Source organism: Nicotiana attenuata, unplaced genomic scaffold, assembly GCF_001879085.1.
Source record: "Nicotiana attenuata strain UT unplaced genomic scaffold, NIATTr2, whole genome shotgun sequence".
Lineage (NCBI taxonomy): Eukaryota > Viridiplantae > Streptophyta > Magnoliopsida > Solanales > Solanaceae > Nicotiana > Nicotiana attenuata.
In genome coordinates this window covers 141,715-243,899 of record NW_017671304.1, presented here as the reverse complement: position 1 = coordinate 243,899, position 102,185 = coordinate 141,715, and the positions used below count along the sequence as shown (strand labels likewise).

The following is a 102,185-nucleotide window of genomic DNA, read 5'->3' as shown; positions in this document are numbered from 1 at the left end:
GTATTATGGGCTTATCGTACAACGACAAAAACAAGCACGGGAGAAACCCCATTTTCAATGGTTTATGGTGCGGAGGCTTTGATTCCAGTAGAAATAGGAGAACCAAGCACACGGTACGTTCAAGCAACGGAGGAATCAAATGATGAAGAGATGCGGGTGAATCTTGATTTGTTAGAGGGAAGAAGAGAAGCTGCACTAATAAGAATGGCGGCACAAAAGCAAGTAATTGAACGATATTATAACAGGAAAGCACGCCTCAGATTCTTTAAAATTGGGGACTTCGTGCTTAAAAAGGTGTTCCAATCTACAAAGGCTGCTAATTCAGGAAAGCTGAGTCTAACATGGGAAGGACCCTGCAGAGTTCGAGATATTGCAGGAAAAGGAGCATACGAGTTGGAGACAATGGATGGCAAGTTGTTGCCCTCACATTGGAATGCTGTCCATCTAAAAAGATACTACTTTTGAAAAAAGTATCCACGGTCAGGTATCTCTATGTTAAAATTCATTTTTTAATCATTAACAATTTTACTAACGATTTTAGATGCTAGGCAAAAACCCTAACTCGTGCCAAATGATGAGTCACGACCTGTACGGCAAAATGGAATATGCTTAAATTCCCAGCCCAGGGTTACAATTAATCTGATGGAAATACACACGGGTTAGGCAGTCTTCATCTCTAATCGCACCTCCGAGTCTCGCAAATTTTTCTGTTTCAGGAAAAGGACCAAGTTAAGAGGAAAAACAAGTGTTCGGGGCTTCATACTTCACCGCTCAAACACTTGGGGGACTGTATAATGAACACAGAACAGATACGTGCGGAAAATAGATGCGTAAATCAAGAGACAAGTGTGGAGCAGAGGTTATGGAATCCCAGCATAAGCATACATCATAGTATTCTTTCCCATGAGAACAACAGAGTCACCTCTCAAACTCATGAGAACAATAGAGTCACCTCTCAAACCCTTCCTACTACATGAAGATGGGGTCATGACTATATACTGAAACGGGTTATAAGGGAAAACCTTGTCTAAATTATATTTACTTTGTAAAAATCTGTTACAAAAAAAACAGTTACGAGAAAGTTATAGATGTACTTTAATACATGTAATACTCAAAAGCTTGTTCAAGTTCATGAATAAAAACTTGTCAAAGTTGTGGCATACAAAACATGTGTATTCCTATTTCTTTCATCGTATTATAACACCATTATGAAGTTGAGACGTCTTCTTCATCAAGTGTCGATATATGAAAAGGGCCCTCTTTTATAAACCTTATGTTAATAACTCATGAGAAGAATCATAAAGCAATTTCAAAGGATAAAAATGCTAAACTATTCTATAAGTCCTAAATAGATAAGAAAAAGGCAAGAATAGAACATATTGAAGTACCAAGAAAACTTCTTAAAAAAGACTAAGTAAAACTTAGTCAAGCAAAATGTTTTTACAAGTGCCCCATTATGATAACTGGGGACTTAACCAAAAAATCCCTTAAAAAGGTCAAGGGATAAAACCACCAATTAGTAAAAAAACAACAACAAAGGAGTAAAATATTCAACTTGTCACTAAAGGGGTTGGAACTTCTGAAGTTGCAATGTCAACTTCACTTTCAGAAGCAGCTGTAGGCACGGTAGAAATTTCTGAGGAAGTAGCGGCAGTTGGGCTTGAAGTGTTAAAGTCACCGAGGGAAGCAAGAGTCACGGGAGCTTCAGCTTCCATGGACTGTATCAGTGAAGTTTCACCCTCAGGAGCTGGAATTGTAACATTTTCAACTTCAACAGAAGCAGCTCCTTCATTTAAAGGTTCCTCAGCCACGGGAGTTTCATCTGCCGGAGAAGGAAAGTCAAGTGGTTGTTGAGTCATTTCAATGGTTCTCAAAACCTTGGCCAATTCCGATTCTAAATCAAAGTTTTCTTGATTGGCCTCAGTTAAGGCATCACGGCGGGAGTTTAGAAAGGCCCAAAGTTCTCCTCAAGAAGCTCATAATCCTTTTCCCACGAGGCAAGATCATTTTTTAACATTTGATTTTCAGCCAAAGTGGAATCAAGGGTAGCTTCAAGGGAGGCACGAGAATTCTCTAAGGCACGAACCTTATCAGAGGAAATTTGCAAGTCAGCCTGAGCCTGAGACAAGTTTTGAACTAGCTCTCCCGCGTACTCTTCTTTCTTGCTCAACAATACCTTAAGTTCTCTAATCTCTTCGCTTGACTTTGATAATTGTTCTGAAAAATAACATTCAAGGCGCTCTTTATCCTTCTCAGCTTTACTAGAAGAAGCCTTGGCCCCCGCTAATTCAGAAGTCAGAATTTGCTTTTGCTGTTCCAAGTCACGTTTATTCTCTTGCAAATCTTTTATCTTTTTCTGAGCATTTTTAAACTGCTCTTTCCAATTGGTTGCCTCAAGCTGGGCTTCTCTAGCTATCCTCTCAGCCTCAAGAAAAGTCTGATCAGACTCGCGAGCCTTCTTTTCTAAGAGGGAAATTCTTCCCATCAATTCCGTACCAATGAGGTTAGCCTACAAAAATAACTCATGAAAGTTAGAATTAAAAAGAAAGAATTTATTAAAGAGTAAAGGGAGAGTACCTTCAATGTACAGTGAACTATATCATTCATCAAAGTTAGACAACTGTGACTGTCCATCTTCTTTTTCTCAATATCCCCAATTAAGGGTTCAAGCCAAACATCTGCTCTGCCAGACTTCCTTAAAAGACTGCTATTAGCAGGAACCTCAAGTGTTACACTCCTCATAGCCATGCTTCTGCTACTAGAACCCTCTTCTGCATAATGAGCAGAGAAAGGGGGAACTATAGAAGGAGGAACGGTAGAAGAGGTGAAAATAGTAGTAGTCGAAGGAGTCGAGGCAGGTAAGGGAGCAGAAATTGACAAAGAGGCAGGAACAGACAAAGTGGGTAAGGAAACACTTGAAATTAGAGGAGGAGGAACAGAAAGAACAGGAACGGAAGATGAAAGAGGAATTTCATCTAAAACCGGACCTAATTCACCACTTTCGAAGCCCTCAATAAAGAGGCGATGAGTGGATTCAGGGGAGTCCCTTGGAATGGTTTCTTCATCGAAGGTAATAGTAACGGGTTCGGAGATACGAGCGGGAGAGATTTCAGTTTCATCCTCAGAAACAATGCGCCTCCTGGTTCTAGGACGAGCTGTCAAAGAGGTATCTTCATCTTCATCAACGTCAGAATCCTCTTCAACCACTTTCTCTTTGACAGTGTGGCTTGTGTTCTTTCCAAAGCAAGAGGAGTACTGGAAGAAGCTCGAAGGGTGATAGCTACTTCAGCCGACATCCCTCGAATAGCAAATCCTGACAATAAGAAGGATAAAAAGTTAAAAGAGGGGAAAAGAATTTAACACACGAGAAGCAAAAGGGGATGTATACCGTGAGTTTTCACTTTCCAACCGTGTTTGTTGGAAATAGATCTCCAAGTTCGTGCCTCCATAGGCACGACTTTCAAGACAGCATCTACCCAACCACGGAAATTAGGAACGGGTTCCACATCTCCCATGGTTGCTACAAAAAAGCAAAGGAATAATAATAAAATTAGAAGAGAAGTTGAAATAACGAAAGCAGATACGGCAAGGAAGAAAATACTTACGTGCAAAGTTCCATTTCTCAGGAAAAGGAATGTTTGATTCACCCACCAAATCAATTGTGGGAACAGCAACAAACCGGGTGTACCAGCCACGGTCGTTATTATCTTCAGGGTTAACCAAAACCCTTTTACTTCTTGCAGTTAAGGTAAAAACACCATTGCGGAATAGCTTGGGGTGATAAAGATGAATTAGATGAGGAAAACTAAAGTCAACATCAGCTTTGGTTGACATATACCTCAAACAAGCTACTGCTCTCCATACGAGGGGACCAACTTGAGCCAGACAAATTTTGAAAAAACGACAGAAATCAAGAATGACAGGGTCAATAGCAGGAATAAATCCCAAAGTAAAGGGATAAGTGTAAACGAAAGAAAAGCCAACCCTATAAGAAGATATTCTTTGATGTGGAGTAGGAATAACTATTTGGGTGTCACCTCTCCAACGACAATCTCTTCGAATAATTTGAATCAAAGGTTCAGTAATTAAAGAGGGATATTTATCAGCTCTCTCTAATTTAATCACTTGGTCACGAAGGGATTCTTTGTCATGTTCGAAAGATAAATCCGTTGGCACAATTTCTTCAACCAGAGGCTCTTGGTTAGACTCAGAAGGTTCTTTGCCCTTAGAAGAAGATTTGTTAGAAAGAGAGCCTCTAGAGATGTTGCCAGAACTAGAAGAAGGAATGATGGAACCAGAGGTACCACCACGAACCGACCCTGTACCACGAAGCACACCTCCTCTACCTCTTCTATATCTAGCAGGAGCATTGGGGAAACTATCAAGAATTGGGACTCTTTTAGCGTTAGGATCCGAAGAAGACATAGTGAGAAGATATAAACAGAAGGTATGAACTGAAGAAGAAGTGAACAAGAGTAAATAGCAAGAAATTTGGTAAAGTAAATAGCAAGAAATTTGGTAAAAAGCTTGTGAAGAAGAAGACAAAGGAAAGAGGGGGCAAGTTTATATATAAACTCAACCGTCGATAATTAAGAAGTGTAATGATGGAAAGCCTATAATAAAGGCAACTATCACTTCGTGAATAGTGGAGTTAAAAAAGCCTTAGAAAAAGGCTGCAAAATCGCAGAACTAATGAGAAGGTGACACGTATATGGTGCATTAAATAGAAGAGACAATTGAAGCGTCGACACTGTCATAGCATTGATTATGGAAAAAATTCCCTTTTTAATGAATATCCACTTCCCAAATATTTAATTGATAAATAAATAAAAAGTGGGGGGACTATCTGTATTGGGAAAAAACTGAATTTATATTGAAGGTGACGTGGCATGACACGTGGACTGGTCAAATGATCAATTGAGGGGCACGGGCGATATCAGATACGAAAAGAAGAGAGTTAAATAGGCACGAGATGTTATTCAAATGATACGAGTCTCGTATCTATTTAACTTAATTAAAGCCAGGAGGTCAGAAGGAATTGAAGATATGAATCTGATAGCATAAAGGAGTCTAAATTCAGTATTAAATGTCAAATACGTTAGCGAATCAGCATTGAATAGGAATGATTGTGTAATGTTTCATTTAATGTCATTTAATGCTCATAATTGCCTCTTTAAGACTGAGACATTATACCTTTTCCTAGAAAAATCAACTATAAAAGGAGGAGATCTCAGCATTTGTAAGGACACGAAATATTATTGAGATTACATTGAAATACAAACTTATTTACTGCTTTATTATTCTCAAAAATTCCTTATTCTTTTCGTCTCCTGATTATCAGTAACCCGATTTTTTCTCTTAATTTTTAGTTTTAACGGAAATTCTATTTTTTGGTTAAACATTATATACATCTAAAATGTAATATTTTACCTTTATACACAGTGTAATTTCTCGACAAAGGATTGTTAGTTGACCACCTACTGGAGTTGGATGTTGAATCTTAGCCTATTATTTTTGGGCTAGTTGGTTGTAAATTAAAATATGGGTTATAAAATTGAAAAGCAGGGAGCTCAGTTGTTCTTATGAGAAATTTTCCCCAAGTAGTGCAAATATTTTTATAACTTTGAAATGACGTAAGTGTTGAGTATCGTTTTAATATTAAGATGTCGTACTCTCAATACACCTCTACTTATTAAGATGTTGTCTGTATAAATACTAAATAATTAAGATTATTTCTGGTTCTGAAGGTCAGAATGCATGCAAGTTATTCATATGTAAAGCGTATAAATATGAAACAAAAAACTAAACTTTATATCAACAAACTTTTATAAAAAATATTAATTATATGATATTTTAAAAAATTATTTGCTTGATGAAGCACCATCTAAAATTAGCAGCGGTGGCAGTTTGACAGTAGTGGTAATTGACGATTTTGGTCGTATAGTGAGAACTTTTATTATCGTGGTGACAGGCAACAAAAGTGGAGTACTATACTATTACTATATGATCTTTTGATATTCCTGTCATTTCATTTAAACTCGTCTTAATCAAATATTTAAAAATTTATTTTTTTTGTTACTAAAAGTTCTCTAAATTTTCTATTATCATATAGATCAGATTTATTTTTCTTCTTACTGAATATTGAACTTAAAGTAAAAACGTCAACATTACTAACGATTTGTGTGGGTTTACCTGTCGTTTCATAATGTATCATATTGTATTGTATTGCTTGATGAATACAATGTTTCGATAGATTGTACCGTTTGCTGTCATTTACGATATCATGCACCAACAATATGAAGAATAAACTTATAACATTACTAAGCAAAATAGGATACGGAGTAGAATTATTATATACAAAAGAAGGGTAAAAGATAAAATATGATTATTAATAAGGAAGGGCAAAATGAGAGAAAAAAGTAAGGTAAAGATGCCACCACGCCAAATCCGTCGTTCCATAAAGTGACACTTTTCGTTGTTACGTAATGATAGATGTAATGATACGATCCAGTAAAATATAAGTGTAAGGCCCCGTGGAGATTTTTGCTCAAAAACCCGAACCCTCGTAGTGCCAAGTTAGGAATATGTGTTAGAAATCTATAAAATTCTTCGCGGCAAGCATTCGAGTCGCAGTTCGGACCTTTTCGATGATCTGTGCATTAAAAGTTAAGGAATAATATTTTTTCAGAAAAGCGCGTTTCTGCGGTCCATTATGCGGTCGCATAATAGCTATGCGAACCGCATAGTCGCCGCATAGTGAATCAGTATGCTGGTTAGTTTTGAAGTCAATTATGCGATCGCATAATCATTATGTGGGCCGCATAGTCATCGCATAATCTCCTTGGAATTTTGCGAGGGGCAGTTCCGCGGTGCATTATGCGACCGTCGAACTGGTATGCAGACCGCATTCTTGTCGCATACCCAGACAGTATGCTCCAGTTTTGGGGGCCATTCTGCGTCCTTTTTTGCGGGCCGCATGTCAACTATGCGATCGCAGATTGTGTCGGGGCTCCTATTTTCTAACTTTTGAAACCTGAACCCATCCCATTAAAAACACCTCATTAGACCCTTTTATGCTATCTCTACTGCATTTAGAGTGAGAGCAAGAGTTCTAGAGAGAGAAAGTGATCCCCACCAAGCTTCTACTCAATTCTTGCCCCAAATCCTTGAAGATTGTCAAGTGAAATTGCTAGGTCTGCAACCTAAGAGGTAAGAACTTGTGCCATAATCTATGATTCCAAAATTTCTATTAAATTAAGTGATTAACAAGTGGGTTTATGGGTATAAGGATTGATAATCTTGCATGCATGAGTGACAGTAGTGTGTGGGGAGGTTGTAAGTTAAAAAGATAGCAATTGGGGTGTAAGATAATAAAAATCTCTCACAAAAGGGTCCTAAAATCACAATGCACACTTAGTGCTTGATAATATACTCAAATGAGCTAGAATCTAAATCTTGTCTCTAATTTTTGATTCAACTTGTAATTCTCATAAATAGATCAAAGTTGCTAGGAGTTCCGGAAATATTGTAAGAATTTAAGAAAAAGCTCCATTGAGGTATGTATGGCTAAAATCCCCTCTTTTTAGAAATTAAGCTCCGTTGGTGTTTGTGTAAATGCTGTAAGACTAAAGTTGGATTGATGTATTGATTGTTATTTCATATGAATTGGTGTTGCAACTTTATATATACGTGAAAGGTGTGTCTCAATATGATCAATGTGCTATTCTTGATAATTTAAAGATGTGCGGAGAATATGAATCATGTGTTGAAATGCCTAGACCTCAAATCAAGATTGAAACTGAGATTGTTATGCCATCTATGTGAAATCTTATCTATGCTTACAACTTAAATTGCTCTTGTATGTACCTATCATCCTAAATTGCAAAGTTAACATTGAAATTGGAAATGATGTGAAATGTGACCTAGTGCCAAGCATGATGTGGTAATTGTGGCTCCAAGCGCCTTCGAATTGATATATTTGGACTAAAGATTGAGATGAGATGATTAATGAAAAAGGAACAACGTCTTGGTATGACGGCCTAGCCGGTCGGGCCGTGATCGGAAAGCCATGCTGCACACATGGTGGTATTGTGTTGAAATTGAATCTGGAAAGTGAGTATGAGATTGTGATAGGGGTATATATCTCAAATGAGGCAACCTAGCCGATCGGGTCGTGATCGGACTTTGCACAAGAAAGCGGTGGTATTATGAATGGTGATGAATAGTACTAAAAGCCCCAACCTAAAGCTGTGGAAACTATGTGACAGTTATTTGATTCTGTTATTTGATTTATACTTGTGATTCTCTTGTCCTTGTATGTCACGACCCAGATTTCCCATCTTCGGGAATCGTGATGGCGCCTACTCGTAGAAGCTAGGCAAGCCGCGAAATATAGAAATCACTAACTCTTTCATTTTAACCCCTTTTTAACAATCTGAATTAACAAGTAATGAACATTTAAATATTAACGATGAACAGAACAAGCGGAAGACTTAAATAGATAAATATAACCAAAGCCATTACTACAATGCCAATATACTCCCCTACCCGGAATCTGGTGTCACAATATCACGGACTGTCTATGAGTACTACATACAAGTGTCTGAAAAGGAAATACAGTCTGTCTCGGAAACAAGTGAAAACAAAACACATAATAAGATAGAAGAGAACGCCGGGCCTGCGGACGCCTGCAGGATTACCTCGGGATCTCTATCTGGACTGAAGGCAGTCTCCCCAAGTGCTACTGTCCAAAAGCTGCTCCGGGATCTGCACATAGTGCAGAGTGTAGCATCAGCACAACCGACCCCATGTGCTGGTAAGTGTCTGGCCTAACCCCGGCGAGGTAGTGACGAGGCTAGGATCAGACCCCAAATAAACCTATGCAGTTATATAATATATAGCGAAAAAATAAAACAGGAAATAAACAAATAAAGATGGGAGGGGATACATGCTGCGGAGGAAATATCAAGTCCAGCAGTAATTTAAGAGAAATATAAGAGAACAGTTTAAGATCTATATCGGTCAGTAATAACACTATTGTGGCGCGCAACCCGATCCCTATCATTTATCACTGTTGCGGCGTGCAACCCGATCCAACTGTATCATTGTTGCGTCGTTCAACCCGATCCATATATATCACTGTTGAGGCGTGCAACCCGATCCATTTATATCATTGTTGCGGCGTGCAACCCGATCCATTATATTATTGTTGCGGCGTGCAACCTGATCCATTTATATCATTGTTGCGGTGTGCAACCCGATCCATTATATTATTGTTGCGGCGTGCAACCCGATCCATTAATATGACTGTTGCGGCGTGAAACCCGATCCAAATATAACAATGTTACGGCGCGCAACCCGATCCAAATAAACAGTCGACAACAATCATAACAAGAGTCCCGGCAAGGGATCAATAAAGAACTATACTATCCCGGCAAGGGAAACAACAGTATAAGTAAATACGTCCCGGCAAAGGAGAAACAACTATAACCAATCTCATTCCAACATCTAAATACCTCAGCTAATACAAATTCTCAATCATAAGTAATTTCCACGAGAACAATCTAAATCCTTGCTCAATACCGAGAATCATCAATTTAAGCATCCGTAGTATTATTTAAGAACACAATAATTCACAATTTAGGACTCACATTCATGCTCGACACCAAAGTATAGATACTCGTCACCATGCCTATACGTCGTACTCAACAAGAAGCAAATAGCAAATAGGACACAACTCCTAATCCCTCAAGCTAAGGTTAGACCGAACACTTACCTCGAACTTCCACGGACAACTCAAGCCTCAAACACCGCTTTCCCTTTCGAATTTGGCTCCAAATCAATCATATCTAGACATAATCGACTTAATAACATCAATAAACGCCAAACAATCCAATTCCAATGCTTAATTATAACTTTCCAATCATTCTTTCCAAAAACCCAAAAATTGACCCCGCCCCGCTTGGTCAAAACACGAGGTTCGGACCAAAACCCGATCACCCATTCACCCACGAGCCCGAATATATAATTTATTTTGAAATCCGACCCCAAAACGAGGTCAAATTCCCAAATAATCAAAAAGCCCTAACTCCACGCAAATCCATAATTTTCTACCCTTAATCTCATATTTTAGGCCTAGAAATCTAGTGGGTGTTGATAAAAATGGAAGAAAACGAGCTTAGGATTACATACATATGAAGCTATGGTGAAGTTCCTCTTCAAAAATCGCCCAAGAGGTGTGGCGAAGATGAAGTTTATGAAAAATGGTGGAATTCCCGTAATGTATTCTGTTTTTGAACTTAAAAAATAACTGGGCAAATTTGGTCTACGCGTTCGCGATGAGTTAGGCCTGACAGACCTTCGCGTTCGCGATAAAGGGCTCGCGTTCGCATGCCAATGGCCGCGTTCGCGTAGTGTAAAAATGTGAACCCCTCCCCCAGGCCTTTACCTTACGCGTTCGCGAGTGCTTGGTCGCTTTTGCGAAGGGTATCCCCCCTTTAGCCTCGCGTTCGCGTCACTAGCTTCGCGTTGGCACCTGGGAGATTTTCCTTACGCGTTCGCGAGTGGGCCCACGCGAACGCGAAGAATAAAATCCCTGGGCACTGAACAACAAAAACCTGCAACTATTTATAAGTTCAAAACCTTCCGAAACACATCCAAAACTCACCCCGAGCCCTCGGGGCTCCAAACCAAACATACGTACTAACTCAAAAACATCATATGAACTTATCCGTGCAATCAAATCACCAAAATAACCTCTTAAATAACGAATTAAACCTCAAAATCAATAAAATTTCTCAAAACTTCTTTAAACATCAATTTTTGCATTTAAGGTCCGAATCACGTCAAATGGATCCCGTTTCTTACCAAACTTTACCAACAATACATATAAATCATATTGAACCTGTACCGGGCTTCGGAACCGTAATACGGGCCCGATACCACAGGTTTCACATAACACATCACTTTCAAAAACCTTTATACTTTTGAGAAAACAATTTCTTCTAAAAATTCATTTTTCGGACTTGGGACCTCGGAATTCGATTCCGGGCATACGCCCAAGTCCCATATTTTTCCACGGACCCTCTGGGACCGTCAAATCACGGGTCCGGGTCCGTTTACCCAAAATGTTGACCGAAGTCAACTTAAATGCATTTTAAGCCAAAATTTCAATATTTCCACAGATTTTTCACATAATAGCTTTTCGGCTACGCGTCCGGACTGCGCACGCAAATCGAGGTAAAGCTAAAAGACGTTTTTAAGGCCTCGAAACATAGAATTCATTTTAAAAACAAGTGATGGCCTTTTGGGTCATCACATCCTCCACCTCTAAAACAATCGTTCGTCCTCGAACAGACATAAGAAGGAAGTACCTGAGTCGGGGAAAAGATGGGGATAACTGCTCCGCATATCGGACTCGGACTCCCAGGTCGATGCCTCTGCAGGCTGACCTCTCCACTGAACACGAACAGAAGAAAAACTCTTCGACCTCAACTGACGAACCTGCCGGTCTAGAATAGCTACCGACTCCTCCTCGTAAGACAAGTCCTTGTCCAACTGGATAATGCTGAAATCTAACACGTGGGATGGATAGCCGTGATATTTCCGAAGCATGGACACATGAAACACTGGATGCACGACTGATAAGCTAGGCGGCAATGCAAGTCTATAAGCCACCTCTCCCACTCGATCAAGAATCTCAAACGGGCCAATGAACCTAGGGCTAAGCTTGCCCTTCTTCCCAAATCTCATCACGCCCTTCATAGGCGACACTCGAAGCAATACCCGCTCACCGACCATGAAAGCTAAATCTCGAACCTTGCGGTCGGCATAACTCTTTTGCCTGGACTGAGCTGTACGAAGCCTATCTTGAATGATCCTGACCTTGTCCAAGGCATCCTGAACCAGATCCGTACCCAACAACCGAGCCTCGCCCGGCTCAAACCACCCAATCGGAGACCGACACCGCCTACCATATAAAGCCTCATAAGGAACCATCTGAATACTCGACTGGTAGCTGTTATTATAGGTAAACTCTGCTAAAGGCAAAAACTGATCCCACGAGCCTCCAAAGTCAATGACACAAGCTCGGAGCATATCCTCTAAAATCTGAATAGTCTGCTCGGACTGCCCGTCCGTCTGAGGATGAAATGTTGTGCTCAACTCAACCCGTGTGCCCAGCTCTCGCTGAACTGCTCTCCAAAAATGTGAGGTAAACTGCGTACCTCGGTCGGAAATAATAGACACGGGCACACCATGAAGGCGAACAATCTCCCGGATATAGATCTCAGCTAACCTCTCAAAAGAATAGGAAACTGCCACAGGAATGAAATGCGCTAACTTGGTCAGCCTATCAACAATAACCGACACTGCATCGAACTTCCTCTGAGTCCGTGGGAGTCCAACAACGAAGTCCATAGTGATCCGCTCCCACTTCCACTCAAGAATCTCAATATTCTGGAACAAACCACCAGGCCTCTGATGCTCATACTTAACCTGCTGGTAATTCAAATACCGAGCCACATATGCAATGATATCCTTCTTCATTCTCCGCCACCAATAATGCTGCCGCAAATCCTGATACATCTCCGCGGCGCCCGGATGAATAGAGTACCTGGAGCTATGGGCCTTCTCTAAAATCAACTCTCAAAGTCCATCTACATTAGGCACACAAACTCGACCCTGCAATCTCAAAACTCCATCATCACCTAAGGTAACCTGCTTGGCACCTCCGTGTTGCACCGTGTCTCTAAGGACACACAAATAGGGATCATCATACTGCCGATCACAGATACGCTCCAATAAAGAAGAACGAGCGACCGTGCAAGCTAACGCACGACTGGGCTCAGAAACATCCAGCCTCACGAACTGATTGGCCAAGGCCTGAACATCCAAAGCAAGCGGTCTCTCACCGATCGGAATATAAGCAAGACTGCCCATACTGGCTGACTTCTTACTCAAGGCATCGGCCACTACATTGGCCTTTCCTGGATGATAAAAGATGGTGATATCATAGTCTTTCAACAACTCCAACCACCTTCTCTGCCTCAAATTCAACTCTTTCTGCTTGAACAAATACTGCAGACTCTTGTGATCCGTGAACACCTCACATGCCACGCCATACAGATAATGCCTCCCAATCTTCAACGCGTGAACAATGGCTGCTAACTTCAAATCATGAACCGGATAGTTCTTCTCATGAATCTTCAACTGCCGCGAAGCATAAGCAATGACCTTGCCATCCTGCATCAACACTGCACCAAGCCCAATACGAGATGCATCACAATAAACTGTATATGGCCCTGAACCTGTAGGCAAAACCAATACCAGTGCCGTAGTCAAAGCTGTCTTGAGCTTCTGAAAGCTCGCCCCACACTCGTCCGACAATCTGAATTGGGCACCCTTCTGGGTCAACCTGGTCATCGGGGCTACGATAGATGAAAACCCCTCCATAAACCGACGATAGTAGCCTACCAACCCCAAGAAACTCCGAATCTCTGTAGCTGATGCTGGTCTAGGCCAGTTCTTGACTGCCTCAATCTTCTTCGGATCAACCTGAATACCCTCTGCTGATACAACATGACCCAGGAATGCAACTGAACTCAACCAGAACTCACACTTTGAAAACTTAGCATACAACTGACTATCCCTCAGAGTCTGAAGAACCACTCAAAGGTGCTGCTCGTGCTCCTACCGGCTGCGGGAATATATCAAAATATCATCAATGAAGACTATCACGAACGAATCTAGATAAGGCCTGAACACTTGGTTCATCAAATCCATAAAAGCTGCTGGGGCATTTGTCAACCCGAATGACATCACCAAGAACTCATAATGCCCGTACCGAATGCGGAAAGCTGTCTTAGGGACATCAGATGCCCAAATCCTCAACTGGTGGTAGCCAGATCTCAAGTCAATCTTCGAAAATACATTGGCACCCTGAAGCTGATCAAACAAATCATCAATCCTCGGCAATGGATACTTATTCTTGATTGTAACCTTGTTCAACTGCCGGTAATCTATACACATTCTCATCGATCCGTCCTTCTTCTTTACGAATAACACCGGCACACCCTAAGGCAAAACACTCGGTCTAATGAAACCCTTCTCAAGAAAGTCTTGCAACTGCTCCTTCAACTCTTTCAACTCAGGCGGGGCCATACGGTACGGCGGGATAGAAATGGGCTGAGTGCCCGGAGCCAAATCAATGCAAAAGTCAATATCCCTGTCGGGTGGCATACCCGGCAGGTCTGAAGGAAATACCTCAAGAAACTCACGAACAACGGGCGCAGAATCAATAGAAGGAACCTCGGCACTAGAATTACAAATATATGCCAAATAGGACAAACACCCCTTTCTCGACCATACGCCGAGCCTTCACAAACGAGATAACACTGCGGGTAGAATGACCAGGAGTCCCTCTCCACTCTAAACGAGGTAAACCCGGCAAGGCTAAGGTCACAGTCTTGGCATGATAGTCTAAGATAGCGTGATAAGGTGATAACCAGTCCATCCCCAATATAACATCAAAATCAACCATGTCCAGAAGCAACAAATCTACACGAGTCTCAAGACCCCCAATCACCACAATACAAGAACGATGGACTCGGTCTACCACAATAGAATAACCCACCGGTGTAGACACATATACAGGGGCACTCAAGGAATCACTAGGCATGACCAGATACGGTGCAAAATAAGATGACACATAGGAGTAGGTAGACCCTGGATCAAATAAAACTGAAGCATCTCTGCCACAAACCAGAACAGTACCTGTGATAACTGCATCGGAAGCCTCAGCCTCAGGCCTGGCTGGAAGAGCATAACATCGGGGCTGGGCCCCACCACCCTGGACTACATCTCTGGGATGGCCTGCAGCTGGCTGGCCTCCACTTCTAGCGGTCTGAGCTCCACCTCTAACACCTCTACCTCCACCTCTAACACCTCTACCCCCAGTTCTAGCTGGCTGGGCGGGCTGTGGAACACCTGGTGCCTGAACCATAGCACAGGAACCCTGCTGCTGCGACTGAGTACCCCACCAATCTCGGACAAGCCCTCCGGATATGACCATACTCACCACACTCATAGCATCCACCGGAGTGCTGCAGCTGAGGAAACTGAGACTGACCCTGGCGACCTAAATGACCACCCCGAAAACTCTGGAGCGGCGGTGCACTGATAGGAGCTGGTGGTGCACTGTAGGGCTGCTGATCGGATACTGCATATGAGAACCACGACCACCTGAAGCGCCGTGAGAAACCTGAAGTGCTGACTGAAAGGGCCTAGGAGGATGGCCTCTACCATACGAATCCCTGCCTCCAGACGAGGTACCACTGAATCGCCTGAATGACGAGGCCTCTCGTCCGACCCATGACCACCTCCCTGACACAGAACCATCTCCACTCTCCTGGCCACATTGGCCGCCTCCTGGAAAGTAATCTCACTCCCAGTCTCCCTAGCCATCTAAAGTCGAATCGGCTGAATAAGCCCCTCAATGAACCTCGTCACCCTCTCTCTCTCGGTGGGAAGTATGACAAGAGCATGACGAGCCAAGTCGATAAATCTGGTGTCATACTGAGTAACAGTCATAGAACCCTGCTGGAGACGCTCAAACTGCCTCCGATAGTCCTCTCTCTGAGTGATAGGGAGAAACTTCTCCAGAAATAGCTAAGTAAACTGCTCCCAAGTCAAAGCTGGTGATCCGGGTGGTCTAGCTAAGCAATAATCTCTCCACCAAGTCTTGGCGGATCCAGACAAGCGAAAAGTAGCAAAATCAACCCCATTGGTCTTAACTATCCCCATGTTCCTGAGAACCTCATGACAGCTGTCTAGATAATCCTGGGGATCCTCAGAAGATGCACCGCTGAAAGTAGTAGTGAAGAGCTTGGTGAACCTGTCCAATCTCCACAAAGCATCGGAAGACATAGCTGCTCCATCACTGGTCTGAGCTACCACACCCGGCTGAACTACTCCAACTGGCTAAGCTGCTGGAGTCTGAAACTGGGGAGCCATCTGCTCCGGAGTGCGAGTAGCAGGAGTTTGGGCTCCTCCTCCAGCCTGAGAGACGGCCGGTGCTACATGAAGCAAACCTGCCCGGGTGACACTCTCCATAAGGCCCACTAGACGGACCAGAGCATCCTGGAGTACCGGGATAGCAATAAACCCCTCTGGGACCTGAGTTGGGCCCACCGGAACTGTCTGGGCCGGAACCTCATCATCAAAGTCAACCTGAGGCTCCGCCGCTGGTGCTACTGCTCTGGGCTGAGCTCTACCCCTGCCTCGGCCTCTAGCACGGCCTCGGCCTCGCCCTCTGCCCCTCGTGGGAGCTGCTGCTGGGGGCTCGGGCTGCTGATCGGTGGATGAGGAAGTGCGTGTTCTCGCCATCTGCGAAAGAACAGAGTAGAAATTCAATTAGCATTGAGAAACCCAACCGCACTACAAGAAAGAATAAATGTGAAGTTTTTCCTAACTCTGTAGCCTCTAGGGGATAAATACAGACGTCTCCGCACCGATCCCTCAGACTCTACTAAGCTTGTCCGTGAATTGTAAGACCTATGTAACCTAGAGCTCTGATACCAACTTGTCACGACCCGGATTTCCCATCCTCGGGAGTCATGATGGCGCCTACTCGTAGAAGCTAGGCAAGCCACAAAATATAGAAATCACTAACTCTTTTATTTTAACCCCTTTTTAACAATTTGAATTAACAAGTAATCAACATTTAAATATTAACGATGAACAGAACAAGCGGAAGACTTAAACAGATACAAATAACCAGAGCCAATACTACAATGCCAATATACTCCTCTACCCAGAAACTGGTGTCACAATATCACGGACTGTCTATGAGTACTACATACAAATGTCTCAAAAGGAAATACAGTCTGTCTCGGAAACAAGTGAAAACAGAACACATAATAAGATAGAAGAGAACGCCGGGCCTGCGGACGCCTGCAGGACTACCTCGGGATCTCTATCTGGACTGAAGGCAGTCTCCCCAAGTGCTACTGTCCAAAAGCTGCTCCGGGATCTGCACATAGTGCAGAGTGTAGCATCAGCACAACCGACCCCATGTGCTAGTAAGTGTCTGGCCTAACCCCGACGAGGTAGTGACGAGGCTAGGACCAGAACCCAGATAAACCTGTGCAGTTATATAATATACAGCAAAAAAATAAAACAGGAAATAAATAAATAAAGATGGGAGGGGATACATGCTGCGGAGGAAATATCAAGTCCAGCAGTAATTTAAGAGAAATATAAGAGAACAGTTTAAGATCTATATCAGTCAGTAACAACACTGTTGTGGCGCGCAACCTGATCCCTATCATTATCACTGTTGCGGCGTGCAACCCGATCCAACTGTATCATTGTTGCGGCGTACAACCCGATCCATATATATCACTGTTGAGGCGTGCAATCCGATCCATTTATATCATTGTTGCAGCGTGCAACCCGATCCATTATATTATTGTTGCGGCGTGCAACCCAATCCATTTATATCACTGTTGCGGCGTGCAACCCGATCCATTATATTATTGTTGCGGCGTGCAATCCGATCCATTTATATCACTGTTGCGGCGTGCAACCCGATCCAAATATAATAATATTGCGGCACGCAACCCTATCCAAATATACAGTCGACAACAATCATAACAAGAGTCCCAGCAAGGGATCAATGAAGAACTACACTATCCCAGCAAGGGAAACGACAGTATAAGTAAATACGTCCCGGCAAGGGAGAAACAGCTATAACCAATCTCATTCCAACATCTAAATACCTCAGCTAATACCAATTCTCAATCATAAGTAATTTCCACGTGAACAATCTAAATCCTTGCTCAATACCGAGAATCATCCATTTAAGCATCCGTAGTATTATTTAAGAACACAATAATTCACAATTTAAGACTCACGGTCATGCTCGACACCAACGTATAGATACTTGTCACCATGCCTATACGACGTACTCAACAAGAAGTAAATAGCAAATAGGACACAACTCCTAATCCCTCAAGCTAAGGTTAGACCGAACACTTACCTCGAACTTCCACGGCCAACTCAAGCCTCAAACACCGCTTTCCCTTTCGAATTTGGCTCCAAATCAATCGTATCTAGACATAATCGACTTAATAACATCAATAAACACCAAACAATCCAATTCCAATGCTTAATTATAACTTTCCAATCATTCTTTCCAAAAACCCAAAAATTGACCCCGGGCCCGCTTGGCCAAAATACGAGGTTCGGACCAAAACCCGATCACCCATTCACCCACGAGCCCGAATATATAAATTGTTTTGAAATCTGACCCCAAAACGAGGTCAAATCCCCAAATAATCAAAAAGCTCTAACTCTACCCAAATCCCTAATTTTCTACCCTTAATCTCATGTTTTAGGCCTAGAAATATAGTGGGTGTTGATAAAAATAGAAGAAAACGAGCTTAGGATTACATACCTATGAAGCTATAGTGAAGTTCCTCTTCAAAAATCGCCCAAGAGGTGTGGAGAATATGAAGTTTATGAAAAATGGTGAAATTCCCGTAATGTATTCTGTTTTTGAATTTAAAAAATAACTGGGCGAATTTGGTCTACGCGTTCGCTAGGAGTTAGGCCTGACAGACCTTCGCGTTCGCGATAAAGGGCTCGCGTTCGCGGGTCAGTGGCCGCGTTCGCGTAGTGTAAAAATGTGAACCCCTCCCCCAGGCCTTTACCTTACGCGTTCGCGAGTGCTTAGTCGCGTTCGCGAAGGGTATCCCCCCTTTAGCCTCGCGTTCGCGTCACCAGCTTCGCGTTCGCGAAGAAGAAAGTTGGCACCTGGGAGATTTGCCTTACGCGTTCGCGAGTGGGCCCACGCGAACGCGAAGAATAAAATCCCTGGGCACTGAACAACCAAAACCTGCAAGTTTTTATGAGTTCAAAACCTTCCGAAACACATCCGAAACTCACCCGAGCTCTCGGGGCTCCAAACCAAACATACGTACTAACTCAAAAACATCATATGAACTTATCCGTGCGATCAAATCGCCAAAATAACCTCTTAAATAACGAATTAAACCTCAAAATCAATAAAATTTCTCAAACCTGCTTTAAACATCAATTTTTGCATTTAAGGTCCGAATCACGTCAAATGGATCCCGTTTCTTACCAAACTTTACGACAACACATATAAATCATATTGAACCTGTACCGGGCTTCGAAACCATAATACGGGTCCGATACCACAGGTTTCACATAACATTTCACTTTAAAAAACCTTTATATTTTTCAGAAAATAATTTCTTCTAAAAATTCATTTCTCGGACTTGGGACCTCGGAATTCGATTCCGGGCATACGCCCGAGTTCCATATTTTTCCACGGACCCTCCGGGACCGGCAAATCACGGGTCCGGATCCGTTTACCCAAAATATTGACCAAAGTCAACTTAAATGCATTTTGCGCCAAAATTTTAATATTTTCACAGATTTTTCACACAATAGCTTTCCAGCTACGCGTCCGGACTGTGCACGCAAATCGAGGTGAAGCTAAAAGAGGTTTTTAAGGCCTCAAAAAGTAGAATTCATTTTAAAAATAAGTGATGACCTTTTGGGTCATCACATTGTATGATAGTTCTTTCTAATGAGATGGTGTTCAGTTATACATACTAGTACTATTCCATGGTACTAACGTCCCTTTTGCCGGGGGCGCTATATCTTTCAATGGATGTAGGTAGCTCCATAGCAGACAGTGTCGATTGTAGATAGCGGAGCATCCTCCACTCAGCAATCTTGGTGAGCCCCTTTTCTTTCAGGAGTGATGCAGTATGTATTTTGTTATAGATTTCCACTCTTGAGGTATAGTCGGGGCCTTGTTGCCGGCATTATCATATCTGTCTTTTGTATCTTTAGAGGCTCCGTAGACGTTTGTGTGGGTTATGTACGGGTGTTGGTCAGGTCAATGAACTGTGTTGTAATTCTAAACTCTAGTTCTTCTAAACTGTAACTGTATGAAATCTTGGAAACTTATCTATGGTTTAAGGTTTGTGATATAAAATGAACTAACAATGTTGAATGTACGATCATTCGTATTGTCTAAATAAACAAAAGCATGGTTCCCTTAATCCTATTGAGTTGGGTAGAAAGTGTTCAAAAGGCTTGCTCAGTTGGGTTCACTCGATTGAGCGCCGGTCGCGACTCCCGAGGTTAGGGCGTGACAATAAGTGCCAATCAAAACAAATATTGTATTTAAAGTAACAATACAATACAATATGTAACAACTAGGGGTGTTCATAAAGTCCGAAAAATTGAACCAAACCGACCAAAAAAACTGATACTTTTTAGGTTTGGGTTGGTTTTGGTTTTGAATTTTAAAAACTGACCAAATTTTATTTGGTTTTGGTTTTAATAAAAAGAATAACCGGAAAAAAACTAAACCAAACCAACTATATAAGTAGCTATTTATATTTATTATTACACCTATATATGTGTATATTTTTATATAAAGTTTCTATAATTTTATGGTACATATTAGTCGTTTGTATTTTTAGTCTAGTTGTTTGCTATTATAATAATATAAATCTTTTCTTTTATATTCTAGTTTGATTGGTTGTTTTGTTTTGCTACGTACATGAATTTATTTCATGTTAAAAATAATCAATTTTTAATTGAGTACTTAAATTAGTCATCACTATTTGATTCAATTATCATCAAAATATCATGGTAAATGATAGATTTCTCAAAGAGCAATTGGTTTGATGGTGTTACGTTGAAAATGTAATCGCCGGAATATGTGTTTGGTAGTGTATGTCTCATATTTAAGAAAAAAAAATCGTTAAATAACCAAAAAATCGACAAAAACCGAATCGATAAAAAATCGACTTAATTGATTTAGTTTAGTTATAATATTTAAAGAACCGACTTACTTGATTTGTTTTTTTTTTTTTTGGAGAAAAACTGATGTGAATCGAATCAACTATCCAAACAAGCTGTAAAAGTTAATTCCAAGAAACCAAACTATTTCCGCCAAGAGAAAGGAAAATATTTTGACAGCATCACTGTCTAGTAAACGTTACTAATAAGTCAATGTCTGAAACGGAGCAAAGTTTGTGACAAATAAACTGCCCGTGTCACCAAACATGAATACATTAATTACAATCTACTATCGCCTTCAATTTCTTCACCTATTTCCTGAGACTGAGACCCCATTTTCATCTCACCCAAAAATACCCACCTGTCCTCTTCTCTCTCTTTTTTTCTGTCTCTTCCTTTCTACAGTTTTCTCGTCCCTCTATCCTATAAAGACTGATATCAATGTAACATAACATGGTTACAGACCAAATTGCAAGAAAAAATACTATAGAAATAAGATAACTTGAATTGGATCCAATGCCTTTCAAATAAATGATTTTAGTTGTCCAATGTGTTTTTCTTTTTATAATTCAGTAAAGAAATGTATTTTATTACACTCCCAAATCATTGTTCCACTCAAATGAGAAGCATTTTTGGGTGTCTCTGCAAACTCTGAACTCTGTCACGTGAAGTTTAAGCCAAAAAAATTCAAGAAACCAAGTCCCCCAAATCTTGAAATTCTTTATACTATTACTCCCATTTCTCTTTGTTTATGGTACTGAGTTTTTTTTTAGGTTCCACTAAAAATGAAAGAACTAGCACAGTGAACAAAGTGTAAATATGTTGTGGATTTTGTTTTTTTTTGTTTTTTTGGTGTTGTCAAGTTTGATTTATAGGTTGTGAGTCAAAGCTATTGTCATTGATGATAATGACACTAATTGGCGCCTTCTGTTACATTTCCTCATTACATTCTTTTAAAGTGGTAGATCTGAAGATTGTGGTGCATTACATTCTTTTAAAGTGGTAGATCTGAAGATTGTGGTGTTGAAAGTGATCTTGTTAAAACTCTTTGTGCAGAAAGCTAATTGTCTTTTGGATCTTTCAGTTTTCAAGATTCTATCTGATCTTTTTGTCCTCCTCAATAGCAAATAAAAAGAAACTGCATTTTTATCCTCCTCTATATATCAAAACCCAAATCAAGAATCCATTTTTACTCTGCTGTTAAAGTTTTCAGTGCTCATTCATCAATGGAAAATCCAAACAAAGAATCCATTTTTGCTCAGCAGTAAATCCATTTAGTGTTATTTCATCAGTGCAACCAAATCAAGATTCAATTTTTACTCTGCAATTGAGCTTTTCTGTGTTCATTCAACACTGGAAATCCAAATCAAGACTCCATTTTTACTCTGTAGTTGAGCTTTTTAGTGCTCATTTCATGAAAATCCAAATCAAGAATCCATTTTAACTCTGCAGTTGAGCATTTTAGAGCTCATTCATCAATAAAAATGCCAACTTTAGTGAAAATCAAGAACCCCTTTTGGCTGTAGAGTTGAACAAGAACAATTCAGTGTTCATTGATTCAACAACAATGGAAATGTTGTCAATTTCAATGGAAATCAAGAACCCATTTTTGTACTTAAGGTACAATTCATGTCACAAAATGTTCTTCTTAATCTTCTCAATATTTTCCATATTTTTCCCACTTGTAAAATCAGGAGATGCTGAAGCTTTACTAGCATTGAAAGCCACAATAGACCCAAAAAACATTCTTGATTGGAAAAAAGGGACTGATTTATGTCAATGGCAAGGTGTAAAAGAATGCATGAATGGAAAAAGAGTTACAAAGCTTGTGGTTGAAAATCTAAATTTGAGTGGCACATTGGACGAAAATGCCCTCAATCAATTGGATCAATTACGAGTTTTATCCTTCAAGCAGAACTCCATTTCCGGCCAAATTCCTAACCTCGCCGGACTTTTCAACCTCAAATCCCTTTTCCTAAATAACAACAATTTCTCCGGTGAGTTTCCGGCGTCCATCACTGTCCTCCACCGCATTAAAGTTGTAGTCCTTGCCGGCAACAATCTCTCCGGCGAAATTCCGCCGTCGTTAACGAAATTATCCCGGCTTTACGTGCTGTATTTACAGGACAATCACTTCACCGGCGAAATCCCGCCGTTGAATCAACCAAGTTTGAGATTCTTCAATGTGTCGAACAATCGACTCTCCGGCCAAATCCCTAGTACTCCGGCGCTTTCTCGGTTCAATGAATCGTCTTTCGCCGGAAATGTCAACTTGTGCGGAGCTCAATTAAACCCTAACTGTATAATCTCCGGTCCTTCAATTAGCCCGTCGTATCCTATTATTCCGTCCAATGAATCTCACCATAAAAGAAACAAAAAGCTTGTTATAATCATCGTTTCGGTGCTTGCCGGAGTTTTGCTGCTCTGCATTTTGACGGCGGTTTTCATAGCATGTGTGAGAAAAAGAAGAAGAAAAAATAATGAAGGAAAAAGCAAAGGAACTGAAGCCGCTGCCGCCGGCAGGGAAGGAGAGGGGACAAGTGGCGGCGGTGGCAGTGGTGGTAATTTTGGAGGAAAAGAAGGTGCATTTTCATGGGATCAACAAGGAAGTGATGGACTAGGGGCATTGGTGTTCTGCGGACCAGGGGATCAACAAATGAATTACAGCCTAGAGGATTTGTTGAAGGCTTCAGCTGAGACATTAGGGAGGGGTATAATGGGAAGTACATATAAAGCAGTGATGGAATCCGGTTACATTGTGACGGTGAAGCGGCTGAGGGATTCAAGGTTTCCGAGGTTAGAGGAGTTCCGGCGACACGTGGAGATTATTGGTAGGCTAAGACATCCTAACTTGGTCCCACTCCGAGCATATTTTCAAGCTAAGGAAGAACGTTTGCTCGTTTATGATTATTTCCCTAATGGCAGCCTCTTCTCCCTCATTCATGGTACGTTTTCCCTTTGTCGTTTATTTGTAATACATTGTTATTTGTTTTGGGAGAGTGAGCTCTTGGATAGTGAAAGGAATTGAAAACGGGGATCGTTGAGCTCGTGAATAGTGAAAGGAAGCGAAAACAGGGATAGTTGAGCTCGTTAATAGTGAAAAAGTAAGAACGAGGATAATTGAGCTCGTGAATAGTGAAAGGAAGTAAAAACGGGGATAGTTGAGCTCGTTAATAGTGAAAGGAAGTGAAAACGGGGATAGTGAGCTCGTGAATAGTGAAAAAGTAAGAACGAGGATAATTGAGCTCATGAATAGTGAAAGGAAGTAAAAACGAGAGTAATTTAGCTCGTGAATAGTAGAAGGAAGTAAAAACAGGGATAGTTGAGCTTGTGAATAGTGAAAGGAAGAAAAATGGCGGGATAAACTTGAACTTAAGTGGTATAAGGTAGAATTAAAATAAGGGGAAATAACTTATTTACAGCATTGTATATGCATATCAATAGATGCATTATGTTTTTCACCAAATTAATTATTGCTTAAGCTTATGGCTTAAAGATAGTTAATCAATGCCTGGTGCTCCTCTTAAGGTTAAACTAGTATAATTTGGTGCAAATACTGCGCGGAGGCAAATTTTTTCCATGAGATCACTATATTATAGCTCAATCTCGAACAGTTGATTCCTTTTATGACATGACCTTTTCGTTTTAGAATTCGAATTATGACCTCTTTACCGCTTAGCTCTTTTGTGGAACATTAGAGGATTTTGGTGGCCTTTTTTTGTGTTTATCTTTCTGTACTTTTGCATTTTTCTTAAACAGTTTTGCTTTTTTTATACATTTCTTTGATCTTCTTCGATTTTCTGTCTCTTTTCTGTTTTGTTTTTTTGCTAATTTTGAATTTCCCCATATAATTTGGTTGGTAGTGCATCACTTTCTGGTTTTCTCCTGTGGAACTTGTTTGGTAATAGTGGGGAAGAGAGGGCCAACAAGGGAAGAGTGTAGGAGCCAACAAAGAAAATGAGACAAAAAAAGAGGCAAACAAAAGAGATTATTTTGTTATTTTGTTTAAATTATTTAGTAAATCAAAAATAGAAAAAAATCAAATAACTAACCTCTTCTAACCCTTGAGCTAGGAATGACATTTTATTTATAAAGAGAGGACAAAGAACAGAACTGGAGTATAGTGATCTGCCTTCTGAATCTTACATGAACAGAAAATATTTCATTTAAAGGGATAGTGAAGAGGAAGTTCAAATTAGGAAACAAAAGAATGATGTCACTAATTCACCAGCATTTTCGGCCTTTAGATCCTACATATGGAGATGACACATGCTACATTAAAACTAGAAAGACAAAATCATAGTTTTCAGCAATAACTTGACTATAAGGCGGATCAGCAGCTCTGCTTGGTTTTTTGAGTTCTGAATGATGCAACTACAATGACCCTGCATATTCCTCGAATTTGCTTATGTAAGAGTTTCTTTGCCTTCTCCTGATTTTGCAACTTGTGTGCTATGCTGCTAATCACTAAATTGACCATTGAACTTTCAAGGAAACCTGGAAAAGGAAAAAATTTCTCCAGATTCATACATTAATATGACACTGTTTTCTTTTTAGTCTGTTTTAAAGAATGACACATTTCTATATTTGAAAACCCTTTAACTTTAAACTCCATTTTGTCCTTAATGACATACTCTTATAGCCATACAAACAGTGGCGGATTTATATGGACACTTGTGGGTGCTTGAGCACCCATTATTTTTGACCAGATTTAGTAAATTTGTATAGGCAATTATAGAAATATTTAGATAAATATTAAGTGAGCACCCACAACTAAACTCCTTTTTCCTCATCATTTGAATTTTTGATTGGCGACCACCCATAACTTTAAAATCCTGGATCCGCCACTGCATACAAAAGTCATTGCTTGTTTAGTACTACAAGTTCCAAGGGTACTGTTGGTATGTGCCGAATTCTTTTTTTTCTTAAACTCCAACCCAATCAAACATTGCCATATAACATAAAACGGAGGGAGTATGTATTATGTCTCTGTGTGTGTGTGAGATTATAGTTTGAAATGTCCTATAAGTTTTTCTCCCAAAAAAAATTCCTAAAACTTGATATTTTCCAAATAACTAAAGTTGCAATTATGGAGGAGGCAATTGTATTTTGAAGAGAACATATCCAAAATTAGCCGAGGCTTTTTTATTCATTTTCTTGTATTTTTCGATAACCAATTTGTTTTGTTAATCAAATTATACTCCGGATGATAACTATATTATATTGTTACTATGTGATAACTTTTTCAGGATCAAGGGCTAATAGTGGTTCAAAGCCACTTCACTGGACCTCCTGTCTCAAAATTGCAGAGGATGTAGCTACTGGATTGCTTCATATCCATCAGAACCCTGGTCTGACTCATGGAAACTTGAAATCATCAAATGTACTATTGGGGGCCGACTTTGAATCGTGCCTCACCGATTATGGCCTCATGCCATTTAGGAATCCAGATTCTCCAGAGGAATCCGGTGCTTCTTCCCTCTTCTACAGAGCTCCTGAGTGTCGTGACATTCGAAGGCCAGTAACCCATCAGGCTGATGTCTATAGCTTTGGCGTCCTCCTGTTGGAGCTCCTCACCGGAAAGACCCCTTTCCAAGATCTTGTTCAAGAACATGGATCAGACATACCGAAATGGGTGAGATCTGTTCGAGAAGAAGAAACTGAATCGGGTGATGAACCTGCATCTAGTAATGAAGCCTCAGAAGAGAAACTAGGTGCACTCTTAAACATAGCCATGGCTTGTGTTTCACTTGTACCTGAGAATGGACCCACGATGAAAGATGTTTTAAGGATGATTCGAGATGCTAGAGCAGAAGCTCAAGGGTCTTCTAATAGCAGTGACCATTCACCGGGAAGATGGTCAGATACTGTCCAGAGCTTGCCGAGAGACGAACATTTGAGCATATGAGTTGTATACTTTTTGAAGGGTTTGAATAATGTGTCTTGATTCTTTTGAAAAGGCAGAAGTCTCTTTGAAGCATCAATGAATATGAGTTATAATGGATTTGTTGATTCAGTTCTTGTAAAGACTAAGGTCTTTTTACTTTTCTTGGTTTCTAGGTTTAGTTGTTTGTATCTAGGAGATTTGCTTTATACCACTTCATTGACATTCACTAGTTTAAGATCCATTCCTGAGTCAAAAGTTTGTTGCCAGCTTGTTTTATGAGGATGTAATTGTAATTGAGGTTCCAACTCTTTTTTAGGAAATTTCTTGTTTGTATCCAACTTCATGTTTTCATTCAATACTAGTATACATACCCGCGCAATGCTCGGATAATTGATAAATATAATCATGAATATACAAGTTTATTAGATAATTATATGATTTAGCATATTGTAAAATATATTGTAAAGCTTACATGAGAGAATGCTAACTTAGCATCTCAAATGGTTAAATTAGTTAATACTAATAAAAATATCAATATATAATCTTCGTTCATTGTCTAAATTTGTTAACCATAACTTTTAACATTATATAATTATTTACTTTATTTGTTTTACACATTATTCAAAATCATGAATTCCTCACATAATCCTCCCATCATCTTATATGCATTTTTTTTTTACTATAATACTTTCGTTAACTTTTTTATTTAGTATTTTACTTATAATAAATAATAATTTGGAATTACTTATATTTTGTTTCCAATATGGTATATTTAATTTTAGTTTTAGTTATTGATATTACGTACACATGAATTTAAATTATATTTGTTTTCATTTAACATTTATTAAGATTTCAGTTAGATAACCTTATCCGTAAAATATGTTTTGTTGAATCATAATTTAAAGACTTTCTCATAGCAAATTCAAATATGACACACACACACACACACACACATATATATATACACACACACACACACACACACAATAATTTTTTAGTCGTATACTTTTTTTCTTTTCTTGTTGCATATATTTTGTGTTTGCAGTTTTAAGAACCTTATCATACGATTATTTTTCAGTTTTTCAGTTTTTCAGTTATGTCCTTGCCCATCATCCCTCTGTTAATACATTATAAATTGATATTTTATATTGCTTAAACCTAAATTATTTTTATACTTTTATTTTATTACTCAAAATTGCTTCATTCTTTAAATTTATAAAATAAACCTTATATCAACCGATATAAATAATGTAAATCAATCCAAACTTGAGATAGACCTAAGAATATTGGTGGCATCTAAACATAATAATTTAACAATCTTTTAGCAGGATTTTACTTAATTGCTTGAACTTTTTATAACTTATAAACAAAGATTTGATTCACTATTATTTTATAAATTGTATCGATATTTTATAATATTATATTAAAATCATATGCAACATGAAAATGAACTTTATCATACGATTTATCTTGTTGCATATATTTTGTGTTTGCAGTTTTAAGTACCTTATCATACAATTATTTTTCAGTTTTTCACTTATGTCCTTGCCTATCATTCCTCTGTTAATACAATATAAATTGATATTTTATATTTCTTAAACCTAAATTATTTTTATACTTTTTGTGAGAATGCACGGGAGAAAAAATATTATTGATTAGTTGTTAACAATGATACAATGAGCCATATATAATACATGTCCTACTCCTATTACATATGGGATTAGGGTTATTTACTACTATTTAACTAACACTTTTATTTATTACTCAAAATTGCTTCATTCTTTAAATTTATAAAATAAATATTATATCAATCGATATAAATAATGTAAATCAATCCAAACTTGAGATAGAGCTAAGTATATTGGTGGCATCTAAACATAATAATTTAACAATCTTTTAGCAGGATTTTACTTAATTGCTTGAACTTTTTATAACTTATAAACAAAGATTTGATTCACTATTATTTTATAAATTGTACCGATATTTTATATTAAAATCATATGCAACATGAAAATGAACTTTTGCTTCTAACTTCCCAATAATAAACTTGAGATGGCTCATGATCTTACAAAGTTGTTGATATATTATTTCTCATTTTAGCCTCTAAACGCATTTATATGATCATACCCATCTTCTTTGAATGGCATGACTAAATTATCTTGAGATTTTTAAAATTAATAAATCAAATGGATTAATATAATATTAACACAGAAAAAAAAAATAGTACCCAGAATATTAAACAATTTAAGAACTTAAAGTTAACTAAAGCATACCTTAATTGTTGTGGCTTCATCATTTAGAGGAGAAGAGTCTTTGGAAAAAAGGGGGGAAAAAAAAGAAATCGGAGAAGTTCTTCATGATATTTTCTTAACAAAATAAATCTTTTTTTTTATTTGCAATGAAGTCACAAATTTTAAAAAATTAAAAACAACGAAATATCCCAATACGTACTTAAAAGTTGAAATAACTATTAAGGAGACAAAATGGTGTAAACATTTTGGAGCACTCACAACCAAGCAATTGATTTTGACTTTGAATTTAAAAGTAATTAAATAACTAATTATTTGAAAAATAATTAAATAAATTGAGTTGAACACTTTATCGTGTAATTCAAATTCATCTTCCATGTTTCAAGGAAAAATATTTATATATTCTACACCATTACTCAAAAACAGAAACTTAAAACAGATTTTTACTTTTTTGTAAATTTGGTGGAATACTTTATCGTACAATTCAGATGCATATCTTCCATGTTTTAAGGAAAATATTCATCTTTCTGGATCATTACTCAAAAACATATATTCAAAAGCCTTACAGGTAGTGACTATACCACTTACATATCGAACAGATCTTACTCTCAATGGAGTCATTTCGATATGACCTAGGAACTTACAGAATACCGAACTTGGATAATCGGTAGAAGAATGATTGGCTAGATCATTTGCTTCACTGCGGAAGAACCCTCATGTGCTTGCAGTTGGGTTACTACCATCCCCCTAACCATTAGTATCACACTCTGTGAAGTGTCTCTCTGGTATTGGGATAACTTCAAGCCCCTTAGCTCGCTTGTATCGGGGGGAGCTTACTTCACTTGTTTTCTTTAAGTCACTTGCCAGGAGGGAAAGCAGCAGATAAAGAGCACCATCACCTTACTTAACAAAGGGCTTATGCGAAAGAGAGCACCGCTTCCCCGAGAAGATAATCCGCTTTCCTAAAATCCCTACTTTATTGCTCTAGCTCTTGACTCATATGGCACTGAAATTGGATAGGTTCACGCTTAGGCCTGGTTATGGAAACTCTTACTCTAGAATCAGCTACTTTATCAGCTAGAATAAATGCCTTAGAATCGAATCTTCTTCCTTACCAGGGCTTACTACTGTCTTTGCTGTCTTTCGGAAGATTTATTTCACTGTCGAAATGACGATAGAATCCATTAGCAGCTAACAGATCAAATGGATCTCACCTAGGCTGCTTCTCATTTAACAAATTCTATTAATTATGAAGCAGTTATTTTTCAAATAACTTTTTAGCTCCTATTTTTTTTGGAGGCTTGTCCTAAACTACCATGTGGCATATTCTGCTGATGACATTTGGCTTAAGGAAAGGGCTTTTTCCTCTACTTTTAATAATATATAGATTGTCCTTCCTAATGATATGGCTGATAAAATAGTCTTCATGCTGCAGAAAGAAAGAGATAATGATAATCTGCCCCTATAGCTTTTGGTTTTGTGGCAAGAGCGTAGCACGTGATGTCTAGGTTAGGCACCAGCAAAGCCGGATTCATAATTTCAAGAGGATGGGTGCGCTATTGTAAAGAGATGGATTTAGAATTCACATTTGACGAGTTTAATTTTAGACTCTTATCGTGAGAACCCACTACACTTTTGAAACTATAGGTTCAAAATTACTTTTTGAAATTTTATATATATATCTATACTCCATGTGGAAAACAAAATTGCCCGGAGTGAATTTTGAACCGCTAATTTCACTTGTAGAGGTGCACCCAATAATTATTGCATTATAGGAGTCCTTGAACATGGGTGCACACACATATATTTAAGTAATTTTGAAGAAATATAACATTGTTATACATGGTTTAGGGAAAGAAGCATGGGTTCTATCATGGCCGGCTTTCCAGCCATGCCCCATGACCCCTTGGGCGCGCCCCGTGACGTCCTAGCAAGCCTCCCAATGCCTAGCGCCACGGACGGCCCCGTGGTCTTGGCCGCGCCAAGTGACAAGCGCGCAGGTGCCTCTGTCGCCCCACCGATATCCCTCGCCAGCGCCAAGCCGCAGGCAGAAGCCAACAGCGCCGTGCGCGCAGACAACGCCGCGCGCGCAGACCGTGATGGCAAAGACACTGCTGCTGACAACGGACCTGCTGCTGCCTTATAGAAAACTAAGTCATTTTCATTGTAAATATAGAGTAGTTTTATTTCATGTGCTTCCATTATGTTTCTCTAGCTTAGTCAAGTCTAGTCTTGTAGCTTTGGATTATTTTTTTAAAGTATTATTAGGGGGGATCAAGCAATCAAAACTTTCTAGCAAGCAAGTAATTCTCTGTACTGGTGTCTCTCCCCCTCGACACCGCGTTGCTTTTCTGTAATAGCTTTCATTAATGCAATCAAGCTTTCTTTCATTCTGAATTCTCATTTCTGTTCTCTCAATTGCTCTTGACATTGGTTTTCCCGTACGGCACTGACAATCTCGTCTAGCGTACGGAGGGGACCTCAGTTGGCGGACAGCAACTGCACTGACATCAGTTGCCTAGCCTTACGTCGCCCTTCCAAGGAATCTCAGGAAGGCGCCGCGTAACAGTAATTTTGTATTCATTTCTAACTTCCAAAATGAGTATTAGATGATTTATTTGGTAGAAGATTTAATATAGTTATAGTTCTATCCCATATTAATCCACGATCGGCAAGCAGGCATGTTGACTTGCAGCCTACTTATTCCCTCTTCTATACTATACTAGTTAGGATAGCCCGTGTTCAGCAAGGGCCAAATAACACTGTGCTTAATGTAGAAATTTTTTACAAAAAATTTGAGGTCACATAAATAGTCATCCATTCAATTGCTTAAACTAAAAATAGTCAGTGAATATATAATGTATGCATAATTTATGTATTACATATATATAATTATATATATTTAATGTATAATCTATGTATATGGCTAGAAATATATGGCAGGTTATTTGTGTAAAGATTCCTATATTATAGATTTGAGTTGTTGTTCCAAAATATTATAAATTTCGGGTCTACATTTGTCATTGCTATTATCATAAGTATGTGTTGTGATATACATCTTGCGGCGATACTATTATAAATTTTCTTTGGGAACTATAGACTGTGGTCTACATTTTTTAATGCTATCGTAAATTTTCTTTCGCAATTATTTACCGTGATTTACATTTTATGATACTGCTATAAAAAATTTTAGGAACCATTTTCGGGAGTATAATTAAATAATTTTGATATTGAAGTCTTGGTCTATTTAACTTAACTACCAAATAGAGAAATATTAATTTTGAACAAAAATAGTGATGTATGCACAAAAATGAAAGCGTGAGATTTGAAAATATAATTTGTTGTTGGAATGCATATATTTAGTTTGAGAAATTACATTAATCAAAAAAAAATTGGAAAAAATTTCGATTGTGCACATAATTGATGCTGATAGTATTCGACAAAATGACAAAGTTAATTGACTTTATTAATTTTAATTATCTTAAATTTGGAGAGGTCAATAAAATATTGGTCAAACTAAGGTACATAATTTTTGGTAGATAGCTTTAATATTTTCACTTTTTCTTTTATTATTCCTTAAATTTGCGCTAAAAAAGAAGAAGCTGAAACTTGCAAATTGTCACTATTTTAAATAGCTTTTGAGTATTTTTTTTTTTAATTCTTTCTTTCATTCATCAGGAACTAAAGGAAAATTAAACGAGAAAGTAACAGTTCTTATACATGCATTTTTGGCCAAGTAACACTTCTTATACAAGCATCTTTTTCCCCCAGGCGTTGCTCTTTTCTAGTTATATTGTGAATAAGTAATTTTGATATAAATTTATGGCAAGTTAAAACTATCTAATGTTAAGCTGCAAGATAGTGTTTATTTATTTAAAAAATCATGCAGGTATTACTTCTAACCCTATTGTTTATATAAATAATAATGTTATCACTTGCCTTTTAAGTTCATACAGTAATTTATGTAGTATATTAAAAATTTGGATTTAACTTGTTGATTTTCGTAACTTTTCATTGTTTTAACTTTTAAGTGCAGCGCCTTTAGACCATTGAGCCAAAAAAAATTAGTTCAGTTATAATTTTACTTTTCTTTTAAACTTGATTTTGTATCTTAAGTTTTTTAATTTAATTATCACTTACAAGGTACTGAAGCAACAGCAATATTCTTGAGCATTGTAGTAAACTACCATTTCGTAATGTAGTTGGCATATATAACAAGGTTATAATTTTATTTCATAAGTTGTGGATTACTCTCTATGCAATAATTTATATTTTATGTAATAATGATCATTTAAAAAGCTAATCACATAGAAATGTCCAGACCAAGAAAAGGTATTTAAAATTTTTATGTAAGATCTCAACATAAAATTTCAAGTTAAGTTACATATACTGAACTTAAACTAAATCAACCAGCCTCTCAAGTTAATAAAATTACACCCAATAGTTAGCTTTAGCCACGTGGATATCAATTAGACAATAAAGTACAAATTAATACTATATGTGATGAGAATCTTAATGGACCCCATGTTATTAAATGTTGTGCCTGACAAATTTCCAATATGAAATGACATATAGATATTTTCTAGAAAAAAAGAAAGAGCAAATGGTAGGTTTTTGTAAAAGAACTAATGCAAATACTCTCCTAAACGTTTTTGGCGAAAAATCATTCACACTTTTTTCCCGAACCCGTTTTCCAATTAAAGCCTTAGCTTTGGAGACTTTAGAAAAAAACCGTATAAAAAATGCTACCTTAAAATAAATCTTAATGAGTATGATAGTTGTTTGTTTTTTTTAAGTAAAAAAATACTCTTTCTGTCTTAATTTATGTATACTTTCCTCTTTAGTCTATCCCAAAAAAAATATCATCTTTCTATGTTTAAATATAAATTAACTTTATAATTTCTGTTTTATCTTTATTAAGATGATTTATAGTCATATCTATGACTTATTTTAGATCATACGTTTAAAAAAATTTCTTTTGTCACTGTGAAAGTAGGAGACAACGGAAGAAACGTTAACATCTAAGGTGCTGGGATTGGTTTAGGTGTTGGGGTTTGATAATAGGTGAATTTAACTATAATCACGCCTTAAATAATCACCTTCTTGTATAGTTTTGATGATAAAAGTGATAACAAAATGCTCTTATTAGTATTTTTCATGATTTGCAGGTGATATATGATCAGGGAAGGCTAGGGAGTATTTTTGGAGTCAAAAATGAAGAAAAAGAGGCCAACTGTGAAATTCCCCAAGTAAACCACGCAAAACAGGCCTGAAGATTCAGAGAACTGGTTTGACCGCGGTTCCACCGCGACCGCGGTGGAAGATAGCTGCGGATAAAATAAGATTCAGAGAAGGCATTTGGCCGCGGTTTGACCGCGAGCGCGGCAGAACCGCGGCGGAAGCAGGAAACTTCAGGGACTAAAGTGTAAAACACGGGATTTTTAGACCTAAACCCTATTTTAAATACAAGACTTCGCCCAAGAGAGGCATGTATTGAATTTTAGAGTATCTTGGCAAGGAAAACAATTGTGAGAGATCACCCAAAACATCTTTCTTCTTTTCTTTGATTTTTATTGCTAGTTATGATGAATTCTATCTTAGTTTGTTTTTCCATAGCCATGAGTAGCTAAATCCTTTGTCTAAGGCTTTGATGGAACCTATTGGGGGATGATCATCTTGTTTATGTGAATACAAATTGCTAGTTTCAATCTCTATTTGTTCAACTTTGTGCTTGTTGTAGCTAATTGACAGGATTCTCAATTAGTTGTGCCTATTTAGTGTGCATAACTTGGAAAAGAGTGCATATTTAGGTTATTGTTGAACAACACCACTCCCAAAGTATAAGAGGAATCTATAATTGCGGGTTTAAAGGCGGGATTAGGGATAACGAAGCATTGGGTGTAATCTAAAGTGAATTGTGCTAAATAAAGTAAGCTAGCGTATCTCGGGAGAGTGCAATTAGTATATTACTGTGATTACTCGGGAGAGATTTACGGTAAGATGAGCGCTCATGATTAATAGAGATGTGTTGGTAAATTTGTATGAGCATAAAACAGAAGGGATTCTTTCAATAGGGGAAATCATTGCCTTAGCTTCTTCTCATCATTGTTTACAACCTTAGCATTTTAATTTACAGCTGTTTAATTTACTTACAACGTAGTTAGTAAAGCGACCTTCAACCGTGATTCAAACATCTGGGAAACTGGTTTTGAAGAGTTTAGTGGGTCTAAAGATAGTGATTGATAGGTTAACTCTCTGTGGATTCGACCCTGGGCGTAATACTCGGGTTATATTTGCAACGTCGGCAGAGTCCTTTTTAGAGGGCATAGTTGGGCGTGATCAGGGTTTATAGCAGTACTAGTAAGCGATAGCCCATGCTATGCATGGGCCCAATAACACTATTACCTAAATATTGGAGTCATAAAGATGAGTACGCTAGAGTTAGACCGAGTTCATCTTCAACGGGTACTAAAGTTATTCTTAAGTCACTTAAAGTCATTAAAATCATAATTTTATTGGTGTCAGCTATTACTTGAAAATTAAAAAGGAGCTGGTTTTCATGATCATGTTGTGTGAATTAGTAGGAGTTATAAAATTTTTGTTTTACTTATAAGCATTGACAATCTACTTTTGTTGCAATGTCAAGTTATCTAACGTAACTATAATTAGATTCACATTTAATATTACTTCATGTCTACAATAAAATTATTTTAACTTTTTTGTATGTTTATTAATTCTCCTTCTTGCCCTTTTTGAGCCGAGGGTCTACTGGAAACAACCTCTCTACATGCATTAGGTAAGGGTAAGGTCTGCGTACAGACTACCATCCCCAAACCCCACTTGTTGGGATCAAACTGGGTTTGTTGTTGTTGTTGTATGTTTATTAAAAAAAAATCATATAAAACAACAATCATAAGATTTATTTAATTAAGTTATGTTTTATATTATAGTCAAATTAATCATTATACTCTATGGGCAATTTATTAGATCGAAAATAGATTTAAAAAACATAACTAACGTCGTTTTAATTTTCAAAGCAACATTTATTTTGGCCCCATATATTTAGCCAAATAAAATAAAATTTATTTTTTAGGGAAATGAATATAAGTTAATTTAAACTATTAACATGTGAAATAAATAGAAGAAGAGGACTCTTGTTTTTCGGTTTTTACGTCAAATTAGACTCTATGTTACTCCGGAAAATTGTTACTCAAATAAAGATTTTAATATTATCTTTATAAGATTATAGAGATGCATATAATAAAGTTAGATGATTTTAACTTCAATTGTTGATTATGAAAATTTATACTATTATTGCTTTATAGGAAACAAAAACTCTTAAAATTTGAATTATGTGAAGAAATTTACGTTAAAAAATGGACTTTTGAGAGAACATATGTCCGACTAATTATTTGCACAAATGTTAATTATATAATTTAAGTTAATAATGATCAAATTAAGAGAAGAAAACATAATTGTGCAAGATTTAAGACATGGTAGCAAATATTTTATATTTCATAATAGAATCCCAGTTGGCCCCAGCCACATTTCCAGATGTGTATATATTTATTTATGCATGTTATTGATAAAATATTCCTAGTATATTTACAAAATAGGTAAAACATACATAAGATATATATCAATATACATGAAAAATTTATGAAATAATTTTAGTACGTTTTGAATTTCATTAGAAAATTTTAATTATACAAAAATTATAATAATTGTATAATGCATATGCCTTATTCAAAGGCCACGCACAATAAGTTGCAAAACTTGACCCTTATTTAGAATTAGGATCGCTCATTTATTTACAAAACTAATTTTATGAAAGAGAAAGAAAATAAGAAGAGAAAAAAAAGGAACATTTTTCAATTTCTCTAAATGACATTGAAACAGTCGAAGAGGGCTACACTTGGTCAGTAAGTGGCAATTTTAAAGTGCTCGATGACACGTGGCATGAAAAGTTGAGGTGGATCCCATTATTCCAGAAAGCTTATCAATTTTGTACAAGCAGTAAAGCTAAGAAGTACAATATCTTAAAAGCATATAAACTATGAAATTCCGGAATTATGCCTATGCCAGGCAGGCATGTTGACCATGATCTGCCTGCTTATCCTCACTTATAATATAGGAATAGATAATAGATAAAAAAAATATAGTAGTAATGAAGGAAGTCACTGACCCTCCTCTATATTTGAGCCCTCCGTCAAAAAGAAAAAAAAAACCTTTAATTAATATTTTAAAGTAGATGAGCAAATATGATCTTCCGTTTAGTTATTATTTTCAAGGTAGCTCTCCTCGGAAACAGAACTAGCTCAAGCTTCAAGGGGTGTCAATTGACATACCTTCGTAGGACAATTATACTGTTTACATATAAAAAATTACTTATACATATATAATGTATTGAATCCCCTTCACTTATTCGTGTATTTATTTTTTTAAATTTTGTCATTCCTTAATAAGAATCATGGCTCCGCTACTGACCACAACTAAGCTTTTAATACAAAACTTGGATTTTCAAATGACATGTATGAAACATGGCGATGCATCCCCGAATTGGGATGAAGATATGCCTGACTTAGTCCAGTCCTATTAAAGATGGGGGAGAATCTGTGGGGTCCATCCCCATAATAAAAAAGAAAAGAAGGAAAATTTGCAAGATGTCAAATTGGATTTGGCAAATGGTGGGCTGTGAGATCATCGAAACAAGTTTTAACCAAACTTGATTTTGATATCAATTTGCAAGAATTAAATTGGCAAGTTGCAACGAGGCAGGCTTCTAATTGGTTGAAGTGAGGCCACTCTTCCTATAAATAAATGCACCGGCTTCATTCTTTAGAGTTTAGACACACAGAAGCAACAAAGCTTCAAATATTTCACACATAGAAAAATAGTCTGTGTAGAAAAATAGGGAGTGTGAGCGATATTGTAGTGAGGTGGGAATCTCAAAAGAAGGGTTATTTCTTTTGAGTGTATAGCAGTTACTGGAGTATTTACTCGGGACTATGGAGTATAAAATTCCTCATTATAGTGGATTACTTTGCTCCTATCGGGACCATGATGTTTCCCCTTATTCAGAAGGGTTTTTCACGTTAAAATCTTTGTGTTTTTGTTGTTCTTTTTATTCTTGTTGATTACCGTATCTCGGTACTACATTATTTTTCCTTTTTTGTTACCGTGAATATTATTTCTGTGGTGGTTTATTCCCAACAACTGGTATCAGAGCACAGGTTCCGCTCGTTCGCAGAAGTACTATTCACTGTCGGTAGTACTATACTCGGTGGAAAACAAAATATTCGGAGTAAAGTGCGAGGCAGAAAAATTCAATGGAGATAGCGATTTCTCAACATGGCAAAGAAGGATAGGGCTGACTTGGATGAAAGGGTTACTAGTGCAATCAGGTTGCACTTATCAGATGATGTGGTAAATAATATCATTGATGAAGACACCGCACGTGCCATTTGGATAAGGTTGGAAAGCCTATACCAAAACGCTAACAAATAAATTATATCCGAAGAAGCAGTTATACACCATATACATGGTTGGAGGTATGGATTTTTGTCACATTTAAATGTGTTTAACGGACTAATCACGCAGCTCGCCAACCTCGGCATGAAAATCGAGGAAGAAGATAAAGCCATCTTGCTATTGAACTCATTGTCATCTTCGTAAGATAATTTAGCAACAACCATCCTTCACGGTAAGACTACCATTGAGTTGAAAGATATCACATCGGCTCTTCTACTCAATGAGAAGATGAGAAAGAAGCCTGAAAATCAAGGACATGCTCTCATCATAGAAGGTAGAGGAAGGAGTTATCAAAGGAGTTCGAGCAACAATGGTAGATTCGGAGCTTGTGGGAAGTCTAAGAACCGATCCAAATCAAGAGCCAGAAATTGCTACAATTGTGATCAACTAGGTCACTTCAAAAGAGATTTCCCAAATCCAAGGAAGGGCAAAGGTGAAACCAGTGGCCAGAAGAATGACGACAACATAACTGTCATGGTGCAAAGCAATGATAATGTTGTTATTTTCATAAATGAGGAAGAAGAATACATGCACATGGCAGATCCAAAGTCGGAATGGGTGGTTGACACAACGACATCTTACCATGCCACACCGGTAAGAGATCTTTTTTGTAAATATGTAGCAGGTGATTTCGGCACTATGAGAATGTGTAACACAAGTTAATCAAAGATTGCGGGAATTGGTGACATTTGTATCAAGACAAATATCGGATGCACATTGGTTCTAAAGGACGTGCGGTATGTACCTGATTTGCGGATGAACTTGATCTCGGGAATTGCTTTAGATCAAGATGGATACGAAAGTTATTTTGCAAATCAAAAGTAGAGACTCATCAAGAAATTATTGGTGATTGCAAAGGGAGTTGCTCGTGGCACGTTGTACAGGAGAAATGCAGAAATATGCCAGGGTGAATTGAATGCGGCACAAGATGAGATTTTTACCGATTTGTGGCACAAAAGAATGGGTCATATGAGCAAGAAGGGATTACAAATTCTTGCCAGAAAATCACACATCTCTTTTGCCAAAGGTAAAACGATAAAACCTTGTGACTATTATTTATTTGATAAGCTGCATAGAGTCTCATTTCAAACATCGTCTGAAAGAAAATTGAATATACTTGATTTAGCATATTCAGATGTTTGTGGTCCAAAGAAAATTGAATCGATGGGCGGTAACAAATATTTTGTTACTTTTATTGATGATGCTTCACGTAAATTGTGGGTTTATATCTTGAAAACCAAAGATCAGGTGTTTCAAGTTTTCCAGAAGTTTCATGCTCTAGTGGAAAGGGAGGCGGGTCGAAAGCTAAAGCGTCTCCGAAGAGACAATGGAGGTGAGTACACTTCAAGGGAATTTGAAGAGTACTGTTCAAGTCATGGGATAAGATATGAAAAGACAATTCCTGGAACCCCACAGCACAATAGCGTAGCCGAGAGGATGAACCGCACCATTGTTGAGAAGGTGAGAAGCATGCTCATAATGGCTAAACTGCCTAAGTCATTCTGGGGTGAAGCAGTTCAGACAACCTGTTACCTAATAAATAGGAGCCCATTAGTTCCATTAGAGTTTGACATCCCAGAGAGAGTTTGGACCAACAAGGAAGTGTCCTACTCACACCTAAAGGTGTTCGGTTGCAAAGCTTTTGCACATGTACCAATGGAGCAAAGAACAAAACTGGATGATAAATCCGTTCCCTGCAAATTCATCAGATATGGAGATGAAGAGTTCGGGTACAGATTGTGGGATCCTGTAAAGAAGAAGGTCATCAGAAGCAGAGATATAGTCTTCCGAGAAAGTGAAGTTGGAACTGTAGATGACCAGTCAGAGAGAACAAAGAATTATATAATCCCTAACCTTGTTATCATTCCTTCTTCTTCTAACTATCCCACAAGTGCAGAAAGTACGACCGACGAGGTTGCCGATCAGGAGAAGCAACTTGGTGAGGTTAGTAAGCAGGGGGAGTAACTTGATGATGATTTCGAGCAAGTGGAGTACCCCACTCAGGAAGAACAACCTTAACCTCTGAGGAGATCAGAGAGGCCAAGGGTAGAGTCATGCAGGTACCCCTCCACAAAGTATGTCCTCATCAGTGATGAGGGGGAGCCAAAAAATCTTAAAGAGGTGCTGTCCCATCCAGAAAAGAACCAGTGGATGAAAGCTATGCAAGAAGAGATGGAATCTCTACAGAAAAATATCACGTACAAGTTGGTTGAACTTCCCAAGGGTAAAAGATCACTCAAATGTAAGTGGGTCTTTAAACTCAAGAAAGATAGAAATGACAAGCTGGTCAGATACAAAGCTCGATTAGTGGTTAAAGGCTTCGAACAGAAGAAAGGTATTGATTTTGATGAAATTTTCTCACCTGCTGTCAAAATGACTTCTATTCAAATGATTTTGAGCTTAGCAGCTAACCTAGATCATGAAGTACAGTAGTTAAATGTGGAAACTGCATTTCTTCATGGAGATTTGGAAGAGGAGATTTATATGGAGCAGCCAGAAGGATTTGAAGTAACTGGAAGGAAACAACTGGCGTGCAAACTGAATAAGAGTCTTTATGGGTTGAAGCAGGCACCAACGCAGTGGTACAAGAAGTTTGACTCATTCTTGAAAAGTCAAATTTACAAAAAGACAAATTCTGATCCATGTGTATACTTCAAAAGATTTTCTGACAATAATTTTATTATTTTATTGTTATAAGTAGATGACATGTTAATTGTAGGAAAAGACAAGGAGTTGATCGCAATGTTGAAGGGAGATTTGTCCAAGTCATTTGATATGAAGGACTTGGGCCCAGCACAACAAATTCTGCGTATGAAGATAGTTCGATGGCGAACAAGCAGAAAGTTGTGGTTGTCTCAGGAAAAGTACATTGAACGTGTACTGGAACGGTTCAACATGAAGAATGATAAGCTAGTCTGCACACCTCTTGCTAGTCATCTGAAGTTAAGCAAGAAGATGTGTCCTACAATAATGGAGGAAAAGGAAAGCATGACCAAAGTTCCTTATTCCTCTACCGTCGGAAGTTTGATGTATTCAACGGTATGAACTAGACCTGATATTGCTCACACAGTTGGTGTTGTCAGCAAGTTTCTTGAAAATCTTGGAAAAGAACACTAGGAAGCAGTCAAGTGGATAATCAGGCACCTGAGAGGTACCACGGGACATTGTTTGTGCTTTGGAGGATCTGATCCAATCTTGAAGGGCTATACAGATGCTAATATGGCAGTTGACATTGATAATAGGAAATCCATTACTGGATATTTGTTTACGTTTTCAGGGGAAGCTATATCATGGCAGTCGAGGTTACAGAAGTGTGTCGCACTCTCTACAACTGAAATGGAGTATATTGCCGCTACTGAAGCTGGCAAGAAGATGATATGGTTCCTTCAAGAGCTTGGATTGCATCACAAGGAGTACGTCGTCTATTGTGACAGTCAAAGTGCAATAGACCTTAGCAAGAACTCCATGTACCATGCAAGGACCAAACATATCGACGTGAGATATCACTGGATTCAAGAAATGGTAGAGAATGAATCTCTAAAAGTCTTGAAGATTTCTGCAAGTGAGAATCCCGCAGATATGCTGACCAAGGTGGTACCAAGAGACAAGTTCGAATTGTGTAAAGAACTTGTCGGCATGCACTCAAGCTAGAAGTCTGGTGTTACCTCCTTCAGGTGAATGGGTCTGGAAGGGGAGATTGTGGGGTCCATCCCCATATTAAAGAGAAAAAGGGAAATTTGCAAGATGCCAAATTGAATTTGGCAAATGGTGGGTTGTCAGATCACCGAAACAAGTTTTGACCAAATTTGGTTTTGATATCAATTTGCAAGAATCAAATTGTCAAGTTGCAACGAGGCAAGCTTCTGATTGGTTGAAAGTGAGGCCATTGTTCCTATAAATAGATGCATCGGCTTAATTCTTTAGACACACAGAAGCAACAAAGCTTCAAATATTTCACAGATAGAAAAATAGTCAGTGTAGAAATATAGAAAGTCTGAGAGATATTGTAGTGAGGTGGGAATCCCAAAAGAGGGTTATTTCTTTTGAGTGTATAGTGGTTCCTGGAGTATTTACTCGGGACTACGGATTATAAAATTCTTCATTATAGTGGATTACTTTGCTCCTCTCGGGCCCTTGGTTTTTTCCCTTATTCAGAAGGATTTTCCATATTATAATCTTTATGTTCTTGTTTAGAGCTGTCAATATGGGCGGGGCCGGGCTAGTCCAGCCCAACCCACGTGGGCTTTAGCAATTGACGGGCTGGGCTGGGCTAGCCCACCATTTTGATGGGCCTTATAATGGTCAGGCCACCCTAGCCCTATGTGGGCTATGGGCCCCCACGGGCCGGCCCATCATTTTTTAAATATAATTTATATTTTTTCTTTAATTTCTAACCTAAAAAGATAAATATTTAAAAGTTAAAAAAATCTTATTGGAAAAATTTCACAAAACTTAATAACTTTTTATGCTATTCCAATATATGATAAACACTAAAAAAAGTAAAAGACAAGACTAATATTTCGTTCACTAAAAGTCAAAACTCAAAACAAACTATTCAAGAGAACATCCATTATGCTTACGGGATATCCAACACATCATCTTCATACATATTTGAATCCGCTTGTGAGAAGGTTGTCTTAATGTCACGACCCTAAACCCGGACCCGATCGTGATGACGCCTCTCGTGAAGACAAGGCCAGCCGACACATTCCCATTCCAACCTTAAGCAGTAACATAATAAGTATTAAGTCGTAAATATGATAAAATCTAAAAAATAAGCAGTTAAAAGTATAATTTGCGGAAAAACAAACCCAACACAGCCCGACATCAAGGTGTCACTAGTCATGAGCATCTACTAAGGTCTGAATACAACAAGAGTCTAAAATATACTAGATACAGTCTAATGAAATCGAGAGGGAGAAAAGCAGTGCTACGACCGTCGGGCAGCTACCTTGCTAAACTCCGATGACTCTGCCTCTGAGCAACCAATACCCGCTACCGAGTTCAGAAATACCTGAATCTGCACACAAGGTGCAGGGAGTAAAGTGAGTACTTCCAACTCAGTGAGTAATAAAAATAAATGAAGACTGAGTAATATAAAACCACGTAAGGCACAACATTAAGCTAAAGAGGCATAGCAAAATCAGTAAGTATAATTAAGTAGTGAAATCTCATAAACCTCTCTTAAACAGCTAAACAATATACAGGAAAGCAACTAATAAGTAAACACCTAATAACTGCCCCTTGGGCATAGTAACAACAGAATCAGCCCCTCGGGCAATGTCACAGAACAATACTAGCCCCTCGGGCTATATCTCATATCACAATGGGTACTGATGATAGGCAATAATTACGTATTTTAGTCGCTTATTACACTCAAATTTACTGCACTTTAGTTGAGTTTGCATTTTAATCGTTAGTGTTTTGCACTAATTGTGTGTTTTATGCCTTGTATGAGTGATTCCGAGCAATATAGATGCTATGGAATAAATTCAAGTGATTTGGAGCTTTGAAGTCTGAGTAAAAGCCCAAGGAATTAAGCTGGGATCGTATTCGGGGATCAACGAATGATAGACCAACAAAACGAAGAATCGAGTAGGCATATTGTGCACTGTCTAGTAAAAATGCACATAACTTTTCGCTTAGAACTCCATTTGTGCTCCACAATATAGGGTTGGAAAGCTAACTCAAAGTGCTACAACTTTCATGTTTTGAGTTTTTCCAAATTCCAAATGGAACAGGGTGAAAAACGCGATCGAAACCGTGACCGCGGACCTGATGCGGACTGAAACAGCAGACTTGCAAAGTACCGCGCCAGGACCTCGGCCGCGGACGTCTAGGCCTGGAAACATGTCCTTTTTCGCGTAGGAGAATGTATAATTATTTGGGCCCGACCCTACTTGGTATATATACATGGAAAAATGGTATTTTGAGGGGAGGAGATCAATTTTTGACACAGAGTCGACCTAAGGAGGCAGAGACATAATATGAGCAAGGCAGGGAATTCTTCATCGAGTTTTTCCTTCCTCTTCCTATTTTTCGTTGTTGGTTATGAATTTTAGTATTGTAGTTTTACATAATATTATGAATAACTAATTTGTTATCTAGGGTTTTGATAGAACCTTTTACAGGATAAATTCTTGTTATGTTTTTATATAATTGATCCGTTGGATTTCTCTACTTGTTTAACTACGTGTTTATTGTTGTTGATTGAATGTCCATCGATTGACTGTGCCTATTTATTATGTGTTGCTTGAGAAAGGATACGTATTTAGGTGGTTGTTGAACAACGTCACTCCTAACGTATGTGAGAAATCAATACATTGGGTTTAAAGGTAGGTTTAGAAATAACAAAGCCTTGACGTGGTCATAGTGAGCGGTTAGATGAAGCCAACTAGCATAGTTCAAGAGAATATGTCTAGTAAATTGTTGTAGTTGCTCGAGAGAGAATTACGGCACCTAAAGTGCTCACAATCAATAGAGAATACATTGGCAAAATTGTAGGGAACATAGCTATAAGGATTCCGACAATTGGGGAAATCATAACTCTAGACCTCCTTAATTTAGTCTCCAACCCTTTGTCTCGTTAGTTGATAATTTTACCGCTTTGTAGTATTTGCTAGTTAATTAGTTAGAAATATAAATCTCAATCTTTATAATTTAGGAAATTGTTCAATCTTGTCTTCTTAGTGATATTAAATAGATATAGCTAAGCCTTAGTTCTCTGTGGGATTCGACTCCGGACTTCTAGACCGGATTATATTTGCAGCAACCGCTTATCCTTTTTAGGACTAGAGTTGGGCGTGATCAGGTACCCGCGCTCACTGGGGGTGTACAGACTCCGGGAGGGGCCCCTTACGTCCCAAGCGCATAATTAAGCCATCTCGTGGCATCATAAACAGGCTCTCGACCTCATATAAATCTCAAGCCACCTCGTGGCGTACAATCTCAGGCCCTCGGCCTCATTATCATAATCAGTATATCTCATAAGCCCCTCGGGCATCTGTAAAATATGAAGCTCAGCTCAAATACCTATTAAAATATCATTTAATGTGTTTAAAACAGAATAATATAGCCGAGTCTTTAAAATGGTAAAATATAGTATGACTGAGCACCAGTATGAAATCAATCAGTGAGGAAAATATCATTTAAAAAATCCCCTAAGGGTTCAGACAGCTGGCACGAAGCCCACATATGGCATTTAGCCCAAAATATAATAATATTAAATAATTAACTATCAAATACACAGTAAAATAATCATTCGGGATGGACTAAGTCACAATCCCCAACGGTGCTCTACCCCACGCTCGTCATCTAGCGTGTAAGTCACCTCAACATAGTCGTACGCTGTGAAATTCCGGGGTTTCATACCCTCAGGACAATATTTAAAATCAAAATTTACTCTATGCGAACGCGTGAAATACCATGCGAACGCGATGCTCAAGCATCTGACCCTACGCGATCGCGGACTGGCCACCGCGTTCGCGATGAACAACTTCCATCCAAGACCCCTGGTCCACTTAACTCTACGCGAACGCGACCTTCACTACGCGTTCGCGATCAACAACTTCCTCGCCTCTATGCGATCGCGACCCAACTTCCGCGAACGCGAAGAACAACTGGACTTCCCCCTCAAAACCTTCTACGCGATCGCGTGAGCCCCTACGCGATCGCGAAGAGGAATTCTCTGCAACAGCTGAACCTGCAAATTCTGCAACATCTCCAAGGCATGAAAGTGTCCGATTGACCATCCGAAACTCACCCGAGGCCCCCGGAACCTCAACCAAAGCCACCAGCATATCCCAAAACCTTATTCGAACTTGTACCAATCTTCAACCTCAAACAACATCAAATCAACCAAAACACATCGAATTCAAGCCTAAGTTTCTAAAATCTTCCAAATTCCGCTTTTGATCAAAAGTCCAACCAAACCACGTCCGAATGACCTGAAATTTTGCACACGCATCCCAAATGACATAGCGAAGCTACTGCGACTTCCGAAATTCCATTCCGACCCCTATATCAAAATCTCACCTATTAACCGGAAAACGCCAAAAACTAACTTTCGCAAGCCTAATTCTACACCGTACCTCCAAAACACATTCCGATCACGCTCCTAAGTCCCAAATCACCTACGGAGCTAACCAAATCATAAAAATTCCAATCCGAGATCATATATTAACAAGTCAAATCTTGGTCAAACCTTTCAAATTTCAAGCTTCAAACTGAGAATTGTTCTTCCAAATTCATTTTGATCATCCTGAAAACCAAAGCCAACGATTTACATAAGTCATAATACACTACACGGGGCAAGTCATGCCCGAGAACTGGCGAGCAAAGTGCAAAAGCTCAAAACGATCGGTCGGGTCGTTACACTTAATATCTTCACTTTCATCTACATCTACAATTCGTATGCAATATTAATTAGTTAAATATTAAGAATAATTAAATTTTTAAAACTAATTAACGGTTTAAGACTTTGATCTTTTAATATGATGAGCTTAAAAACTTTAAGCTTGGATACTCTTCTTGATATTTTTTGTGTCGTATAATTTTTATAATTGATATATTTCAAATATATATTTTTATTAGGCTCACGGGCCGGCCCAAGCCAGCCTCAGTCAAGCCTCACGGGCCACGAGCTTACTCGGGCCGGGCTTAAAAGCCTCGTTTTTAAATGGGCTTCAAAAATTCTAGCACATGCCTGCTAAATAACGGGCTGGGCTGGGCTGGCCCAACGGGCCAAGCCCATATTGACGGCTCTATTCTTGTTGTTCTTTTTATTCTTGTTCATTACCGTATCACAGTATTATGTTATTATTCCGCTTTCATTATCATAAATATTATTTCTGTGAGGTTTTATTCCCAACAGAATCAAGCAACTTTTATAGATAGATAGGATAGGAAGGAAGAACCACTGATAGCATTTGCAGCTGCTTGTTTCTGATCGATATAGAAGCAGTTGGGCGCGAGTAGCGAATTTCAGTGTCGACTTACATAGAAATTACGTACTATCTTCTTACTGACAGTTGGAAGTTTTAGTTGAACAGAAGTACCAGAATTTAGGGGTTAATGCAGTTTGTGCAATATGGTATTTTTGTCATATCTTGTAACTTCGAAAAAATATATAAGAAGTTGTCTCGTGGTAGCATATGCCAATCAAATGTCGCCATTCATGGTGTTTTTGTTTGATCAACTGAAAATTAGTGACTAAAATCGTTCCTGAGCTGAAATAGAATAAGTTATAAACATTAAACAAACTGCTAAATTAATCATTTCAGAGCTCAAATGAGAAATAGTTAGTTTTAAAATATTTCATTAGTTAGAAAATTTGAACTATTCACTCACTAGTTAGGATAACTCAACTTATTACTTGATATGGTTTTGCTTAAAATTCAACGTCCAATGGTAACCATTTCATCCTTCCAACTTATTTATTTTATATTAATTATTTTCTTATTCAGTCTGAAGCTCGAATAATACCTGAAACCCAACTGGGGCTCCAACATCTCCAAGAACATTTTATTAGGCAATTTCTCCGGCAGTCATGGTCATGTCCGTCGTGTTTATGAATCAGCCATTAAATGGAGAAACATAATGATAGTTCATATAGCGGACCCTAATTTGTTTGGGACTGAGGGATAGTTGTTGATGTTTATGAATGAGTAATTTTCAGAAACTACTATTGTTTAGTGGCTATAAACTTCCTATAGCTACCATATACATAATTACTTCCTATAGCTACTATTCAGTTATTACGGCAGTGTATTCGCGCTGCTTTATTCATTAATACAGCAGCAAAAAGCGCCTAAAAATCAGGGCAGTGCATGTATTCGCGCCATGTATGAATACAGTAACGACAATCACCTTAAAAATAGGTCTGTCCAGCTGTCTAATAATGGAAATAATATCAATCAGCGCGATACACTCCTAATATAACTCAACAAAATCAATTCTAACATGCCTCATTATCAATCCAATTAATTAGAATACTTTTTCAGTTGTATTTAACTTTTGTATTTAGTATGTTTCAATATTTTTTTTACTGTTGCATTCATTAGATTCAGAGTTTGTATTTACTGTATCGCTATTTTATATTTAGTGTATTCAAATGTATTTGTATTAACAGTATTTTAGTTATTCATAAATATGTTATTACTGTTGTATTTAGTATATTTCATTGGTTGTATTCACTGTATTTCTATTTGTATCCACTGTATTTTACTGTATTTTAAAATTAAATGTATTCATTGTTTATATTCTGTTCTATTTTAATGTTTGTATTCAGTGTATTTCAATGTTTATATCATGTATTCATGCATACTGTATGTGCAATATGCATGAATATAGGTGTATTCAGCTGTATTAAAAAAACTTCGAAATACATATTTACATGCAAAAAAAATATTTATATAAAAATACAATGCGTTTGAGTGAATTTGTAAAGAATACAATGTATTTGTATAATTGTATGTGGCTAAATTGCAAAGAAGAGAAGAAAGTTCGTCGGAGATGGCATTTTTCGGCCAATCAAAGTATTGTATACATTATATTAAAACTAAAAATGGAGACGAACAAAAATCCTGGCCCTCAAATTTTCTCCGACATGGGAAATATTGCAGTATCCGTCGTCCATGTTACCGTACCCATGCTCTACTCGGATTATTCCGATATCGTTTTTTGCTCCCTGCGCAGTGGCCCTAGCCTCAGATCGATGAGAGAGAAGAGAGAGACCACATTTATTAGAAAGAAATATGTAAGAGGCCATTTGCAATAATCAAACAGCAAAGAAAACTCTCTATTACAAATTATCTCATCTGAAGGAAGTTTCAAGGCATAAAATAGCTAGAGAACGTAGGAAAAAGGGAGAAACTCCAATATGTAGCTTCCACAAGAATATCTTCCATGTAGTTGCACATTAGATAACAGGAGATTTGAAGAGAGTGAAACGCAGGGAGAAATTCAAAAATAGCCAGATTTATCACTGGTCGTTGAAAAATAGCCAAGTTTCAAAAGTCATCGAAATTTAGCCACTTTAAATCTGAGCGAAAACACTGTTCAAAATCCGGAAAAATACGCCCGCAAATTTTACGGGAGTTCCAGCATAAGTATGCTTGAACTCCCGTAAATTTTACGGGAGTTCCAGGATAACTATGCTGGAACTCCCGCAAATTTTACGGGAGTTCAAGCATAATTATGCTGGAACTCCGCAATTTTACGAGAGTTCCAGCAAGTATAATTGTCCAGTATAATATACTGGAGTTTGGAGCACTGGTGCTCCAGTCTCCCGCAAATTTTACAGGAGTTAGCAAAGTATACCGGTCCAGCATAATATGCTGGAGTTCGTACACAAATGCACCAGAACTCCCGTATATTATACTGGACCGGTCCCTGTTGCAGCAAAATAGTGGCTATTTTTCATTGACTTGATAAACGTTGGCTATTTTTCATTGACCAGTGTGAAAACTGGCTATACCATGATATTTTAACTGAAACGCAACATATTATCTCAAAAGAGGGAGAGAGAGAGAGAGAGAGAAATAAGAAAAATTATGAGAGAGAATCGTGTGTTACTTGAAAGAAAGAAAGAAAAATCATAAATAGCGTATTTCTTGCCTCAATTGTAGTATATACTATAAATTAGGGGTGTACATAGGTCGGATTGGTTCGAGTTTTCTAATTAGCAAACCAAACCAATTGTGTCGGGATTAAATCTAAAGGCCAAACCAAACCAATAAAAATTGGGTTTTTCAATCTCGATTTTTCTCGGGTTTTTCGGGTTTTCGTGCTATTTTTTGATTTTTTTTTTCATAGAGTTTTCATAGCACAAAACATAGAATTGTGCTCCAAATATTTCTTTGATCCTAGTAAGACATAACTATATAAGGTGTTTTTCAAGAAAATAACAAAAAATATGAGATGAGCTATAGCATTGTAATAAAATATTCAACAATAAATATAATAAAATCGCATAAACAAATATAATTAATAAGCCTTAATGAAAATAAAAATAATCTAAAATTACGAAGTTGCTAAAATAAATACGACTAACAAGTACTATTTTTACATGACTAAACACTATAAAAAAGATAAGTTGTGCATTTTATCTAAACCATGAAAAAACTAAAAAATAGATATCCAATCCTAGTACAATTTAATTGAATGTCTTTTATTAGCATTAATATTGGCTACAAAACTTATTGTAGCATTCAAGAATTATAAGTCCAAGTTTAAAATAATACGATCAAAGATAAAATTATGAAAATGTTTAAGAAATATTTATAAACTATATTACAATAAATATTTTTATGTATTAAATATATTTAAAACTTCTATACATGTAATGTCGGGTTGGTTTGGTTTCCGTTTGACTTTTTTGAGTTAAAACCAAACCAAACCAATTATGGTCGGATTTTTTTTCCAACACCAAACCAAATCAAACCAAACCATAGTCGGGTTTTTTCTCTCGGTTTGATTCGGATTATCGGTTTGGTGTGGTTTGTCTATTTCCTTTGTACACCCCTACTATAAATACCTATTTTGCTATAAAATATATAAGGTAGCTATAGAAATATATTATAAAATGATTTTGGTTTATAATAAATAGGGTATATATAGGGGGTAAAATTTCCTTCATGAATCAACCAACACGATCCATCCTGATACCACAGTCCTCTTGCAGAAACAGATGAAAGTATGTATAGACTATGATCAATTGTGTAAAATTGTAAAAGAAACTAACCTCCATACATGTCCAAAAACCCATACAGTGTCTTTCTTTACATGACAAACACTAGTATAGCTTCTGTGGTAAAAAAGATACATATTTTAATGGAGTATAAAATACAGATTCAACTAACATTTTGAGTATTCTTGTTCACCCTCCCCCTACAAAACTGGAGTGCTGCAGCTCTATCATTTATGAAATATGGACCTAGTTGTGTACAGCTAATTCATAACTCTCCTACTTGTATTACAAAGTGAAATGAAAATTATGTATAAAGATGAGTGCAGCAATGCTTCTATGTTTTGGGTGGAAACTGTTATGTAAATCTTCATCATGCTCTTCTTTGGCGCCCCCGTGAGTCTGAGGCAGGGGACTGGTGCATTTCTTTGAATTCTGAAGTTCACAGAAGCTAACAAATTAGATCTGCCTCTAAAGAACATCCACAAAAGTAGTCAGATAATCATCTATTCCTTCTCAAGTGAACTGAAGATGACGACGTCCTGTGCCTCAAATTGACTGATTAATTGGTGCGTGGCACCAAAAAGCTAAAGCCTGAATTCTCACGGAGAGGAAGAGGAGGTTCAATGTCAGCTATATCTATTTGTTCCATTGATTTTGATATGTCATCAACTGAAAATGGGATGCTGCAAATTGCACCATTAAGAAGCATCAGCAATTGGCTTAAAGAGGCATAAAAAGGAAGTTTACTGAAATACAACAATAATAGTTTGTCTTATGCGCATTTATTTGCACCTTAACCACTTGTAATCTTCTGCTTGATAACATGCACCTAAATAATCTAAAATTGCAACATTGGAATTAGAGTCTTTCCCTAAATATTGAAAACCTGAACTGGGAAGGACTGATGTTCCCAGTAAATGTTCGAGACTACTTTTCAGATCTAGTCCTAATGAGATTCAAAGTGAATTAATCACACAAAAGCAAGGTACCAATTACAACTAATTACAAGCATTTTGATGCTAACCTTGAATCATCATCTAAGAGAAAAGAGTTGCTGACTGCATGATTTGAATCTTCAGTCATCGACACCCTCATGCTGGATATAACCTAATGCAATTGCATAAAAACCTCGCCCTTGGTTAGTTTTACTGTGTAAACATGTTATCTAAATTATATCTTTTGAAGAATATGACTCTAACCTAGGTTGACTAATGGCATCCATAGAAACTTACATCCGGTGACACACTGTGTGTACCATACTTGTCATCCCAGTACATTGTACTGATCCTATACAACTGCTGGATGCTAAGAACCTGGAGAAAAAAGATATCATTAGTGACCTTTAATGACACGCCAGCTAATTCTTCCTTCAAATTGATATCACTTACTGGACAGAGTTGATGGCTTATTTCATCCAGTGTCTTTTTGGGTTTTTGATGTATAACCTGCAGCAAGGAGAATGGAGAATATTTGATAACTCTTTACAATCCTACTTACAAAAAATGAAAGAAACAAGTTAAATGAAAATGATAAATGTAGGATAATGCTTACAAGAAAACCAATTGCCTGTCTGATATGCTTCAGCTCATCCCATGCTGATCCTGCATACTATTTTTTTTTTTTTTTTTTTACTTCGGGGGTTAAATATAACTTTCAGGAATGCCAACATAATAAAATATCTGATGCATCATACCTCATCAGTTGCCGTGAAGCACCAGTGTTCCAATTCTGCCAGTCCTGCTTTGACGTATTCACCATTGCTAAATGAACAGCACTCCCGTCTTAAGAGAAGGCTGTGAAATTTTATACAGTCACATGAGGAAACTTTTAAATGCATTGGAGAAAACTGCATGCAAACAGAAGCCTATAGCTGCACCTGTTAAAAAGCTGAACGTTGATGAATGAAAATATCTGAGTGAATACTTTACGAACTAAAAACGGGGGCACCTGAAAGTATCAAAACAGGAAAAGCAAGATCAAAGTTAGCTGCATGATATTTTGGAATCAAAGGTTTATCAACTATTTCTAAGCTAATTAACCATCTCTTCTTATGACATTGCTAATTCTGCTGAGCCAATGTTTGCTGGATAAAAAATCTATCCTCTAGGAACAAATTGTTTACACTGGAAAGGGGTTCAAAATAATTGAGCGAAGGGAAAAATCAGCTTCACTAACATGGTTTGCTTTTAATGTGTTCAAGAAATTCCCCAAGCTCTTTACAATTCCCTGCCAATGGGCAATCAAAGCTTGCTGAGCTGCTGTATTAGCTACTGAACGTGAGGACCCTTTAACCAAGCTTGCTCTTGAAGTTCGTGGTGCCTAATAACATATCAAAGAAAACTGTTTTAATCCAAATGACAAAGGAAAAATACAAGATAACCGAAAAATGAGGTAAAGAGTTATATATAATGCAAAAAACATGTCCTAGACATGTCTCTGGAAATATTTTCTACGCTTACCTGGATACACAACCCCAGCAACGGAGAAATCTCCTTTTTCAAATTGTCACGAATCATTCCATAAATTTTCTCTACATATGCTGTAAGTTGCTGCTTGAACAACAGGGCAGGGTACTTGGCTTCTACTTGGCGTAGAGTTTCAACTCCTCCAGTCACAAAGGAAAGGTTGACTCCTTGAGGGTTTCCACGGAAACTCTGAAAATCAATAACAATGAACACCTTAAGGAGCTAGTCTCAAACTTCCGTAATAAAAAGTACTGAACTTGTTAATATTTTTTTAAATTCCCACCTGCGACATCCTCCCAAACAGAGATGCCGATGAGGATCGTCGACGTAGAGGAGTCATTGCTGCAGCAGCACTTGCTTTGAGTGTACGCTGAAGTAGCAATAGAAGAGTAGAAGCATTTGACAACCAGTAAGCCAGTATATCATTGTTGTCCTGGGTTTTCTGTACCAGCGCAGAAATGGAATTAAAAGAAGCAATTATAATTTAAAAAGCGAGGACATAAAGTTTAAGGAGAACTGGATTTTGTAGCTCAAACCTCAATAGCATGACCAATAGTCTGGATTATTCGGTCAAAGACAGTGGTTCTCTCAACTTCAAAAGATCTCCACTGCAAAAGGCACTTATAAATGATGCAGGCTGCAATTGGCCTGTTTCCTGCAAAGCCCAAGTTTTGTGTAATACAACGAATCAGCAACTCCTGGTTCTCTTGCTGTTTCTCATTAAGTGATTTTTGCGGTTTATCCTCTGCTTCAGGGAGATCCCTTTGGTTCAATGAAGGGCTATGAAGATCCTAATATAATGCAAGTGAGAATATGAGCAACAAATAATGCAGGCATGCGAGTAGAATTTGGCAGCACAAGTCTTATAAGGAAGGTATTTTTACCACGTGCATTCTTGTATCCTCATAACCGCGACCACTCTCAGTTCTCTGCCAATTGAACAGAAGACTTCAGATAATTCCATTCCTAAAAGAATTCTACACAAGAAATACATGTAAAACAGTAATACCTGGATAATAGATCTAGAGCGCCCAGAGAGGAACTTATTAGGTGCCATTGACACAGCCTGCTGACGGAAAACTTTGTTCTCTGACTCTAAGTTTGTCATCTTCTCCTCTAGCCTGATTTTGCAGGGTTCAGCAGCAACATATAAATAAATATATAATCAGATAATTCTTTAGGAAAGGAAAATGCAACACAATCATATTGCATTAAAATATTACTTTCAAAAGACTAGAATCCTATTTAAAACTTCCAAGTATTATCTAGACATGACTACTGACTACTCTTAAAGTTCTTAGACAAACAAGTGGAAGACAATTCTATTAGTCCTTTGTACATGATGGTGTTGAATGCATCATCTAAATTGTTAGAGCAAAGCTGTTCGTCATCGAAATATGATGTTCACCTAATGTAATTCATAATATCCTAGGCCTACTCCACCTACTACTTTACTGTTTTCGCCTGAATGAACATATTATTTCTTTTACAATTAACATCATGTCGGTAGGTCAATATTTCATTGGCCACAATGTTCTGATGGCAACTCTTAAATGCATCATTGCTGTAACATTTATTCAATAAAATTTGTGACGGTGTTAATTTTATGATGAGTTAGTCGTATCAGCATGCATTGTCATTCTTTTACCTTATTCAACTCTGCAAATATTTGTACACAGAAAATGAACAAGACAAAAATGCATGTTACAATATAAAACAGTTCATCTTATAAGCTGGAATGTAATATAACTGAAATAAGGCACTGTGAGAGCAAGCTGATTACCCTTTCAGTGATTCCTGGAGTTGATGCACTCTTTTTTCAGTTTCTTCTAACTTCCTGCGACTTTCTTCCCCAGATTCTTGTGCCTCAGTATACTTCCTCTTCCAGTCATCACAGTTCTGCTTTTCTTGTTCTAAAGAAACCTGGACAGAACACACACATTTGCAAAGATTATAAGCGTAGGAAGCATAGGCTAGATTCATTGCATATTATGATCCTTTTGGGAGATGTTATGAATGATATTCAACATTCATCTTTATTGCTCATCTAATTTTTTATTATTTTTTTATTTTATTTTTTTGGATAAGCCGCAAAAAGATAATCAGTCAGTATTTACTCTTCCACAAGTCTCTGCAGCAGGAAATACAAGAAAGTCTCTGCAGCTGGAAATACAAGAAAAAATTTATTCAACTGTTCTAGGATTACTGTGATCTTAAATTCCATTCAGTCAAAATGTGATAAGAATAGATCCCCCCGAGGTATTTGAAACTATGTACTTCAAGCATTTTATGGAATTTTCACATTCTTCTCTATCGGGCAGAATCATGCTTATGTATTTTTAAAATTACCAATGCTCAAGTGTGTTTTCTCAGGCTACTATTATTTTTCGTTTAAATTATGAATTAAATGCAAGGTTTTCTCAAAGAACACTTATTATTGCTCAACAGATTGTCATATTCAGCACCACAACGGAATGAGAACCTAGTCAATTGGATTACCTTTAAACTGCTATTTTCTTCCATTAGAGATTCTACTTTCTTTGTATCTTCAACATAAACCGGAGTTTCCTTGATTACAGGAGGTGCTTCTTCAATTGCCTTTTTTGCAGCTTCTCGTTCCTTGACAACCAACGCATTTGCTTCATCAACTTTTTTTTGCACAACTTCCAAAGCATCTTGCAGTTTTGCTATCTCTTGTGCTTTAGTTTCTTCCAAGTCAGTCTGCGTGATGATTTGAGCAGTTATTATATCTGACAATTAAGTCCGACAATTTCACTCTATTGTATGCCTACAGAATGGTGTAACACGGCTGAAAATAATAGTATGTATGCAATAGTAACAGGCAAATTTAGCATGCTAGCAAGAGTTTCTTCTTGTCATATAATGTATCTGTTGATATATCTACACACAGGTGCACAAAGAATGAGACGACACAGGTATGCACTTTGAAAATGTGATTTACATAAATAAAACATGAGCTAAAACATGAGATTACTCTTAGACGTTTTTCCAGTTGCAACCGCCACGTAAGCTCCTCCAACTGCTTTTCAAGCTTATCCTTTGCCTCTTTGAGCGCACCAGTATCCCTTGCAGCCTGCATGTAGTTGAAAAATCATGAAATAATAGTACACTAATAATTATTGAATCATGAGACATTGTAATAAGAGATGTGTTTTTATGTTTCCTATTGGATTACAAAATAGTACGCTTACCATTTTAAGCTTCCTTAGTTCCTTTTTGGCAACTCTTCCCCTCCATTTGCATTGTGCAACAAGTACCCCTCTTTTCAGCCTTTTATAATATGAAAAAGCTTTATGACAACGCCACCGTGCCTGAGGAGGATAAAGACTAATATTAGGCTCACTTCAATGCCATATAATCATGAACTCATATAGCACACAGGAACTCTAACCTGAATTATTATTGCAGCTTCAGTTTGCTTCCTAAATCGGAATCTCTTACGAGCATCCATAGCTCGCAAAACAGTCTGCACCATGAGCACTGAGACCTTGAGTTTCTTATAGGCCTTTCTAGCATGATGTCCACGTGTGTTCTTCTGAATTTTTACAGCAGCTGCTTGCCTCTTTATTTGCACATAAATTTTGCATGCCAGTTTACCTAAAATATGAAAAATAGGACATGCGTTTTGAGAATGAATTCTACTCTGCCTAGTGCCTCTTTGTTCCTTCAGATATATCTTTTTTCCTTAATAGATTTTTGTTCGGATGGAGCTTGAAACAGGAAACAATGAAGCATACACTCTTGTGTCACCAAGTTTTCAAAATCTTAAATAGTTTTAAGATGCCTCACCTCTACATAGAGACTGTAAAGATATGGCAGCTTTTCTCAATGCAATGAATTGTTTACGAGCAATATGAGTTCTTATTCGCCGTTGTATGACTTTGGCTGCATTATTAAGAACCTCTGCTCGTCGTGCATCCAACTCAGCCATCTGTCCAGCCCTTAGGAATACCTTGGTCTTTCCTATCTGTAAAAGCAAAGTAATCAAATAATCATTAAGACGGGAACTAATCACCAAATCTCATATTGTGAATGCGAATTTTCCTTTTCAATCACATTTGCAGATAACAAGCTAGACACTAATGTGGGGTAGAGGTTTAGATATGATCCCATATGACCTTAGGAACGAACTCTCCTCTGAATTTGTGAATCAGAAATATAAGAACTATACTGATGAATTCACACTGCTATCTAAGCAGGAGGAAAAAAACTAAGATTACCTGAAAACCTTTCAGCCCCCATTTTTCCAGAATCTTCTTGCAAGCAACTTTTTCCTCATAACTGCCATGCAATAATGTATTTCATTCAGAATCATCTGGTAATCCTAGAGAAAATACTTCTTCAAACAAATTCAGCAAAAGGTAAGACATCTCAAAGTACTGTCAGCTCTTGACAATCAGTTCAAACGAAAACAAGGTATACCTCCCTTGTAAAACCTCCGGCGCTAGGAGCCCAAATCTGTGTATGAATTCAAAGAAAGGGCGACGGGTAGGGAATCCAGCACAACTGATTCTAATTGCCTCTAAAACACCCTTAAAAGAAAAGCATGTTGGTTATAATCAATAACTATCACAATTAAACAAAAATCTATGCTTTCCCCTCTTTTTCCCAATTCTGGGATTTAGTAAGATGGAGATTACTTACACCACAGCGCAATTGTCGCATAATGTTGTCATTTTCAAATATAGCCGGTTTTAGGAGATTATTAGGCTTTACACATCTGATGTAGTGAGGTTCTGTAGCATTCAGTGTCTCCATCAACGACTGTAATTGTAACTGCATTTAAGTTTGTAATTTCATCAGCACAAGACAATTGACAGTCTCAGAAGGAAGACTAATGATCAGCATATATTAAAGGTAACACAGTTCATCATTTAATAAATCAAATCAGGGCCCATAATGCAAGAATACCTTAAAGCGTGAACCAATCGAAGAAAATTTTGACGACTTTGAAGTCTCTTCACCTACTGAAGGGAAGAGTCCTGCTACAAAAGAGCATTTTGAAGCACTTAGGAGGTCTTGATGTTCAGCCACTATATAGTCCTTGTTTTTGTCCAAAAATTGGTCGGATTGATATTGCACCTAATAATAAATGTATTAAATTAGGAAATGTAAATTGCAAATCACTCTATACTGAAATAGCTGTTGGGTATTGGACTCACCTCTCCAGCATAATGTGAAATTATGAAATCTGTACGAGACAGTTTGGGCTTGACAAAGCGCTTGTGAACTTTGAATGTCTGATATAGCTTGTTAGAAAATGTTTCATGTGTTGACTTTGGGAACATACTGGAAAATAGAAAGTAAATAATGAATGTTAGAATAGTCGTGTAAATAGGAGTAAATAACTCTAACCCTAATCCAACATGTATTAGGAGTAGGATATGTTATGTGTGTATATATGGGGCTCATTGTAGCATTGTCAATCATCAATAATATATTTTCTCCCGTGCTTTCTCACATGGTATCCTTAGATATTCTTGAGGAGACAGGAATGACAGGTTGTAGACCTGTTGACACTCCGATGGATCCGAATTCTAGACTTCTGCCAGGACAGGGAGAGCCTCTTAGCGATCCTGCAAGATATAGGCGGTTGGTTGGTAAACTAAATTACCTCACAGTGACTAGACCTGATATTTCCTTTCCTGTGAGTGTTGTGAGTCAGTTTATGGATTCTCCCTGTGATAGTCATTGGGATGCAGTTGTCCGCATTCTTCGGTATATAAAATCAGCTCCAGGCAAAGGCTTATTGTTTGAAGATCGAGGCCATGAGCAGATCGTTGGATACTCAGATGCTGATCGGGCAGGATCACCTTCTGATAGACGTTCTACATCTGGATATTGTGTCTTAGTAGGAGGAAATTTGGTGTCTTGGAAGAGCAAGAAACAGAATGTGGTTGCTCGGTCTAGTGCAGAAGCAGAATATCGAGCAATGGCTATGGCCACATGTGAGCTAATTTGGATAAAACAGTTGCTCAAGGAGTTGAAATTTGGTGAGATTAGTCAGATGGGACTTGTGTGTGATAATCAAGCTGCTCTTCATATTGCGTCAAATCCAGTATTCCACGAGAGAACTAAACACATTGAGATTGACTGTCATTTTGTTAGAGAAAAGATACTCTCGGGAGATATTGCTACAAAGTTTGTGAAGTCGAATGATCAGCTTGCAGATATTTTCACCAAGTCCCTCACTGGTCCTCGTATTAACTACATATGTAACAAGCTTGGTACATATGATTTATATGCACCAGCTTGAGGGGGAGTGTTAGAATAGTCGTGTAAATAGGAGTAAATAACTCTAACCCTAATCCAATATGTATTAGGAGTAGGATATGTTATGTGTGTATATATAGGGCTCATTGTAGCATTGTCAATCATCAATAATATATTTTCTCCCGTGCTTTCTCACAATGAAGACAAATTTTATCATTTAACTTAAAAAGAGTTATAATCTTAAACTCAACTAGTACCACACAAAGATAATGAGGAACAGAAAACTTAAGTAACAATTAAGTAGCATACAATCATTTTTCATAATAAAGACCAAAGTGATGGGATATTATCGTACCAAGCTTCATCTAGCAGAGCAACAATTCCACCTGGTTTCTGCAAAAGGAAATACCACAATTATAAAACTAATTGTAACACCAATGAGAAGCATTATTATTTCTTTTTTTAAATGATAAGTTAGAAGTCTGTTCTGGAATTTTCATGCTGGTCAAAAGTTGAGATTGTTTCTTAATCTTTCAAGCGAGGGTATTTTGTTAGTCACTCTAGACAGACTCATATATTTCACTCACAAGCAGTCTTTTTTCGCAGATCTTTTACCCTCACAAAGATCATAGAGCAATAGTTTCATTATAACTTCTTTCTCCAGGGAAGCAGAGCAGAGAGAATTCCACTATTCAAGTAGCCTAACAATTCAACCTTTTGCTAATATACACCTCGTGCATTTATTAGCTAAATTCTAAATTTCTAAAATACCTAGGATCCCATAAGCAAGGAGATATTTCTTTTTGGATAACAATAACCCAATTCATACACAACCAGAACATTTCTTTTTGATAAGCAGCCATAACAATACTTGCAGTCTTAAAAGAAGAAGAACCATCCAATATCTAATGCAATAAAGTTTTCAAGATGTTTGTGATATAATTACAGAAAATTTTGAAATCTACGGGGTATTGCTGTCTGATAACGTAGAAGTCCAATTTCTTTTTTCTTTTTTCTTTTTGAGAGGTAAGTAGAAGTCCAAATTCTAACCATCTAGTTTGAACTTAAATTCTTTCTTTGGTTATTTGAGAAAAGTGATGCCACTTACCCACTGTTTGGGAGAGTTACAAATGACAGTTTCTTGAGAACAATAACCAGACTATTCCCAGAAGAGGAAATACATTATATCTAAAGAAATGTGAGCAGCAAGAATTGAAACCAAGACCTTTGAGTCTTGAGACCTCAACCTTGCCACTTGAGAAATATTTTTCATTGGTTGAAGAAATCTGTTTAAACAAACTAATAATTCTCAAGTAGTGTATTTAGAGATAAGTGCAATGACCTTTTCAATAAGATCTAGAACATCCTGGTTATCCACGAACTCGATGTAGCTCCAATCAATGGCCTCTCTTTTGTATTCTTCTTGTTCCATCTTGAACACATGCTGTAAAGCCACAACGGACTTGAGAAACAATACATACAAAATCACTGCTTACATTGCTAGTAATATCGAAAAGTAAACCTGATTGAAGTGTTGCTGCAACTTCTCATTTGTATAATTTATGCAGAATTGCTCAAAGCTGCAAAGCGTGATATAATGAGACTCAAACACGAGTTGCAAATCTTTGAACACTCATGTAAACAATTCTTTTAGATGGAACAATATTATGGTGAATTAGAAACGCAAGCTAAAGATTAGCAGCTACCTGTTGTGCTTAAAGCTTTCAAAACCATAGATATCAAGGACTCCAATGAGACATTTAGACTGGGGATCTTGTCCAATTGAGACATTTATCTTGTCTACCAACCTGCATTTTCCCAAGAGACAGACTAATTTACAAGACATTTGTGAAATTAGTAAATCAATCATGCACTAGTGGGAACTTACTTCAGGTCTGAATCCACGTGCTGATTAAGTAAAAAAGGGTACATACAGTGTGTACACACACACACACACACAACACACACACACACACACAACACACACACACACACACACACATATATATATATATATACAAGGCACATATTTGCTCATCTTCTTTTCTTTCCAGTATATTCCATGGTTAGTTTTAATGACTCTAATATCTCAAATCAACATTTTTACTTCAACTTGAACTCTTTATTTGTTAGTCTCACAGTGAACAAATCTTTCAATATCTTTGAATTACAATAATTGCTAATAGTACTCCCTTTATCCCAATTTATGTGAAAATGTTACAATTTGGGGAGTGAGAGTTTTTTCTTTGCCTACAATTTTATTAAACTCTTTTTAAATATTTTGACTTGTTAACCATGTTGGTATAGTACCTTTTGTGTAGTTTTCAAATATGTAATGTTTATTTTGAAAAACTTGAAGAATCTATGCCTGAATTCACACGGAAAACTAGGTACTTAGACTCCCGTACTCTGAATCCCTTTACATAAATTGGGACAGAAGGAGTATCTTGTTTTACATCAAGGCATAAAAGTAAATAAACAGAATGAGTCTCCAGTGCCTAGCACGGAGCCAATAGCTAGTATATTATTCACACATGGTAATGAAAACTAAGCTTCTTACCAATCAAATAGTCTAGAATATATTGTTTTAGCCAGACCATCCCTACTTATTTCAGCACTGCGAGGATCAAGGCTCCGTTTTATCACTTCTTCAGGGGTGATCATCACCCTTTTGCATAACGCATCTTCCAAAGCTACAGGGTCACACCTAACATATTAGGAAAATCAGAATTTCCAACCATTATCACAGCCACATAACATCTGAATATGAAAGGTGACATTAAGAATCTTCCATACATCAGAAGCTCTGCTGCAGTTTTGAGATGGAATTTGGGTTTGTCCTCTTTAATAACTGATGAATCAACCTCTTTTCCTTTTGCAAAGTCAATATTACCAAGATGGAGAATCGCTGCAACAACTCTAAAAATTGCTTCCTGAGTGGGGGGAGAGGGAGAGTTAGAGATACCCTTTAATTATTCTTTACCCAGACGCAAATAGAAAAATAAAGCTGGACGAACGGTGCAAGATAATATACCTGCTCGTGTTTACTAATTCCGACAACATCCATTGCTCTTCTAGTGGCAAGGTACTCATCAGCATCACTCACACCAACAAGCTCATGGCATTTTGACTGGTTAAGATAGTGAAACGTTTTGGGATGTCCCAACTTATACTTCTCAATCTCCTACAATGATTAGGAAGATTGTCAGCAACATACTGCCACCAAAGAAATTCGATGCAATCCTACAAATATTTCATAATGCCATTGAAGTTCTTATTGCAATAGAAAAGTACCTCTTGCGGGGCCGCACAAAGAAGGTAAAAACAGTGGTAGTTGCGCTCAGGATCAGAAATTTGGCAAACACGAGATCTCTCAAGGAGGTAGGTCCTGATTGCTGCTCCCGAGATCCTTCCATGTTTGTCAAACTGAATCTCAACGAATTTGCCAAAACGGCTGCAGCAGTTTTAGGTTAAGGAGAGCATTAAACATCTTCAATCTAATATGGTAATTGTTATGGTATTGATCATCTTTGATCACAAGTTGACTTCGAAAATAGCTTCTCTACTACTAGGAAGTATAAGATAAGCAAAACAAGCAGTTCAATCTCCTGTTGCACTTTTTGATGGAAAATATATCTCAGAATAATTAACCAAGTCGAAAAAACATTAACTGGAACACATAAAAATTAAAGGCTGAAATGCAAAGTGCTAAAGAGCTTGACCTGGAATTGTTATTTCTAACAGTCTTCGCATTGCCGAATGCTTCAAGAACAGGATTAGACTGCACTTGAGTGGGTTCATGCAAAAGATCATGAGAGTAAATATTACATTAGCTTAAAATAATCTAAATCAGAAAGTAGAGGATAATTATGTGAAAATGGAATGGGTGATTGAAAAATTGAAGAGCACATAATAGGTTATCAATGACATGTTATCATACACCAAGGACTTGTTGCTCCACAGTGCGCCCTTCAGTTGCTGCACGGCCACCCAGAAAGGCAAGATATCGCATAAGCATCTTGGTTGTCTCAGTTTTACCGGCTCCACTTTCACCGCTAACCAGAATAGAATTGCTTTTCCCCTCATGGACCATTGCCCTGTTTCCAGCAAAGGCAGTTCAATTTATCATGCCAATAAAACACAAATTATTGTAAAAAGGTTTGCTTAAACTGGGAGGAACCTGTAAGCAACATCTGCAATGGCAAAGACATGAGGGCTTAATTCTCCAAATGGTGCTCCCTTGTATTGTTGCATCATGTGTGTATCATACAAATGAGGCAATTTTTGAAATGGATTTATTGCAATTAAGATATTTCCTGTATAAGTCTGTAATTATATCAAATATTAAGAGATGGGCGCTGTTGTATGTATTGTAGCATAAGAAAGAGCATAAAATCAGACACAACCCAAACAATAACTACAGTATCTTACGTAAATTTCATTAAGTTCGTATCTGGTTTTGAGGTTCTGCAGCACTCCAGGCTCATGCAAATAGGATAGTTTTGTCATGTCATCGACACCCCCAGCAGGAGCTTCCACATCTTTTGGATAAACTTTCGACAATTTCCTAACAACCTGAAGCATGAGAGGACGACATATCATGATATGTATCAATCCATAAAATAGGATAGTCTGCCTTCTTATCAAACCCGAGATGTTAACTTGCAGGAGGCGGAGACATTATTTGCAGTCACATCTTCTATTAAAAAAGGACTTCAGACGACTCGTCTGGAGATACATATTGTAACTTATTTCGTTTCTTGTTAACAGATGCTTCACTAAAAGTCTGTACGATACGGTTATAATATTAACTGTTAAACGTATAAGAATTAGATAGCTATAATGATTCCACAAGAAATTCCATTCAGCAGCATGCAATAGTCTTGAAATGATAGGAGCAAAAGTTGGTGCCATTGGAGGTCTATAAGATAAGTCAATAACCAATTTGTTTTGAGGTAAATTTCTGTAAGCAAGTGCTTGATAAATATCAACAAATGAAAGAAGTAAATTAACAATTAAAATGTATAACAAACTACCTTCTTTCCATCAGTCCTCTCAATCTCTGCTTCCCCATTTGTTATTTTCTTTACTTCTCCATCAATCCAAGCTACATCAGGGTCCTCAACCCATACATGAGACCCTACTATTATATTAACTGCAGTGCCCTGAAAGCCCAAAAAACAAAAATAAAAATTAAGAAGAGCATGTATCAATAGAATTGATCACATGAGCGATAAATTTATCTCACATATGATCAAACAATCTCTTTTGCATGCAATGTAACTGAACAAATGCTCTAACACCAAGTGGATTCAAACTCACGAGTAAATCAAACAAAGAGATATAATGTGGTAGACACAAATCTATTTGAGCATTCTCCACCCGATTATAGCTTACATATAGCATTGTTTTAAGAAGTAGAGGAACAGCCGGGAAATTTTCCCTTTCATGGGGAGGGCATTTGTATATTCAGAGAAAAATATGCATGAAAATCAATTAATATATCCAGATGTAATTATACACACACACACAACACAATAATTTTTTAAGTCGCCAATTGCTTAATTATAGAACAACATACTGTACAGAAGGGATACAGATACTTAAAAAGTTTGACATAAAATGGTTTGAGGCATATAGGGCAGACAATCCAAGGCGTAAAGCGTGCGTTGAACATTATTGCGATGTACATGGCAAACAACTGCATCCATGGCCGACCGTGGCGTTAGTCCCATGAAACTTTAGCGTCCCATTATCGTCCGAGCAGTTAAAAAGTTGACTCGTCCCGAAGGGAGTCCCAACTATGCCTTTTAAACATTGCTTGCAAGTCTAAAGCATTCACACAGAGAAACCTACTAGATTTTTTTTCAACAGTTAAAAAAATCTTCATACACTGTAAACTTCAATTCAAGATATCAACCTAATTTTACCTTTCCTTCCACCTGTTACGGTGCAGAAGGACAAATTAGCATGATAATTTTCGGATAGACTGGTGGTAGAGATGGATCCAAGATTTGCATTTTTATAGGTTCGGAATTCTAGGGCAGCAACCTCAATTGCTAGTAAATGGGTTGAACATTTGATATTCGTACACATTTAGTGGATTTTTTAACACATACTCAAGGTCTAGGTCAAACCTACTAGGTTTGGCCAAACCCGTATGTCCTCATGCAAAACCAGACTAGTAACAGTTAACTCTTCCTTTGTGAATGAAACGTGTGTATATCAATACATATTATCAGCGCCCATAGTGAGTTACAATATCCCACACTTTCCGTTGGATAATATCGGCCTTTATGATAAAAATCCCCTCTTCTATTATGAACAATTTCATCAACTTTTCAAAATCCAGAGAAACTCAAGGCTGAATTTATTGCATTTGATGATCATGGATTCCTAAAAGGCATATATAATTCTAAAGAACAAAATTTCGTCACCGGTTCTTATCAGCGTGAACAATTTACTGGCACACTGTTAATAAATTGTTAATGTAATGGTTGAAAATTAACTTAAAACTTGAATAAAAAAAAGGCAGCCTGGAGCACAAAAGGCCGCACCCACCCCAAGGGGTATGATGTGAACAAGCTACCCCTAATGCAAGCATTAGTGGTTGCTTCCACGGCTCGAACACGCGGCCTATAGGTAACACACTCTCTTTCAAACTTAAGACTTGGATGAATTTAATAAATTTGATGCAAATGTTTCAAAATAGAAAAAAAGACAATGACGAGAGTATAGCATTTGAGCCGGGGGACGTACCATTGTGGAGCTGTGATGTGATGCTCAAAATTCAAATCATTCGAAAAACAATGGGCAGTGGAAATAGAGAGGAAAGTGATTGAGATATTAATCTGGAAATTGTTTGGGACAAAACAAACTCTCTGTTGGCCTGGGTGTGTTTGATCCAACAGTAGATTTCTGAGTATTCTTCGACAGAGAAACATTGTTGAGATAAGGAAGGCCTGAAATTTCGGATCCTCTCTCATTTCTCTACCCTTCACTACCGTGTCTCTCTCTCTTCATGCATCCACTTTTACTCGCACGTTGCTTCCCCTTTTCGTTGGCTCTATTTTATTTTTATTTTTTTTATAGACAAATTTTTCATAAAGTAGTACACTTTAGAATCTAATTACCATACTTAACTATAATTTACCTAATTATCATTCGTAAATTATTATATCACTTGTATTGCAACGGATACAACTAATGTGAAAGATAGAAAAATAGAATGCTCTTGATGAGAGAGACGTCTCTAACCCAATTGAGCTGATGCTCTCTTGTTTCAGTTTAAAACAGTTAATCTCTTGTTTCAGTAATACAGGTGGATTTGTTATAAAATTCAAATATAGTTGTTTACCTCGAAAAATGTGAGTAATAATTAAATATGATTTGTGGTTTTAAAGATATGTGATTTATTCTAATATTAGTGAATGTACAAATAATATTAAGTTTAAGTAAGAAGAATTGATGAACCAAACCAGTGTTGTTAGAGCAATAAGGATCTCGAGCTCGATTATCTCAAGGTCCTCGAGATGAGCTAAGAACAATAAAGTATGAACAATAAAGTAAAGATAATAAAGCTGAAGAGCAATAGTTGAGCACGGTAAATAAGAAAAGCAGAGTAGAATATTCTATTGCAGAGAATGAGATGCCCTTTACAAAGATTGGGGTCCCTTTATATAGAAGGGGAAAACCTTAATATGGTACATTTTCAATTATGGTAAAAAATTCTATTGGTACAGCTGTATAACGACCTAGTACAGACTTGTACTATTTCGTGCAAATCTTATCCTATAATTTATGCCCTGACCCACGTGTCCTTGATAAATTTCCGCCCTTTCTTTAGTGTCTTCGAGATTGTACTGCCCTCGATCGAGACAGGTTACGACGGGTCCCCGATTTGCTTTTCGAGGTGCGCTCATCCGGGGCTGGCTTGATTCTTACTTCGAGCTTCCAGAACACGGGCTCGGAGTGTAATCAAGTCTTCGAAATCGAGCTCTCCGACTTCTACCGTATACAATAGCTACAAATGATAATTTTCTAAAAGTATAGCTACGACAATGTATATATTTGATGTGTTACTGTAATCTATTTTTTATAATTTTGATGTCCAGGACGGCTTGGCTGCACCTCGAGTAATTTCAGAGGATATCTACTTCTCTCACCAGAACAAGTATCCGATAACTCTATCCACCAAGGAGTATTATATTTTATATGAAATAAAATTTAAACTCGATGGTTTCAATATTTAAATTTATTAGCATCAAGTCACTGGGAATTATATTCATATTAACTATATTATATTGTATGTTATACACACCTTTAATTTAATATTAACATTGAACTTGATAGTATTTGTAATATGAAACAAGTAAAAAGAAGAGACCATAACAATGAAGTCAAATTTCCAACCAAGAGTATAAGTTTACCACACTGTACCGTAAATAAAAACTTGATTTGTAAAACTTTTCTATCAGACTTTTCATACATCATTCAATACAAAAATTTTACGTTTAAATTTTCATTCAATTTTGCAGCTAAGCTTTTTTTTAAAACAATTCCAGGGCGTTTGACCTGTATTATTGCCAGGGCGTTTGACCTATATTATTGCGGGGTTCAAAATTTAATATATAGAGGTAAAAAATAAATTTTGCCTTATATATACAGTGTAATTTTTCGACGAAGGGAGTTCGGGTGAACCCCCTTCCGCCCCTAAATCCGCCCCTGCCAATATCATAGACTTCCAAAACCTCCATAGAAAATCACATATACACGCAGTTTGACTTGAAAAAAAAATTCGTGATGCTTAATTAATATCCTCCACAAGCTTATTCTTCTTCCTCGTCTTTTTCTTTTTCTTTTAAGTAACTCTTTTTTCTTCTTCTTCTTATCAATAACAACAACAACAGAAAGAACCAGTACTAAATGGTATTTCTCTGCTATAAACTTCCAAGTCAAGCTAGAGGTCTATGCTTTATGGATAAGGATCAATTAGCAAGCATCAGAATAAGAGCCTCCAAGACTATTTTTGTATATGATGCTAATGACTAAGTTAACTATGTTGTTGATTGTTGTCCTAGGTGTAGCATTAACATGCATTATGGAGAGGACTTTTTTGCTGTTTATTATATACTCTCCACCTTGTTTTACATTTCATAGCATCGATTTTTTGCAAGCTTACCGTAAAGAGTTGGGCATGTCCAATTCTTATCCATATTCTGAAGAGGTTAGGTTTTATGTCTCCCTCCTTCATATCTTCAGGTTTTGGTTATTAATCTACATGGTAGGGGTCGATGCCAAATCCCCCATCATTACAAGACAGGTTATATATATATATAAAAAAAAGAAAAGAAACAATAACAGGCCAGTGAAATCCTACAAGTAGGCTATGGGGAGGATAGTATGTACGCACACTTTACCCCTGTTCTGAAGGAGTAGAGGGTTTGAAATGCATTTTGGGACCCTAATAATTCAGATTCGTGTAAGAAAATTCAAGATAAATCGCTCTCTATAAAAGGTGACTTTTTCGAATAACTCCAAAAATTAATTGGTACTAGCTAGGACTTCCTCTCTAAGTAGCTTCCGTTTTTAATTAGGAACTCTCATTTTCAATCATTATTAGAAAGAAGTTGAAGATGAATTAAAAGAGAAGGAACTAGGAAAGAGCCAACTCTGTATTCTAAAAGTATGTCTAGGAGAATCAATCAATAATATCTTTGTTGACGAAAATGTTATTGAGAAGCAGCTTCTTTTACTAGCAATACTCCAGCTTCTTTTTTTTTTTTTTAAGTTCTAACCTATGTGGATTTAATTTTTATACACTGATAACGTAAATTAATTTTTACATAATCAATATAGTTTTATTGTTTGTAAACATGTTATCAATAGACGTTTACAGAAAATATTACATGTAATTGATTTTTGATCGGTGTAAAGTTTTTTATATTGTTACTACATAAAAGTCATTAAACTCTAAGGGATCATTTGGTTTGACATATTAGAGAAAATAATACGTGAATTAGCTTTGGCATTATTGATTCCTTGTTTGGTAGTATTTTACAATCTATGTATAACTAATACATATATTAGTTATATGCAATGGCGGAGCCAGGATTTTCATCAAGGGGGGTCAAAATATAAAGAAATAAACTCACCAAGAAGTCAAGGGGTGTCAATACATTGTATATATACATATTTTTTAAAAAAAATATCTAACTATACAGTGTAATTTTCGACTAAGGGGTGTCGGTTGACACCCCTTGAGTGCATGTGGCTCCGCCACTAATTATATACCCTATTCACTACTATCCATGACATTAGCAATACCATAATTTTTAATACATAGATGAACATTGTATAAAAACAAATTTGCCCTTTCAAAACCTTTTTAAATTCTTTCCAACCTATGTAGAGGGTATTTTGTAAATAAATAATTTTTTAAAAAAAAATGCAACACATATTATTTTTAGTACACCAAACCGAACAGTCGATAAGAAATCATAACTAATTCCATCATTACTAATATACCATATTCAGTACTATACTTGTACACCCTACGAATGACCCCTAACTATTTTCGTTAATCATGATTGTTTTCTTTAAGTGAAAATAGAACCTTCTAAAACTGGGAAATAATTTCCAAAATGCAAGAAAATCAATGACGCCAGATTCTACAAATTCAATATAGTAGTCGGTGCCATATATATATGCATTTATTTCTTTTTCCATTGATAAAAAGAGTAACGTTGATGGTCATATATACAACAAAACTTTTCTATCTCGTTTGAATATGTGACATCCATTATTTCTTGGAAATTTTCTCTTCTCCTTATAAAATGTCTCATTAAAGAAAACTCCTCAGTGACATGCAAAATTAGAAGTAAAAGTTCCATTTTTGTTTGCATGGGAAAGGGTAATAACGCAGAGGAGAAACAAAGCAGCAGCAAAAAGAAAGAAGCGATGAAGGTGAAGTATATATCAAGCCCAATAATGGTAAATGTAAAAAACCCTTCTGAATTTCGAGCTATAGTTCAACAACTCACTGGGAAAAGCCCTCCAAAATCGTCCAATTTTCATCAACAATATGCAAAGATGGGGAATTATCATAATGATGAAGTTGCAGCCAAATTAGCTCTTGGTCAAAGTTCAAAAGGATTTTCTGGATTTCGGTTTTCCTATTAATATATAGTGTAGTAGTTGAGCTTTTCTTTGACTTTGTTTACATGTCTAGTTATAGTCTTAATATTGATCATTTTATATGTTACTCAATGACCAGCTATTTTAATTCAGTTTTAGAAATCTAAGTATTTTACTCACCAATATATAGTAACAGTTTAACCCACAAGGGTGGTCGAGTTGGTTGAGCAGGAGATCCTCAAATGGGAGGTTGCAACTTCGAAACCCCCTGCATGCTTTCTCGATCGAGCTTGTCGCACGGTTTTTTCCTAATGTGGTTTACTTCTCTAATGTGTGGTTTGCGAGCTATTGCACAAGCTCGACCGAAAAAGCATGAAGGGTAGCGGCTGCGGTTCCCTAGGAAAAAAATGGTAGTAACAGTTTATATCCTGTTATGATAGCGTGTTTTAATTTCCTTTCTAAATTTTTGAAGATTTTATCCTACTTTACTCTTATTAAGCAGATTATATAATTACTAATTCTTTATGCTTGTTCATTTTTCAGTATCATTTTTGATCGACTCTTTTCAAATCCTAGTTAAATTAATATTTTGGTTAAAGGTCGAATGGAGTTTGAGGAAGTACGGTTTATTAGTTTTTGTGTAACTCAACAATCAACATACGTACTTAACTAGAAACTTTCTTTCCTGTCCAAATTCTTATGGGAATGTGAACTTATTTGATTGAAGAATTGATAGTCACCAACTTAGTGACTTAAGAGAAGAAGAAGATGCTGTAGAGAAGAAAGAAGAAAACGAGAGAGAAAAGTAGAGAGAGAGAAATATTGAATCTATATTATTCAACTTAACTTGAATGAAGGAGTACAAACATTATTTATACTAGATCACTAAATTAGTCGAACTAACCTTGATCAACTAACTAACTAATGCTGTTAATAGTGACTTAACAGAATAATTAACTAACTTGATGAAATGACAGGATTGCCCTTATTAGCTTTGAGCTATATTTTCTTTAACACTCCCCCTCAAGCTAGAGGGCATAAAAACATTGAATGTCCCTAGCTTGGAAATCAGATATTGATGCTGAAATTTGTTCAGTCCTTTTGTAAATATATCTGCAGGTTGTTCCTTTGTAGAAATATACTCAGTTTTGACCATGCCTTGTTGAATTTTTTCTCTTATAAAGTGACAGTCTATCTCAATGTGTTTTGTTCTTTCATGATAGACTGGGTTAGCTGCTATTTGAATGGCAGCTTTACTATCACAGAAAATGGTAACTGGTTGATCATTCTTCACATCAATCTCCCTCAGTAATCCTAGTAACCATGTTAATTCAGCAACAGTAGATGCTAGACTTCTGTATTCTGCTTCAGCGGAGCTTCTTGAGGTTGTAGTTTGTTTCTTAGATTTCCATGAAATCAGTGATTCTCCTAGCTTGATTAAATAACCAGTAACTGATTTTCTGGAGTGTGAACATGCTGCCCAATTAGCATCACAATAAGTTGTGATTGTTTCATTGTTGTTGCTGGACAAAAGGATACCTTGTCCTTGTTGGCTCTTGATATATTTCACAATTCGTAATGCAGCTTTCATGTGAGATTTTTTTGGCTGCTGTAGATACTGACCGAGGGTTTGAACACTATATGATATATCAGGTCTAGTAACAGTTAAGTATAGCAGTTTACCTATGAGTCTTTGATAGCTGCTTTGATCTACCAGTACATCATCCTCTACTAGTTTGTCTTGGCAGAAGTGTTCATCAAATTCTCTTGTAGTAAGCTTTATGTTTGTGTCCATAGGTGTGCTCACAGGTTTAGATGCTGCTAGTCCAAGCTCAGATATTAGTTCCAAAGAATACTTTCTTTGATGCATAAAAATTCCTTGTTTTGACCTTGCAAATTCTATTCCAAGGAAATACTTTAGTTCTCCTAGATCCTTCATTTTGAAGGTCTGTTGAAGAGCTTCTTTTGTATCTTGTATTAGTTTCAGATTGTCTCCTGCTAGAAGCATATCATCTACATATACCAACACAATAATGGTTCCACTTTCAGTTTTCTTAACAAATAAAGAATGATCATATGGACTCTGCTTGAATTGAAATTTCAATAAGGCTTCTGTCAGCTTTGAGTTCTATTGCCTTGGTTCTTGTTTAAGTCCATACAAGGATTTTTTGATTCTGCACACAGGTTTATACTCCCCTTGAATCTTAAATCCTTGTGGAAGGTCCATGTAAATCTTATCATGAAGGTCACCCTGTAAAAATGCATTATAGACATCCATATGATGTACATGCCATTTTCTAAAGGCTGCAATTGCCAACACAGTTCTGACTGTTACCATTTTAATAACTAGAGAGAAGGTTTCTTGATAATATATACCTTCTCTTTGACTGTAGCCTTTAGCTACAAGTCTAGCTTTGAATCTTTCTATCTCTCCTGTCGCCTTATATTTGATTTTGTATATCCATTTGCACCCTATGGCAATCTTACCTTCTGGTAAGGGAACAACTTTCCAGGTGTGATTAGTTTCAAGTGCTTCAATCTCTGACTTCATTGCATCAACCCATGTAGGATCTTTAACTGCTTCTGCATAAGTGTTAGGTTAAGTTGTTGTGGAGAATGTAGATAGGTAAGCTTGATACTTTGGTGAGATGTTTTCATAGGACAGATAATTTGATATTGGATAGTTGACATCATGATGTACATTCAAAGAAACAAAGTCCTTCATCCATATTGGAGGATGTTTTTCCCTGCCAGACCTTCTAGTAGTGATGTTTTGTTGAATCTGCTGATTATCCACTGAGGCAGTAGGAAGAATAGTTGATGATTGACTTTGTTGTAGATTTGTAGTAGTAGATGGAGCTATATTCAAGCTTTCTGTGCTATCTTGTAAGTTAGGATTTTGAAATTCTTCTACATTTGTATATGTGTAATCAGCTTCATAGACTTGAGTATTTGAATGTTGAAAGGGATCACTGAGCTGCTGATTATATTCTTCAAATGGTCTATTGTCTAAGCTAGGTTGAGACAGAAATATAGGAGATGAAGATGAAGTAATATTTTTGAATGGAAACACCTCTTCCCTGAAAATAACATCTCTGCTTACAAAGAAAGAGCGAGTAGTTAAATCATATAAATATAAACTTTTTGAACCTCTGAATAGCCCATTAATACTGCAGACTTAGCTCTTGGTTTAAGTTTATCTGTTTCTTGTATAATCCTAGCATAGCAAAGGCAGCCTATAACTCTTAGATGAATCAAAGATGGTTTTCTTTTGTATAATTTTTCAAATGGTGACACTCCTATAACTGATGAAGGCAATTTGTTAATTATATATACAGCTGCTAGAATACAATGACCCAAAAATTTAATAGGAATGTTAGCTTGAAATCTGATAGCTCTGGTTACTTCTAGGATGTGTCTGTGTTTTCTCTCAGCTACTCCATTTTGCTGAGGAGTATAAGCACATGTTCGCTGATGAATTATGCCTAATCTTTTAAACAAATTACTACAGATAGCATTAACAAATTCTGTGCCATTGTCTGCTCTTATTGTCTTAACTGTTTTGTTGAATTGTGTTTGAACAAAAGTCAGAAAATATTAAATGATAACACACACATCAGACTTCAATTTTAATAGGTAAGTCCATGTCATTCTAGAGAAGTCATCAACTATAGTCAAGAAGAATCTATTTTCATCAAATGTAGGAATCTTATAAGTCCCCCAAATATCCATATGAATTAGTTCAAAACTCTCAGTACTTTTAATACAACTTGCTGGAAAGGGTAATCTGACTTGTTTTGCACAAGGACACACATTATATTTATTTACTATTTCTGCTATGGATTCAGCTTTGTTCTGAATCATTTTCCTAAAAACAGACATAGACACATGACCAAATCTTTTATGCCATAGGCTTATATCTTCTGTACTAAGTGCTTCCTTTATAAGAAGGCTGAAGTTCATATCTTTATTAGCAAGTTGACTCAGTAAAATGTATAGCCCATCTCTTTCTTTACCAATCTACTTCACCCTCTCATTGAAGAGATCCTGAAAAATATAAAAATGAGGGTAGAAGGTAGTTGCACAAGCTAGTTCCTTGGTCATTTTTTGATACAGACATTAAATTAAATTTGAACCGAGGCAGATGAAAAACATTGATAAGTGTGCTTCTAGAAGATATTGAGCTAGTTGTGTGAGTAACATTTGAAACTTCACCATTAGGAAGACATACTTTCTTAGGATTAGTATTTTTAACTGTAGAGTCCTGATTTAATATTTCAATATCAGGCACCATGTGATTAGTTGCACCGGTGTCAATAATCCATTCTTTTGGACAATTTGAAACTAACAAAGCAGTACTTATACCTGCTACATTTGCTGCAGAGTTGTTGTTACCTTCTGTGTTAGTTTTATTTAGGATTTGCAACATCCGTTCATATTGATCTTTTGTGAAAGCTCCTATCTGAGGCATTGATTGTGGATTATCATTATGGCTCAAGTTTTGAAAATTTATCATCTGAGATGCTTGCTGGTGAGTTCCTGATGCCTGTTGGTAAGTTCCCATGGAATTTACATTATGCTGGTGATTTGGAATTTCTGCAAGAGCATTGTAAGCTGCTGGACCTCTTGCTCCACCATTGTAGGTTCCTGCCCCTTTCTTTTTAAACTTGAAATCTGGCGGATAGCCAACTATTTTGAAACAATTTTCTTTGCTGTGACCTTTGAGCTTGCAGAAGTCACACTGAACATTATAGTTCCTTTTATACCTTTGATTCCCCATATTTTTGGTGTACATAGCTATATCATAATTTCCAGTAGCAATGACTGGATTTGCACCCAAAATTCCTGAAGTAGCAGCTACTGCCTTTTGACTTTCATCACTTATAATCATTGAGTATGCTTGATTTACTGTTGGAAGTGGGCTTCTCACAAGAATTTGGCCTCTAGCTTGAGCATATGACCCATTGAGACCCATCGGAAATTGGTACACTTTTAGTTTCTGTAAGTAAACCACAAAATCTTTAGATCTTGGACAATCACAACCAGGAACAGGTATTAAAGCTTCAAATTCCTCCCACATGTCCTTTAACTTTGAATAGTACACTGATACAGAAGAAGTGCCTTGAGTTAGTGTGGCAATTTCTTTGTGCAGGTTAAAAGTTCTTGCATCATCTACTTTATAGAATCTTTCATAGAGATCATCCCAGACTGCCTGAGCATTAGATGCATACATTATACCACCAAGAAGGCTACTATTCACAGAATTCATGACCCAAGAGAGTACAATGGCGTTTACTCTCTCCCAATGGTTCCACATAGTGGCAGGAAAGCTTTCTTTCTTACAAGATCCATCTACCATTCCTAATTTATTTCTTCCTAACAGTGCTACACACATAGATCGATACCAAACAGAGTAATTCTCAATTCCAGTCAGCTGAAATGAGATAATCTGTATTTCACTAACATCTGAAGGATGAAGAAACAGGGGATGATTGTAATCCATACCTGCTTGTTGAGAAGATCCTCCAGCAGTTTGGTTAGGATGAGAACCATCTTCTTGATCATTTTTTAAACTCATTTTTTCAGTTCTTGAATTTTCGATACAACCAAGAAACACCAGAGTTGAATTAGAATTGCGGAATTTTGAATATGAATCAAATCAAAGCTGTATGCACTTAGCTTTACGATAGCTCTGATACCATGAACTTAATTGATTGAAGAATTGATAGTTACCAACTTAGTGACTTAAGAGAAGAAGAAGATGCTGTAGAGAAGAAAGAAGAAAACGAGAGAGAAAAGTATAGAGAGAGAAATATTGAATCTATATTATTCAACTTAACTTGAATGAAGGAGTACAAACATTATTTATACTAGATCACTAAATTAGTCTAACTAACCTTGATCAACTAACTAACTAATGCTGTTAATAGTGACTTAACAGAATAATTAACTAACTTGATAAAATGACACGATTGCCCTTATTAGCTTTGAGCTATATTTTCTTTAACAGAATAAACTTTTTCCTTTAAATATGATTTTGAGAAATACTCATTTCATTAGTAATCTTTTAAAATTGAGTTAGACCTACATACATTTTTAATGATATTAGAGTCAAATATATCCTTATTATTGATTTACCCAATGCTATCCAATTATTGATTTACTCCATGGTTAACTTACATATTATATTTGTGAAAGAATTTGAGCATCAAGTGAACCAAGAGTAGAGGAAGATAGATTAGACTCAACAAGCTAATGAGAACTAAATCTGGGTTGAGAGAGTAGAACAAACAACTGTTGAAGAGAAAAAGCGGCTGTGAGAACGGGCTCACCAAGTCTGGCTCTGATATCATATGTGGAAAAAGTAGAAATGATACCGAAAAATCGCTTTGAGCAACCCTATTTTAAACATATCTAGTTTTTCTAAACACTATTTAAAGTTGAGTCAGTTTTGACAATTTTAAACCGCTCATTTTGTAACTGCTAATTCTTCCTTTTCTTTAGACCTTTTGAGTTAAATTAGACCGTCGGATCTAAAATTAGACTCTACCAAAGTTTAATTCAGATCAAATGAACTATGTACATTCAGCTATATATTCTCGCTTTGTTGCTTTCGATATTCTAAGTTTATTATTTTCAAATCTTCTTTATAGTTTGAGAATGTGGGTGGTAGCTAATTAAGTTTTTTTGTGACCCATAAAAATAATAAAGTTTCAATTCTCTATTTAAGTCATAGAAACTGAAGTTATTAAACCAAATAAACCAAAAATCAAGATCGAGTTACACCGAATTTTATTTGGTTAGTAAGGCTATAAAAATTAAGAATTGTGATACAAAATACATTCAATACTAGAAATCCGGAAACAAGTGACCACTAAAAGCGATCAAAGTTGGTCGCTTACAAGTCACAAAGCCACCAAAAAGCGTGCAAACTGGCTTGGTCGTTATTTTGATGGCATGTAGAGTATATTTTAGTGTATTCATCTCTTGTATTACGAAAGTGTTAATGGATTACATTTATATTATTTAGATAGTAAATATAAAAGTGATTTATAATTTTGACCAATGTTGACCTGAAAAGAGACCAACTTTGGTCGCTAATTATCCAAAAATTAAAATTAGCGACCAAAGTTGGTCGCTAAATTTAAACCAGATTTATTTATATTTTATATAATATTTAAAATAATAATATAATTTTTAAACGTTAGAACTGGGTCCCAGATTAGCGACCAAAATTGGTCTCTATTTGCTTCCCCTTTCATAAGCGACCAACTTTGGTCGCTAATTTTAAATTATATTTATTTATATTTTATAATTTTTTTAAATAATAATATAATTATTAAAATTTTATAACTGGTCCCAGATTAGCGACCAAAGTTGGTCTCTATCTGCTTCCCCTTTCGTAAGCGACCAACTTTGGCCACTAATTTTAAATTATATTTATTTATATTTTATAATTTTATTTAAATAATAATATAATTATTAAAATTTTATAACTGGGTCCCACTTTAGCGACCAAAGTTGGTCGCTAATTNATTTTTCTCCAATTTAGCGACCAACTTTGGTCGCTTTTCTTGACAGACCAATTTTGGTCGCAAATTGTTGGTCGCTTTTTTTCCGGATTTCTAGTAGTGATTGAACCAAAATAAGTCAAAATTATACAAACGAATTGAATAACACCCTTTCAAGAAATATATATATATATATATATATATATATATATATATATATATATATATATGAAAATTCGTACACAACCAATGAGGGGTAAAAGATTTCTCTAGCAATATTGATCATACTCCAAATATCCAATGCGCTTTAGCCATTACATACCTATTCTTTTTTGGCATCTATTTTTTTGTTTTTCATTTTAATTTTAAAAAAGATGGGACTTGATTGATTCATCAAATAGTCACTTATAATAAAATGCAACGCCACTGCTGAACAGAAAGAATAAGAATTCCAGGTTGACGTTTTGGCACCTCGAGCTCAATAAAAGTCAAGAGACATGTCGTGTGCATGCATGTTCCAGTTTTCCAGTCTTGGCTTAGTTTTTCTCATTCAAAATCAAGGCTTGTGGACATGAAAGGGTTTGATATGTCATTTTCTTCTTTTTATTTCTTATTCGGTGTTTGATAATTGTATTATATTGAAGCCCTTATTAATTCGGATTCGCATCATATAAGACCTATTAAAGGAGTAAGCTCTCTTTACTAGAATTTTCTTCATTCTCAGGGTTTAAACCTGATACCTCTAATTAAGGGTGAAATGATCTTATCAACTCCATTGCACTCCTTGATGGCGATCTATCATTTTCTATTGGGTACTGCACAAAAACTTATTAGTCCCTCGAACTCTGACCTCAAATTCAATTTTGAAATTCCAGCTAAACATATATATATATATATAGAGAGATAACAATGATCAACAAATGAGGATAACAATGTTTCATAACAAAAATATTAATTAAAAAAACCTTCTCCGGGAAAGAGAAAGGCAACTAGGATTACTATGCGTTTTATTTTAAGTTTGAGCTTCTGAGTTTGCACACTCATTATTGAGGTTTTGCAGAAAGTGGCTGTGTGAATTAAAATCTTGAAAAAGAAAGTAGTAAAGTTGAAAAATGAATCAAACTAAGTTTTTCACATCTTTCAAATACTTTAAGACTAGTTTGTGCGAAACCTACCATTCTTAAAACATTGAAAAGTTGAAATTCTTATCACTACAAAAAAACAATCTATTTGCGGAGGCTATTTTTATGTTTTGCGATGGTCAGCAACTCTCATTAATAAATGTTGCGGCGGTCTCCGAAACCCTAGTTGTAAGGTTCGTCGTTTTGCGACAGCTTTTTACAACCCGCCATAACCATTTAACGGAGGTTATTTGCCGGCGATTTAACCCCCACAAATTAAAATTTTAACCAATTTAGCAACATATAATTTTTTTTTAACCAATTTGAAAAGTTGAAATTCTTATATTAAGATTATTGTTTACCCTTAAAATGGATAACAATTGAATTTATACGCGGTTTTAAAGATTTGTGGATTGACTCAACACAAATGAACATGTAACGACCCGACCGATCGTTTCGAGAGTTGTAGCCCCGTTACCCCATTTTCTGCTCCTTTTGTGTTCCACAGCAGTTATATGACTTACCTTATTAGTTGGTTCGGGTCCGGAGAGATTTCGGAGTGAATTGAGATACTTAGTCTCTTAACTGAAAGCTTAAGTTGGAAAAGTTGATCGGATGTCGACTTATGTGTAAACAACCTCGGATTTAAATTTTGATGGCTGCGTTAGCTCCGTTAGGTGATTTTGGACTTAGGAGCGCGTCCGAATTGTGATTTGGAGGTCCGCAGTAGAATTAGGCTTGAAATGACAGAAGTTAAAATTTTGGATAGTTTGACAGGGAGTTGACTTTTTTATATCGGGGTCGGATTGGATTTTCGGAAGTTGGAGTAGGTTCGTGGTGTCATTTATGACTTGTGTGCAAAATTTGAGGTCAATTGGACGTGATTTGATAGGTTTCAGCGTCGTTTGTGAAATTTTGGAAATTTCGAAGTTCGTTAGGCTTGAATCCGTGTGTAATTCGTGTTTTGATATTGTTTGAGGTGATTTGAGGATTCGACTAAGTTCGTAAAGGGCTATAAGACTTGTTGGTATGTTTGGTGAGGTCCCGGGGGCCTCGGGTTGATTTCGGGTGATTAACAGACTTAGTTTTGAGTTGGTGAAACAGATGAAGTGTTGTTCCTACTGGTGTAACTGCACATGCGGAGTGCACAGCGTAGGTGAGAACCTGTAGAAGCGGGAAGGTGCCCGCAGAAGTGAAAGAGAGGAGGCTTGGCAGTGGCCGCAGGTGCGAGGTCCTTTCCGCACCTGCGAGGTTCCAAAAGCGGATAGGGAACGCAGGTGCGGTAGCTGGAAACTTGAGTGGTTTTCGCAGATGCAGATAGTTTACCGCCGGAGCGGCTCGAAGGTGCGAAAGGCCTGGGCAGAACATATAAATATGAGACTTCGAGATTTTTCACCATTTTCATCATTTTGAGCTCGGACTTTGGAGGTTTTGAGAGGGTTTTTGAAGAAATTATTGAGGTAAGCCCTTTGTGTTCATTTTTCTTCAATAATGATGCTTCCTCACTGATTTCCCACCTAGTTGGTGTGTTTTTGAGGTGAATTTTTGGGGTTTGAGGCTAGGGATTTGGAGAGGAGCTGCGTAGGCAGTTTGAGCAGTTACGTCAGGATGATATGTCTGTGATGCAGCATGAGATGAGGTTTTCTGAGTTGGCCTGTCATGCAGTCTGGTTAGTTGTCACGACCCGGATTTCCCACCCTCGGGAGTCGTGATGGCGCCTACTCGTGAAAGCTAGGCAAGCCAACTATTAAGGTTCTACACATTAACAATCAACCCAAATAGTTTTAAACAGTTACTATAGCTAAATAAATAAAAAGCGTGGAAGAATTATAACAAAACCACATAATCAAATACACGTCTACCCATGAATCTGGTATCACAATTTCACGAACATCTACGAATTTCTACAAACGCTGGTCTGAAAAGATAAGTACAATTGTTCTCGGAATAAAAAGAGACAGCAGAAAGCTAAAACAGGAAAGGGGGACTTTAGGCTCTGCGGACGCCAGCAGATCTACCTTGGTCTCCTTGGACTGAAGGCAGCTACCTCAGCTACTCACTGGGTCCAGTACCGAAATCTGCACAAAAGAGTGCAGAGTGTAGCATCAGTACAACCAACCCCATGTACTGAGTAAGTGTCGAGCCTAACCTCGGCGAAGTAGTGACGAGGCTAGGACACGACAATCATATATACCTGTGCAGTTAAATCATATAGAAACAGAATCATAACAATAAGAATCAACAGAATAAGGTGGGAAGGGGACACGCTGCGGGGAATATCAGATTCTAACAATAAACCAATAAAGAAGCATCAATAAAGAACCATAATGAACATCCTATCTATGTCAACAAGAATAATGAAACGGTAACACGTGCACGGCATCACCCTTCGTGCTTTTACTCTCGTCCTCACCATATGAAACAACAGAAACGGCACGGCATCACCCTTCGTGCATTACCTCTCATAGTCATGGCACGACATCACCATTCATGCATTATTCCTCACAATATCGGGCATCACCCTTCGTGCATTAACTCTCAAATCATGGCACGACATCACCCTTCGTGCATTAACACTCATAATATCGGCACGACATCACCCTTCGTGCATTACACTCACTCACAATATCATGCACGGCATCACCCTTCGTGCTTTACACTCTTCCTCACCCAAACAATAGATACAATACGTCCCGGTAAGGGAATCAACAATATCAACAATAACATCCCGGCAAGGGATTCAGCTATAACCAGTCTCGTCTTCAACAATTACTTTACAAAAATAAAACTCAACTTGAGACAATGCTCAACAATAGTCAATTACCAAGAAACTTTCATAAGCTTTGTTCAACATTAATAGTCATTAATTTGAGCATGATCGATACATAATAGAGTCACAATAATCATGGTATAAGACTCACGGGCATGCTTGACACTAACATATAGATACTCATCACCACACCTATACATCGTACTCATACTAACACATAGCAAATAAGACCACATCTCTATTCCCTCAAGCTAAGGTTAAGCCAAACAGTTACCTCGAATCCACGGAGAAGATTAAGCCTCAACTACCGCTTTACCTCTCGGTTCCACTTCCAATTCGCTTGTATCCAGTCATAATTTACTTAATAACGTTAATAAATGCTAAATAAACCAATTCTAATGCATGAAAATAGATTTCTCATTGTTTTTCCCAAAAAGTCAAAAATCGACCCCGGGCCCGCTTGGTCAAAACCCGAAGTTCAAACCAAAACCCGATCACCCATTCACTCACGAACTCAAATATGCAATTAGTTTTGAAATCGGACCTCAAATTGAGGTCCAAATCCCCAAAATTTGAAAATCCTAATTCCTATCCAAAATCACCCAATTTCCCATGAAAAACCTTAGATTTTGAAGTGAAATCATGTAAAAAGATGTTATAGATTGAAGAAAATATTTTAGAAATTGTTTTCCTATGATTTGGGGAAGAACTCTCCTCAAGAAAATCGCCTATGGGAGTTTAGGTTTTGAGAAAGTTGAAAAATGAAGAAGAATCCCGTCTGAAATCCCACTTAACAGGTGCAGTTATCGCAATTGCAATCATGGGTTTGCAATTGAGAACCCTGGGAATTTCTGCTATCTTCGCATTTGCGAAGCAAAATATCGCAATTGCGACATCTAGACTATCTGGGTAGCCTTCACATTTGCAAAGTTTATCTCGTATTTGCGAGAAAGGCTGGCCCTGAGTTCTTCGCAATTGCGAAGGGGGGGGGGGGGGGTTCGCAAATGCAAACCAGGGAGGCCCGGGTTTTCTTCGCAAATGCGATCAAACCCTCGCAATTGCCAAGCCTGTTAGGCTCGCAATTGCGAAGCCTGACCTCACAATTGCGAGATCAGAGCCTGCAACACAACTGAACCTGCAACAGCTATTTTTCTAAGTCCAAATTCAATCCGTGGCCTATTCAAAACTCACTCGAGCCCTCGGGGCTCCAAACGAAACATGCACGCAAGTCTAAAAACATCATACAGACTTGCTTGTGCAATCAAATCATCAAAATAACATCAACAACTACGAATTTAGCACCAAAATTCATAAAATTCTCAAGAACATTGAAATTTCCATTTTCTCAACTAAAGGTCCGATTTATACCAAATCAACTCCGATTCTTACCAAACTTCACAGGTTCGACTCAAATATTGTTTTGGACCTGTACCGGGCTCCGGAACTAAAATACGAGCCTGATACCATCAAGAACACGCATCATTTCATTTCAAAGATTCTTTATATTTTCCAGCAAACAATTTTCTTTAAAAATTCTTTTCTCAGGCTAGGGACCTCGGAATTCGATTTCGGACATACCCCCAAGTCCCATATTTTACTACAAACCCCACGGGACAGTCAAATCACAGGTCTGGGTCCGTTTACCAAGAATGTTGACCAAAGTCAGCTTTAATCAACTTTAAAGGTCAAATCAAACTTTTTCTTAAAATTCACATAAAAGCTTTCTGAAATGCACCCGGACTGCGCACACAAATCGAGGTGGGATAAAAAGAGGTTTTCTAGGCCTCGGAACACAGTTTTGACTTCTAAAACAAGAGATGACTTTTAGGGTCATCACATTAGTTCCCACTAATAGGGAGAGGATCAGGAGGTTCATTGACGGCCTCACATTTTAGCTGCGGGTGATTATGACTAGAGAGAGGGTATTTGGTGCTACTTTCGATGAGGTTATTGACATTGCTCGACAGATAGAGATGGTCCGCAGCCAGGAGCGGGTTGAGAGGGAGGCCAAAAGGTCTCGTGGATCAGGTGGTTTTAGTGGGGTTCCATCTGGAGGTCAGTTCTACCACGGCAAGGGTCATCATTTCAGGCATGCTCAAACGGCTCGCCTAATTCACCGTGGTGCATCATCTGGCCATAGTTCACACAGTTATCATAAGGGTCACTCATCTCTCAGTGCCTTTCCAGCTCATAGTTCATCCCGTGTTCCATCGGTTTAGGGCTCATCTATGCTAGGTCTTTCTAACAGTTATCCCGATGCTCGGGCTCCCTTCAGTCCCGCTCACCAGCACCAGGGAATTGTTTTGAGTGTGGGGAGTTTGGGAATGTGTGGAGATAGTGTCCTCATCATCATGGAGGTCCAACGCAGCAGAGGAGTCAGGCTGCGTCTTCTTCACCAGTTGCTATACCACCCGCTCAACCAGCTCGGGGTGGGGCCTAGTCAACTAGAGGTTTCCCTAGAGAGGGAGGCCGACCAGGTGGCGGTTAGACCCGATTCTATGCTCTTCCAGGCAGACCAGATGCCATTGCTTCAGATACAGTGATCACAGGTATTGTCTTAGTTTGCCACATGGATGCCTCTTTATTATTTGTTCATGGTTCCACTTATTATGTGTCATCGTATTTTTCTCATTATCTGGATATGCCCCGTGAGTCTCTAGTTTCATCTGTTTATGTATCTACACCGGTGGGCGATACTATTGTTGTGGATCATGTATATCAAACGTGTGTAGTGACTGTTGGGGGATTGGAGATTAGAGTTGATCAATTGTTGCTTAGTATGGTTGATTTCGACGTGATCTTGGGGTATGGACTGGTTGTCTTCATGTCCTACTGTTTTGGATTATCACGCTAAGACGGTGATGTTGGCAATGCCAGGATTGCCACGGGTTGAGTGGCGAGGTACTCTAGACTATGTTCCCATTAGAGTGATTTCATATTTGAAGGCCCAGCGGATGGTTGGGAAGGGTTGTCAATCTTATTTAGCCTTTGTGAGGGATGTTGGTGCAGAGACCCCTACTATTGATTTTGTTCCGATGGTGAGAGTGTTTTCGGATGTGTTTCTTGCAGACCTGTCGGGCATGTCGCCCGACGGGGACATTGATTTTGGTATTGACTTGGTGCCGGGCACTCAGCCCATTTCTATTCCTCAGTACCGTATGAGTTGAAGGAGCAGCTTTAGGAACTCCTTAATAAGAGGTTTATTAGGCCTAATGTGTCACCTTGGGGTGAACCTGTTCTGTTCGTGAAGAAGAAGGATGGCTCGATGAGAATGTGCATTGATTATAGGTAGTTGAGGTCTGCGTATCACCAGTTGAAGATTCGGGACTCGGATATTCTTAAGACAGCTTTCAGGACTCGTTATGGTCATTATGAGTTCCTTGTGCTTTCTTTTGGGCTGACCAATGCCCCAGCAGTGTTCATGCATATGATGAACAATGTATTTTAGCCTTATCTCGACTCGTTTGTTATTGTATTCACTAACGATATCCTGGTGTACTCTCGTAGCCAGAAGAGCATGCCTAACATTTGAGGATTGTGTTGCAGCGATTGAGGGAGGATAAACTTTATGCCAAGTTCTCCAAGTGTGATTTTTGGCTCAGTTCAGTGGCGTTCTTAGGGCACGTGGTGTCCAGTGAGGGTATTCAGGTGGATCCAAAGAAGATAGAGGCGGTTTAGAGATGGCCCAAACCGTCCTCAGCTACGGAGATTCAGAGCTTTCTCAGTTTGGTTGGTTATTACCGTCGATTCGTGCAGGGTTTCTCGTCTATTGCATCGCTCTTGACCAAATTGACCCAAAAGGGTGCTCCTTTCAGGTGGTCGGATGAGTGTGAGGAGAGCTTTCAGAAGCTCAAGACTGCCTTGACTACAACTCCAGTTCTAGTTCTACCATCAGCTTCTGGTTCTTATACGCTGTATTGTGATGCTTCTCGGATCGGTATTTGGGTGTGTTTTGATGCAGGAGGTTAGAGTGATTTTTTATGCTTCGCGCCAATTGAAGCCTCATGAGAAGAACTACCCCGTTCATGATTTGGAGTTGGCTGCCATTGTTCATGCATTGAACATTTGGAGGAACTATATCTATGGCGTGTCTTGTAAGGTATTTAGTGATCATCATAGCCTCCAGCACTTGTTCAAACAGAAGGATCTAAATTTGAGGCAGCGGAGATGGTTGGAGCTTCTAAAGGACTATGATATTACTATTCTGTATCATCCGGGGAAGGCCAATGTGGTGGCCGATGCCTTTGAATAGGAAGGCAGTGAGTATGGGAAGTCTTGCATTCATTCCTATTGGTGAGAGACCTTTTGTAGTTGATGTTCATGCCCTATCCAACCAGTTCGTGAGACTAGATATTTCAGATCCCTGTCAGGTTCTAGCCTGTGTGGTTTTTTGGTCTTCCTTATTTGATCGCATCAGAGAGCGCCAGTATGATGATCCTTATTTGCTTGTCCTCAAAGACAAGGTTCAACACGATGATGCCGGAGATGTTACTATTTGAGATGATGGGGTGTTGAGGATGCAGGGCCGGATATGTGTGCCCAATGTAGATGGGCTACGGGAGGTGATTCTTGAGGAGGCCCACAGCTTGCGGTATTCCATTCATCCGGGTGTCGCGAAGATGTAACAGGATTCGAGAGAGCACTATTGGTGGAAGAGAATGAAGAAGGATATATTTGGGTTTGTATCTCGGTGTCTTAACTGTCAGTAGGAAGATTCAGAGTGGAAGTGGGAGCGGATCACCATGAATTTCGTAGTTGGGCTCCCACGAACTTCGAGGAAGTTCAATGTTATTTGGGTGATTGTGGATCGGTTGACCAAGTCCGCACACTTCATTCCAGCGAGTACTACTTATTCTTCAGATCGGTTGGCTGAGATTTACATCAGAGAGATTGTTTGCCTTCACCATGTGCCGGTTTTCATCATTTCAGATAGAGGCACGCAATTTATATCGCAATTTTGGAGAGCCGTGCAATGAGAGTTGGGCACTCAGGTTGAGTTGAGCACAACATTTCACCCTAAGATGGACGGATAGTCCGAGCGCACTATTCAGATATTGGAGGACATGCTATGCGCTTGTGTCATTGATTTCGGGGTTTCATGGGAGTAGTTTCTGCCGCTTGCGGAGTATGCTTACAACAACAGCTATTAGTTGAGTATTCAGATGGCTGCGTATGAGGCTTCATATGGGAGGCGGTGTAGATCTCTGGTGGGTTGGTTTGAGCCAGGGGAGGCTAGGTTATTGGGTACTGACTTAGTTCAGGATGCATTGGACAAGGTGAAATTGATTCAAGATTGGCTTCGCACGGTGCAGTCTAGACAGGAGAGTTATGCCGATAGGAAGGTCCGTGATGTGTCTTACATGGTTGGGGAGAAGGTTGTGCTGAAGGTCTCACCCATGAAGGGTGTTATGAGGTTTGGGAAGAAGGGAAACTTGAGCCCTCGGCTCATTTGGCCTTTTGAGGTACTTCAGAGGATCGGAGAGGTGGCTTTCAAGCTTGCCTTGCCACCTAGCTTGTCGAGTGTGCATCCAGTATTTCATGTTTCTATGCTGCGGAAGTATATCGGCGATCCATCTCATGTTTTGGATTTCAGCACGGTTCAACTAGCTGGTGATTTGACTTATGATGTGGAGCCGATGGCCATTTTGGATCGCAGGTTCAAAAGTTGAGGTCAAAGGATATAGCTTCAGTGAAGGTGCAGTGGAGAGGTTAGCCCGTAGAGGAGGCTACTTGGGAGATCGAGCGGGAGATGCAGAGCAAATATCCACACCTATTTATGGCTCCAAGTATATTTGTAGACCCGTTAGAGGATGAACGTTTGCTTAAGAGGGGGAGGATCTAACGATCCAGCCGGTCATTTCGAGAGTTGTAGCCCCGTTCCCCCATTTTTTGCTCCTTTTGTGTTCTACAGTTGTTATAAGATTTACCGTGTTAGTTGGTTCGGGTTCGGAGAGATTTCTGAGTGAATTTGAGACACTTAGTCTCTTAACTGAAAGCTTAAGTTGGAAAAGTTTACCGGATGCCGACTTATGTGTAAGTGACCTCAAATTTGAGTTTTGATGGTTCCGTTGGCACTGTTAGGTGATTTTTGACTTAAGAGCGCGTCCGGATTGTGATTTGAAGGTCCGCCAATAGAATTAGGCTTGAAATGGTGAAAGTTAGAATTTTGGAAAGTTTAATAGGGAGTTGACTTTTTAATATTGGGTTCGGATTGGATTTTCGGAAGTTGGAGTAGGTTCGTGGTGTCATTTATGAGTTGTGTGCAAAATTTGAGGTCAATCGGATGTGATTTGATAGGTTTCAGCGTCGTTTGTGGAATGTTTAGAAATTTCGAAGTTCATTAGGCTTGAATCCGTGTGTAATTTGTGTTTTTGATGTTGTTTGAGGTGATTTGAGGATTCGACTAAGTTCGTAATGGGTGATAAGACTTGTTGGTATGTTTGGTTGAGGTCCCGGGAGCCTCGGGTTGATTTTGGGTGATTAACGGACTTGGTTTTTTGAGTTGGCGAAACAGGTGAAGTGTTGCTGCTACTGGTGTAACCGCACCTGCGGAGTGGGCACCGCAGGTGCTAGCCCATAGAAGCGGGAAGGTGCTCGCAGAAGCGAAAGAGAGGAGGCTTGGCAGTGGCTGCAGGTGCGAGGTGTTTTCCGCACCTGCGAGGTCGTAGAAGCGGGGCTGTTGTGCAGAAGAAGATAGGGACTGCAAGTCTGGTAGCTGGGAACTTGAGTGGTTTCTGCATATGCGGATAGTTTACTGTAGGAGCGGTTCCACAGGTACAGAAATATGGCCGCAGGTGCGAAAGGCTTGGGCAGAACATATAAATACGAGACTTCGAGATTTTTCTCCATTTTCATCATTTTGAGCTCTGACTTTGGAGGTTTTGAGAGGGGTTTTGAAGAGATTACTGAGGTAAGCCCATCGTGTTCATTTTTCTTCAATGATAATGCTTCCCCACTGATTTCCCACCTAGTTGGTGTGTTTTTGAGGTGAATTTTAGGGGTTTAAGGCTAGGGATTTGGATAATGAATTTTGGGGATTTGGATGACCATTTGGTGTCGGATTTTGGTAAATTTGGTATGGTTAGACTCGTGAGTGAATGTGTTTCCGGGTTTTGTGACTTTGTCAGATTTCGAGACGTGGGCCCGAGGGTCGGGTTTGAGCCGATTTCGGATTTTGGCTATAATTTCATATTTTTCTTGTAGAATTGATTCCTTTAGCCTGTATTGATTGTATTATACTGCTTGCGGCTAGATTCGGGGCATTTGGAGGCCGGCTCGCGAGGTGAAGGCATTTTGGAGTAGAGTTTTGCTCGGATTGTGGTAAGTAACAGTTCTAAATCTGGTCATGAGGGTGTGAAACCCCGGATTTTGTGTTATGCAATTCTTTTGGCGGTGACGCACATGCTAGGTGACGGGCGCGTGGGCGTTCACCGTAGGGCTTGTGACTTCGTGCGTCCCATGAAACTGTAAAGAAGAATAACTTGCTGCTAGCTATATACTCTCTATGTGTTATAGAAATTTGACTGTAAATCATGTTAGAAACCATGTTTGGGCTATGCGTTGGTACTTATAGGACCCACAGAGGTCGCGTTTCTTGACGAATTACCTGCTAAATGCTATTTGTACTCAATCTCGGTTTTTTACTCGCATATATTATATCTCAGTCTCTGCTATTCTTGTTGATACATTATGTTTTTGCCGGTTGGGCTAATTTTTCCTAATTTTTGAGAGCCCGAGAGACTGGAGAGATTGATGACTAAGTGATGCTGAGGTCCTGATTGTGAGGATATTTATGGGATCCGGTTGCACACCGCAACATGTTTCATTGATTTATGCCATGATTGGCTTGATATAGTCCTTGGGTTGTAGGAGCCCTCTGGAGTCTGTACACACCCCTAGTGAGCGCAGGTACCTACCGAGTGCGAGTGCTAAGTGCCGGTGCCGAGTGCCGAGTGCTGAGTGATCGTGAGGAATGAGTGACTGTTAGGAATGACTGATTGTGAGGTTGGAGTTAATGGGAGGACTGAGTGAATGTTGCCCTGAGAGACTGTATATGATTCATTATTGATGCACACAGTTGCCTTATATCTCTGTTTTCAAATATTCTGAGACATTCTTTATCCGGTTTTACTTGAACTTGGCATAACCATGTTGTATGACTTAATTTACCGGATTTGGGAAGCATGTCTATTTTCCTTGTTGAGACTACTGAAAATGAATTAAAACTGCATAGCTCGTCACAATCTTTCAGTTCCTTATTTATTATTGTTACTTACTGAGTTGGTTGTATTCATGCTACACCCTGCACTTCGTGTGTAGATCCAGGTGTTTCTGGACGCGGGTGTTGATAGTTCTCGTAGCTGACCATTGGAGATTGCGAGGTAGCTGCCTGGCGTTCGCAGACCTTGTTTTCTTCTTCCTTATCTTTCCTTTCGTTGTATTTGGATTCAGACTGTGATAGTCGTTTTTATTTCCAAACTGGATATGTTTAGATTCTCATGACTTAGTGACACCCCGATGTTGGGGCTATTTTCTGCACTTGTATTTTGGGTTTAACTCCGGTTTTACGAAAACTCTGTTTATTTAAAAACTTTTTGGTTTATCTTTTTGTGAAATATTAGAAGTATTTTGAAAATGTCGGCTTGCCTAGTACCATCGATAGGCGCCGTCACGACAAGTTAGGATTTAGGTCGCGACAGAACAAGAATGTTAGATAAGCGAATTAAATTAAGATAAAATAAATAACGAAACCATTTGTGACGTTGAACCCATGTTCGGATCTAAGCTTAACAGTTGTTCTGCCCTCGGTTCGGAGCCAAGCGTATATGAAGGGCTATGATTAAAATATGAACCTTTCAATAACTAGAAAGTAGAAAAATTAGTTTGTAATTCCTTGATATGTGTGTTACAATATCTCTATTGAATAAAAAAATACTCCCTTTATATAGTAGGAAAGTTTCACCCCAAGTACAATTCTAAGAAAGGTAAAAATCTTCTTTTGTGCTAATCATTGATACGCTGCCGATACGGGTCGAGATCTGCATCGTGATATCCGATGGGGTGTGGATATCGCGACCCTCTGTTAGTCGTGTACAACCATTGTCGTATTTTCTAAGGTCTCGGAGGTCATTCCAGGATCGGAGAAGTATTGGCTTATCAAGCTCGGTGGCGACCACTCCGTTCGGACCTTAGTACTAGACGTTCCGGCTTCTATTCCAACCCCATATAATCATGCCTTTGCTTCGTTTGACCCACTGGAAAATCGGGGTGTAGGTTACCCCCCGTTTTAACCATATACCGATGATCCCCTTGTTTCTCAGAGAGTAGGTTTGCCGAAGCGATGGGAAATGATAGATGTTCCCCGGTTCCATCCTTCGTACATTACAACCAAGACGACGAAGAAGCCGAAATGTCCCATCAGTCGTATCGTTCTGACTTCGGACACGATTCAACCATCGGCTAGTCGCCTCCGAACACGAAATGTCGCATACTTCCCCTATAAAAGCTTCTACCTTTTGCTCTTTTTTCACTTTCCGATCCAAGCTTCCACCTTCGAATTTTCTAGCTATTACCAACTCTTTCAAAGTTTCATATCTTCATCTTTGATCTTCAAATCTTCATAATTGTTCTCAGGTTGTTACCCAGATCTTCATCCTACCTTTAAATCTTTCGAACTCTTTTCTTCAGCCTTCAAACCTTCATACTTTTTCTTTAAATTTTTAAACTTTCTCACATAGTAAATGGCTAAAACTTCAAATTGAGTTCCTCAGCAGGCTGCCTCTTTGTCTTCCCATCCGGCCACAGATGTCAAGGTGGCTGCTTCCGAGGTGGCTGCTCCCGAGGTGGTTGTTCTCGAGGTGGTTGTTCCCAAAGCAGCTGATCTCGAGGCAGCCGTTCCCAAGAACCCTATGAAAAGCTTTGTACTCGGGGTTCTTCAATCACAGACGACTTCAAAGTCGAGAAGGCCTCATCCAAACAGGACCGAGTGAAGTAGCATCGAGATATATATGCTCTATCACCGAAGATATCCTTCCCAATGTCCGCGAAAACTGTAATGAGGAGGTAAGGACGTGGTAGTCCTAGGGCAAGAGAACGATATGACCACTCATGTGGAGGGGTATTTAAGTGTTTACACTTATCCCTTCATACTAGGCCCGTGAGACCCAGTCGTTTTGGATTTTTGCAAGAGATAGCCTGGGGCTTCCACGGGGGAAAAGATGAAGAGGAAAAGAGAGTATTCGGGCTCCACGGGGCCCGAGGCGAAACCAAAAAAGAGGGAGGCTGCCCGGGCTCGTAAGCTCAAGAAGAGCACCAACTCCTGGGTGCCGATTTCTTACTTACTCTTCCAGCTTAGGGACGAGTCTGAAGAAGATGACGTTATTGTTGCCCACAGATCGCCCTTACTGGGGAGTAGGCGGTAGCCGAGGGGGAGAGCCGTGAGGATGACCTCCCTCTGACTCGAGAGGCCGAGACGGAGACGATGGCTGAGACCCCGCGAGAAGCCGGTTCTGCTCCGAGTGAAGGGAATGGTGTAATAGACATCATGGGGATGCCCTCCTACACTGAGTCCATGCTTGAGAAGGCCCAAGCAGGAAAAAAGAAGTCAAGTGAAGGAGTTCACCATGCGGACGACCCCCTTCATTCCTTCTTTGATGGCGTGGACTAGTCCACTTTGGAAGTTTTTTCTGGGCTGGGCGACCTGGAAGTCCCGAAGAAGGAGATATCTTCAAAAGTTGGAGGGCCGAGTTCGAGCCCAAATATGGTTAATTAGTTTCCCGCTCAGAGTGTGGACCCAGTCGCATCGGTTATTCTTATTGTCCCGGAAGATGCTCGAGTTCTATCCGCTCCCGTGGGCATTGCTAGCTACCTCCGATGCCTTGTGACCGAGGAGGACTAGGCAAAGATGAACAAGGTAGGCACGTCGTGTCTTTTCAACGAGGTAGAGCAGGCGCTGAACCGGGTAAGGCATTAATACTCCTTCTTGAATTTCATTTATGTTTTGATATCTCTCACTATTTTTGTTGTTTTTCAGGCCTCGGTACTTCACCATGAGAGCTTCCTCCTGTACCGTTCCAAGAACAACCAGCTTGAGTTCGAGTTCAAGGAGTAGGCTCGAAATAAGGATATGTACAAGCTTCTTAGTGAGCAACAAGACGGGGCCATCAAAGACCTTCAGGTCGAGCTTAATAGGGCTCAAAAGGAAGCTTCGACCTTGAGGCGGCAAAATGCCGACCTGGTGATATCTATGGATTTTAGCTTATCTTATGCTCTCTTTTGCTTAAGTTTTGGATCAAAAATTGTGTAAAAGTATTCCCGAAAACTGACTTATTGTGCTTGTCTGCAGGGTTTGGTCAAAATGAGGCAAGAACGCCATAATCAACTCATGGAGGAGTTAAAATTGCACAAGTTCAAAGCTGAGACAAAAGCGCTGACCGCGAAGGAAAAGAGCGACCGCGGATGGTCCACCGCTGAAGTGGCAAAAATTATGCGGTCTGCGGAATTGAGGTTCAGAGAAGGTGTTTTGGGTGCAACAGAGACCGCTTAATGTGACAAAAAAGTACGGCCGCATAATACCTTGACGCGGCCGTGGTGGTATTTCTGCTGAGAGCGGCGATCAAGGTTCAGAGACCCTGCAAAGTGAGCCTAACTGAGTAGTGCGGTCCGCGTCCAAATTGCACGGACGCAGTTGAGGCTAAAGCTAAGGCGGTAACTTTTACACTATCCGCGAAATCAAGTCCAAGCCAAGCACAAAAGTGAAGAAACACGGTCCGCCCTTGTTTTGCGCGGCCGCGGAAGTCCTTATGCTGAGGCACTCATTATTTCGTTAACAACGGAACCTCCATAGGGGTATTTTTGTCCAGTAATTTTAGCTGTGTATAAATAGTTCTTTTTCACATTTTATGTCATCTTTTGTCTGAGGAGCTCGTGAACAGCCGTATTTTACTACTTAGAGTAATTTTAGAGCATCTTTAGCTATTAATCTTAGATTTTATTCTTGTAATCAACTTTTATTGCTTATATTTCATCTCCATCTTTGATTTATACCTTGATTATGAGTAGCTAAACCCATTAGCTAGGGTTGTGACCCAACCCTAGTGTGGGTATTTAATGGGTCTTCAATTTTAGGGCTTAATTGTTTTTGGGTTAATGGTATTTAGCTTGATTCATGCTTTAATTGTAGAATTGGTGGTTGCAAACACTGATTCGTGCCTTTATGACTTAGACTCTTCTTGAGAAAGAGGGACTAAGTCTAGGAAATTTAGGCTAACAAGGAATTTAGGTGCATTCAACAGATTGATAGTCCCAATTAAAGGGTTAATCCTAGAGATAGTAATACCCGACTTGAGCCAATTTTACTTGCATTGTTAGAACACCCAATTGGGCTTGAGAAAGCCAATTAGGGCAAAGTCACTCAAACTACCGAGAGGTATAGAGTGAGTAATTATGTGTAACGGTTATCTCATGACCCCAAATATAACAAGCTTGTCCTAAATTCTAGACCCCATTAGACACTCTCCTAGGTGTAAGTCACTTCCCTAGTGCTTTTTATCAATTGAGAAAAATCCTACAAAAACATTGCACTTAGATTATTTTCAGCAATCAGTAACATTAAAAGTAGAATAGAAACAAAACCAAGCATGGTTAGAAGTGCAATTAAGAACAACACGCTAGATTGGATAGAAACCCAACTACCAACCAATATTAGCTCCTTGTGGATATCGATCCCGACCTTTCGGGTAAAAGCTGCATCGACCACTCCTTGCCATTATATAGTGGTGCAAGGTTGGAGCCGATCACTTTTTGGCGCCATTGCCGGGGAGCTAAACGGTTTTGGCTATCTATATGACTAGTTGTGTGTCTTATTTTTCTTTCCTTCTATTTTACTAACTTGTGTGAGTTAATTGATTCAGGTACAACATGGCAAATAATGATCCTATTGGAAATGTTCTCCTGGGGGAGGAGGTAGATGATAATGCTGAAGATGAGGTACCTCTAGTACCTCAAGCTCAAAGAAGAGGCCGTCAAGCCAATGATAACATTCTAGACCCTCCCCCAGCTCCTCCGCGAGTAGCTCCTCGGGTGCTTCCAAATGAAGGTTACACAAGTGCAATTGTCCCACTCTGGATTTGGGCAGGCAATTTCCAGATTACAAATGTTATGTTGACCTTATTGGAGCAAATAGGGTACTTCACAGGCGCTCCCCATCAGAATGCATATAAACATCTAAAGGGCTTTGTGGATACCTGCTGGGGAAGCAAATAGACAAATGTTTCGGAGGATGCATTGAGACTGATATTGTTCCCTTTTTCACTTAGAGGGAAAGCTTTGGACTGGCTCGAAGGACTTCCCAACCATTCCATCACTACGTGGGATGAGTTGGACAACAAGTTGACAGCCAAGTTTTTCTCACCGGGGCATATGGTGACATTGAGAGATGAGATCCTGGCCTTCAAACAGGAACCAAATGAACCACTTCATGAGATCTGGGAAAGGTATCGGACGATGGTGAAAGAATGTCCGAACAATGACATGACCGAAGCAATGATCCAACAAACATTCTACCGTGGCATCAACATTACCAAATAGTGTGTAGTGAATCAGCTAGCAGGGGGAAACTTTATGAACACACCTTCTGCTGAGGCGTGTTATATACTTGATGAGATGGCAGATACTTCCTCGGCGTGGCAAAGTCGAGCTAATGTGCCACAAGGTGATCCCAATGTCATTCACATGCACAATGAGCTCCACGACCACGGCCAAGCAATAACAGAGTTGACTACAACAATGAACCAGTTGGCAAAAGCTCAACTGCAGCATGTTCAAGAGCCAAGACAAGTGAATGCCATGGAAGGGGTAAATATGATGGTCAACAAAAGGCGACAAAGAGGTCAACAGAGTCAAGGAAATCCGGATCAATATGAGCAAGGTAGTAGTGGTTTCAACCAAGATGATGGGTATGATGATCAAAGTGAAGAAGTTCAGTATGTGAACAACTACCAAGGACAACGGGGCAATGCTCCGAATCAACAACAACAATGGAGATCCCAAGGAAATTGGGGGAATCAAAACCAACAAGGAAATTGGAACAGTGGTAACAACAACAACCAAAATAATTGGGGGAACAACAATCAGAATTGGGGCAACCTGGGCAACTGGGGAGGAAACAACAACCAAGGGGGTTGGAATAATGGTAATCAAGGGAATCGGGGCCGGGCTTTCAAAGGCCTCCGATGTATCAACAACCAAACAACCCACCTCCATTTCCGTCTCAAGGTCCTAGCTCGTCAAACAATGATATGGGAAGGATTGAGTTGATGTTTGAGCAAATGATGAAGAAGAACGCCAACTCTGATGCCAGTTGGCATCCCATAATACTTCTATCCGCAACTTGGAGGTCCAACTTGACCAGATTTCGCAATCTTTGAACACTCGCCCTAAGAGGGCTCTACCTAGTGATACGATAGTAAACCCGAAGGGTGGGAACAATACCGGCCATGCAATGGCGGTGACCATAAGAAGCGGTATAGGTGGTGAAGTAAGTGCCTCCAAGCAAAAGGAAATTGTGAGTGATGAGGTTGAAGTGCCAAATGATGATGATCCAATAGTTGATGAGCAAGTGAGTAAAGAGAATTTGACTGGTGAAGTGAGAATTGATATTCATGACAATGAGGAGGAGACTCAAAATGATGTGAACCCGTCTAGGGAACACGTGATAGATATACCTAAAATGGTAGTGCCCAAGGCTAAGGCTCCTTTGCCAAGGTCTCCTCCTCCTTACCCTCAAAGACTTGCAAAGCAAAAGAATGAAAACCAATTCAAGAAGTTCATTGAGATGATGAAAAACTTGTCGATCAATGTCCCCTTGGTGGAAGCTCTTGAGCAAATGCCGGGATACGCCAAGTTTATGAAAGACTTGGTGACTAAAAAGAGATCTATGGATTGTGAGACCATCAAAATGACTCATCAAGTGAGTGCATTTGTGCACTCGATGGCTCCAAAGCTTGAAGATCCTGGCGCATTTATGATAATTGTGATTTTGACACGTTTTATGCCCAAACTTGCCTATGCTTTATGTATGATTTTCCATAAAATATACCCAGAATGCTTATAAGTTGTGCTTGATCGCAGGTTTGAGCAACAAGGTGACGAAAGTCAAAAATCGGCTCGAAACGGAGTGAAACCTGCTCAAGTGTCAAAGATCATGAAAGCATGGATATTCAGAACTTGGTGCGGACCGCACCATCATGTCATGCGGCCGCACCACTGAAGTTCAGAGGGTGGCATTCTCAGCTCCAACCAATGCGGCCGCGCTGCAAGTTCACGCGGTCCGCACCATAAAAGTTCAGAGAGTTGGCATTCTCAGTCCCAGCCTATGCGGCCGCACTACAAGTTCACGCGGTCCGCACCTCAAAAGTTCAGGGACCATCACAAGCCACTCATGCGGCCTCACTACAAGTTCACGCGGTCCGCGCCAGTCATCATGCGGCCGCATTTCATCATTGTGCGGTCCGCGTCAACATCTTCAGAAAGCAAGTCTCAGAAGTAAAGCAACCCAGTGCGGCCGCGTGTCATCATCGTGCGGACCGCACAGACCCCGCAGGGGTATTTTTGTCCGGTTTTTCTTAACTTAGTATAAATAGAATATTTGCCATTTTTAGGGTACGAATTAGATACAGAAGAGCTGCTGCACTCGTGAGACAAAAGTCTTAGCCTATTTTGGGCATTTTTCATTGTGTTTAACGTGGATTCTTGTAGTTTTACCTTCTAGTTAATTAATATGTTCATTTTATCTATTTCTCCTTCAATTTCTGTTGTTATTATGGCTAGCTAAAACCATAAGCTAGGGTTGTGGCTCAACCTTAGTATGGGTAATTAATGTGTATGATTGTTTAATGCTTGAATGATGTTGGGTGTTTGATATTTGGGTTATTTTTATGTTTTCACTTGGATTTGGTGGTTGCAAACACTAAGTCTAGCTTTGTGGTTCTTGACTCTTCTTGAGAAAGAGTGTCTATGACTCCAAAATTAACCCAACAAGGAATTGGGATGCACCTATGAGAATAGTAGTCCCAATTAACGGGTAAAACCTCGAGAGAGCAATTACCCAACTTGAACCCTAAGTTGTTTGGTTTGTTAGCCTACCCAATTGGTCTCGAGAGAGTTAATTGGGCAAAATCATTCTTTCTACCGAGAGGTGTGAGAGTGAGTGCTACCGTGCAACAGTTATATCATAAGCCCCATAATCATCATTCTCGTATTAGGAATCTCTACCCGTTAGTTGACCACCTAGGTAAATGCCACGACCCTAGTGCCTTTCTCTATCTTGCATACAACCTAGATTTGATATCTTAGCATAATTTAGTTATAATTAGAAGTTGTTAAATTGTAGTTGATAATCACAAAGAAAAACCCAAAAATGATAGAAGATCAATTAGAAGCAAACTCGCATTTCTAGGCTAAACAAATATCCAACTCCCTTCCTAGCTCCCTGTGGAAATTGACCCCGATACCACTATTGGGTAAAAGTATTAGCGCCCACTCTTCCTAAGGTTGAGTCTGCTGCGACCTAACGAGATTTCGTACTCCCCGGGCCATTATTAGTGATGGGGGGTCCTATTTTTGCAACAAAGCTTTTGATTCATTGCTTGCTAAGTATGGAGTTAATCACAAAGTGACCACTCCCTATCATCCACAAGCTAGTGGACAAGTGGAAGTATCAAATCGAGAGATAAAGAGTATTCTGTCCAAAACGGTGAATGCTAATAGGACCGATTGGTCGAAGAAATTGGATGATGCTCTTTGGGCTTATCGGACTTCTTACAAGACTCCAATTGGTATGTCTCCGTATTGGTTGGTGTTTGGTAAAGCTTGCCATCTTCCAGTGGAACTTGAACACAAGGCTATGTGGGCACTGAGGAAATTGAACTTGGAATGGGATGTTGCAGCAAATCTCCGAGTGGAGCAATTGAATGAGCTTGATGAGTTTAGATTTCATGCTTACTCCAGCTCGTCGTTATACAAGGACAAGACGAAGTACCTTCATGACAAGTACGCTCGGGGTAAAGAATTCAAGGTGGGTGACATGGTTCTTCTCTTCAACTCCCGGTTGAGGTTATTCCCGGGAGTCTAGGTAGAGTGGTCCATTTGAGGTTGTGGGGGTGACTCCATTTGGTGCTATTGATCTCAAGAACAAAAATGATGAGGTTTTCCAAGTCAATAGGCATCGTGTGAAGCATTACTTGGGGAAGATTGATGACAGCCATGTGGTGGCACTCATTCATTTGACGTGATATGATGGTAACATTCGTCGTGCCGCGACGTTATATCAGGCGCTTCTTGGGAGGCAACCCATGTCTTTTTTTTTATTTTTTTTCTGTTGTAGATTAGGATTTTTGAGCTAATGGTTTGTGAGATGTTGCAGGAATTGTGGTGAATTAGTGCAAAACAACTGTGCAGAAAAAGTAAACAGTCTCTGAAGTTGGCTAGTGCGGCCGCACCCCTGCTTGTGCGGTCCGCACCAGCCAAAGCCAATATTTCAAGTCTCTGTAGTTGGTTCATGTGGCCGCATCCCATGTTTGTGCGGTCCGCATCGCACCACGCGGCCGCGTCCGCATTCGTGCGCCCGCGTCAGAAGTCTTAAGCGTGGTAGTATGAGGTAAGTCCAGTGCGGTCCGCAGTCCTGTTCACGCGGCCGCGCTGGAGGGTAAGTCGGGGCCCCACTGTCTTCTTCTATAAATAGACCTCTAGGGCCTCATTGAGAACTTTTCGCCAAATCGATCTCTGAGCCCTAATTTTTCACTATTCATCCTGAACCTCTCTTTGGCATTAACATCAAGAGCATTTCTTCACTTCCCTGGTAACATATCTCTCACCTTAGTTTTAATTAGTATTACTTTACACTTTATACTTGTTTTCTTAGTAATAACTTCTTCGTTTTTCTTTTGTTCTTCATTGTTCATGATTAGGATAGTTTTATGTTGTTCTTGTTGTTCTTTGAAATGCTGGGCTTGTTAAAAACGAGTAGGGACATAGTAGGAGGCCAAAACATGAAAGAATTGAGCAATTTTTATTGAACCCTAGCTATCCCGTTATTAAACGCCCAGTGCGGCCGCACGCCATGTTTGTGCGGTCCGCTCCATGCCCGCGTGGCCGCATGCTATGTTTGCGCGGCCCGCGTCAGCAAGGTTCAGAGAGGTCCCAATTGGATTAGTTGCTCAGTGCGGCCGCGTGACCTGTTAATGCGGTCCGCGCTGATCCCGCGCGGCCACATTTCATGTTTGTGCGGCCCGCATGGGAAATGTTCAGAGAGCTGGTCTTCATAAGATAGACCTGTGCGGCCGCATGCCCTGTTGGCGCGATCCGCACGACTCCAGTCTACTTTACTAACTGAAATGATAATGATAATACACTGCACTTGCCTATGCTAACAATGTTAGAATCATTTGTGTGCAGAAAATGGTGAGACACAGAGGACGTGGTGCCAAACAACCCGGTCGAGGAGAACCCTCCCGGGGAGGGAAAGCTAAGCCAAAGGAACTCACTCCCCAACCAAAACTAAAGACAAGAAAGCAAATAGTGTCAGACGAGGAGCAATCGGGGAGTGAGTACCTTCCTTCTCAAGAACTATCAGCTGATTCGGGGCAAGTCCCCTCAGTTCCAGCCCAAAATCCACAAGCTATACAATCTGAGTCGTCTGATGGCTCAGCTGCGGGCAGCGGCAAGTACTCCACTTCCCCCACAGCTTCAGAATCTGGGGATAGTGCGGACAGTGCTGAGGAGCTTCCGGTTAGTGGGGTTCCTGAGGTTGGTGGTGTGGAACGAACAAGAAAAGCGGAAGTGTGGGAAGACCGCTTTGTCAGTCAAGTGGCTTTCCACAAATTCCGAGAAATGTGGTCCAAAAGACATCTCATCCCCGAGAGGTGTATCATAACCAAAGACTTATTGCCACTTCTACCCAGAGTCCATGAACAATTTCAAACTCGAAGCGGGTGGGACCACTTCAGTGACGGGTTGATCAATGCAAATGAACACATGGTCAAAGAATTCTACACCAACGTAGCCTACACCAAAAAGAACTCCACTGTGACCAAAGTGAGGGACAAGAATGTTGTATTTTCGGGTAAAGCTTTTAATGATTATTTGGGTTTCAAGGATGAAGACGAGACCCAATACCTGGAGAAATTGGCAATGAAGGAGGAGGTTCGCCCATGGTTGGCCGAGTTATTGGCACATCCGGGTGTTGTTCCAGATTGGGTACAGGCAGGGGTAAAAATCTTACGGAAAAACATGAACTTTGAGGCGCGAGGGTGGCTCACCTTTGTTTGCAATAGGTTGGATCCCACTTCACATGACCAGACCGTCCCTCTCCCCCGGGCTGTGCTCATTGCTTCCATCATGGCTGGATTCCCTATCAATGTGGGAAATATTATGTACAGGGCGATTACTGCTATGGGGGTTGACAGTACATGGAACTACCCTTTCCCAAACACTCTGACACTGTATTTTAGGGACTTGCAGGTGAAGAAAATGCATTATGATGTGTCAGTGCGCCCAATAGCCTCTTTCTCCTGGTTCAGTATTCAGGGTCCAGACAACCCAAAGGGGGACAAGAAAAGCAAGTCATCCACCTCTGCCCCGACCGGCCAGTCTGAAGAGCCGGTTGAGGTTGAGCCTTCTACAGAGCTTCCCTCCGTTCCAGCTGTGTCTGCCCCAGTTGATGATAGAACCCTCCTGCTCCTAAGAAAATCA

The 102,185-nt window shown here is 38.6% G+C and overlaps 2 protein-coding genes across 5 annotated transcripts; one reads left to right on the top strand and one right to left on the bottom strand.

Annotated features, from left to right (window-relative positions):
- The first annotated feature begins 21,144 nt into the window (after window positions 1–21,144).
- Window positions 21,145–27,069, top strand: LOC109207421 (inactive leucine-rich repeat receptor-like serine/threonine-protein kinase At1g60630). 2 transcript variants are annotated; one of them, XM_019370337.1, is made up of 3 exons: window positions 21,145–21,791; window positions 21,833–23,789; window positions 26,094–27,069. In XM_019370337.1, exons 2-3 carry the CDS (start codon window positions 22,412–22,414, stop codon window positions 26,750–26,752), a joined length of 2,037 nt encoding a protein of 678 aa, XP_019225882.1. In that variant the 5' UTR covers window positions 21,145–21,791; window positions 21,833–22,411; the 3' UTR covers window positions 26,753–27,069. The 2 variants fall into 2 exon arrangements, with proteins under 2 accessions (XP_019225882.1, XP_019225880.1); XM_019370335.1 differs by having other exon boundaries at window positions 21,145–23,789.
- A 24,170-nt stretch (window positions 27,070–51,239) lies between these two features.
- Window positions 51,240–66,847, bottom strand: LOC109207420 (myosin-11-like). 3 transcript variants are annotated; one of them, XM_019370332.1, is made up of 38 exons: window positions 66,658–66,845; window positions 64,935–65,063; window positions 64,330–64,473; window positions 64,079–64,224; window positions 63,839–63,995; window positions 63,621–63,679; window positions 63,193–63,352; window positions 62,933–63,082; window positions 62,695–62,831; window positions 62,459–62,605; window positions 61,605–61,706; window positions 61,421–61,478; window positions 61,241–61,342; window positions 60,254–60,291; window positions 58,848–58,974; window positions 58,597–58,767; window positions 58,330–58,461; window positions 58,108–58,217; window positions 57,906–57,966; window positions 57,475–57,652; window positions 57,077–57,282; window positions 56,877–56,996; window positions 56,660–56,758; window positions 56,164–56,385; window positions 55,448–55,587; window positions 54,674–54,785; window positions 54,549–54,593; window positions 54,201–54,455; window positions 53,948–54,106; window positions 53,659–53,853; window positions 53,375–53,518; window positions 53,076–53,146; window positions 52,893–52,992; window positions 52,751–52,807; window positions 52,588–52,644; window positions 52,432–52,512; window positions 52,224–52,306; window positions 51,240–51,882 (listed from the first exon to the last, which is right to left on the bottom strand). In XM_019370332.1, exons 1-38 carry the CDS (start codon window positions 66,658–66,660, stop codon window positions 51,759–51,761), a joined length of 4,581 nt encoding a protein of 1,526 aa, XP_019225877.1. In that variant the 5' UTR covers window positions 66,661–66,845; the 3' UTR covers window positions 51,240–51,758. The 3 variants fall into 3 exon arrangements, with proteins under 3 accessions (XP_019225877.1, XP_019225879.1, XP_019225878.1); XM_019370333.1 differs by lacking the exon at window positions 51,240–51,882 and having other exon boundaries at window positions 52,399–52,512; window positions 66,658–66,847; XM_019370334.1 differs by lacking the exons at window positions 64,935–65,063; window positions 66,658–66,845 and having other exon boundaries at window positions 64,079–64,214; window positions 64,330–64,414.
- Window positions 66,848–102,185: the final 35,338 nt, after the last annotated feature.

Excerpts from the sequence above, each read along its gene's own strand:
- LOC109207421 (XM_019370337.1), top strand. The coding sequence starts at position 22,412 with ATGGAAATGTTGTCAATTTCAATGGAAATCAAGAACCCATTTTTGTAC. Across the intron at positions 23,790-26,093 it reads CCTCTTCTCCCTCATTCATG|GATCAAGGGCTAATAGTGGT; the intron begins GTACGTTTTCCC and ends TAACTTTTTCAG.
- LOC109207420 (XM_019370332.1), bottom strand. Across the intron at positions 53,147-53,374 it reads ACACATTAAAAGCAAACCAT|GTGCCCCCGTTTTTAGTTCG; the intron begins GTTAGTGAAGCT and ends TGATACTTTCAG. Across the intron at positions 52,307-52,431 it reads CACACAGTGTGTCACCGGAT|GTTATATCCAGCATGAGGGT; the intron begins GTAAGTTTCTAT and ends CAATTGCATTAG.